The sequence below is a fragment of the Manacus candei genome, unplaced genomic scaffold (genome assembly GCF_025592945.1).
Source record: "Manacus candei isolate 608988 ecotype Guabito, Panama unplaced genomic scaffold, ASM2559294v1 h1tg000008l, whole genome shotgun sequence".
NCBI classification, from domain to species: Eukaryota; Metazoa; Chordata; class Aves; order Passeriformes; family Pipridae; genus Manacus; species Manacus candei.
In genome coordinates, this window is record NW_026138056.1 from 27197061 (window position 1) to 27341239 (window position 144179).

At 37.7% G+C, this 144179-nt stretch overlaps 1 protein-coding gene across 2 annotated transcripts; it reads left to right on the top strand.

The window, feature by feature from the left end:
* The first annotated feature begins 34848 nt into the window (after window positions 1-34848).
* HNF4G (hepatocyte nuclear factor 4 gamma) lies at window positions 34849-97643 on the top strand. Of its 2 annotated transcripts, none has more exons than XM_051768925.1 (10): window positions 34849-35123; window positions 78346-78514; window positions 80824-80918; window positions 84445-84551; window positions 88575-88730; window positions 90798-90885; window positions 92898-93050; window positions 93222-93458; window positions 93934-94056; window positions 94431-97643. In XM_051768925.1, exons 2-10 carry the CDS (start codon window positions 78369-78371, stop codon window positions 94547-94549), a joined length of 1224 nt encoding a protein of 407 aa, XP_051624885.1. In that variant the 5' UTR covers window positions 34849-35123; window positions 78346-78368; the 3' UTR covers window positions 94550-97643. The 2 variants fall into 2 exon arrangements, with proteins under 2 accessions (XP_051624885.1, XP_051624884.1); XM_051768924.1 differs by lacking the exon at window positions 34849-35123 and adding an exon at window positions 74907-75464.
* Window positions 97644-144179: the final 46536 nt, after the last annotated feature.

Below are 144179 nucleotides of genomic sequence, written 5' to 3' on the forward strand. Positions count from 1 at the left end.
ACATTTAACTGATCGTATTGTGGTACTAGCACTGCCTGATACATATATAACATATGAGCAATGTAAAATTATTTCATTTTTCCAATTAAATTGAACAATTGTATATAAAACAGGAGTTTCCAAAGCCTGAATCTAAGTTTATGTCCATTAAAATCAGTAAGATCTGTGCAATAGTTAGATTTAACTTGAAAAATATTATACACTTTTGACCATCCCACCTTTAATTCTGCAAATATTTTAATTGCACTGCTGGTGCATTGTATTTCAATCAATCTACATTTTGTTAAACACTCTAGCCATGCTCCAAAGCATTGGCAAAATTAACGTGGAGGAGGGAATGAACTTTTTGTTCAATTATACAACTGATAACACTGTGCCATACATTGCCACAATACATCTCTGTTTCTCTGGGTTTAAAGAAAGTTAAACTATGTTAAAATAGAGTTCAGATGTTCACCATATGTAAAAAAAACCTTCAAAGTAAATGATGTAGGGCAATGGTCAGTCCTAAAGAGAGCACAATCTGTAAACATCACTTGGACAGACCAAGTTTTAATTTTACAGATTAAAGAAGCTGTGACAACAGAAACACAAGACTGGGTTTTGTGCCAGTTCTACATAGGCTTCAAAATCATCATATGAAACACTATACTCTTGAAGCCATTTTTCTGACTTTCAGAGGGATCTTTGTCATTAGTTTCATAATGCAAGTCATAAATACAGCTGATGCACATGATCTGTAATGTGCAATTCCACCTTTCACCAACATCTTTGTATATCTTCACATTTTCCTCCAAAACAGGCAAACCCCTCAATCCTTTAAAGAAAATTTCACATATGCAAAACAGTCAAATGTCAGACCTATATAGATGGTTTTAACAGTAGTTAATAAACATTATTATATATTTGGTACAAGCTACAGATGAGTGCAGCATTTTAATGAGCATTTATGACCAGTGGTATTAGCTGGCATCTGTGATCACATCAAGAAACGTGGTTTATGGCATGAGATGTATGGCATAAGCATGCTGTTTCCAGACACAAAAGTAAACTATTGGTGAAACGGTGCCTCAGAGCTAATAAATGACAATTAGCAACCTCAAATCTTAATCATAAAAATGAAAATCAACTAATCAGAGGAAGATCCTACTGCTATCCCAGCATCCTGCAGTTTCAAACTCTTTGAAAGTATATGGGCATATCAAATACATGCATACCTGCATTTATACATCTATGGAAAATATGGAAAGCCAGGGTGTGACATTCCTAAAGAAATACAGTAAAGCTGTTATAAGTCCTTTGATGTTGCTTGGCCAGGAAAACATGCCTGTTTCATCGTATTATAACTGAGATAATTTCTTTAGTCTGAGAATTTACGGCTGTCCTGCAGTTAAAGTTGTCCAAGAACTAGAGAGTAGACTCTAAAATTGGGGTTGCAAATCCTGTGTATGGGTGGAACTGCAGAATTTTAGAACTAATGTCACTCTTCATAACATTTAAAATTTATATCTTCATTCAATTGACATGTATTCTTATAATTAGTCCTTTGACAAATCACAGCCCTGACAAAAGAATTGAGAAACCAAAGGTGAGCTACTTTGGACTTGAAATTTGGCAAAAAACTGTTAAGATCACCCTTAGGAAGATGTGAGGTGATGTTACTCCATGCAGCCCCAAGCGACCACTGAGAGATGTTATTTTCACTTTAGGCTATCTCCTTTTTTTCTGCAGACTGAATTGTAAAGATGAAAACAGTATAGTTTAAGGACAAAGGTTCAACTTGAACATCCAGTTTCCCTGTGGGTTTCAGTGAAATAGCTTTTGTGATCTTGTGTCTAAAAATGAATTGAATGTAACACAGCAGGCAGTGGGTAACACAATACTGACATTCAAAAACAATTAAAGTGGCCCCAGCTTTATTAATAACTAGGGAATATTCTGTTTTCTAAAACAGATGCTTTAGTTATACCATAGAAATTTAATACAAAGCAGTTGTTATCGAATCAAGGCATATAGTTCATAATGGTGCAAATTATTGATCATTTTCTTTATTTAATTTGCTTTATTTGATCATTCACCCATAGCCTTTCAGAGACTATATTAATTATTTAAGCCTAAGATACGTGGTAATAGCTAATTACTCAATAAAAAAAGTCACAGAAATAGATCTTTTGATGGGAAGAGTACATTTTATCCCACGTACCAAAGTGAGAAATGAATTTAAACTAGTTAAAGCCAGAACTCTTTAAGGTATTTGGAGGCACACAATTTCACAGACCAGTGAAACTTTATGTAATGGAAATTCATTAGAAGAAATAAACAAAATAAGACAAAATTGCTTCTCATTTTCTTACATATTGCTTAAGCAAGATTGCGGTTGGAAGTTGGAATTCCTGTCATCTTTCCCCAGATACATTCTGCAAGTATATTCTTACTTCATTCAATAAAAGACCATTTCACCCACTAACATATCCACAATTCCATTCTATCCTGCTGTCATGCTTCTTTAGATAAGTTGGTATTTTCAAGAGACAATCAAAATATTTTGGTAGGTTTTCTAGCACTGAATTTAAAACGTAGCTCAGTCTATGCAGATCTTTTACTTGCACTAGACCTGTGTCACTCTCCTCAATAATTCTCTTTCTTGGCTTTTTTGTCTTTCACATCAAGCAGAAACTTCTGTCCTTGGCCTTCAACTGGTCCTTCTTTGTTATCCCATTGTGGCCTGTCTCAGCCTCTGGGCTATTTTATCATAGCTTCTGTGTACCTGATTGTCCTGGAATCAACCCCATGTGCTATTTATATTAAATAAAATAACTTTTTAAAATTAAATTTTTCTGTCCACTAATGCTAATTAATTTCAACAAAGGCATTGTCTGCTCAAATGGAAACACAGCAACATTTTGGGGTGGATCTGTCTGATCTACGTATTTAGACTGTAAAATCCTCATGGCAGGAGCTATGTCTCCATCTCTTCCTGATTCTGTGAAGCAGCACAATGTTGGCACCTAGCAAATTTGTAATAAGAATAATAAGCTGTGTTTTGCCAGGCATGATCTAATGGTGTCCTTTCTAGGTTATGTGGCAAGTATCAGAGACAAAAGGTACTTTTTTCTTAAGTGAGGATGGTTTCTAAGAAATATTCACATTTTAAATGGTAAAAAAAGTCATCTTTTTTTTTTTTCATTTACCCAAACTTCTTTTTCAGACTAAAGCTGTTTAAACAATACAGCTGACCTGATTCTCACCTCAGATAACTGGCAAAAGAGGCACTTTCAAATCCGGGACTTCAAAGTTTTCCAGAAAATTCTCACAAGGATTGCCATTCACATTTATAGGTAAATTAGACCATTAAAAAGGACACAAATGAGCTCTAAACATAGAGAATTCAGAACTTAAAGTTAAAATAGTGATAATTAAATCATTATAATAATAGTAAAATTATTCCTCCTTGATTATCTGGCTTTGCACCCTTTGACTGCCTTGGACTGTTCAAGATAATAAATTTGAGTACATCCATATGTATTTGGAAAACTTAGGCCTAATTTTATGTTCTGTTTTACAGCAGAGGGTTCATTTTTTTCGGTGTCATCTTTTTCCCTCCCAGAAGCCAAACTCTCTATGTGTAAATAAATGTTAAAAAGTATTAATTATTTTCCCTAATTCAGTATTAATATGTGATATAATCCAAACCTTTAAAAGTCTGTCCTGAAAAATATTCCACATATCAATGCTGGAGGCACACAATACCTGAGGAAAGGCTGCTCATCAAGTGTTCTTGCTTTACTTTTGACAGTGATGCTTTGCTGGTTCCCTCTGCCCCTCCATGGCACTTGGAAATCTGCCACACAGCAAAGCTCACCCTGCCCTGCCTGCCAGGGAATCCACACCATGGGGTGTGTGCGGGGAGAATCTACATGTGTATGAGAACACTTGATAGAAGAGGTTATATGGCCAATAGCAAAAGTAGGGAAAAAATGAAATGCTACTTTGTTTGGTCAAGCATTTTTTCAGCCTTCATATCAATTGTACCACCTTTTGTGCTATTTGTAGGGAGCTAATGACAGCTGCCATTGATACATTTGTACACAACTGCACGTAAATTAGTATTAGGTAAATATTTTAAGAACAAAGACATGGGGACTGTCATGACAAATAACAGTTTCACTCTTGCCTTTTAAAAATTGCTAGGTCAGTGAAACAGCATGTTAAAAATCCCTTTCTAAATATTTTATGCTATTGCTTCAGAAGATCATAATAATCATAAAAAGCCTAGAGCTACCAACCACCATTATCATCTCAGCATTGCAGCAAGTTTCACAACAACGAATTTAATAAAACCAAGTCTGTCAGAAGTATTTTTAAAGAAAGCATTGGCCAGGCATGTGTTTTCAGGTAACACTTCCCATCCACATACAAACTGTTCCTTCATCATGAAAGGATTTTTTATACAGCTAGCTATTTGTATACATTTTAGCTTTCATACATATGTATGTATGTGAATATATTACAAATTTTAAACATAACCTGAGACACATTTCTTCCTATCGAGGAAGGCACATATTTTATATCAGAAGCAGTGGAGTATTCAATAAAACATTTGAATAAGTGAGCCTTGGCTCACTCACAAATATGTGAAGGATGAGTCTGATCTTGGAACTTTTGCAAAGCTTACTGAAGGCAATAAAAAAAAATCTTCCATTCATTTTTCAGTGTGCTTTTTGCAAGGCTTTTCACCATTCAAGCATGTTGTCCTTAGACCTATAATGAAATAATTATGGTGCTTTGGATTTTGCTCTGAATTAGTCAACGAGAAGTGAAGAAGTCAGAAGAGAAAATTATTCAGAATGGTTAACTGAACACTGATGTGATTTTTTTTTTTTTTAATATTTATCTCCAGAACTGTATACCCCTACTTATAAACTCTCCCAATAAATTCCAATGTCAGGATCTGATTATGAATAATAAGTTCATCCAATGGATTTTGGATTGAGCCCAGAAGTCAAATCAATAGTTGGAGCAGTCATAAACATGCAACGGATCTTTTTTTTAGTTACCAGTGATCTTGCACATCAACTGAAACTATGATTAATGACAATTTCTTATACTAATATGTTGAATACCTGTCTATAAAGTACCCACATTACAATGGCTTACTTGAACACTTACCTGGACTTTTAACTGTTTCAGAGATAATGGGGTTGCACATATGCTAGTGACCAACTATCTTCTGGCTGAATTCTTCAAGGGCAAAAGGAGCAAAAGGAGCCAGTGTTACAACTGGAAAGAACAGCAAGTGTCCGTGGTCAGTGTTTATAAAGAAAATAAGCAAGCATGCAAAACTGTAGGGCACTGCTCCCTGCTGCTCCTGGCCCTGGTCACTTGGGCTCTTCCACAGAAGTCCCTGCAGATCCCTTTATGCTGGACAGAAAAATAAATTATGCCGAAATTCCTGATAATGTCCTTTGTGAAAGTCGTGTTGGCTGGTTTCTCTGGTTCACCAAACCACCAATTAGCCTCTGACAAACAACTCAAGAACCCAAAAGGGGGGCGAGGGGTAAAATTATTTGGGCTGTCGTGCACAGACTGAACCAATCAGCCTCCTGTCCTGTCCTCAAAGTGTATAAACATCTTCAAAACTGAAGTTGTACTATCCTGTGCCTGAACACTTTGAAAAGGGGGCAGGGTTTACACAGAGAAAAAGAGTGAGCTTCCAAATGGAAATATTTCATTTTTGCAAGCATTATTAATTTCAATGGGAATCTTACATAAGTGGAACTAGATCAGGCCTCGAATTAGGCAAATGATATAATAAGAAATGGCAGCAGAAAATGAATGTAGACAACAGAAAGAAAAGCCTACAGAAAAAAATGAGTGGAGAAAGCTATATTAGAAGAGCACAATTTGAGAAGCATAAATTTTTTAAAAATTTATATTCATTAAGAACAGATTAAAAATGGACAAAAGACTGTTAAATGGAAGTTCTGATAAGAGATCTGATGTTGTAAGAGGTTGAGTGACTCCCAAAAGGAAAATGACCTCTCATTAGTAGGAGGCAACACAAGCAGAGGGAAAAAAATGAAAGGGTTAAGGGCTAGACAACAGAACACGAATCACAAAAAAAAAAAAAAAGAAAAAAAAAAAGGGAGTAACAGAAAGGAGGGATGAAAGCAAGACCGTGATGACTTGAACTCTGGGTATGACAGGGAGCTGCTAGGCTGCCTCCCAAGGGGAGAAGCTGGGCATCTATTGCAGTGAAAATGAATTATAGGAAAGTGGTTTGCATAAAAGGAAGAGACAAATACATAGATGAAGATAAAAAGGAAATTTTAGGGATACTTTATTTAGAAATTTAATGATTCAAAATGTAGCTCAAAATTTTGCACACAATATGCATTTTTTTTCTCAGATGTTTCTACATAAACTAAGTTCATCACAAAACTAGTTTCTGTCAAAATATTTTTCTCAATGTTGCTTAAGTAGAGACTTTTTTCATACTTTAAAATATAAAAATAAAAATGAAGGTTGTCTAGGCAAGAGGAATTTCAGGAACTACAAGACATCTCAAAAAATGAAAGATTTTATGAAGACAAAAGTTTATAAAATAATAAATCCAGAAAACAGCAACTATTTTGTAACTTTAAAAATAAATGAAAATTTCTCTAATTACAATGAATTGTTTTTCTAAAGAAAGCCTTCCTTTAAAAAATAATCAAATCAAAGAAACTAGTCTCTCCTTTGTGTCTTTATAAATGTAAGGTAAGTTCCTTATATTGCTAGCTTTAAGAATACTACATCAGCTAACAATTCACCTTATTAATTTGAAATTAATTTTATAATTCAGGAAAGTCAAGTGTTTGTCTACAATTTTAAAAATAGGAATGTACTTCATCATGGTTGGAATGTAATTTATGAGCACTGAATCAAGAAGTTATCACTGTCATGGACTTTCCCCTTCTGTGAAGTAGGGCTAGGTTATTTTGGTGTCCTTTCTCCAGCTCTGCTACTCAAATTGCAAGTTCCTTGATGAAGGGAGTCTATCTTGCTATTTTTCTGTGGAGTGCCAGGCAGAATGAGAATATAGCCTCACCTGGATCTTCTAAAATAAAAATTATTGAAAAGAAAACCACGAAGATTATGTTCAAAGCTGTCCACAAATACCATATTCAAAAGAGCTGTGAATGGCAAATATTAACTCAGTATATTCCAGATAAATCATAATAAATCCATTGTCCCGTGAAACATTAGGATCAAAAAAACCCACAATCCCATAGTAAGACATAAGGATCTATTTTTTCTTCACTGTCATAGTCTGGAATAATTCCTAATCTTAAATTGTAAACTTACTGTTGTTATATTTTTAGATGTTAGCCACCTCAGCATATTTTTAACATAATTATGAGTCGTGATATTGGTATTTTAACATGCAGTATATGTGTATAATTGCAATCTATACCTCAGAGCTCATTTTTCAGCTACTAAATTGAACTACAAATCTCTCTGGTATTGTTTATGGAAAATTCCATATGTTTTTAGGACTTTTGACCTAGATTACTTCAGATTTTCCAAACAAGAATTTCCCAGGCTTTACCAAGAGACTTTTTAGGGAAAAAAAACCACAGGAAACAAACAAAAAAAAGAATTTCACTTTGGATTTTTGTTTGTTTGTTTGTTTGGGGTGTTTTGTTTCTTTTTCTGAAGTTAAATACCTCACAATACAGAGAAAAAAAATTTCTGGCAAAATATTGCTACTGTACCAGACAGTCACCTGTAAGGTGATAGGTGTCAGTATCCTTTTGTTCTAAAAGTAACATATGAACTCAAATAAACAACTTATGATGAGGAAGTTATTGATAAATAATCTGAGCTATATGAATAATTTTATATAGACATGGCAGTAAAGAAGTGCAATGACAAAGAAGACCTAATAGTTTATAGAACTTGTTTTCTTCATCTTGCTGCAATCTTCTAAATTATTTTTCTGTGAAGGACAAAGATAAAACAGGGTCATAATATAAGAAATGTATATTAATTTATAATGTACTGCTTAATGGTTTCAGTTGATGGTAACAGCAGGACTTAGAGCCTTGTGAATTATCAAAAGGGGTTGGCTTTTCTGCTGAATATGTGCATGAATAAGCAGTGGTACAAAGCTGAAGAAAAATCTGGAAGTGTCTTTAAAGTCTTACTTGACCTTATGACGGCATGTCAGCAAATTAAATTTAGCTAATGCTGTTCCCAAGAGCTCTAATTATGGCTCATATGTATATTCTGCAATTCATTAAAAAAAATGCATTATAACAGCCTTACTGTATACTAATTTGCATGCACATCAAAATAGAACCTGTACAACCAGAATCTGCAGAATGGCTTTAATTCTTCTGAAGTATTTAGATATTTCATAAATACTCGTAACTATTATTCTTTGTTGAAATGCATTTCTTGAACTGTCTGAGCAAGGATAATTTACATTTGTTTTTGGAAGTGGTCAGCACAGATAACTGGTCTGCTCAAGAACATCTACTAACATGAAATATAATTCTTTAAAGAAAATATCTGAACCAACTGCCCTGGGTGTGACATCTACGGAGGACAACGAGAATACAGTAATGAGTATGGCTTATGCTTGCTATTCCTCATTCACACTGAAAACTTGTCATAAAAATGGATTACCTGCAGTTCTGTACTATTTGCAATTCTTATTGGGGTAATAAGACATTAGAAGTTTAATGTTTAATATATCTCGTGAAATACAAATAGCATATATAGATGTGAAGATACCAAAATATTTGCTACCTCAACTTGTTACCTTTTACTGTGTTTATATTCTAGGCTCTTGTGATGCTGTCTACTGTTTCAGGCTTCTGGGAATAACATTACATGCTTGCAAGGACCACAGACATCTTCCTGGACAAATGAAAAAAGCCCTATTTGTTGACAATCTCCAGACTCTGGGTTACCCAGCTGATGCTGGTGGTGTGTTGTTGTATTAGTGGCATAGCTGCACTTCTCTTTTATTAACTCCAGAGGAAAACCTGAAGCTGCTGAGTGTTTCTTGTAATGTGATGTCAGTTCCTGGCTTCCAGTGACCACAAGAGAACCCTCAGCAACTTGTCAAGACAACTTTGTATTTGGCTCATTTACTAATGGAAGTTCAGTATATAAGATTGAACTCAATCAAATCAGGAATTTGAGGATACAAACCAAAAACATTCAAAAGAGATGCTGCATATTACATCTCAGCTGCATATTACATCTTAACTTACATGGCATTAGAGTTGATTGGCCATACCTTAAGCAGATACTCCAAAGCTGATGGAAAGAACCAAATAAATGAGTTGGAAAGCCACCTCTCTCTCTCTCTCTCTCTCTCTCTCTCTCTCTCTCTCTCTCTCTCTCTCTCTCTCTCTCTCTCTCTCTCAGTGTACCTTGCCAAGGTTTGCAAGTTAGGGTGCTATGGCTTCTCTTGCCATTAGTGCGTTGCCTACGAATGCTCCAGTAAAGACAGTTCTGTTTATGGACTGACACTGCATTTACTTGAAAGACTGTTGAATTAACATTAGTAGGTGTAGGACAGCCTATAGCCATCAACACCTACATTTTGTGTGTGCTCAAAATGAGTTTTCTGAGCTCCTCAGTTCAAGTGTAACTTGCTTGAATAACTTAAAAAGAAAAAAAAAAGTAAGATAAGACATAAGAGTAAGGCCAAAAGGAGTCAGACCAAAAGGAACTTTTCTGCGGCAGTTAAACAAAAGCATTGTGAATTTATGCTAACATTAGAAAATGTGCCACAACATTATCCGATAGAACCATTGCCCTAATGTAGGAGTGTGTGTAATCCTTCTAGAAATGTCATTAGAAGAGAATTTGTCACTCCAGACTGCAGTTACATTTACAGTAGAATATTTGTCTAGGCTGTTTGCTGAAATACGTCTGTTTCCTCAGTAAAGAGAGAAAAGGCAAGGAGCTCTAGCCTATATTTACCGTGGCACACACTCAAGATAAGCCTTAAAATTACTTTTTGGTGTCCAAACAGTGTGGTTTCCCCATCAAAAGGTTATTTGTTATAGAAGAGCTTTATTTGGCAAAACACTGAGGACATTCACTTTTTAATTAGAGCAGCAAACTTCTGATGCCAGAGTTATGGCATTTTATAATGCTTCTTTTCCTGATTATAAAAGAAACAAGTGCAGCAGAACCTATTTCATCCCCTGGGAATTCCCTGTAGGTCAGTTACACTATGAAAAAATAAACTAGAAATTGTAACACTGAGTACGCTTTCCTAACATCATGAGGAATCTTTTAAAATGTGTGGAGTTTAGCTCCTGATGGTTTTTTCTTTGTTTAATCTCATAGTAATTTTAAACAGAAATTTTAAAAATGCATTTCATTAATTTCTTTTCCTTATGTATTCATATCCTCATTTTTAACTCCGTTTTTATTTTTATTTGGATTATATTTGCATTTAATGTTATTAGTTAAGTGCAAGTGGGTCAAATGTCAGTGTAGTGTCTTTTTTTCTTTTTCCTTGAAGGAATTGGACCTTTGATTTTACTGGATATTTTAATAATTCTTGTTGCTCCCAACAGGATATTCTGCTGAGTGATTGCAAGGTAAAACTAATTCAGATCTCTTCACAATAATACATTATCAAATGACATAGTTGACATTTTAAAAAACCTACAAGATTAAACTAGATTTATTGTTTCTCAAAAAAAATGAGGTGTGGCTACCTTCAGTTTTTAGGCACAACCAATTACAATCTATTTGTCATTTCATGTGATAAAACCCAGTAAGCCCGTTAATTAAAACAGCCACAGAGCATCTGCAGCACTTTTGAATGAGTGCAAGGTCAAAACAGTCTTTATGGATCAGTATTTTTGTGCGAAGGTCGAGGGACTCATTACCTGCCCCAGAGTCCTCTGTAGCTCGAGTTCGCTCTCTCAGAGTGGGATTAGACGCGATGGTTGCTGTCCAGACTGTGTTTATTTTTACATATCGAGGGTAATGGAAGTTCTACTTTAAACATCACTATGCCTGACAGTGTTAACATTTTGCAAGCCATGTAGGCGAGGTTCCTTTATAAGGTTTCAATGTTTGATTGTCTCATCTATCTAAAAACTGCCATAGATCACTGCAGGCTGGGCTGCTAGGGAAGATTTGTTTGCCTGGAAGCAGTATGGCTAAGAGCTAGAGGGCCTTCATATTGAGGCTAGAGAATTTCTTCTGGAAAAAAATATGGTTAAACTACCGAAAGTCTGTTTTGTTTTGCAGTATGAAAAAAAAAAGCCACTGAAGTTGCTTGAAATTAATTTTGGGTAACATGAAAGAAATTTAAAGACAAAATCGTACAAAAACCTTTCATAATAATGTTCTAGAATAACTGAAGTAGAAATAAATTTAAAGGAGGTTTTTAAAATAATAGGATGGATTGATTGTTTCCCACGGAATCATCCATCATACCTAAGCAGTTTGGATTATCAAACTGAGAATGAGTTTTGGAAGATACATGAAAACATCTATTTGAGAAGAGATAATAAAATTAATCAAGGCAGTTTGCAAAGGAATAAACCCAAAACAATAATGTAAGGGGAAAATAAATCTAAGTATTCTTCAGCTGATGAGAGCTTTAAGATTCTCTGATCAAGAAAGATGTGTAATTGAGTTCTTCATCAAACCTTAAAAATGGAAATATAATATTCTTATACCACTTTTTAGGTCTTCATTGGAGTAACATCTTGAATAGTATGGTCACTGTGAACAGGTTCCAGAAGTACTAGAAAAACTAGAAAGAAAATATAATCAGAATGATCGACCAGCTTAAAAGAAACTATGTAAACCAGGCATCTTCAGCTGGGAAAAGACAGCTGAGGGTGTGATAGAGGTCCATAAAAATGAATGATGACTAAATCTTTTACAGACAAAGAAGAAGTAGCATGCAAACAAATTATTTTAAGAACAAAAGGAAATGCTTGCATAAAGAAAATAATTTAACTATGGAACTAAATACCATAAATGCTAAGGAGTCAAAAATTATAAAAGGCTTCAAAAAAAGGACCAGACCACTGTCACAAAGGATAGGTCCATTAGTAACTAATAAGTGTGATGGCCTATGCCCACTCCCTGTGACAGTTAGTGATATGACAGACAGCAAAGCAAATGTTACAACAAAAAATGCAGAGATCATCCCCTGCAGTATGTTTCCCACTCCCTTTCTTCAAATCGGTTCTTATGAGCATTATGACATTTTCAGAAATGCTCTAAACAGCCATGACTTTCTGTAAAGTCTCTTTCTTCTCCACAGAAGGACTTGCAGTCTACACCTGAGACATTTAGCCTGTTCCCTCCTGGTGAGCTGACACGCTGTCATATTATTCTTGTTCAGTTCTAACTCCTGGTCACAGAAAATATTTTCTTTGCCCCGTGAGAGAGCTTTTTTGCCATTTAATTTGCTTTGACAACAACAGTATGGTTGGAGGAAGAATGACCTAAGAGAAAAGAATCTTACCTTCAGCTGGACAGAATACCATCCTTCCAACAAGGAGATCAACAGAATGATGGAGCAAGGCCCTTTGCTGTGATGCATGACTGGAGTGTGACAGATAATTGGGCACAAGCTGAACCAAGACAGCCACAGACAGGGTAGAAGGAAAAAAATTATCACCCTGTGGGCAGTCAAGGTATGAAGCAGATTGCCCCATGAGGTTGTGCAGTCTCCATCTCTGGGGGTTTTCAAGGCTCAAATGGGTAAAACCCTAATCTGACGTCACAACTGACCCCGCTCTGAGAAAGACTGAACTAGAGATCTCCTGAGGTTCCTTCCAGCCTCAATCTTCTAGGATCCTATGTTTGGCACTATCATTAATTTGATCCACACATATATAATCCATAACAATTAATGTAATCAAGATGGCTCAGTTATGGATGTTTTAGCCTGTGAATGACTGATGAGGAAGTTCTGAAACTCTGGAGATCTCAAAGGAAGAATGCATGCATCTGAAGATACAGGGGAAAATTAGGTAGAATTTGTTTATTATGGTATAAATAGTCTTTAATTTGGCATAATTAATAATTTATAAATATAAATTCAGTAAAAATAATGAAGTAGGTTTCCCTTTGCTTCTAAAGGTCATAGCACAAAGGTCTGTGGGAGGGTATTTCAAGAAGGAAGTGTTATGAAAAACTTATTTCCTAGAAAACATCATGGAGGGATTGATAGGATAAGACAGGTTTATGATGTAGGGTCTTTTCAGTCCATGTGTCAGTAGGCCATGAGTTTCTCAGTCTTGGTCACAGAATCTTCCAAGATACAAAAATTTTCTATGCTGTTTTTTAGATCTCTTCGGGAATGTAAAGGGATTTTGCATCAAAATCTTCTCGGTAGGTAAGACAGTGGAAATTGTCAGTCAAAACAGCTTTCATGTTCTATGAAGATCCTGTTAGGAAACTGGGAACTCAGCATTGTCTGCGACAGACAGCTCATATGCGAATGTAAAAGAGCTACTTTGACATAGCAGACTCCTTGCAAGCAGTGGAACAAGGTCTGCATCAGTGTTTTCTGTTTCAGAGAGGATACAACATCGTGTTCTGTGTACCCATGACCGAGGATAGTGGTGCTCATGTTTCTTAGTACAATCTCTTTTTCTTAAATAAAATTATTTGCTCCAAAAGCACCATACTATGAATATTTTATAAGGGCCCTGAACGAAGTATGTTCAAGCACTCTAGTGCATGCTATTGCAGGAGATGGACACTTTAAAAGCTCTCATCCCCTTTGTCTCCCACTACTTTTTCCCACACGATGTCTCAGTGTGTCATATCAGTTATGCCCACAGAATTGTTCATGAGGCTGTCGTGTGAAGTGGGTCAAGAAAATTATTTAGATTAAAAATTGTGCTCCAAAACCTGTCTGACAGGAAGGAGATGGAATTTTATTGCAAATGTTTGAATAACTGGCAAACTGTATACCAATTCCTTTCCAGCACTGCTTTGTTCCTTATTTTGTATCTACAAACTTCCTACTAGAAATGTCTAGGTATGAGCTTACATTGATATATGGTTACAGTCTGCTGGACCTTAGTTTGCCACAGACATTACTAAAAAAGTTGATTATTTTTATCTTGAGAAAAGCTGGAATTTCTAGCTTTTAAATGCCTATAGCTGACAAATTCATGACCTCTAAAATACATCAAGATAAACTTCTATATTTTTTAAGCTGAATACTACAAACAGCAACAGACCATAAAATAAACTGACTAATTTTAAGGTTAAATATTAAACTAGGAAATATAATCTGGATGTAGAGATTTTCCATATTGAAATGATAAAATATAACTCCCCACAGAAAAGAAAAAAAGGTCTTTTTTTATTGTATATGGTATTTTACAGTCTTTGGATGTATAAAAGATGACAGCATATTTTCATTCAGTGTTTGTAGTAACTAGCCGGCAATATGCAATTAAAACCAAATAGTAATCTGGCCAGCTCTGCCAGGATACTTCTCTGGGACAACAGTGCACACTACGGTGTATAGATTCAGATGGCTCTTGGACAGTGAAGCCAGAAAATCTTATTTACTTTTGAGATTTTAATGCACACAGTTAATAATCAATAAAGCAGACAGTATAGTAAGGTATCAGCTAGTTTGAGAGTTAATTTGATAAAGCCTGAGTATTTAACTGGAAAACCAAGTCAAATTATACCTCAAACATTTCAGAATATCCAGTACATTAATTTATATGAGAGTTTAGACACACATTAAGCAAAAAGAAGCTTCCTAACCTCTTTACTAATACAATAGTTATGGCTGGATCCTCTCAGGTTGTATAATCACATGAATAAGGGTTTGCCACAATGGTTTATTCAAATCTGTTACCATCAGTTCAGGCAACACTGAGGCACATGATTTTTCTTATTTAAATAAAACTTGATTTCCTCAGAATCGTTTACCATTTAATATTATCTTTTTACAGCAAAGTCCCACATACAAACACAGAAGGCAGTGAGGTAGTATATATATTGTTCTGTATCAGCTTGCACTAGAACAATATAAAACAAACTGGGATGGACTTCTAAAGCAAGAGATTTATTTCCCTGCCTTCACACAGCAGTGTGGAAACCCATACCTTTCTGCTTTTTATATGGGAGATATTTGTTTAGTTATATCTCAGTTTTTAACCTATATCAGCTTTGAATTTTCAACAAGCATCATCATTAATGAAGTCATATAATGTTTATTAGAAATACCTATAAAATGTTTTGTGTGTCTGATGATTTTCAGCTATGCATTTATAACATAGATAATTAATAATAGTGGAACATTTTTGGAGTCTTTCAGCTAGGATAGGATAATAAATCTGTCACAATGCATCCTGAAATAAAATATGAAACATATGGTGAGATACTAAAAAAAGAGGCAAAAAAAAAAAGATGTCAGTGACCACAAAAACATTGATTTCCTGGTGTTTCAGAAAACTCAGCTGGGGTAGAAGGCTTTTACTTCAGGATGAGCATATACACAATACTACCACCAAGCACTATGTGCACTACAGAATAGTGAAACAGGTAAATTGCAAGCTCAGGAAATCTGCCTAAGTAATCCATTTCATAGAATTAAATATGACTGTGCTTATAACCTGTGACCTCCAGGAGGGAAGCACCTGCAAGACATTCCAAGTAGAATCAGTGGCTACAACACTGAGTTTATGAAACCACTCTACCACAATGTCAGTGATTTGAAAAGCCACCACTGTACACAAACCATGAAGATATCACCCACGACGAAGAAAAAGTATGTCCATGGGTCTCACCAGAAAAAGAATACTTGGTTATTTTGATCCCAACCAAGGAATATTTTATGTTAGCACCTGGAAATCAGGCTATAATTTTACTTTATGTTGTGTGTTGTTCTAAGCACAATCTGTTTACTGCAGCACCAAAAGCTGGCATTTCTGCCAATTGACACAGTCTGATTACTAGGTAAGTGGAAGATGCAGACTGAGAAAATTTTAGGAATATCACCAAAACCCATATTTTGACTCTTATTCCTTCTGAAGGCTTGTGTTAGGCTTCATTTCTTTCCTGTGGATCACCAGAAAGAGGAATCTGACCCAAATAGGAACTTGCTGGTGAAGATGGTAGCAAGACATTGCAAAGGTCACCAACTCTGCAAAGTCAGCATAACCTTCCACCTATCGATTCTGCAAATCAAGAAACTCACAAGCTACTGCAAGTAAATCCAAATCCTATAAATATCAGGAACATGAGGGTTCTAATAAATAATTCCTGTCAAAGTCAAGTCTATAAACAACTTACTAAAACATGTCAAACTGTCAAACACTCTTTATATTTTCAGTCCCATTTTCAGTATAGGAGATAAAATAAGGACTTGCTGATATTAACCTACAGAAGGCTGCTGGACATTCTGGTGCCTTTCCAAAGGTCCTTAAGAATTTTGGAACAAAAGGAAGGATGTGGTAAATTTCTTTACAAATACTCATCTCTCTGGCAAGCTACCCAAAGAATATACAGTTGGAAAATTTATGACCCTGGAAGCAAGCAAGCTCTAGAAGTCACTATATTTGACTGTATAGTGCCTGTCACAGCTTGTTAGAGGGCTTCCTCCTCAAACAACATAAAACAGTCTTGGAAACAGCTGTCCTAATAGAGCAAATCAGAGATCAGATTCAGTAACAATAGCTCTGGTAAGGTACTAGCATAGTCCACTTTCACTGAATATAACTGCTGAAATAAATTCAAGCACAGTTGTACTACTTATGTTCAACTGTCAAGTTTTGCAAGGAGGAATGTCTGGCAGTTAAACTTATGTCTCTGTTTTCAAACATCCTTAACTTGCACACAACTCTTACACTGTTGGATACCATGCCCAGCAGTAGAAAATCTGCATGCTTAATCAAATTTCTGAATGAAGGACTTCCCCAAGAGCCACTACCTTTCAATCACCAATACTTTATCTAGAGTCTCCTACATGTTAAAGTCCGAAAATGACTTTGTAGTGCAGTTGAGTTTGGTGCCTGCTCTGAGATCAGAAGCATAAATGTAGGCTTAAAGCCCAACTTCATAGTCTGGAAGACATAACTTCATAACTTCAGCTTTCTCCCAGACAGGCAGAAAATCGTAGACAGTTAAAAAAGGTAGGAACTGGTAGGAAGTCATAAAAAACCTCAAAACATCTTTCAGGAAAACAAATTAAATTGCTCAATAGAAAATAATTCACATTGGAAGGGACTTCAGGAGACCACCTAGGCCAGCCTCCTGCTGTAAACAGTGTCAGCATGGAACAAGGACCAGGTTAGAGTTACCGGCTGAAGTGTGTTGGAATCGGACTGAAAGCTGCTCACAGCTGCCAAATGCATTTTGAGAACAAGCACAATACAAGAGCCCAGACATGCCCATTAGAAAGTAATGGGAACTACCCAAGGTAGCACTGTATGTGCCCTGAAGATTTTAAAATAAGGATTTGTCCTATCTACAGCAGAGAACTCTGCTCATCTGTTTGATATAAGAGCCCTCATATGTAGTTGATCCTCCCTGAAATAAATAGCTCTTTCAGAGTAATAAGCAGTGCATTAAACTCAAATCCAATTCCTTGGCTTTCAATACTATTGAGCACCCAAATATTAAACATGAAGCAGCTGCACTGTAAGAGTGCCAGAAATTTATGGTCAATAAAGATCTGCCACTCGAGGTTAACATAAATGAGAAACAAGCAATGCGCCTAAAATCCAGAAAATTGTTTTAAATATGCGTCTCAAATCTTTGGGCAGAACTTAAAGATCTCACATCTTAATGGTATTTCATATAGGTATCCAGCAGTATCCTAAGTAAGAAATGAATTTTTAATCTCACGTAATAATGCCAGAATTTACCTTACTTTGCCAATAAATATCTATCTAAATTTATTTGCAGCAGAAAGTCACAAAAAGTGTACATATCTTGCATAAGCAAGGATAAACTTTTGAAAACAATTTCAGAGAACTTAATAATTCTCATTATTAAACAATTCTGGATTGTGCAGTGATGTAGGGAATATCAAAGAAATTCAATAGGTTCCAGAATCTACAGTAGGTTTTCAATTAATAAATAGTGGGGTTTTTTTAATGCCCATTGCAAGAGAGAAAGGGAATGTCAATATATAATTCTAGAGATAGTTGTTATTTTATAACTTATTGTGTATTTCAAAGCTATATATAAGGCTTTTTTTTAGTAATTTCTGCATTTAATTTCAGTGGGCAATGAATCTACTGTTTTCATAAAGGTTCTCCCTTACTCTTAAAATGAACCAAAAACATATGCTGGAAAATTTCTATCACTTCCATCAGAGATAATGAAAGCGTGGGATGAAAAAAATAATGTGTATAAACTTTATTCAACTTGTGGAAGTCAGAGGCCCTGTTAAAAATTAAAAACAAAAGAACTAGTGTTCTAATTTGTTACCAGGAATTTAGGGACCATTTTGTCTTTCCAATGAAAGAATACTGTAATACTTCTATAGAATTGTGAGAATAATGATTTTCATCAAATCCTTTGCAATGATTCAAGTTTTAAAAATAAATCTGAAGAATTTGCAATTGGTGAAAAAAAAAAGGTGTGCGTTGCAAAAAGGATAAAACAAGTCTCATCCCAGAGTTATGTGTGAGGATGCTGAACTCTTTTGTTTAATGTAACTTTTTTTCTCAAAGTTGCCTATGCTTTGGGAAAGCAAATTGTCCATAATATGCAGATCTTCTTCTAGATGGAAAGCTACAAAATGCCTCTTAATTTAGGGGTTATCAATAAATAGGTTTGTGAACATTCACCCATATCATGTAGCAATCTTCCTTCGTGAAAATAAGCTATGTTACAACACCAGAATGTACCTTGAAATGTTACTTTGGAATTGTTATCAGAGAATTTCTTTTCTTCATAAAGAGATATTTTTAAAAATTATTTTTACTACATCTCATATAGAACACAGTGTGTAGTTATCAGGTACATTACACAATTGTGTATTTCTGATCTTGATGCAATCAGTCTAACGTGGGTTAAATTTTCCCGAAAAATTTCCTAATGTGATATTATTTATAGCCATCAAGAACACCACAGGGGCTTTTTCGTAATTAAGTTTTAACACAGCAAGAAGAAAAAGGCCAGATGGCCATCTAGTGCTCACTGTGAGAAAGGCAAGTGATCAAAACGCCCTATTTGACAGTGATTTTGCAAATCTCCTTTAACAGTGAAAACGTTTTCAGAGTGCACAATACTTCTGCAAAACTGAAACCTAAAATTCTGGCAACACTGAAAAACATAGTAAACCGGCTCATTTCCCTGCTTTGATTATATTCTTGTGTCTAGAGTTTCACAACATGCTCAGCAGTATGGAGCAGCTAGAATTTTCAGACTCTCTCAGGTGTTGCATGATTACATTGAATTTTGGTAGCTGTCAAGTGCCTAACTCCATTTGGTTATGTAAATAGTACCAGCTGATATGCCGATACCTCAAATTACTACTCATAGACTCTTAGAATGGTTTGGGTTGGAAAGGACTTTAAAGACCATGTAGTACCAACCCCACAGCCACGGGCAGGGACACCTTCTGCTAGACCAGCTTCCCTGGGAAACCTCTTCCAGTGCCTCATCATCCTTAAAACAGTAAAGAATTTCTTCCTAATAACTTATGTAAACCTATCCTCCCTCAGCCTAAAGACATTCTCCCTTTTCCTAACACTGAATGGTCCTGTAAAAATTCCCTCTCCAGCCTTCTTGTAGGCTCCCTTCAGACACTAGAAAAGCCAAATAAAGACTTCTTGCCTTCTCATATGCACAGGTCTCTGAAGCCTGTGACCACAGCCAGGCTGCTCTGCAGGAGGGTTATGCTGAGCAGCCATGCAGATCTCTGCCATGCAAATGCAACAGACGCACCCTGCAATGTGGGTCCAAGAATGTGTGGCAAGTCTCAGGTCTGGTCTTGCTCTGAGGATGGATTCATAACCATAGCAAAAAAAGACAAAGGCAGATGTAATAGGATTCTTCAGCTGCAGTATGACCTGGTTCTGAACCAGAGCAAGTATTTACAGAAGATCTGTAAGTCAAAGCATGCTTATGGCTGTTAGTACGTGTCAGGGTGGAGATATGACAAACAATTGTTACAGTTACATGGTAATGTTTGCCTGTACACTCTGTAATGTATTCAGTGCAAAAAATTCACATTCCACCACAAAGAGAAACTGTTTTGTTTCCCTCCAAGGCAAGAGGAATCTTACTATTATTGACTTTACCAACATTATTATTAACTTATTATTAACTTTCTTATTAACTCATTTGTGCTCATACATATTTATCATACTAGTTGCCCTTCACAGAAATGCAGAAATTATCAGAGACTCATAGAATATGTTAGGTTGGAAGAGACCTCTGGAGGTCATCTCTTTCAACTCCCATGACCAGCTGCAAAGAAGGGAGAAGCTTCTGATACCAGAGTACTGACAACATAACTCAAAAACTCAGGCTGAATCTCTTTTGCAAAATGACAACATTTTTAATGCACTTTCTACTTCAGTGTGCTCTGCCTGTCACTGTGTGGTTCCATATAGAAAACAACGGTTCTGACCAAAATCCTTCAGGAAAATTTACAATCCTTCCTGGGAATAGAAATCTTTCATGAAAGCTATTCCTAATGCATCTGAAGATGACACAACTAAACATCTCATCAGTACATGTTCATTAGGAATGGCCCTTTTGTGCATAGTGAATTTTAATTAACACTACCTTTGTCCCTGCAGGGGGTACTGCCAACGACAGCTGAGTTCACTAGCTTGCTGCCACCGGGTAAACACCAAGATGTCTGCCACCGACATGGATCTCCTCTGCTCTCACATATATGGGTTCTTGTCCTATCTCTGCCTCATTTGTTAATTATGGCCACCGAGAATTATGCCATCAAGCTTTATTTGAAGGTACTTCTAGCATAAAGAAGGAAGAAATTAAGTGACATTATAGCTAATGAGGCACCACCTGAGCCCTATAGCAATTTCTACAGGCATATGGGATCTGGTGGGCTATTCAAGAATGTAGAAGAAATATCTGAGGTGATTTAATTCATTAAATAATTCCCTAGGTTCTCACTAAGTACTACACATACACAGGTCACAGTGTTCTTTTCCTTTTTCTAGTGTACAATTAATGAGATGGCACACTGAGGAGCGGTTGGATTTAAATGCGAGAAGAGATGCCACATATGCAAATGTCCTGAAGGAAGCACAGATGGGCATTCCACAGGAAAAACATCACTGTAACCTTGCACTACAGCATTTTCCAATCTAAGTAACTGCATTTACCCCAGATGAGAGAATATTATACTAATACAAAAGGGAAATCTTTTAAAAACTACCACTATCTCAGGGGCTCAAAACATATCCTCCAACACTATTTAGTGAATGATATGTCTAAGTCCCTGCAACATTTTAAAAAATTCCATCATACTATCCTCCAAATCTTTACTCCTGTCACATTTCAAAAGACCAGATTCAGTCCTAAGACAGCTGAAAAGAACAGGTCACTGTAAAGAAAATAGTAGGACTTGATTATGATAGGAATACCACAAAGATTTAACTATGTGCAGTATATCTAAAATACCTTCTAGCTCTTGTCACTTCAATATCTGGATAAGGGATGGGGTAGAAAGCATAGATAACATTGTGGCTCATTCCAGACTAACTTCTTCAGTTTCCTCCCCGTAAAGCCAGAGGAAAAGAGGTAGGACTGTTGACACCTGTTTTACCCAGATCCCTTAGTACAGACATAGTCCAAGGGCCTAAACTTGCTCCTGCTAAATACTGCATCAGTTGTACCTTTTTTTTCCAAAAAGACTGAGATGAGAGACAAAACACCTCACCTTCCCCATAAAAACAGAGGACAATGTTCAGGATAAGACTCTTTGCTTGGGATAGAAAGCAGAAGACAAGCTCTTTTCTGGGTGCAACTACATCACTGACTAATGGAGGACAAAGGGGAATTTTTTTTTTGCAGTCTGCTATTGTCCTAGGACCTAGGCACATCTCATGTGTATTGGTAGCCAAGCTCATGCCAGTTGCTGGTCCTATGTGTGTCCATATATCTAAACTAAAAAGGCAATACAATGAAGATCTCTGTACCAACACCCCAAAGTGCCTTGCTGCTGTTGCCAAAATTACCTGCACATGTAAAGGGCAAACTCCTGGTGCTTCTCATGGCCACATTGCAATTGCGGCAGAGAGGATGGTGACCTGCCAGGACACTGAGAAGAAACCTGCTTTGAATTTGTCCTCACTGCACTAATGTGTGTCTATATGAAACCAAGTCCAGAAGAAGACAAGTTCACACACAAACAAGAACCCCTCCAACGCACTATCCTGTAGATAGCTACAGTAGATGCAGCTCTGGTTCTCCTATACTCCTCCTCTGCACTTTGATGAGAATAGCTCCATGTCATCATAGAAATACAGTAGTACACATATAAAGAGATACATGAGAGACAGGGTCCATTTTCACTGCTCTTCAGAGGTTTCACTGCAGCTACATTCAAGGAAAGAAAGACCCTTCAGCCATTAAAGGGTGAATCCTGGCATGGTCTTACCTCAGCTTCATATCTGACTCCTTTCCTTATTCCTAGTATATCATAACAGTTCATAATCTCTGTATGTATGTTTGTACCCTACACACTGCTTTGAGATATTTGCATATTTTCACAGAATCGTAGAATGGTTTGGGTTGGAAGTCACCTTAAAGATCATGGACAGCTTCCACTAGACTGTGTTGCTGAAAGCCTCACCTAACCTGCCCTGGAACACTTTCAGGGCATTTACCTTGCAGGCAGAAGGGAGAGAGGTACAGAGACACTCCTCTCTTTGGTTGAGACCGATGGCAGAGGGGATGAGTGAAAATCTTTGCAGTCACAAGGCCCAGAGTACCAATACCTTTCAGACTTCTGGCAAATACACACAGACTTGATTAGTACTATAGTATGGTGTGAAATTCATATATGAAAATATACTTGTTAGAGTAAGGAAATTATCTTCCACTTGCCTGTTTGACGAATTTTCTTCATTTTCCCCAGTTAAGCATAAAGCTTTCAAAATCTTACTACAAGCTTGACAGAAGATTATTACATCGGATTTAACTTCCTTAGTTGTTTGAAAGATTTCCTGATGCATTTTGAACAGCTATTAGATGTCATTTTGCAAATGAAGCAGCGTAGGGGATAGGAGACAAGACCTACACTAGAGTGTCTGTGATGGCCATCTACCTTCTGTCAATACTGATTACAGTCACGTGTCATTGCTCATTGAAAATGAATTGGAACTCCAACTCTGCTTGTTAACTGACAGCAACTGCATCAGAAACTACCCTGACAACTGACATCTAAGTTGTGATGCCTCAATGAAATGGGTGAAAGAAGAAGTACCAGACTCCATTCTTATCCTTCTGGGACAGGGTTGTATCACTAGATAATTCATGGAATTACATACTATCCATAGTCAATGACCAAATAAGGAACTTCACTTTACAGGATTGTCAATCTATCACCTTTCAGGAGTGCTAAGTTCACTTAAAAAAATTACCTTTAGCAGAAAAGGATGTTATTGCTTTTACTGAGGTCACTGAAAGGGTAAGATCCTTCTCAGTGATGCTAATGTGAAGGTACAGGGGTGACATGAGTTAATTGCACAGTTACCACTCTATTATTGATTTATACTCTCCTGACATTTACAGAGAAATAAAATAGAGTTTACAGTTTACACAGTCTCACAAAATACAAGCCACATAAACTACTGTAGAGAGTTGTAATTCAAATTGTTAAAATTATTACATTTAAAGGAATGAAACTGAGAAAAGGTGCAATTTCTCTCTCTTTCCTTCCGTAAAGCATTAAAACTATAATTAGGGATTTTGAATTAAAGTAGAGAAAATTAATTAATCTACTGAAACGGTTTACTCTTCCCATATGCATATACAAATGTGTATAGCCTCTGTGACTAGCACAATTGTTGTAATTAAGGCCCACAAGACACCTGCAAAAATGTATTTCAGTTATACATTTTACATATATTCAAGTGTCACAAATAAGACGGAACATGAATAGAATTGGTGTAAATTCACCTGCTTGAATCCTGGCAATAACGCTACAGCATACAAAGCTTTTTTTTCCCTTGACAGAACTTCTTTTACCAGCCTAATCAGTCTGATAACTCAGTTTGGTCACTTTTGTCCACTTACAAGTCAGGATAAGAGACTTTTTGGAAGCAAGATTTGTTAAGAAGCTTCATCTGGTATTTTCTTCAGTCCCAGAATCACAGAATCAGAGAACATGCTGAGTTGGAAGTGTGAGATACTGTATTCGAATCTCACTGGATTATTTTATCATGGGATCAGAATCAACCAACTCATGTGTGTGTTGCGGGGGGAGCCAGGTTGGAGTCTATGGTGAGGCCTGCAGCCTCATGGCAGTCTCCTGTGGGTTCACGGAAGCCACATGGCAGGGCTGCCAACCAACAGGCCTGCCTGCTTGCCTGCCCACACCACACCCCTGGGACCTCGGACTGGCTGCACCACGCCACACTGTGGCCTGGAAGGCACTGGGTGATCAGTGCCGGACGTCCGGCCGGGGGAAGGGGTGGACACGTGGCCAGACTACATAAATAGAGCAGTACATGGGTTCCATCTTGCCTTTTCTCTGGGGACCTGCCATCGCCATGGGAAGCCCTGGACTTCCATAGGATTCTTCAGTGTTAGCTATGTCATTCTTTTATTCTAATCTCTTTATTTACTCCTTCTTTTTTCTCTTAATGTCTTTCTTTATTCTTTTCTTTATTCTGTCCTGAATTCCTTTTGGGTAACTTAAAGATGATAGGTTGTATTTTACTAAGTTGTAAGTTAGTGTCGCCTTAGGTTGAAAAGGCTTCCATCAGTACGGTATCGACTGAAGGCCCACACCAAGACCTTAAACCATCTTGTCTGGGAGCTGCTTTATGCTGATGACGCCGCCCTTGTTGCACACACAGAAGCAGCTCTGCAGCGTTTAACATCCTGCTTTGCAGACGCTGCTGAGCTCTTTGGGCTGGAAGTCAGCTTAAAGAAGACAGAAGTTCTCTATCAACCTGCACCTCAGGAAGTCTTCCATCATTCCCATATCACCATTGGCCAATCAGAGCTTAAATCAGTCCAGTAGTTTAATTACCTAGGCAGTCTCATCTCCTCAGATGGTAAGATTTACGGGGAGATAGACAACAGGTTAGCAAAGGCATATAGTGCTTTTGGAAAACTCCATAAACGAGTTTGGCATAATAAACACTTGAAGAAAAGTACCAAGATCAGTGTTTACAGAGCCATAGTGCTGTCTACTCTCTCATATGGATCTGAATCATGGGTCATCTACCGCCACCACCTGCGACTCCTAGAATGCTTCCATCAACGCTGCCTCTGTACAATCCTAAACATCCACTGGTCAGATTATGTGACCAATACATCTGTTCTAGAACAAGCAGCAGTCACAAGCATTGAGGTCATGTTGCTGAGAACACAGCTGTGCTGGGCAGGGCATGTCTCAAGGATGAAGGACCACCGCCTCCCTAAGATCTTGCTTTATGGTGAACTTGCCACCGGCTGCTGCAAGAGAGGAGCCCCAAAGAGAAGATACAAGGACTCCCTGAAACAACATCTCAGCCTGGGCCATATTGATCAACATAACTGGTCTACTCTGGCCTCCAATCGGGAGGCCTGGAGACACACCATCTATAACGCAGCTGCTTTCTTTGAGAAAGCACGCAGGATCACTCTCGAGGAGAAAAGGCAACACAGAAAGAACCGTGTCTTGCAGAATATACCACCTAAGGAGTCTTTCTGCTGTGCCTTTTGCAATCGGATATGTCTATCTTGTATTGGCCTTTTTAGCCACCAGCGTGCTTGTAACAAACGTGGATAGAGCCTTCCTAAATCTTCGTTCACGAAGCCTAGCCATGAAGTCAGTGTGTGCTGGGTAATTCAGTGAAATAATTGGTTGTATGTTACCCCTTTTAACTTCAGCCAAAATGCCTATTTTCTCACTAAATTAAAAGAAATCTCTGGAGAAACATATGTAGCGTGTTCTCTCTGTGCGACCTCAAGGTATTAAGTACCAAAGGCTTTGCAAAAAATTAAATTTTGGAGCCTCAAATATAAGTAAAATGCCTGGGTGGCATGTGGCTTCACCTGGGGTCTTATAGGAAGGAACCCACAAGAATCATTGAGTTCAACTCCTGGCGCTGCACAGGGCCATCCAGTCACAGGGCTCATTTAAGTTTCAGGTTTCTGAATAACCTTCCCTGTTTCATACAAGACTTTATGATGAATGGTATCAGGAATAGATGCTTCCAAAGAAAAGAAAGTCTGAAATTCCCTTCATTGTACACATTTCCAGCCCTGAGGCTCCAACACAGTAACAGAAGATGAATCTGGTGCACACCAATAGTTCAGACGCAACACAGGCCCTGGTTCCAGTGCACATGGTTTGCATCAAGCACCTGAAAAATATGTCTTAGGTCTACTTACATATATGCTCTGTATACTGAATTCCTATGCTAGACCTGTGGAGCATGCTGCTTCATCTTCAGGGAGTCTGAGGCCTCTTTCCTTTATTATGTGAGTCTGGCCTTCTCCCCAGAACTTCTTTTTCTCCCAACATGAGGAATATCCATTACACTAGGTACATGAATAAATAAATGGAACACAGAGAGCCTAGAAATTTGGCAAAATATCATGCAGTAAGTCTACTGAGAAAGCAGAGGAAGTAGTACATCTAAACAAATGTATAAATATGTATACAGATCATCCCTCAAAGACAAATCAGCTGTTCTGTGATGATAGTAGCATAGACAATAGAGAAGCAGCTGTTTCCCAAGGACTTCTTCCTCGGAGAATCCAATGTATGCCATGTTGGGGAGAGAATTTCTTTTCTATGCAATCTTCTCCAGCATGCTTATTTTGGTTTACATCTTTTGTATTGAAGAGGCAAACCAATAACTCTCAAAACAGCTATTTTTTAATGAGTTTGATGCATTTCATTTCTTCTAACCAACACAGAATCTCAACTTAAATGTTTTTTTCTTTCCTTTTCTCAGGGAGAGGTGGATACTCTCAAATTCACTCATTTTAGCATGCTATCAAAGTACACATATAAACTTTCTGGGAAAAAAAATAGTCTAAGTACTTCACTAAAACATCCTACTGCCAGGCTGGCAAAAACATGCATCGATCTTACCCATTCCTTGAAGGAAAATGCCTGCTTGTACAGTTTGGTATGAGAAAATACACTGAAAGTTAACAGTATTAATTTATATAGTGTGATACGATTTATGGAGTGTGGTTATTTTTATGGTGACCCTAGCATATTTCCTGAGGTTTGTTACTAAATTTTACAAATTATTTAATAGATAAATATATTGTTTCTCAGCAACCTTTAGTGATGTTTGATTTTACACTTTCTTTATTAAGCTTTTAGTTTTATGCAAAATATTTAAATAAATAACAACTTTAAGTTCATCATCTAGAATATAAGAATGCCCATACTGAGATTAGCCTCTAGGTTAGACTTAAGGAAGGTGGTATTGTATCATGTGAGTCCCACTGAAAATGTAAATGTGAAGTTTTAGATCTATAGCTATCTTAAATAGCAGTGTTAAAACAAAAATGACATTCTTCTCTATTTTTATTACCTTAGAAATAAAAATTGACGTATTATTAATACAATTATGAACACGTGTGTTGAATGCTGCTGTGCTCTGTATAGAGTATGAAGAATATACATGAATCACAGCTCCACCTGGGATCTTTGTAGCTTCTGTAGTTATATGAGCACATAAAAGTCTGAGATACATATAAAAGGGCCTGCCCCTTCCAGATCTGGTAACTTCAGGACTTGAAGATAGACAGAGGTCCTCTCTCTCGGGGATGAAGAAAGTTATAGAATTGTTTGAGTTGGAATGAACCTTAAAGATCATCTAGTTCTTATACCTTCAACATGCCCAGCACTGTAGTCAATGCAGAATACAACCACTCACCTTCCGCTGCAAGCTGCCAGTCCCCCTTTGGATGGGTATTTTGAACATTATATGCCCCCTCAGATCTCCTATCATAACTGCATGTCTAGTACTATTAGAATCATCTAAGAGGAAACAAGCTAACATAATTTTTAAGTTAAGCTGAGTTGTTTTGACATGATTGGTGGAAGATCTAAGAAATTGGCAGCTTTCAGCTAGGGGGTGGTCAACCTAGGAAGAAGTGCTCAGAGCAAGGATGGGACTGGCTGGGCCCTTCAGCACTTCTCTGGCTCCGGCCCTTCAGCCTCAGCTCCTATGGCCTACACTTGGGCCTTCTTCTGCATTAAACACCTGAGCCATGTGTTTTTGAGCCAACTACCTTGAATCGGTTAAAGTATAACCAGTTTAACTGAAACCATCCGGGAGGAGCTGGCAGGATCTTCCTAAAGCAGTGCTTTTCAGCTGGTGATCTGTGAATCACTGTGGTTTGTGCGGATCGAGGAGAACGTTAGGGGTGACTAAGAAAAGAAAATAAAACTAGGAATACTGCCGTAAGTCTGTAACTCACTGAAGAGAATAGGTGGTGATCTGTAAAGGAAATAAGTTAAAAAAACCTTCATTTTAAACAACTTAACACCCAAAATAGGTTCCAAAACTATTCTGTAGTTTTTTTTAATTCAGTGTAAAGCACAATAGATTTGAGAATGTTACAAAATTATCTGGTAAACTGTAAGATTTAGGTAAAGTTGAATTGTCTCATCTTCTCTGCATCTATGAAAGCATAAAAATAATCCAGACAGACCACTTTGTTTTAACCATCATTATTAACCCAGACAAATGGAATTTCTTAAATGGCTCATCTATGGTGCTTTTTACTTGCATAGCATGCCTGAAAACAGAAGTTTTCATCAATTGATGTCATGGAGATTGAATTATTCCCAACTCTCAACAGATGATGGCTTCCACACTCCATGTCTACACTGACAATATCAATGTGTACAAACTGTTCAGCAGTATATGCAGTATGAATTACTCGCTTACGAGTAAAAGATCATTTTCTTTTATCTTGCCTACATTTTGAATTCAATCTTCCCTAACTGAATCAACAAGTTAGAACTACTTCGTGTACAAATTACGTATCAGATGCACACTCATCCTGTTAACCTCTGCTCTAGCCAGTATCATTTTTGCTCTGTTCTCGTATCAGTATTGCTTAAATCATTTTCAACAGCAATATTCTATGCTTACCTATACTACAGTTTCAAGGTATGCCCAAAGACCTTTATCTTCTGGAAACGTAAGTCAACCACCATATACCCAAACACAGAGGGAGAAGTCTTCACTTCAGTAAGGATCATTTAAGAACAGCCCATATTGGACAGAGCGTGTAGACTAGCAGACACGTATCCATACTGAAATTGTCAGGCACATAAATTCTTTTGATCATTTTTATAGATAAGCATAAAGTATATTCTAAACCACATTACAAGCATCAAATAATGACAGAAAAACGCACTTCATGAGCATAGACCAAGAAACAAATCCTTAGAAAGCTAATCTGATATTAAATTTTTTTCTTTCATCTTTTGTTCGTGCATGCATCTCTTGGTTGTATTTTGGGAGGAAAAGAAGCCAATCACAATTTGCACAGAGCAAATCATGAACATGACCCAGGTTAGGCAACAAGATCAAAACTATATCTACAAATATGCAATTTCTGTCTTCATCTGGGGAGTAATTTTCATTATATTTGTTCTCATTACATGAGTGTAGCATTTGTGCTTCCAAGTCTTTATTCCTGCTTTAAGCCTGGCAGGACTTTTAATCAGAAAAACAAACATAGTGAACATGATTCGTGCTTCCACATATTCACTATGGTTGTGTTAATGACAACGTCCTAGACGATGTGGGCTCCACGCCCTCTATTTGCAGGACCAGAGCATGTGCTTTTTTCCGGGGAAGGAATTGCTAGAATCACTGACATGAGTCCAGTGGAACAAACAGGATGGAGACCCTTGCTCTTACACCCTTATTTAACAATCTATTTGTGGGGTGAAAGGGTCAAGGGCGTGGGGGGTGGGGAGGGTTGGGACATGGGGATGAACGAAGCACTGAGACAGCGTGAAACCTTTAGGCTGCCGATCCTTTACTTTCCCCCTCGCGTGTGACACTAGGGACACGCTGGCAGGATTTTGCTCATTTTCTCGCTTAGAGGCAGCCACTACCGGCTGGGGCTGGGGCCGCAGCTCCTCCCTGCTGCCGCTGCGGGCACCCCGCGGTTGTGTTGCGGCGCGGCCTCCCCGTGCCCTGAGGCGGCGGCGGCGGCGGGGGCGCCGCTAGGGGGCACGGCTGGGTCTCGCACGGCGCCCGCCGCCCGCTCCACCTGCGGCCCGGCCCGGCCCGGCCCGGCCCGGCCCCTCGCAACGCCGCAGTCCCCCGGCCCCGTCAGGAAAAAGCACCCCTCGCCTCCCTCCTCCCTCCGCTGCTAATGAGGGGAACGGCCAGGGGAGGGGGGCGCAAATGATCTTAAAAGAGAGGCAGAAAATGACCGCGGGCAGCCGCCACGAGGCGGGTTTTGTTCGGCCGCTCTGGCAGTAAACTCATGTAATCTGCAGTCATTAGCATAATCTTCAAAGATCTTTAGGGGGATAATCTTTAAAATGCCTGAGGTGCTCGCTTATGAGGCTCCTAAATAGGATATCGTCGTAGCACCGGCGATGCCCTTTGAGGTGTCTTTCTTGGGATTCGAGGGGTTCCTCTCCGCCTTCTGCTGCGGCGGACAATAATGTGATCTCCGCCTGGATGGGGGTCAGGAGAGCACTGCGGCGCTGAACCTCAGACCTGCTCTCTGGCGGGCTTTTAATTTACGAGGGAGAAAGGCATGTATTTTACCTCGAAGTTTACTTTTCGTCAAGGGTAATTATCTCACTTGCATTTGAACTCTTCGGGGGACTAGAATGAGTTTCCAAGCATTCGATTCCCCCGCCTTAAATCTATAGCTCTTTTGTGTGAACATCCAGAGCTCTGGAAATGAACAACCCAACCCGCGGTTTGCAGAAATGTTCATTGCACTGAAGGGCGTGTTCGGAGAACACAAACAGCACCCACAGATAGTTGCCAAGGGCACCTAATACATCTTTGCATTACGCCTTGAACCAGCCTGCCCGTATCTCCGAGTTTTTATTGCACGGATCATAAATGATTGTAAAGTCTGCAAATCTTTCATGAAACCCTGGCAATTAATAGTTTAGCCAGGGAACCTCTGTTAGAAAACAGAGTCTCTAATACAGCCCCTGAAATCGGTTCATAGCCGCGTGCTGTTAGCGTAATCTGACGATTCACAGTTATAATGTTTATAGCTTTTCTTTTTCTTTTGAACAATGCACTTTTTCTCTCACTGTTTTTCGAGGCAACAAAACGCAGAAACTTTAATTAGTACCAGAATTTCAGGTGCTCTCTGATCAGGAGGAGGGGGAACTTGAACACTTGGTGCCAGTACCTGCAAAATTAGACCGCGTTTCCCATTTATTTTTTCAGGTAACCACATAAAACTATCTGTTTCTTTAAACCAGTTTGGTCCTGATCGTTTCCTGTATTGCGCTTTTAAAGCCAAGAGTACCCTGTGACCCTAAGTGACTGTACTTCCCGGCAGCCGTTTAGATGGTTTTTGAAGGCACGTTGGGGTCCTTTATCAATTATTCGTGATAACAAAGGACGGGCGCTTGCCTGAAGATGGGAAAGTTTTTCAAGAGAAGCTCCTGCGAGGAGAGAAGTGCCCAATTCCCCATAAATGATTTACGAAGGATGGATCAGTAACAGTGAAAAAGCAGCCCAGAGAGGGAGAGAGGGCACACAAACAGTTGCTTCACCCGCGGGTTAATGATACAGGAACGAAGCGAGCGGAGACCGGGCGGGTTGCCGCGATGGGCGGCCGCCCGTTTCCGACCCCAGCCCCTGCCCCGGCGCCCGCAGAGGCAGCTCCGCCAGCTCCCCTTGTTTTCTCCCCAAATAAAATGCCTGGCGAGGGGTTGACAAATGCTGCTGGGAGCAGATCGGGAAGGGCAGACCCTCGCAGATGTTGCCTGCGGGAGCGTGCCGGGCTACCCGCCCGGGGTGCGGGTCGCCGGCCCCGCTGGGACAAGGGGGCTGAGCCGGCGGCCGCACCCGGCGGGCAGCCGCCCAGCAGGTGTCTGCGGCCACAGCCAGAGGCAGACAAGTGATTAGAGGGGCTTCTGCAAATTGGCACGGAGACTATACTGTCCGGGGCTTCCTCTTTGAGGTCAACGCCTGGAAATATTCGTTATCTCCTCTGTAAAAGGCTACGTGGATTTCCTTCCGTCCGTTTCCCAGCACCGTCTCCCAGCCCTGCTCCCTGGGGTGTATCGGAGAGAGAGGTGGTGAGCAAAAGGGGCATCTCCTGCCGCTGATGGCCCAGCTGGTGCTTTCAGGGATCCCGGGCAGAGGGTCCCCGCCACTGCCCTAGTGTCTTGGTGCTCCATCCTCAACAGAGGGGGGGATGATTGGAATCACCCCGGAGGGAAACGGGAAGGGCTCCCGGCCAAGGGCGCCGGGGCAGCTTACGGCTGCTGCGGCTCTTTGGGCGGTCGCATGGTTTCATCGTGGAGGTGACATGTGAAAATGCTGCTTCAGAGGTAGCACTCGCGGAGAGATGACCGTCAAGAGACTCTATGCTGCCCCCCACTCTTCCTCAAAAACGTTGTTGATAACTAAAAGAGGCAACCACTTCATAAAAAGCATTTACGGAGACGCTGAAGTCGAAATGAAAACCACTAGTTACATTAAGGTTAAATCAAACGTGGCCTTATGTGATGAGAAATAGGCGCGAATATTCCCCTCACAGGAAAAAAATTCCATTTACTCTTCTGCAAGCTATTTGCTTTAGGCACGAAGCAGTACCTTTCCCGCAGAAAGAATAATAATAACCTTTGTATACGCTGAAGGGATTGGAATCAAAATGTCCTGACGCCCCCTCCATCAAAACTACCTGCATCCAGATGCAAGTGTAGAAATACAGTGGCTACAGATGACCACATGGCTTGAACGTGTTAACTTTATTCGAATTAAAACAGCAAAGAAACTCCAACAGATCCTCGTTATTCATCTAAGAAAACTGGTTATTAGCTCCCGGGATATGGCCGAGATTCTTAGAAAAGAGGTAAAAAACAACCCTCCCGTAAGTGACAGTCACTTTTTAAGCCGGCTGTTTGTGCCTGCGGATTGCTCTGAGGCGCGCTGGAGCCAGCAGCAGTAACGTTTATTTCATTGTCAGTGCTGCCCTTGCCTGCAGTATTTTATCTGCGGCAGGAGATGGGCAAGAACACCTCAGGAACAAGTCTTCCTCGGCCACTTTTATTGGCCTTTTAAAAACCGCCTTTGAAATTACACCGGAGGGCTTTAGATGTATTTACACCTTCCTTGTGGCTATCTGAGCAATTATTTCCAGTGATTATTAGTGTTTCGTAATGGGGGGGAATTGTCAAGGAAAATTCTCCTTGTTCCGTCCAAGGGACAATCGAAAGCCCCTAGAAATTAGATCCAGAGTTTTGACGGGCAAACTCTGGAAATGAGGAATTGGCCATCTTAACGAGATCCAACAGCATGGCAAGGTACCACCGGTAAGAAAGCAGAGGAAACCCGCTGATCTCCTCGCTGGGGAAACCAATCAATCACCGGCCGCTTTCAGAGACTGGAGGAAGACAACATTTTTCATATTTTTTTTCCCAACCTCCTTCCTGTGTAGAGCCCGTGCAGTCCCTCTCCCGTGAGAGCGTCGTTAAATCACTGCCACGGGTGTGCGGGTCCAGGAGTCAGGCGCGTTCACGCGCCCACGGCGAGGCAGTCGCTTCCTACGGGGACTTTTATCACTCTTATATGGGAACTTCTGCCAAATAGCCTCCCTTTACGCCGCCGAGGAGGCCCCTCCGGATAATATTTGGAGTGGCAAGACGTTGCCTTGAATTCTTTCCCTTCTTCCTGATGCCTCCGTGGGAGTGAGCCAGTGGTATCATAGGCAAGGCGTTAATTATTGCTTCGAGACAGTGAATGTTTAATGTCTGAAAACAATGGCAATTATTATGTTATAAACGCTTCCTTGTGTCACGACCTTCCCGGCGCTAAGAGGCCAGCAAAGTGTCTCTAGCGCAGGGAACACCGAGTTTGCAGTGGAACCCCATATTTGGTCCCACTTCTTTACATAGCTAGGCACCGAACTAATGAGGGGGAGCGTCTTTTTCGCTCGTGGCAGTTTCAGTGGCGCAAAAAGAGCGATACCGGGAGGGGAACACCTGAGGTTTGGGCGCCCGCAAATCTGTGGCTGCCAAGCACCGTGGGGCGCTGAGGACCGCGGGTGGGGGGATGCGGGGACGGCCCTGCGGACGGAGCTCGCCGTTCGCTCGGGCCCTGCAGGGCGCCCAGGGTTGCCTCCCGAGGCAGAGCAGGGCGGCCCGGGGGATATTTCCACGCCCTTGGCACAGAAGCAGCGGCAGCGTGGCGGGGTACGGCCAGGGGAGCAGGGCACCGGCCCCTCCCCGTCCCGGCGGCCGGGGGCGCTGCCGCGGAGCCAGCCGGAGGCAGCAGGGCCGGGGGGCAAGCCCCGCCGCAACCCCCGCGGGGCCGGGCCGGGCCGGGCCGGGCCGGGCCGGGCCGTGCGGGGAGCGCCGGTCCCGCCCGCCGGCGGGGCGCGGGCGGCGCAGGGCCAGTGGCTGGCGGCGGCGGCAGCAGCTTTCAGTTTTCATTGAGGCCGCTGGTTACTGTTTAACGTCCCCACCCACGTTTCAGTTTGTTTAGTAAATCGATCTGATGCTGGGGCTGAGGCTGCTGCCCTGTCGCCATTGAGCAAAGTTAATTCCCCCACACACAAACTCTCTCTCCTCCTCCTTTCCCGCTTCAGCATATGGTGAGGACGGTGTCACCGCACCAAACAAGTCGCGCAGCCCAGCGCCGGGACGTCCGCGGGGAGCCGGGGGGTGCGGGGGAGGCAGGAGGCCCGGGGGATGCCGCCGCCCTGAGCCGCGACCGCGCCGCCGGAGGCCGAGGGACGGGGCGGCCCCGCCGGTAAGTTCCCGGGGGCCGGCGGCCGCCCAGTGACACAGCCCCACGCCGCCCGCGGGGCGGACGTGCCCGGCGGGGAGAGCTGGTGGCCAAGCGTACAGCAGCCAGTTTGGGGGGATTTTATTTCATACGTTCCTTTTTATTTATTTATTTATTTATTTTAAATTCGCCTGGTCACGTGTCCCTGTTGTCGGCGCCTGGGGCGCTGCGGGGAAAGGCACCGCACACGGCGCAGCCCGGGCCCCGGGGCGGGGTGTGTGTGCGTGTCCGTGTCTGCGTGTCCGTGTGTCGTGTCCGTGTCCCGGCCTCCAGGGTCTGGCGCAGCCCAGCGCCGACCCTGCTGCCCCTGCCCCGCCACCGGCCGCATGGCTGCCTGGCGCTGTGCTGGCATTTCTGATTCCCCAGTAGCCGAAGTCACTGCTTTGCGCCGGGCTTAGGAGCATTTCCTAAAGGCTTTTTTGGTTTTGCCTCTCTTATTGATTTCTCCGCCCCCGCCCTCGTGGTCACCTGTGCAGCAGATGGGTTTGTTATTGCAGGGCTGTGGTAACAGCACTTGGCCAGGGCTGGACACTTTGGTAGAGAAAACCAAAAATACTTTAAGGAAAAGTAATTCAAAAAGATAAATTCAAACATGAAACAAGAAAAGTAATACGAGGGTAAGTTTTGAAGACAGGTCCAGCTTTTACAGTGCTGCAGGTGCACTGCTTACAGCATACTTACAGGGTACTTTTAGTGAAAGCCAACTTCTAGCTGTTGGACCTCTGAGTTGAACATCTGTTCCCGTACACTGCAATGGGAGATACAGTCAAGCATTTTGAAAAGCAGACAGTAAGTTGCAATGATACTAAAATTTAAAGCAACTTTTAAAGTGACAGTGAATCGTATTCCATAGTAAACTACGACTGTGTTAAATTGGACCTTCCCTTATGTAGGCCTTTTCTTGTACAGTGCTGCACATGCACAGTATATCAAAATACTGTGATTTCTCATCCATATTACAAAGGTAGTGAAGAAATTTAAAGTAGCATCTTTGTTAATTGGTGCCGAGTTTGTTAAAATTGAGTTAGTAAGACTTAGTATGCTGTACAACTTTCAAAACTCTTGAGTCTCTGGTGCGACTCTTTTTCTGAAGAAAACTATGAAGTGTTATGTTATTTGCCTTATTCCCTAAGAAGTTCTTACATCTTATGTAGGAGACATATTAAATGTATCTATGCAGGTGGTTTTCATGTATTCTGAATGCTGTTCTGGGGATTTGTTTTCCTCTTTCCTTCTTATAGTCATATGATAAGAGGAAAAGGGAGAAAATGTTTAGTGGTAGTTTCAACCTCTGAAGCATTGTGAAAAAAAAAAAAATTAAAAGTGTTATTTTCATTGTCCAGTACTCTGTGCCCTGTCCCTCTCTCTCTTACCGAAGGTCACCAGGCTGCCGAAGTCTCACTTCATACATATGTTTTAAAACAACCCAACAACCAGGTGTAGGACAGGATCAGGATGCTGTTATTTTGTTTACAGAGTTACCTTTGATTTTAACAGCTAACATATTTGGACTCATTTCCCAGAATACAACCCTTGTGTTTCCTTAACATAAAATGTAACTTTCTCTGCCTCATATAACCAGAGGAATGTCTCTATTCCAAAATTTTTGTACTTAGTTGCAGTAGTGTAAAACGAGCAATGCAGAGGTCGAGTATACATACTCTTAGGCAGTGTATTGGGAGCAGCTTTGGGTGACATGGAGTTTCCACTTCCTTCTATCCTGCCTCCCCACCATGGAAGAATCCATGAGGTGAAGTGAGAAAAATGGGTTTCCTTTTGCCTGGCTATAATGGCCAGTTCCTTGGATGGCCAAGTGATGTTTGCTGCTAATTTGTGCATATAGTTAAATAATTTCTGGGCCAATTTCTTAACAGAAGTGCTCTAGTATAAATACATCTTTGCTGCTGCTTTTCCTCAAGATACAGCCTACTAATGCTTGATCAAGTTTGAATACCTGAATCAAATCCTGTTTGATTCTACAGAGTTTGCCAAAACCGTACAGTAGTGCGCGAACAGAACTCAGTCCTTGTGCTTGACATTGCTGCTGTTTCAAACTTTGTGGCAGTATTTATATCATGGGCATATGGACTCAATACTACATGAGGTTGCCCATCTGTTAACCTTTGGCAGAAAAATGGGGTCTAGCATGTCATCAGTGTTATCTACAAGTCTGCGTCATGTAAGTTAATTTCCACTGGCTACAAGAAACAAAACATTACTTAAAATAATATTAATTCTTCTTAGCAGGTCATTAATTAAAAGAAGCTTCCTAAAATAAATTCAAAACTAGTAATGTGGTAACCCATGTGATGGAAAAAAAATCAACTTTTTCTTTGTTCGGGAATTGAGTCTATTATAACAAACAAATTCATGGCAGATTTAAGATTGCATTGTTGGTACAGGGGGGTTCTGAGCTGAGCAGAACAGCTGCTTTTGCATCTGTGAGGTAGCAGGGGCAATGTGCTTCATATATTAATTGATAAACAGACTCTTTCAATATGGGGATCTCGCTACCTCACTTTTCAGTGATTTCAAAGACCCGTTTCTTACTTGTAAGCTTTGAAATATTATCTGATTTATTTGGTTTTGGGGTTTTTTCATGTAATCAAGATGTGTAGTTCTTCAGAAGTCTTCAATTTCTGTGTTTAAAAATTAATATTAAGCTTGAAAATTAGTTTGATTTGCCTACGTTGTGTCAGGTAGATAGGAGGTATGTCATATTAGATTATTCTGGTAATGTAGATTGGTAACATAGACTGCTTTAGAATATAAATAAAGGTTTTATTTTTATGGTAAAAAACCTGTTGTGTGTGGTAATATATTCTGTAATAAAATTTAATTTCTCAATGAAAGTATCAGTGCAACATAAAAGAATGTAAGGTTGAAGAAAGGCAAGGTTCTTAGGTTTTAATGGATCTTAATGAATGATGCATTATATATCATGATGAGAAAATATGGAAAATACTTTTCAAACAGATTAAGATGTTTGAATGTCTTGCAACAACTTTGATTGAATCAAATATTTTTCATTTCAAATTCTCAATTTTAAAACAGCACACTCTAAAAATCAGGTCAGAATGCTGTGTGTAATGTCAGAACTGAGATCTATCAAACTGAAAGGCTCCAACAACATTTTCAAACCTTTCTCAATTGTCAATTTAAGTTAATTGAAAATGAAAGGTCTCGCTTTCAGGATTGGGCCATTTAAATAGAAGCCTGCTGCTTTCATTTTGTAGAAGGGCAATCTCCCTCCACATACGTGTTTTTAAAAGGTTCATTCATAATTCTCTCTTCACACTTCTATTGGAAATGACAGAATTCATTATTTTGAGTTCTTGAACTATTTTTCTGCAACTTGGGTGATGAATTGTATGAGATCTAGTTCATAACGTGGCACGGCAACCCACAAGATTTAAAATTCTCAAGGCTCGATTTGTCTCTCTCTGGCACTCTGCTGGTCCAGGCAAGGGAAGCTTCTGTGTGCATCTGCTGCCTCTTATAGAGCAGGAGATTGGGATTTTTTTATTTAATACTGATCAAGAAAAAAACTCGCACCCTTGCTTGGTAATTCACTAGAGGTATCCAGGCAACAAGGACATACATTACAGTCAGCAGTATACAAGGTGAGAATTTTCCTTGCCTGCTGTTTATCTGGGAATACAACTGCAATAGACCTATACAAACAGCACTGTTTCCACTGTCTATTTCTTGCATGTAGTTTGCCTGTAGACTTCTGGTTTTTTATTTATATTTAGCACTCTGATGGAAAAGGATTTCTTGATGTGTATCTATTCCTGCTCAAATACAGGAATTCGGCTCAGGTGGGGGAGCAGAACAGAGCCTCCATGAAATGACAAATACAACTCAGCTTGCAATTGATGGTACATCTGTGGCCATGCTGCAATGAGAATCCTGTTTTTGAGGGTCATTTTTGTATGAGGTTGCTAGGCTACACCAGCCTGGGTTGTATTTGGCTGAGACAGTAGAGATGTTCACCAGCTACTTGCTAACTAAAATAAACCTCACTGGCAGAAAGTTAGAGTGATTGAGTTGCCCTTTTTCTTTGTTAAATAAAACATTTTTTCGTTAACTGCCAACATGTATCAACGCTGGGCACTGAGTGGGACCAGTTCGTACTCAGAGCTGGTCCAGATGTTTGAAGATTTCTCACTATAGCGAGAAATTGTGCCTCCCACAGCACACTCCCTTCCTTTCTTCCTTCCTTCCTTCCTCCCTTCCTTCCTTCCTCCCTTCCTCCCTTCCTTCCTTTTTCTTTCTTTTTTCTCTTTTTCTTTCTTTCATTCTTTTTCTTTCTCTCTCTCTCTTTCTTTCTTCTTTCCTTCCTTCTTTCTTTCTTTCATGGATGGCTATGATGATAAAGATGATTCTTATTGAGACCACCTGTTTTAGAATCACAGCCTAAAGTGTCTTGCAGACAGTCTTATGCCCTTCAGGATAATAATGTTCATTCCTTTTGCAAGGAAATGCCAGACTGACATTATCTTAGCTCACGAAATTGCCTCAGTAAAGGTCTAGACGCTACTCAGAGAAGTGAAATGGGTGACCATGCTGTGACTGCACGTTAATACACACTCCTTGTCCTCTCTCGGCCCCTAACAGGTGTAGTCAGGTGTTAGCTTGTACTTGCTGTTTTACTTCCAAGGATAAGATTGTGATTTTGGAAATTGGTAGGATTTTCTCACCACGTGGATAAATACTTCACCTGATTATTACTGCTTACTCCCAAATACTAAACAAGTTGAAAACAGTCTTTTCCGCTGGACTGTTTGGTAGCACACAGTGACCCAATTAGGTGGGATAGAGATGCCATACATTGGCTGCATGTGGAGTTTCGTATGGTTTCTGGGCAGTTACCCTTTGATTCACATTTCTTTTGTCCTCACAAAAATGGAAGTAGGCTTGCAAAGGAGAAAGTAACGCGCCGCTTTTACTGTTGCTTCTGATTTTGGTAGTAGACACTATCTACATAATAGGTATGTATTATTTAATATTGTTCTTGCCTTTCATGAGAACGGTGATGGTCCTGACTTTCATGTCCAAATCCAAAGCATTTTCAAAATATTTACATTTTTAAAGAGGCTATAATGTCTTCCGAGCCTCTTATTCTCATGCTTGACGCTCATGCTTTAGAGTGTCTTAAACTGTATTCCTGTTTATAACTTTCTTTTTTGTCTTTTTATCTATATGAGATTCAGTGACTCTTTTTGTATTAATATTGAACATGCAATTTTAATGAGACTTAGAGGCAATGCTTTTTAATTTATTTCAGTTTTGAAGAGCCAGAACTTACCCCGACATAAGTTTAAGGCAGAACTTTAGATTTGATCATAGTAATATGAATAGTTTTGCCTATGATCATAAGAGGGAAAAAATGCAAAGAAAAGCACTGATTTAATATGAGATTTATATTACTATGCCTAATTTCAGAATCTTCTAGATAAATTATAGGGATACAAACTAGTCCCTTTAAAAGTTTGGTGCTGACACCCAAGCTTGCATGGAAAACCACATCATTATATCAAAGATGAAACACTATCTGCAAAAATAAAAATAAAAGGAAGCTTCCACTGGAAGTTCCCTGAAGAGCAAAAGGTAGCCTCAGGATTAGCAGAAAGAAGTTTTAGTTGTAAAAATTCAGAATTCCAAAATTCATTAAGTTGATTTCAGGTGTATTAGGCTAGGGTTGTGAGTGGGTTTTTTTTTCTTTGTTTGTTGGTTATGGCTTTTGTCTTTTAAAGTAAGCCAAGATGAAAAGAAATTATCTCAAATAAAGAAGTACTTTACAGGGTCTGTATCTCCTTAACTACTGTTATATAGTATTGAGAGTAAAACATAAGAAGGATGAACCAAAGCCGCTGTGCCCAGGAATTTACAATTTGTACTACTTTTAAAAATGTAGGTGCATTCTGTAGTTCAGAGAACACAGTCTGGTTTGAGCTTTTGGATTAATTTAAGGTCCGTCTCCTCAGCCAGATTTTTCAGGCTTCATTCAGATGTCCTTGTTTGCACATAAGAGCCAAGAGAAACAGTGCGGGTTCACGGATGCAGGCTGATGCATTTTGCTTCCATTCTAAGACTCAGCTGAAAAAAATAAGGCAGCATGAGGCATTAGCACCTCTTGCTTCTCTACTTAATCTCCCAGCTGTCCTAAAGCTCATTGTCTCCATAACACAGGTGCCAGGATTAATACATATGCTTGGCCCCAGTCAAGATAGTTGTTTAGTTGGCTAAATACAGGGATGTGCGCGTTGGTCGAGTGGATGTTGAAGGTCTGTGGCTGAAGTCTGCATATGTGCCTGCCTCTGCTGTCCTCATTGAAAAGAACAGTCAACAAAATCAGTAATTTCTTTTCTTGCTAAGAAGAGTGAGCTGACTAGTAGGTATTTAATGGTAAGGAGGTATATAATGGTAGGGATATTTGTTTGCTTAAAAATTTACGGAGGGCAACTCATTTCTCATACTTAACATCTCGTTGGTTAGAGGTAAATAGAAGAAGCAACTCCACTAATGTAATCTTTCCAGTAGCAAGTCCATAGAGATCTTTTTAATAATGAAGTAAAACTTGGAAACTTTCAATTAATAGGCTTATATTTCAAGGGCAAGGAAATGTTAAGCAGTTTGTACTCTCTAGATGAGAGAGGGACTGAAATTTTAACGGAAATTTTACCGTGAGTTTTGATAGTACTTAATGTGGAGTTTTTGTCTTATTTTAATCCAGTAGGTCAAGTAATTTATTTCCCTAGATGAATTAGAAGCTGAAAGAGGGTAAAAAATGAAAGATGTTCTCAATGATAATTCTCAAGATTCTATGGTACCAGAGAGCGTAAAGGATTATTCTGAAATTAATATACATGTATGAACTGCAAAACTTTGGCCGGTAGAAAATGAACACAGCTTTGAATGGCCTGAAGAAAATATCTGTGGGATTGCAGCAAATTTGTAACCCTTTATGATTGGTCTTCTTATGCATCTAGTAGCTTTGAATTTGTAAGTCGGATCTCTTGCTTTCTGTAAAAGGATGAAAAGCGGCATTGTGAGCAGTTCAAGCAAACAAAGTGCTTGTTAAACCTCAACCATGTGGTGAAGGTCATGAAGAAAAAACTCTCTTAGTACATAAGTATTTTATTAGCTGGACAAAGTAGCATACTTAAAAAGTTGTCGAGAAGCTGCTGTTTAGAACATAATGGCCTATCAGACACAGAAAGACAGCATGCTTTCAGAAGTTCCTATGAAAACAGCTTCTTTGTCTGCTTTTTCTGGTAATATTAGGAGGTCAAAGTAATAGATTTTTTTTTTCCAGTTTAAGCACTCTGCTCTACCTCAAACCAGTACAATTGGAAACAGAAACTTTGGGGAACCCTGGCATCAACCCACTAATGGTTTAAAACCCAGGAACATGGATTATGTGGTGCACTTCTCCCCAAAGGATACATCTGTCCACCAAAGTGCAGCTTGTAATCCTGGAAAATCAAAGATACTCAATTGTTCTTAACTAGGTAAAGAATTCAACATGTCCTATAATCCTTGATAAGTCAAGATATATTTTTTCTGACCCTAGAGTAGAACTGTAACAGGAGCTTGTGTATGTACAAGGATATTTTCTTACTGGGAGTGCTGAGAGCTACTTATAGTGTATTTCTTTACGTTTTTAGGTACAGCATTTGGAGATATATATGTTTTCTATATCGGCAAATCATACAACTCTGCAAGTTGCTTGTCTTCTTGTCCTGATAAAAAACATGTAATGTTCTTATTAGTATGTGACATAGTTAGATTCCTGTTGAAAATCAATAATCTTCCCATAAAGCAAGTCTTACATCCTTTCTTAAATTCATTTAGAATCATTTTGTATGCCTCATTAGCCTTGTAATTTAGGAAAGAATAAAAGAAAAAGAAAACCAACCAGCCACCTAATATTAAACAGTGTATGTAATTTAATTTTTCCAACCAAAGGGGATGTTTATGACACTAAATATATCTACTAGTCTATAAATACCTGTGTTTATAGTTGAACAGAGCAGTGGTTCTCAAACCGCTCCATCAGACACTTAATGATAATACACAGTGTGCCGTAGGTAGTATTATGCCACTGCTACCTTTTTTCTTTCTTTCATCTGCTACAGTGCTGTCATGGAAACTAAATGTACCAGATTGAATGAATTCCTAAAATTCCTAAAATTCCAGTATTAGAAAGTGGATGGTCAGTGTGAATAAATACAGAAATTGTTTTAAAGACAGGCCCTAGACTTAAGCACAGTTGACATTTAAAGCAAAAGGTATTAAATTCCTGAAAGACACCATACAATACAGAAGAATATTGTTGACTTCTATATAAAACTTTCAGGGAGTGTATCTGAAGTTCCTTGAGCAGACTATGGTGAGAGAAAGATTCAGTAGCTTTTATACATAGTTAGCAACCTTTAATGACACCAAATCTTTGGAGTTCCTTGTAATGACCCCTTGGAAATTACACCAAATGAAATAAATGGGACGGGTTTGATGATGACCTACAGAAAAAAACCCAAAGGCATTATTTGAGTTAGGAAATATATTGAATGTCATATGTAATGAATATGTGAAAAAATAACATTCGCCATTTATAAGTACAGTGACACCTACTTTATCGAGTGGTAAAATGTGCAGTAATACCAAAGCAAATGCAGCTGCAATAGACATAGTTTTAAGAAGAAAATGAAAAGCGTTTAACAGCTGCTTTATTAAACAATTCTTATTTTTTATAAAGTAGATATACTTTATATATTTATATTTATTTCCAACCTGCAGTCAGTGTTCAGGAATTTTGAATTAAGCAAACTCTTTATCTTAAATTTGTCTTTTAACAAGTCTCCACCAAAATAAAGGGAAAACCAATAAAGTTTTCAATAGTTTGTTAGGTTTTTTAAGTAGTTTTTTTTTTGTTTAATAGATCCTTAAAATAATATTTAAAATAATATTGGAATAAATGATTGAGTAGTCTAAGTCTTGATCGACACGTTTTTTCAGTTTCTAGGAATTTCACTTGGAACACCTTGGAATGACGTCCCACATGTGAGAACCTTATTGTAGACTGTTACTTAAATAAAAAATTAACGTTTAGCAGCTACGTTAAGCAACAGAATTGGTTGTAATGAAGGAAAGAATCCCACACATTTTAAATTTCCTAAGCAGTTTCTTCATGCCCGTTGATGCCTGTTGATTGAGCCTGAATGCCTATTCTGTTAATTTCAAACTTTCTACATGTGTCTCTAAAGAAGAACAACTATGCATATTTTTATTTAAGAAAATTGTAGATTTTTTAACCTCTGTGAAGTTGAAGCTTGACTTTTCTCGCTATATGTTTTTCCCCTTTTTAGTACAGCTGTGCAATTCCATCAGAATTGCCTTGCTGTAACTGAATGAAATGTGAGAAAGTTATTTATAGACATTAGCATTAATAATTAAAAAATAGGATGCAAAGATTTTTTTTTCTGAATAAGGTCTGATTATATATGCCTTGGGGTTTTGTGTGTGTGTGTTTGGGAGTTTATTTGGCTTTTTTTTTTCTTTTTCTTTTGTTTGTCTTTTGAGTAGCCTACCAGCTTTTGCTAAAGATACAAGTTGTCAGGGTATTAAATGTAACCTTGTTGGTGGACAGTCGCAGCATGAAAAAAATGTGGCATGGCATCTTCTTCTTGCATTACTGTAGATTTCTTACGAGCAAATTCTTTGGAGAGAGAGGGGGCTGATCTTGGAGGAAATTTATTCTTATTATTGTAACTTTTTCTTGGGTGAGAAGCAGGAACATCATTCTGTGTGTTATGGGCACGGATCATAGTCTGTACATCTGTAGTATGGGAGAGCTTGGCTTTAGGGAAGAAAGAGATGTAGCTGAATTGAAAACAGATGAAAATCAAGAGGAGGAATTCGGTAAAGATGTGTATAGGATGTATTTTCAAGAGCTTTGTTCTCCCATCTCAGGTTTGGAAGGGATGAAGTGAAGTGACTGGCCTCCAGCACCTGGAGTTGCTATGGCTAGGAAAATCACAGTTCAGACATCAGTCATAACAACTGCTGAAGATGGTTGGACTTTTAGGTGGAAGTATCTTTGAAAAAGGGCAGGTCTGCAAAACTTTCCATTGCTAGGTCTGGGATTCTGAGTAAGGTGTTGTTCACAAAGTATTTGGAGAAAAAGAGCACATTCTAGCTGTGTACCAAGGACATTTTTATATACAGAGAATGTTTTGGGAATCAGCAGGCTGTTTGCAACCAGATGAGATACAGGGGGAGAAAAAGCGGATTGATGCTGAAATTATGAAATATGGAAACAGTTGAGAAAGAGCAGAAAGAAGAGGTAAATAATGAAAGAAATGCTTTGTTTTGGCACATCTCTGGCTTTGGTGTTTCAAGCCACAAGGAAGCATAGAACTCACTTGAACAGCAGGGGCAAAGGAGACGGAGCCCTGTTAGTAAGTCTTTAAGTGTCTAGAAATAAGCATCACTGGAACTGCTTTGATGGTTGAGATTATAGGTGACTGATGACCTCAAGTTCAATGCTTAGGACATAGTAAGGTGATGACCTGGGAGAGAAGACAGAGGGCTCAGAACTGACCCTTGCAATAGTCCTTAAGGGAAAGATTCTCTGCTTAGATAAAAGCAAGACATTGAGGTATGAAAAATCATTATTTTCCAGACAAAGTAGTAGCACTAGATTTAGGTTACAAAGACAGTGAGAGAGCTGAGGAATTAGAGAAATGCGTATGCATTACAAGGTTCGTATACATATGCGTGTTCGAGGCTCGCTTTTAATATATTGCAGCTTGTCAAGTTCATTAATGTCTCGTTCTATACCCTATGCACTCTTACGGAATCACGTCAGAGTAAACCTGATAAGAAGGAGGTACTACCCAGAAAAGTCAGAAAAAATGCTAGCAATTTTTTACTGCAGCCTAACATTTGAAAAGCTGAAGCTGAAAAAGTGAAAAATAGCTTTATTAATAACATTTCCTATTTGCAGCTGAATAAGGAATTTTAAATACAACTTTCCAACAAAATTAAACCATTTTAATAGTCACAGAGATTTTAGGAACATTGGTATCAATATGCTAATATTATTACGTTACTGCTATCATGTGGCATGTGCGAATATTTGCATCAGTTCTGCACGCTATTTTGGAATTCTCTGCTGACCAAACTTCAGTTAATTGAGTTATGCCAATTTAAAAAATCACTGTGATAGAAGGTAAAATGAATTTGATAATTTTCATTAAACATATTTTCATTGTGTGAAGCTATTTTCTTAATTCAGTGATAACTCCCTTTGCATTTTGTTCCATTGAGACAATTTTATGGACTTGCCTAGCTTGTACCTCAGCAGTGGAACAGTATGAATACAAACAATTGCTTATTCTTCATTGCAAAAATTTCTTAAAGCCACTATATGACAAAGTATTTTCTAACTGTAGAGAATCTTAATTTATCCTTTGCTCAGTCCTTTTAACGTTAACTCACAGTTCGTGTATAAATATCTGCTACATAAATGCTTTATTTTTGGTGTTTTCCAGATATTTGTTCAAAGGAAAAGCTTCATAATCCAGTCCTGTGAGTTACAGCTATTACAACTTACTTGGAGAAGCTTTAGCAGGTGGTACTCTATACAAAGCTATTAAATTCATATCAACAGAAGAAAAATGCATAGAGAGTTGAAGGCAGAAATTGCAAAGCTTTTAAGAGGCAGTATAAGAAAACGCAATAAATGTCCTAAATTCTGAAACAAAAAGAAATTTGTTCGTAAGAGTTTTTTCAACTCTGATATCCTCTGCAGCGCAGTTCTTTGTGTGAAGGTATAGCCGACGTAAAGGTTTTTCTTGCCTTCCTGGTCACTCAAGCTGTTAAATGGCTGAGAGAAAACTCAGATGAGCACGAAGGATTTCTCGGTGTTGCTATTACAGAAAATAATTACTATTTACAGTAATCATAGTTTAGCAGCAGTAATTCCACCAGATATGTGACAATCTGTGTCCCCAGTTAACTGAACGATAAAATTTCAGCTGTTTGTATTTCATCTGAAAATCACTTAAGATCAAGAAGTGTATTTCAGCCAAATCTGTGATTAACATTGACACTCCAGTGTGCCTGAAAGGAGGTCTTGTTTTTATTAACACTTTCTCATTTGGCAACGAGAGAGGTGATAGCACCTTCCCATGTTTCAGGTTTACTTGATGAAGCAAAATAACTCGCGGACCTTGTGAGAATGGGACTCCTAGGATTGGTTGTGGTCCACTTTCTCATTTGTGATTTTCTCTTTTTCATTTTGTTTGAGATTGAATTTGAGAGAGAGCTTTGTTCCGGACAGTAGTTTATGGCAGTGGGCTGAAGAGATGAGATTTCACTGAATCATAGAACGAATACACAAAGAGAAAATATGTGAAAATTGAAATGACAAGGTAGAGTAGCTTGGTTGTTGAGGTAGATAAAAATAACTAGGTTCTCAGGGAAATGAGGTGGGGATTTTTTTCTTGAACTAGATTTAGTTTGAACAAGAACAGTTGAGATGGAAAACCTAGACACTATAAAAACTTGATAGAAACAACAAAAAAAATTTCATCCTGCTTTTTCTTGTAACTTTGTCTTGAAGTATCTGTAATGGTGTGATTTCAAAGAAAGCAAACTAGAGTCCAGCTATTGTCAATATAATGCTAAAAGACTAATAAATGGATTTGATTAGAGTGGATTTCTTTTTACTTTATTTACTATAACCAGGAAAATCTGTGTGTTCTGCCAGTTGGTTTTTTTTTTTGTTTTGTTTTTAAATCTATAATAATAGTATATTTATTTTACTTCCTTTGGAACCATTGTGGCAAGTTGTGACTGATCTAAGATGTGAAATACACCTTTGTGAACAGAGGAATAAAGCTGGCTTGATGCAGTCATGCTGTGGCATGACAGAGATGTGCTGGTTTGAGTTAGAAAAGCCAAGAGAGCTATCAGGGCTCTCCAATTTTCAAAAAAGTATCCCCTCCTCTGTCATGTGGCTGGAAGAGAGAGAATTATTTTTGCCTTTGATTAATAAGGAGTTAATTTCAGTAAAGCTTCTTGTAACTGTTCTACAAAGGCTCAGGGAGAAAGCAGCCAGCAGTAGCCTTGGTGGCTCACAGAGGAGTTTGCTGCACCCTAGGGAATGTGGAGCTTTGTCTCGAGCGGAACAAGCCAGGGCTAAACCCCCAAGCAGGAGAGTGTTTCCGACCTTTTTATGTTGTTGCTTTTAGTACCTAAAAAAGAAATCCATTAAAGTAAAATCTCCTTGACTTTGAACTTTCAAGGACTGTAATCAATTTGTCAGGATTTACCAATTTGCTAAGGTTTTCTGGAGAAATGTGGGTTTTCATATTTGTTTGTTTGCTTTTCAGTTTCTATGTTACTTCCACTAGATCCCCATGCAGTATTGCATACAACTACCCTAGATAATTTTTTTTCACTCAACCAAAATTCTTACTCGGGCACAAAATAGCCACATTCTTATCCTAGCGCTTTCAGCTACCAATTACTTCACCAGTGAAGAATGCTTAACATAGTGTGACTGCACCGAGCTCTTACTTCTCCTGCATGAGCAAATACTGACACTTTACACTACAGTTTCACTCTTGTGTTTTGCTACTGCATAAGTCTTACGCTTCCAGTTGCCTCAATTTACAAGTTTCTATGAAGCTGTGAAAAAAATATATGATGGGAAAGTTTAAAAGTCAGTAGCTTTATTTGATGATTTCTAACACCCTACAGCTGAGGTTCAGAACAGACCCCCCAAACTGATCTGCACCATTGCTGTTTTTCATATATTACATTGATGCTTGTTGGCTTCACGAGGCTCAATGCCTTTTGCTACCATAATAAAAAGGTAGCCTTTGCTCTAGGATCTTTAGAACTTGCTAAAGTATTATCAGGAAAGTTAATATTTCTACTGCAGACCTAGCTTACACAGCCCTTTCCCTTCTTTATTTTCCAAAATAAATCAAATTGGACTACTTTTTCACAGGTGCAGTTTTCTGTCAAAGTCATGTTAGATTTTGAAAACCAGTTTACTCAATCCACTTTTTTTTTTTCAGAATGACAATTTAAAAAGGAGGGAGAACTTTTAACTTTTTGAAAGTATTTTAATTTGTTGTTGTTGTTGTTGGATTTTTTGTCAACATTCCACACTTTGTATGTGTGTGTGTGTGTGTTTGTAAAATTAATTAGCTTTGAAACCTTTGAAAGTGCCAGTGCCTCTGTTTTGGAAAAGTTGATAGCTGGATGTTTGGTCACTTTAAGTAAATGTATAAGAGGAGGGTAATACATACATTTGACAGACAGTAGAATATAACCAAGACCTACAATATCTGATGTCTCTATATTAAATAGAAAAAACATGGAAAAATAGTCCGAAGTCATATTTTTTAATTTGCTGATGACATTTTACCAGTCCTGTCCCCCCACACTTCTTGCTGCCACGTGCTGAGGTGGGGTTTTATTTGATGTTTGTATGTAGCCCAAAAGAACTTAGGTGGAAGTGATTTTAAGTCCTCTAGGGACAGCTAGTTATTTGTTAAACAACCAAGTGGGACTGCCAAGTTCTTTCCTTAAAAAACATGAAGTTAGTTAGTCTCCACAGTAAGAACAAAAGGGCGATTGAGCATACTTCATATGAGTGAGAAGAATGATTGTTGTTAAGAGATAAGTTGACTAGGGTAATACTTTCATTAAGTTCACATACTCATTCTTATGCAGTATAAACAGCATAGTTACACACAGTCTAGTACCTTCCCTAAGTCTTCCTGTCCTTAGGAGAACACTGCTGCAGTTCAGGTTGCTCTTAGGAGGCTGAAAGCAACTGCCGTGGTACTTTCAAAGACAGCGCATGGGATCTTGGGAGGTACTGGTGAAGGACCATGACATTCACAGTAAATGGTTTCATCCAAGATAGCAGGTAATAAGCTAGACTGGAATGGTATTTTCAAGCATCCACCATCACCACAATTTTGCATCAACTATTTTTGATTAAGTACCTCCTGTTGTGTTTGACAGTTAAACCTTGTGAAAGTAGAATGTTACTGTTGGTTCAATTCCAAATGTTTCCAATATTTTCACTTAATTTTCTGTGTATATGTATATATACATGTATACATACATAGACATGTATTTTATGGGGTGAAAATATATATATATGTGTATATATGTATATATATGTGATATATTTCAGTAGGATTCTCACATTTCAGTAGGGTTGAAAATGTGGTGGTCGTTGTCCAGTAATGGAGGAAGATAACAGCCCTTGCCCACAAAACATTTGATGAACGTTTTAAACTGACATAAAAAATTGTTTTCTACAGTTAGCTGGTCTTCATTCTTATCAAAACTGTGGGGTTTTCCAGTGTCAGGACACTTGGTGGGTGGATACTTCTCAGAAGAATAAAAGACTTATCAGTGTTTGCTTAGGATCTATTACATTCTCAGCCATAAAAGTAGCTATGCTGTCTATAGCACTCATAAATCTTCACCTAGTCAAGGCTACTGTCTCTCTTGTCATGCAAGTTTGTGTTTTAAAAAATGAGCATAAACGTTCTTCGTTTAAAATGAGCATCGAGTAATTATAATCTAAAACCACCTAATTTCTTCGTTGCTGGTTTTGAAAAGTTCCATAATTCAGTTTGCAAAATTGTCTGAATTGCTGATCAGCGCTGCAACTAAAATCTCTTTGTCCTTACCAGGCAAGCATATTCTAGGCAAATTCTCACCAGAGGGCACTGTTACACATGCTCTTACAGATCATTTTCTTCTGGTGAAAATAATATCTGGTCTTGGGGAAAAATGGTGAGTTGGTGTTAGATTTTGATGCACACTTTTTATAGGGGAGCTGTTGCTAATAAGGTAGTTTGACCTGTTTTGGTCTCTTTATCTAGTTAAGCTACATTTTCCTATTGAGAAGTGGCCTTTGCTACCGAAGATGACATTTCATTTCTGTAGACGGTCCATCTTTATGTGTGTGAATTAACTACACTATTTCAAACTCCATGAAATTCATAAAAACTGATTCTAAACAGCCCTGAATCTTTAGATTTCCACTGAAACAGTAGCAGAAGGGCAAAGACATTTGTCTTGTTTCTGTGGATTTTCATTGAAGATAATGGACAGGTAATATGAAGTAAAACCAGTATTTTAGCTTTAGATAATTATTATATCTGCTGTTTATTAATTAAAAGCGTATACTCAGGCAGTATGATTACACAAAGAATCTTTGCATGTACACAGTTACACAAATTTATATTTCTATTAGGTGAAGAAAGACAGTTGAGAAAATAATGGTAAAATTTATGCTTCAGGTAATATTTTGTTGTGGAAATAGGCTAGTTTTGCCAGATCTCTTAAGAAAAATCTTATTCCAATGTCTTTTCTCCCTGTTTATGTGTCAGCTGATATTAATATTTTTAATAGGAAAAGGTGTTTCAAGTTCCCTACTATCTATTTGGGGGTTTGCATGTGTATTTTTACTTCACTTTGCATTGGTAATTTCCAAACCATCCTTAAACATTAAAACTTAATAATATACACCATATAAAAATGGACCTTCTTCAGCAAATGTGTGCTATTGACTGTGCTCCAGCATCTGTTATTTGTGAATTGCCATGGCTGGCTGATCACAGAGCGGATTTTTTTGATTTTACGTGAGCCCGTTATTACTGGTCTGTTTGGCAGTGGCTGCAGTGAGCAAGCTGCCATCGAGAGCTCAAGGTGTCTGGGTGACTGGCAGTGAGGTGGTTCCTGTGGTGGCATTGCAGCCATGTGCAGAGTGTCAGGAGATGGGGAACCAGAATTCTTTTTGCTCTACTTCAGATGTTTCTTGTCTCACCTCTTTAACTTTTCTCCAGTAAGTTCTTGCAGATAGTATTGGTAAAACTGGCATTACTTTCATGCTGTTCACAAGTAGGAAGGTATTTGAAGGTATTCTTATTTCAACTGTCTTGTTACAATTCATATTTACTAATCTGTTTCACTATTCTATGTCTATCACCTTGTGCCCCTGCATCAAAGGACCATGGAAAATAGTAAATACTACGCCCTTTTTTTTGTTTTGTTTTGGTTTGGTTTTTTGTAGTTTAGTTTGTACGAAGGGTTGCAGATTAAATTTGCGGAACTATAGTCTGAACTCGATGAAAAAGAAGTCTAATAAAAAGAATTTTTGCAGGGAGATGCACACGGCGTAAAGTTGCAACTCTTCAGGGAACCACTAGGTACAGGGATAAAGCTATGTTATTGACAGAGGTGTACCTCAGTGGACATCCTTGTGCTGTGTGCTCCCTGTGTCCTGGTCTCTGATTGTCTTGTCTTGAGAGAGCAAGCAAATACCACAGCTGCTCTCCTGCTAACGGGGTTAATGAGAAGGAAACAAGGGTGCCAGTGCCCTTCCAGACCTCATCCCAGTGCAATATGTAGCAAAGCTGGGGTATGTCTGGTTCAGGACCTTTCAGTGCTTTCTGGTTGTGATTTTAGACGTCAGTGTATAGTTAATGTTCCAAGAAGCCTTTGGCAAATTTACTCAGAAAAGCATGTTAAGAAGCAAAACCATCATGGGTTAGTATGGAGGATTTTTCCTGGATTAATGATTGTTTAATAGAAAACAAAGAGCAGGGCTAGGATTAGGTTTAAGTTCAGCTTCATAATGAAAGGAAGTTGCTAAGTAAGTCACACACAGACTTGTCCAGAGAAGCAGATATTCAAGGGGCTTCTGTTGTTCAATATATCAATCAGGACTTACTGAGAGGAGTTGATTCATGAGGTTGCAAAGTTTGTAGTTACTGCAGATCTACTGCCACAGGGTACATCTAATGTGTATCCATATCTTAAGTATTGGATATGGACTTGGTAATCCACTTAAAAAGTTGAAAGAGAGCTTGCAAAGCCCTTACACCTCATTTTAGTGTCAGTCAAGATGGCAGCCATCTCAGTGATATTGGAGAGGTTTCTGTAACTATTTCCTTAACTTTGGGTAAGGAGCAGGGTACCAAGGAGCATTGACACTTTAGTTCTTTTCTTCACAACTTCTGCCCTGGAAATCATAATAAATGAGATGTGTTAAAAGAGTCAAACAACACTGAGTTCACTGGACTTCTAAGAATGTCACTTTCTTTTCTATTAAGTGTTTTGTAATTTCTACTGTTTTTCTTCAAACCCCTTTAATTATACTTAGTGCAACCTTGATGCAGTGCGCTTAAATTGCTGTATCAGTGAGATTTGCTAAAGTAAGTCACACATGAATTGTAGACCATTATCTGTTAGCTCATCTAGAATGTCATAGAGAAGTAAGTGCTATGTATAATGTGTTTTCTCAATTGCTACTGGCTGTGTTGTCTTAGTATATCAAAATATGACTGGTAGTAGAGTCAGATGCAGTTTAGGTACATGGAAACCAGTTTGGGAGGAAAAATGTTTTTAATTAATAGTTGCTAATATTTTAAATTATTTCAGTTATTTCAATTAATTTAGAGGTATTTAAATTAAGATTTATAATGCATTTATTTTAGAGTTGCTAGTTGCATATAGTGCCCATGAAATTCACGTCCATGGAGAAGAAACAAACAGAGAAACAAACTTGGGCTCTTTTTTCAGGATATGCCTACTACAAAAAAGGCATTTTCAGGTTGTGTAATTGGTGTTTTTACTTCTCAATACTTAGTTTTATAAAAGAGATTCCATTTTCACTTGAAATTCAGCCCTAAGAACTGCCCATGAGCATTTATGATTGCCTTAATCATTTGCAGTCAACTGCCAGCTGATGAGCTCAAGACAAAAAAAACCCCAAATGGTTCTAGCAAATACAAACTCTTATCATCCTACTACTCTAGGGAACACTTAGAACTGGGGTCAGATTTTCATGCATCAGAAGGTGCAGTTAGATGTCTAGTGAAACACATTCTACCTATCTTACATGATGTCTACCATGTCATCTTGTCTGCTGACAAAAAGGAAGAGTGATCAAAACCATCATAAGTAGTTGTGGTTGCTAGTTCTCTTTCCTTTTGAGAATGGTGGTACAGTTGCTCTGTGTGTGTGTGTGTCAGAGAAGTTTGGTTTGGAGAAGTTGCTGCCCAAGATACCTACTCTTATTCAGCCATTTCTAAATGCCAGTGATCCTGTTCTTCCGTCCCTCTTTCATTCTTTCAATTGAGAATATTTTTCAGCATGCTGGTTCCCAAGAGGATGAGGCCAGCCGTTGTGAAGAACCATGGGTTCTCTAACCATATCTTCATCTTAGGGTACCTGAATACTTCTGAAAAATCTCTGCAGCTCCTTTTAGTGGGGATACTTGATTTTCTGTTGATTTGTTTTGTTGATACTTCTTATTTCAGTTTGTCCACTGATATTTAGTTGAGAAAATGAATTGTAAGCAGGTTTATGATCTCTTTGTTCACTACTTACAGTGTTTAAAACTTGTGGGAACAGAATGTTCTCTGTGAAAAGAACATTGGCAGACTGGTGTATCTCACTGTTTCTTCTTATTTCTGCTTGCTTCATCATCTCATCTCATCTCATCTCACCTCATCTCATCTCAATCTCATCTATCTCATCTCATCTCATTTAATTTCCTGGAGACTAGATCCTACTTTCCTCAATGTTTTCTATACCATGTCTTCCAATAATTAACAGACCGTTTCCACTAAAATTAATGGAGGCCTATAAACACATTAGTGAATATTTTTGTAGCATAAAACAGTTGCAGAGTTTCCATTTTATGGCATAAAACAACTGAAAAAAAATGTTTTCCTGGTCTGACTAAAATTTGATTATCTTTTATCAGACTTGCAATCCAGCCATCATCTGAAGATCATCCTCAGACTCAAGTGAGCTTCTGTTTCTAGATTTATGTTTATTTCTAGGTTTGAATTTGTCTTTTTTAGTTCTACTTTTTCCTATGAGTTCTAGTTAGCTTTCTTCATTGGCTTGTTTAGAAGAAGTATACTGAATGACATCTTTTAAGATCAAAAGGGATTGTGTCCTTTATCCCTTAGTACTATCTGGGAGACAGCACACATTGCTATTGTTTGAGATGTAGTGCTGCTTTGTAATAATTTGCAAAAATTATTTTGTTTGTGGATTTGGTTACCAAGTGGTATACTTTATGACTGCATTCAGTTAAATATTGGAAGTTTATTGTGTGATCGTATTTGTTTAGCTTAATGTCGATATGTTGGAAAATCAAGACCAGTGACTTGATAAAGCACTGACCTACTAACACTTCTCGCAGAATTATTACCACTTGCTTTTACATACTTCTTATGAGCAATGGTTTCAGCAATGAACTTGTCAGAGTGAGATGTAAAAGTCAGTGTTCATTAACTCAGGAAAATAAAAGCCTAATAAGATTGAAAAGGGTGAGGAGAAAGAGGACTGACATGAAAGGGTAACAGAATGAAAAATTTCAGGGACTTGAGTGACCTGTAAGGTGAGACATGATTAATCTCACCCAGAGGTTGTAAAAAAGCTGGTTGATCATTCTGCTCCTCACTGGTCACAAGTTCCCAAAGAGAAAAAAGATTAATCTTGACTGACTGGGCAGGTGGAAGGCACTGTACTGCAACTCTGGACCTAAAATTCAATTGGGTAGAGAAGAAGGAAAGAATTGGTAGAAATGGGTGTACATATGAACCTGGGTTCAGTGTTGCATCTAACTATTGTTAAAGGTAGAAAAATTTTTATTTTACTAAAGTTTTAAAGGACTTTTTCAAAAGTTTAATTGAGAATTTTTCATATTTGGATAAATTAACATTGTCTTCATTATGAGAACTAGCTTGTTCCCTCTTTTCTAATTTTTCAGTGTGATTGTTTATAGATGCTTTTTCATAAATTCTATATTTATTAATCAAATTTTTGACTTAACCTAGTAGTTATCATTCTTGTCAGGTCTTTCTGATAACGTTACTGTAATGACTAAAGAACTAGTATGGTGAACATTTACAAAATTCTGAAAGTTTTCTTCAAATTCCACACTTAAATCTGCTATGTTTGTATAAATGCATATTTTTCAACTTTTTAAGTTATCAGTACATTTCCTTAGAGATAATGAGATTACATTTAAAAAGGACTCTATCATAAAATTATCCCTAAGCCAAACTGCATGTGAAGCAGGCTTTTCTAGGTTTCTGTATACACAAAAGCATGCTATATATATGTGCTGAAAATAAAATTGTAATATAAATCTGTAGACATTATTTTTTCTATATATTTTGTTAATTACTCCATTAATCCAGATATATTGGTATTGATTTTCATTCTGGAAACTAAAATTGTAAGTATTAATGTGACTATATTTGCTTATCCAGGACCTCAGTGCCAGCTTTTGCTATTAAGATTAGGTAAAGTACATCTTGGCTACATTTTAACTATGAGTTCTTACAATAGTTTAAACTTGTAAGTAAACACACCACAGTGTATATATAGGCAGTGTAATTCTTTTTTAAAAGGTCATGTGTGCAAGTCAGATACAAATCATTTTTTTCGTTGCCAGTCGTCTTGTTGCTACTATTTATGTTATGAAAGTTCTATTTAAATATATTAAAAATGTTTTCATTTTTTTATTGCTGGATAATTCAGACCCCATTATTAACACTGTTTTCTTATTTATTTTTAGCTTCTTTATTCATAAATGTCTTCTCAGTTTAGGGAGGCATTAAGTTGACAAAAAGCTGCATATGTTTTTCCAGCCCTCTTCCAATTGCCTAACACTTTGTCAAGAGTGTAAAATTATGTATAAGAGAGTAAAATATGGATTAAACAAGATTCAGTCATCTTGAAAGGGGCACTGTTTTGTTTTGGTTCTTTCCCATTATTTTCTCTTTTTTTTTCCCCCTCCATGTGTTCATGTTTTGTTTTCCCCTTCTTTTAAGCAAAATGATGTGATTTATCATAGTGCTTTACTTTGAATCCTAGCTCACTGAAATAATTCAACACATAGCTCTTTTTTATTGTGCTTTTATTTCAGCGAGCCATTTTTTTGCACAATAGCATACTGTTTGGACACTTGAAAATTCAAATGAAAAGGGGAATTTTTACCCCCGAGTAGTTTTGGACCAGCTTTTCTATGTAGATGATGCAATTTGTAGAATGTTGCCGAGCAGTATACATTCTCTAGATATTGTATGCACTTGCTTGTGCAAACACAAATTGTTGCATGTTTTGCTTACAGTATTAATGCAGTATATCACATGTTATGTGAGTCTAATCACATTCTGAGTAGTTGTTACTGGAAGCTGGGCTTCCACATTTGTGCAGCTCATTCCAATTTGAAAGATGACAGATTCCCAGAGCTCATAGTAGGGAAACAAACCACTGCTGAAATCTATAGTAAAAGCAATCTGTCTGACAAAAGGCTAATCAGAAGAGTGAATATCTGGAGAAGATGGAGAGAGCAAGAGAGGAACAACCAAGGCAACAGGTGTATCATACAGCAGGGGAAATGCAATTTAACCCCTCTCCCCAATTACTTTAAAGAAATATCCAAGCCTCTTCTTTAGACTAAAAAGGAAGGGATTCAAAGACCAGTCCTGTTCAAATTGTCATAAGAAATTTATAACTTCACTTACAGGCACTTTATAAACATCTGTTATGAATGTTTTAAAGAAGAAAAAATAAAATTGTCTTTTGACCATGATTGTAATTGTGACTGTGACCAATCACTGGACTGTGATTGGTCCCCAGATTGTTTTGGTAGATTGTTATTGGCTATTTTTAAATCACAGTGGTTTCTTCTGAAGGACAACCACATGTTCTTGGTCTCTGTTAGCAATAATGAGATAAAATTGCACTTTTCTGTGTTATTCACAAGTCAGTGTAGATTTTTAGAGTGTCTCCTTATGGGAATGACATTTTTTAAAGCTTATTAGAAAATAATATAAATAGTGAAGTAAAGACAGAAGAAACTCTACTCTATAGATAACTATAGCTCTTTAAATTGAAAAGATGTGGTATTTTAAAGGAATGGATTTTAAATTGACATAGAAACGATCCTAAACCTAATCAAAATATGCTGTAATTGGTACAACGTTAATTTGATTGTTGTTAAGTACTTTGAGGAAAATCCAATTTGCCATTAGATTCACAAGTATATAGTTAGATTTTTAAATACCTTTCTTACCACTAAGCATATATCTATAGTCCAATAACAACAACCATGAAACACCATTTGATGTTTCCAGTTAATTTGGACAGTGCATTAAAAGGCTAAGGCATGCATTACACATTTTAACACAGCCTCAGTGCAGCTATGCAAATTTCTCATTGCATCTAAGTCATATCCGAGTAGATTTGGGCTGAATTTTCAAAACTTTCTGTTTTGTTTTGTTTCGTTTTGTTTTTTCCCATAAAACTGATCTTTCTTTCAGGGAGGTTTTTTTTCTTGCACAGTTCATGTGAAACAGGCTTTAAACATTGGGCATAAGTCTGAGAGTAATGATAACTACGGATTTGAGGCAGAGGAGAATTAGTAGCACTCCTGGTATCAGTGGGTGCGAAGGTCTCTGTTATTAAGGACCACAACTAAATAAACATGCTGCGATATGATTGCTTTATTGCTTTTTGCTCATTTTATGTCATTTTATTGCCATACTTATGACTACAGAATTAGGTGTGTAAGGGAGTTCTGAAAATGTAGCTCTAAAAGAGTTATATAGAAAAGTGTGTACTTCCCATAGAGATTCCAACTTCTCCTCATCATGGATGATGGAGAGACTAATTTACCTTGCATAGATAAGTGAGGGTAGGGAGAAAGGCACAGAGGGACTTAAAGAACAGATCCATTTCTAGGCTTTATCCTCATTTTAGTACCCCTGCTGATTTCTGTGTGCCTTTATAGTGGCCCAAGTGGAAGAGGCTCTGTCATTTCAAGTAGTGCGTTTTTCTTCCACTGTTAGCCAAATGGTATATTTCTGATCCAGAGCCTATGCATGAAAGTATGCAGATGAGAATTCATTTTATGTATGTCTAACTGTTGTATAAAATACTCTAATTTTTGATATTGCCAGAATCAATCTGGTGTACTGGTGTAACTGTATCACTTATGAGAACAGAAAGTACTAGTGGGCTAATAATTTTACTGCTTTCCTATTTTGCATGCACTGCAGTTTACAAGATCAATAAAGAATGTAGTACCTCAGCAGACTTACAATTTAGACTGTAAGAATCTCTGTTCTTGACTAAAGTCCTGTTCTATCTAAATAAAGGGAGTTAGTTTCATCCCTGGTGTTTAGAAGTGATTTTCTGTGTTTCTTTCAAGGGAACGAACGATGCATGACCCATAAGGTTTCTAGTAATGTAAAAAGCAAAGCAAAGAATACTGTCTTAACTGAAGCAGGTGGATATTTTTGAAATACAAAAACCTAAAAATTACATGCTTTTCTTTGGATCCTGATAGCATGAAGTTATATCTGGGATGCAGAAAATAAATGGTCTTTCAGAACTTTATGAGTGATTCATGTATATTTTATTTGTATTTAGGAGTTGCTTTTAAAGTTACAGACTACACATGTATAAGAATGTATAGAATGAATAGGTAACATTGAAATAAATATACATAAACCAATAAATAGATAGTGACTGCCTAGCTAAAGCTTAGCATTTTGAAGTGCAGTTCACCCAAGACAAGTAGCAAGGCTGCAAGAGCTCTAAAGTTAAAAACCTCAAGGCTACTACAAAATGCCCCTTTGTTTCTTTCATGCCTTCATCCTTTTTGAAACTCTCTCTCAAATTAAAATTGTTTTTCTTTCAGGCTTTTCAACTACAAATCCTGTTTTACTATGTGGTTTACTCAGTACCTAAACATTAGTCATCCAAAGAGCAGGGGATTTTTTATTCATATACTTCTATGTCAACAGAACTGCAGTTTTAAAAACCATTTTGTCTCCTATTCCATATGTAATCCCTCCAGATAGTATTTCAAGACATTGTATAAATTCTATGCTTTTTTGTTCTACAAGTGGAAGAAAATCTGGCATCAGCGTTGTCTGATGACTTAAGCATTTTCTTTAATCTTCAGAAATGCCTTTGTACCTTGAGTGAAAATACTGTATTCTCAACCTTTATAATCCAAATAAGAATTTTATTTAGGAGCATAGTTGGTTTGCATTGCAGGTAGCTTAGCATTTATTTTACTCTTACTGGCTGCAGGTATTACCTAGAGATGAGGATGGAAACACAGCCTGGGAAATCAGCCTTTCCTCATCTGTGTATGGAGAACTGAAGCTTCTGTGCTCTGCAGTTTTCTTTTCTGAGTGTAATTAATTTTGCTACATGCTTCACTAATCTCCTTGCTTGCTAAAGACTGTATCATTGGCTGTCCTATTTCAACATGCCATTCACTCAGAAATTGATGATTGTTTGGAGATGCATCAGTTGTAAAGATCATGTGCTTCTGAAAGCCATATAAATACCCAAGAAATCGGAGAAGCTGGCGATAGGTTGATGGAACCAAAACCCCCAATATTTTGCTAAATGATATTATTTTCTCCACCCAAGACTCTCTGTGCTCCTCATCAGGCAGGTGTTCCCTCCTGATTTTTTCTTATTACTTTCTCCAGTACAGATCTTCCAATATCCTTCTGGGAAAAGTTGAACAGAAGACCTATGAACCACTAGTTGCTTCTTTCTTTTTTAAATTGGTATGCTTTAATGAGTTAATTAAGGACTTTGTGACTCCAGCATGTATTGACCTTAAAGACCTTGTCCTTGAAAGGTGCTGATTTTTTCTACTGCTTTCATTACACGTTGAATGGTCAGGCATTCTTCAGTTCTGGACCTTAAATCTACATGACTTCAAAAATATTTTTCCCCTTTCCACTTTTTAAGTGAATTATACCTTGAGCGTTTTCCTCTGTCCCCCAGTGAGCTCTATGATTTTTGTTCCTTTCTACTCGGCAGCAACCCACATGTTTTGAATTCAGTCCCGCTTGGTTCATCACAATGACTTTTTGCACATTTTTCATGTTTATTAACACTACTTTTGCTCAATTTGTGCAAACATCCTTTGGACTTGTTACAATTTGATTTTCTGTCAAGAATAGTTCCAAAGAAGAGAAAATGATGGGCAGAGGAAGTGATGGTGGTGTATATCTTATTTACAATTCTAATAACAGCTTTGTGAATTTGAACACATTAGTAAAGAGCACTTCACTCAAGTGCACATTACTGAAGAACTTACTAAACATGCCTAAGAATAATGCTATTCCAATCTTGGCAAATTAGATGGATAACATAATTTGCAGCAGCTGTTAATTATGTATCAGCTGCAATCACAGCATAATTCTATTAATTGCTTATCACACTGAGGTTAACTTTCTGTCATTTATATTTATTTAATTTGTAATTATAATAATACACTTGATATTATCCATTGACTACTTTTTAAAAATAGTCACGATGTTCAGCAAACATAAGACAAGAAGAGATCTCCAGAGTCACCAATTTGGCTGACATCGCCAACCTGCATAATATCTTCATAAATTTGTCTTTGTATCTTAAAATCAATTTGGTTCCTTAGCTATCCAAATGGAGGAGGCTTGTTGCAGTGCCTTAACCCTGACACGTTTAGAAGCTTTCCACTTCCCAGCCCCAAATTTATACCTTTGCTCTTATGGCAACATTGTTATATTTTCTAAATAATTTTTCCCCCTATATAGCTTGATTTATTTGTAGAATAAACTCCCTCTCTCTCTTCTCTGAGATGGGCAAACGAACTCCTTTTAGTCTTCTTCAGTAAGATCCACATTTTCGTGCCCTGAACGTGGCTGGCAAGCCATTAGTGCTCCTAATTCCAACTGTAATGGCAGCTTTTAACTCCGCTCCTTGTGCACATGGAAGCAGAAATGCCATTCACTGTCACATGAATGACAGATAGAAGGAGGTGTAGAAGAGTTCTACTGTCTCTAGGAAATGTATCCAGAAGTACTGATGGAAGTGATTGACTGGCTTCTTATTCTGGCTAAATGAACAGATATGGCAGTGTTTTAATTAAAACTGTTTGAGGCAGCTAAGTCAGTCTTTTCAAACCAAGTCCATCATGGTAATTTAATTTATATATACACATAGCATATAGGGAATGCTGTAGTAATTTAGCCTGGGGAGGCTAAAGCACAACACTAGAAAGGTGTTGTGATTCTTAGTGAATAAAAATTGGATTGAGAATTGTGACACTGGAGGACAACTGGAGAACAATCCTGTATTGGGGAGAGAATTAGAGGACTGGCTGGGAAAAAGCTCTGCTGTGAAGAACCAAAGGGTCTTGGTAGCGAGCAAGCAGAGCATGAGCCAGAGGACCAACAGCATCCTGGGCTGTATTAGCAGGACCAAGGGAAATTTTTATTTCCTTTTACTCAGCACTTGTTAGATGGCATCTAAAATGTTCCATTCAGTTTTGTCACCTCCCTGTCCACCCGTACCCTTCTTTCTTTGAGGAAATAAATGGATCAACTGGAGCAAGTTCACTGGAGGGCCACCAAGATGGTCAGAGGCTGGAGCACCTGCCCAACTGGGGAGAAGCTAATGACCAGAGTTGTTTCAGCCTAGAGATGGCTTGGGGGAGGGACCCTCACAACAGCCTCTGATACCTCAAGGCTGTTTGTGAAAAGATGGACTTTCACTGTGGTGCAGGTAGGAGGACAGGACACTATGGATGTAAGTTGAAACAAAAAAAATTCAGACTGGATGAAAAGAGAAAAACCTCCCACTCTGAGGACTAGGGGAGACCAGGTCCAGTAAAGGAACAGAGTGCCCAGAGTGGTTAGGCAATCTCTAGCCTTCAAAGCATTTCAAGATATGAACTGGTTAAAACCCTAACAACCTGGTCTGACCTGCATTGAGGAGAAAGTTGAACTCAGTGATCTCCTGAGATCCTTGAATAAAGGATTAAGAATGTATTCAGGATTCCTCATGTCCATGGTAGTATTTCATACAGCTACTCCTTTTGGACTCATAAAACTTATTAAGGAGTGTTACACAAATGCCCAGTCTTTTAGTTCACTCCAGTTGTTCTTTTTTCTTGACTGAGTTTTATATTCATATTCCCTTCAGGAATTAACATTAGGAATAATATTTTGTACTTATTGTTTCTTTTTCTTTTTCCTTTTTATTTCTCTTTTTCCTTTTCTTTTTCTTCCTTCTTCTCTTCAAAACAATACAGCACAGCAATCTGCTACAATATTACTTTAGTGATTTTAATTCTCTTCAGTCTTGGAAATTATCAAAGAACCCAGTGTCCTATTTCACCTTTGAGTCTTCTGTTTGCTTTTCTCTTCTAAATAATGAAAAGTATGAGTTCATTTATGTAAAATAAAACTGCTTACTGAAAAGACTGTATCTTCATGTCTTTTTAGTATTCAATGATTCTGAACACTTTGGGGTTCCAAAGTAATTATTTCTGCCACACTTCCTAGGAATGGTTGGATTTCAGGTTTGTTTTTTAACTGTTCCTTCCAAGATAATAGTAGACAACAATGCTGTCATTTTGGTTCTTTTTTTTCCCCCAAGAACACTATGCAGATCAAATGAGACAAGTCACATCAGTCTTTAATTAGAAAATATTTGTTGTGTTTCCTATCCCTAACATTTATTATGTGTAAAAAAAAATGTGTAACAAAGAAGTTTCAGTGTTTGAGTTGTACTTACTCAAAAACCCAGGCAAACCCAAGTTTTACCAAGAAGTCACATCTTTATTAGACCAAGCAGGACTTTCACTTCAAACAACCAACACTGATATTCTTTAGGGTTCAGCTGTTCTGCTGATGCTCAGTATAGCAGTCAGTCACTACAGTTGCTAGACTCTGACTCTACACCTTACATCACCTTAGAAGAAAATCATGTTACTCCCATTTTTCCACTCCACTGCAGATTCTGAGAGTTTTCAAATGGCTTATTTGTTCTATGTGTAATAAAACTTTAACATAGGTGGTTAGAATACGCCCAGTAGTGACCTTTCCATCACCTAAGTGAAGTCATCTTTGTTTCCTTGCACATCATTGCTACTGACTCATCCTTCCTGATTCCTAAACAAATTGTTCTTTTTGATTAGGATATTCTTCTGCTTCTTTTTGAAGTCGAAAGACTGAATTTTCACAGAAAGTTACTTTCGCCATTCTCACAAATCAGATAGGCATATTTAAATACTAATGTATTTTAAATGCTGATATATTTACAGAAGTCACCAAAAGTGGACTGTCACCTTAGATATTTTCTCATGTATCTAATTAAAGCTATGTTATCTGAAAAATTAATCAATTTTAGTTATTATCAGGGCATTTAATCAGTAGACAGTACAGTTCACAGCTGCTTTTGCTCCTTAATCAGATGAAAAGATTCATATCTTTTTTTTTTTCTTAAAGATTGCATTGTTTAAAAAAAACACCAAAACTTTGGAGTGCAACAACTTTTATGTGTCTCCTGAGATAAATGTAACAGATCTGTTGTGATTTCTCCTTTTTAGTAATGTGGAGTGCAGCTTCGATAAGGCAGCTTAGCTTCCAGTGACTCTGTGTACACTGTGTGGTAAGTGCCTCACAGTTCAGGCCCAGGAGATGCACTTGAATAGTGTTGCAGCAAGGTGGGGAAATGATCTGTCTCTTCCACATATCCTGTATTTCTAGTTGCCCAGGCTAGAGAAGGTATCAGCTAGGAAATGAGCCTGGATGCTTGGTGCATCTTCTGAAGGAAATTATAGAGTCCTGTTCTCTGGTCACAGGGATCTTGGCTACCCATGCACAAACCAGAGCTGCAGGCAAGACCATGCAGGACAACTATCCCACATTTAGGTACACTAACCTACTTGCTTTGTCACTGTCTATTATGAGGAATATTCTTCATGTAACTTATTTTTGGGTTGTATTATGTATATCTCCATTTTTATCAAATGCAGCAATACCTGAGTCTGATATCCTCACTCTGTTAATCCTCATTTGGTATAGTGTGTTATTTTATGATTTCACACGTGACCATTTTTTTAAGTTGACTGACTCTCTTCTTGAAGCTCACATCCTCTGAAATGTATTTTAAGTTGGTGCAAACATTCATTATTGATCTAGGGGATAAAAATATTATGAATTTGTTTTAAAATGAGGTAAAGGATGTTTTTTCTGGTATTTATAAGCTGTAGCAGTCGTTTTATATCATATATTTTCAGTTTTGAGAAAGTGCTCCAGTGGAGAGTGAAGGAGGTGGGTGTCCATCCAGGGTCTCCACCTTCAGTACTCTTCTCAGATTTTGGGGAGTCATTTGCATAAGTTCCCCTCACCTAACTCTAGGTGTTTGTTGCATTTGTTTGAGCACTTTGGTTAGACAACCAGGGGGAAGAAATGGTTGTTTTGAGAGGTGATTCAGTGCAACCTACTGTTGAAGATAGGTTTGAGGAATCTGGTTAGATGTACCTGTTTATGATCACTGTGTACAAAGGGAGTTTAGTTGGTATGCAGGTGACTGTATAGTAGACACGTGGATTCAAGTGTCATAAACACTGCCTTTAGTTGTCCTTTGCCTCATTTCTCTGTTCATTAAAAGGGGAAGATAGTTTATCCCGCTCTCACAGATAGGGAAATAATGTTACTGACTGCAAAGCTCTCAGTTAAAATGAGGGAGCCTAACTACTTAAATACATTAAAAACAAGGAATACGGCCACATGAATATTTTTGATGTCCAGAGAAACAATCCAGATCCAACTGTTATCTATAACATTGAAGGTAGACTTGATCGTGTAACCTATATTATTGCAGCTACACATAATTTTTCAAATTGCATCTTGATGATTTGCATTGCATTTTTACTCATAACTGCACCTATGCCCATTTATCAGAGTTTCCTCTTACTTGCTCTAAAGATGGGGACTAATTACAACCTTGCAGGACCACTTCTGTCCTATTTTGTATGCCAGTGAATTTTTCTCTGCTCAGCTTGATTGGTGTTCTGGCTCTGCTAGTTGCGGCCTACCTTCTTTTTCTAATATTTATCATCAGCTTTTAAAAGGGACTTCTACTGATTTTGAGCTTATTAAATCACTGTTTAAAAAGTGTTGGGAGCAGATATATTTGCATTTCTTTGAAGTTACAGTGTGCAATGTTTATTTCCTATTTGGGAACACACTTAGTGTGTTAAAACTAAAGAGATTACAACTGGCCAATTGAAGAGCGAATCTGTATATGTACAGCAAAGCACAGACTTAAACTCCTTCTTGAGAGGATTCTACGTTGTGCTCACTGTATTTACTGTGCTTAGAATGTAGATGCCTCTGCCCATAAAGATATCAGGTGTCCAGGACCTCCCTGATTCTTAGGACAGCCCTGTTTGTATTTTCAAGGATATACTGTTGTCAGTTTATGTCTGCTGAAACCAATAATGACATTCTCTTAAGAAATGTAATATAATTATTTTAAGAAAAAGACAGCAATTCATGGAGACCTTAGAGCAGCTTTCCAGTACTTAAAGGGGGTCTACAAGAAAGATGGAGAGGGATTTTTTTTACAAGGACATAGAGTGATAGAACAAGGGGAGTGGCTTTAAGCCAAAAGACAGTGGGTTTAGATTAGATGCTAGGAAGAAATTCTTTATGGTGTGGGTGGTGAGACACTGGAACAAGTTCCCAGAGAAAAAAGTTGTGGATGCCCCATCCCTGGAAGTGTTCAAGGCTAGGCTAGATGAGACTTTGAACAACCTGGTCTAGTGGAAGGTTTCCTTGCCCATGGCAGAGGAGTTGGAACTAGACAATCCTTAAGGTCCTTCCCAACCCAAACCATTCTATGATTTTATGAAAATCAGGGTATTTTACATGCATGCCTTCCCAGGCTGTGAATTGTTCTAAAAACTTGATATTTATTTGATGCATAAAATCAAGCTATTTTGGTACTTTAAGGAGCTGATCCAAAATACGATTGAAACAGATTATATGCCTTTATACTTTCATATTATTCCTTTGTTCAGATAGTATTTTGAATTTTTTGTTCCTTTGTCATACTTTCAGTTTAAACTGGTAGTCTTTAATATGCTTTAACTTTTCATTAACTGATTTTTGTAACAATAAAAATGAGAGAAGTTGTTAAGCTCAGCATAACCATGCTAGTGTCTTGGAAGAGTTAAGTCAAGTGTGTTGACACAACGTTCTTTCTGTGGGAATGTGATGAGTCAGTTTATGCTCTAGTTAAAAATTTTAATTTTAGACAGAGTAACTGAAAATAATGGCACTTGTCTGTTATTTAATTAGCCTTTTACGTGGGACCAAGAGTTACATAGTCACTAGCATGGACAGAAGTGTACTGAGTTTGTTTTAAAGCGTTATGTAGAATACATAACTCATTCAGCAGAGGATAGAATATAGAAATTAGAGGACTTGCGATTAATTGATCACACAGAAAAGAAAGATTCTAGGCAAGCTGAAAAAACAGAATCCCAAACAAACCTTGCTTTGATACTGGTTAACCTTTTTTTGAACTCTTTTATTGTATATGACAAAGGCAAGTGTGTTTATCTGTGAAAAAAAAAATCTCATTATATGGTATTTCTCAAGATAACTGTGGATAAATTGTAAGTCAAATTTATCTAACTGGCTATATAAAGCATTTTTTATGAGCAAGTTTGCATAAAACCTGCCAAGAACGCTTATTAAGAAATTACTAATCACTTGGGGATGACTGAACAGGAGTGCTTAGTCTTACTTATCAATATCTTGATGGTTTGGTTTTATCTTATGCCTGAACTCTTTCCTCTTTTCTTCTCATTTCATTCTGCTCTCCAGGACAACTCTTTGATTAACTTTCTTGTGTGTAGCAGAAAAAAATAAGTTGCCTGATTTAAGCAAATAATTAACAAGTGTCTCCAGTCCCTTAACTGTAACTCAGCAAATCTCACCACAAAATTCTATGCTACAAAAATCCTTTAAGCCCTCTAAACTGTCAACACTTCATGGCTATTGTGAGTTTTCAAGAATAAAATAGAAATATTAAGTACTAAATAGTAATTCACATACCTAAGAGCAAACCTGATCTGTTGCTATGTGAAAAGCAAAAGTATCCTATTTTTTATCCTTCCTCCCTATAAATATGCACAATTTTCTAATGGTGCCTGCTAAGCTCAGATAGGGTTAGCAAATTTACTGTAAATCTGGACACAAAACAGGCACAGAAATGGATTGAACTGGCAAAATACTGATTTACTCTTAGCTCCTGGGGAGAATCTGCACATGGACAATACAATGTCAAGAATTACTAAGAACCAGTATGCAGGAGGAAGAGCTTCCCCCTGTCAATTCAAGAGGCATATCTAGCTGTCACAAAAAACCTGACAATAAATTCCTGTGTGTACATACTTATATACATACATATGTATACATAAAACAAGATTTTAAATCTGCATAATATTTGATATTTACATATGTTTCAGTCTACTGTGGACATCCTTCTGGAATGGTTAGATAAAGAAATATAACTACTCCATGTACTCAGTATTTACCGCCTAACTGTTGTACCTAGCATACTGTGTTCTGACTGAAAAGAGACTATTAGAATACACTAGACTAGACTAGATTAGAATAGTATAGACTATTTCAGTTGAAAGGGATTTACACTGACCATCTAGTCCAACTGCCTGACCAATTCATGGCTGATCAAATTAAAGCCTTGATGGACATTGTCCAAATGCCTCTTTAACACTGGCAGGCTTGGGGTACTGACCACCTCTCCAGGAAACCTGTTCCAGTGTTTGACCACACTCTTGGTAAAGGAATGCTTCCTAATGTCCAGTCTAAACCTCCCCTGATGCAGCTTTGAACCATTCCCACTTAACCTATCACTGGGTATAAGGCAGAAGAGATCAGATGCACCTCTCTCCCTCTCAGGAAGCTGTAGAGAGCAGTGAGGTCACCCCTCAGCCTTCTTTTTTGAATGACTGTTATCAAACTTCCACTTCACCATTAGCCATCCCTTAGAAATGTGCTTCCTCAACAGGCACCATCGTGGCCTTGACTCTTCCAACACTCAGACACAATGTTCTCCATCAGGGCAGTTGTACAGCTGGTTCTTGACATTTAGTGGTGGCTCTTATGCAATGGTTCGTGTTTGACCTTTCGGCTACAAGGTGGCTTTTCCTTGACTATTTCCTACTCTTCAGCAGTGGTATTATTTAGTGAAAGGCTGTCCTATGCTAAGTTGAAGGCTGGGCAATCTAAGAAGAAAGTTATTAACTGCTGGCATACAGTTATAGATGTAATCCAGCTCACCTTAGCTGAAGAAATTCTCTGCAACATGAGAGTAATAAAGAAGTGAAATAATAACAATAGCAAAAATTGTCTTGAATGTGGTAGGTAATCAAGAGCTGGAAAGTGCAGCTGCAGAACAACCAAGCACAGGTACACCATGGGTTTCACTAAACCATTGCCAAACAGTAGCACAGGGCAGCTGCAAAATGAAGAAGATATGTGCAGATTGTGGGTGAATAGAATATGAGAATCATCCTCAAAACACCTTTCTGTCAAGTAGAGAGTACAACTAAGGGTTTGTGAACTGGAATGTGTCTTGTACTTTGTGAGATGCTACCCAGGTCACTCACTGATGTATGTGTGCATGTGTAAGTGATAAATAAAATCAGATAAACCAGATAGCTTTGTTTACCTTGACCTTAAGTAGTGGATGTAACGTCTTCTCTTTGCATATGACACCATTGTATTACTATTGCTATCCTAGTAACCTGTCCCCTCAATGACATTGTGATATATAAAGTGAATAAATAAATCATTTACCCTTTTAGAATAAGATGGAGAGAATTATATTTGGAATAGGGACGGAGAATCTGAAAGCGGGCTATATCCTCAGGGAGTGTAAATTATCTTCGGAATTATCCTGCAGCAACAATTTTTCAGGCTCAAAATATTTTAGAACCTTCATATTCCTTTGATATTTCCCCTCAAGTACTGACAGGGCAAAGACTGAGATGTATGCAAGATTAAAATTGCACTTCATAGAATTTGGAGTATTGGATCTGTTAACTTTGAAGCTCTGATGTAGACTACTTATTGACATCTTTGTAACTATTTTGGGATTATTCAAGCTTGAAAAATGTGCTTTATGGTGGGTCCATAGTGTTTGACAAGTCAGAAGCCAGGCATGTTCTTCGTTGTCTATGTTTGTTCACATTCATGACTGTTGAAGTTGTAGCCAGTTGTTCTGAAAGACAAATCATTTTTGAAGTCAAAAACATAAAGACAATTCAGACGTCACAATAATTGTCTGTTCCCTGTTATGCCAGAATGAAAAAGACTAAAACCAACCCTCATCATAACATTCAAATTATGTATGTTGTATGATAGAGTGGAACTCAACATAATGAATGACCAATTTAAATGAAAAATTCAATATGTGCAAGAATCTACATTTTACAGAAAGCCTGGGGTGGTCTAAGTGTCTAAAAATGTGTGTAATGAAAACAGGCTTAGCCTAGATTTCCCACAAAGATCCGTAGTTAGGTTTCACCTGGCATGATTTGTTGAAGCTAGTCTTACCCATTGCCTAATAAGTGTGCTGTGAAAACCTGTTATTCAATTCTGGTACTGGCTTTACTTTTCTGGTGTTTTATTTAACAACTATATTTTTTAGGACAAAGTCAAAAAGAAAGATGGAAGATGAAAAGGCACAGAAGCATCTAAATGCCATAAATTAACTCATTAAATCTGATAGTTGGTGCTGAGTTTGAGAAGTGAGCGTGAGATGATGCCTTTGGTCACCTTAGTGGGAGCAGTTGTTGTGCTATGCATTTACTCTCAGGATTCACAAATTGTTCTAAAAAATCTTTTAACATTAACCAGTTCAAAAGCAACTTTGTCCTTGTTTGGCTATGAACTTTTTTGGTGGGGGGGAAGGGTATGACAACTTTAAAAGACTTGCTGTAGTATTTTAGAGTTGTAACCATGTTTCCATCATATTACTTAGGTCTTCAGCACAAAAGGCTATTTCTTTTCCAAGCAGCTTGGGAATACACATTTAAACTTCAATACACATTTGTGCTTTATCACTGATTTTTAGATCTGATCCAGCTCTAACATTTTTATTTATTTAAAAAACAAAAACCCAGCAATGTCTGTCAGATAGAGCAATACCACAGTGTTGCAAATCTTTCCATGGCAAACACGTCATAATTTTATATGTTTTAGAATACAAGCAAACATTTCCGAGTCATTACTCATGGATCATTTATGAAATACTTGGGGGTGGGTGTCAGCAGGGCTGATGTGATGGTGACTGGCAGTGTTGTCCCTGGCACTGAGGGTGTGTTACAGGAGAGGGAAGCTCCGTCTCTGGTATTATGAGGGTGTGTATCTTTGTAAGCCAAAGATGAGATTGCCCACAAGTGTGCTGAAATTTGCACACTGCTTCTTGTGTAGCAAGCTTTTGGCAAATAAAGTCTCTGACTTGGAGATCTTTGTCCGATTTTTCTGTAGTAAGGAGACATTCTGGCTCAGCTCGTATGGTTTCATTAGGGTTGGTTAGTACAGACTCCCCACATACCCTTCCCACATGTGCCAGCAGATAAGAGGGGAAACAGATCAAAATTTGTGTTTTATCAACATGCTGGATAAATATGTCAGGTTATTGACAAAAATAGAATGTCTTCCAAGTATGTGCACCACAACTCGCTATACTTGCAAACTAGGAAATACTGTGAAGATGTGTTCCTTACTCAGAATACATGGGAAACAAAAAACCTTTAAATTAAGGCTTTATTCTGGGGATCTACATTGCTTACTAAGCTGGAAAGAAAAAAGGACATATTGCTCCTTAAAAAAAAAAAAAAAAAAAAAAAAAGAAGAAACCCCAAACTGTTTCAGTAGTGATAGTAGTTTGAGATTTGTTTTTATTTTTCAGGAAGAGTTTTATGGAAATAACCTTGCTTTTATTAGCTTGTGCTCTATTTTATGCCACAGTCAGAAAGAATGATTACATTTAATATAGAGAGCTGCACAATTAACAGAGTTAATAGTCTTAAAGATAAGATAGGAATGCTTTCTGTATGTGATCCTGAGGTCATCAGATTTAAAGAAAAAAAGCAACGAAACCATATGAACAAAACCATTATTGTGTAGCTTTCTCTTTCTTCACAATTATTGCAAAATTTATTTTGAGAAATCATTTCGTACTCAAATTTACATTATCTCAAGGAAGTGTCTCTCAGTTTGACTAATTACACAGTTTTAAAACTTTTTCTTACCTTAGGCTGATACTTCTTGGCTGTCAGTAGTAGATGACTTGACTTAGAACATCTCATACTGCAAACTGCAGTGTCATTCAGAATTTGAAAAATAACTCAGGTGTACAGTATGAAAAGAAATCTGCTGAAGTGGGGATCTGAATACTAGTAAAACTTGGACTGACATAGGACCAAAAACTGTTCATCATTAGGTTCTTTCGTCAACTGCTCTAATTCCAGGACTGCATTCTAATCCACCTAAGGCTGAAAGAAAACATATTAATATTTTACCGTAGTGATTTAGTGTACATTAATTGTTCATGATGTACTTCATGATGCTAAAAATCCCCCAGAAAGCAGATTTTTATGAGTGCAAGATTTGACTGTAAGAAGTTTCCTTAGCAAAACATGAAAAAAATAGTATAAAGAATGTCTTTCCTACAGCGTACATTTTTCCATATTAAAAAATCAATTGAAATGAGTTTTTATATGACAGAAGTATGAAGGGTCAATTCATTCCCTCTCTTTAGCAGTCACTAAGGGACCTGTTTTGGCAGCACTGAAGAAGTTCTACTAACAGCAGAGGGAATAGCAGGATTTGATCATGTCATACATGATATCTTCCATCTTCCATTCATTCCCTTACTTTAAATTAACTTATATGCCAGACTGTTTTCAGGACTGGAGTTTTGAAATAAAAATATGCATTAGATGTGTTTGTAAGCATACAGTTTTGGTATTAAAAAGCCAGAGATTATTTATAGAAAATCTTATTAAAAATATGCACTAAGGAACAAAAGATAATTCTAGTTAACATGTAAACCTTTTTATATTTTGTTAATGCGATGAATATTTTGTCATGTAACCAGTAATTAGTATTGTAGTAAATACTATACAAACAGAACAGATTGTTGTAGCAAATACAACAAATTCTGCTTCAGAAGAAACTTTTCAAACTGAGCCATCAGGTAATATGAAACTATTCCATCTCATGAAGAAACTACAGTGATTTCCTAAACAAATATTGACTGTCAGCAAATAGCTTTTCATCAATCTTAATTTAAAATGCTTCTTTAAGAAAAAGTGTTAGATATGGTTAAAAACAGTGAAACCTTGTACACTTCTAGTACTGTGCAATGATACTTTCTGAGTAAATTTTTTTCCATGATTGGAGGCATAAAATATTCTAGTATTTCAGTCGTATCCTTAAATATCTTTAAAAAATTCCCATTTTTTGTACTATTTGTCTTCTGTCATGTATAGGAAGTATTTGTAGTCACATTGGTTTTTAACAAACACACTATTCTTATAAAGGCAGAACATTTTAGGTTTGCCCTTTTTAAGCAGTAACTTCTACAGTTTTTTTGATATCTCATTAAATATTACAATGAATGAATGGTTTAAAGGAAATGGAGCAGCAGCAGGGTGAGAAGGAAAGCTCCTGTGGAGACCCTCCAAAATCTGCAGAGAATTTGTGCAAGCAGTAACACAATTGTAAATAGGTTTTGGTTTAGGGATAACTCTGTGATTTATACAAGAATCCCATTGTCATAATTATGTCACTAGACTCTGCTGGAGTCAGGAGGAGAACTGACCTGAGACTGCATCTGTGTGTCCACAAGGAGAAAGGATGATTTGTGCCTCTCAGGTAACTGTGGGCACGTGGAAATTAGAAGGATGAATCTTGAAAGGCTTGTTTCTAGGTCTTTTCCTGTAAATTTTCCTTTTTCATTGGTAGCCTGTCTGTCATGAATTGCGTTTGTTTTGTTTTTTTTTTTTTAAATCAAGGAGTTCTTTTATTATGTCCTTTTACAGCTATTTTTACTGAACAACAACTGCAGACACTCTTTTCCATTCAATTAAGCATTTCAATGCTGTATGTACAGTTACTGGCTCTCGTTAATTAGACATAACCTGGGAAGTTTTCCCATATGTGTAATTTTAATGTAACTGTTTTTCAGAAGTATAAAGGGTAGTTTTCTGTAAAGAATTTATTGAGAAATAATAACATTTGAAATTCTGCTTTCAAACATTTAAAAACACCAGATTAGCAAGTGAAATTCAACTCTTCAGCTCTATATTTGGCACAGATTCAAGCAGCTTTACAGGAGGGTTTTTAACTAGGTTTGTACACACCATGTCTACCAACTGATGAACTGTGGACCTCCCCAGAGATTCTTCTTTACAGAGAAGGTGAATAATATTTTTTTTTCCCTTGTGCATCTAGGTGGTACTTGAAAACACCATGCTGCCATCACATTTTATATGAAGAAGGATTAGAGCAGGAAGCCACTGTCTGGGAGTGTGCAGGGTCCAGTGCCTAGAGCCATTGCAGCTGCACAGTGTGTGATGGAGGGGATTTATGAGCTGGCCTTGCTGCAGGCCTTGTGTGGCTTGAGGCCTTGCTTAAGGGTGGCTACACAGCCAGCTCATCACTGCTGTGAAAGAATGTTAACAGCTGTAAAAGTAGGAGGTTTTACAGCTATCTTTTAAAATATGAGGTTGGATGATTTGGGTATAGTTTTGAGATAGTCCATCATCATATCACATTTCCTTATTGTTCTGAAGAGAGCAAAATGGCGTAGGAACCTACAGTCTCTGCGTAGAACAACCAGAGCAGTTTGTTTAGAACTGTTTGTTCCACACATTGACAACAAAACATGTAGCAGGGCATAAGAGACAGGAAGCTTCCTGCACGTCCTTGGGTTCACGCAAGAACTGGAACCAATACAGCTCCTGATAAGGTTATTTCATAAAGCATTCCAAGATTATCAGAAGGGTTGCACTGTATCATAAAAGGAAAAAAAATACCCAGGTGAAATACAGCATGCAGTAGCAGTTTTACAGCTCCTCCCATTGCTGCACGTAAGTGATACAGTTATAGTTAACTTTGGATTATCAATCACTGTGAAACAGAATGGGAAGGTTGTACATTTGAGCAGCTTTTTCACTGGTTTTGCATTCAATGATGAGGCTCTCAGAACCAATACTAGACATGGAAATGGCGAACTACAGTGAAGTTTTAGATCCGACGTATACGGCACTGGAGTTCGAAACTATGCAGATTCTGTATAATGGCAATGGTGAGTTCTCCTCTGTGAGGCAAAATCAAGCCAGTTAATAGAAAAAGTGAAGTTTAGTAATGCTATAAGGTGCTAGTTAAATGTTTAATTAATGGAGCATTTGGGGGTTGTTTTCAAACTACAAATCTGCTCTTTTACACTTCATCGCTAACTTTAAGTTAGTAACATTATAATTCTTTAAGGAAAATAAAAAAGAGGTTATATGTAATAAAGTAGATGAACTATACTGTCACCAGTCAGTTAATCAAAGGAAGAAAATGGTGAATTCAGCAGTTGTTTTATTTACTGTACAACAAATGAATAACTAGTACTGACAGTTTGGACATGGAAGTATATTTCGTATATAACTTTCAGAAGGAAAGGACAAAATTGTCCAGAGGTTTGTGAAAAAATTAGCTACTGTTTCTTGATGCCTAGTTTCTAATTGTTAGACTAATATTTTATTTACATTTTATTTACTTAAGTGTTAATCTAGCCTTCCTAGGTAAGTGTATATATGAACTAGAGTGATTTAAAAAAAAAAAAACACATTGGCTTTATAGAGGCTGATGTTTAGCTGAGAAAAACTTTGCATTTAGCTAATGTAGCACTTCAACTTTAGGTAGAATTTTTGATTGCAGTTTTTGAGAAGTTGTACCAATAATTTATGCTTGAAACAGGAAGCACACCATTTCATTCTGCCATCATTGAATACTGACCAAAAAAAAAAAAAGAAATGTCAGTGAATTGAAGTGAAGAAAAGTATTAGGCAAGTTAAACTACTCAAAAATGGCCTTCCAAATCTTTTAATATAATAAAAAAGTTGGTCTATTGTATCATAAAGTATATGTATTTTTAAAAGGTAGAACTGATATCTAATCATTTGCAGGAAAATTATTTAGCACCTGCATTTCCACATATTTCTGCCATATAGAACCTAATTAAGTTTTTGTTGTTGGGCTTGAAGTTTTATCTGAATTTCTGATGTTACATTACGACAACCTTAGTAAACAGAAAGGTAGACTAGGTTATTGATTTAGGAAGGAAAAACAGATCTTTATGCCCTAAGTGATTTTGGAGCTATCAAGAATGATTATATAACTTTTAGATGATTTCTCTGGGTTTTTTTTCTAATATGGGTAATTTCATTGGTCATTCATGTTTTTGCTGAGTAGCACCCTTTTGGATCTGTTAATGTTAAATAAAATGAGAAAGCAGATTAGGGAGGTTGTGCTTGGTTGCATTATGTGTTGGTGATAGAGCTGGTTAAATTATTCACTGTAAGTGATTAGCTTGATAGTTATTAATTATAAGGTGTAGCCTTTTTCTGTTTAGAGTTTGAGTTTAGCTTAAGTATTTTCTTATAGAATTTATTAAAATATTGTCTTGTTACAGTGCTAGTCTGGAACTGAAAGCTGCCTCTTATGAACCTTCCTATGTATCTTTTCTAGTTGTCTAAATTAATTAGGAACACTCAGACGAGTTTAACAAGCCACGTTCAGGGAGATTTTTCAGTTCTGTTGAAATCAAAGAACTTTTCAACATCAGGTCAATTTCCCAGATATTTTGTTTCAGAATAATAACTAGGAAAATAAGTATGTTCTTATATATATATACACACAACTTATGTGGCTGTAAAATATTTCATCATTATATTTAAATATTGTATTATTAATTATTCTACTGTATCATGCCACATTACAGAACTTCAAAAAAACGGTTTTGTATTTTTCTAGAGTAATTTTATAATCCATTTATGAAAATAATTTTCCAGTCATGACAAACCTAATTTTAAAATAAAATTTTTACAGAACTGAATTCTTACTTTTAAGATTTCAATTTATTTAATCTATTTTTAATATAATTCCTATCAATTACAGGTCCGTAGAGCAAATCAATACAAAAAGGTTGTTTCTTTGTCTGAAGAACTCAGTTTAAATTGTAAATTTCAGGACGCAATGAAAATTTTATATTTGTGTTGCACATTTCAGTTGGATCTATACAATAGGAATAATATTATGTATCATTGTTAACAGTTTTACTGTTCAACCTGTTTGCTGTTCATGAGCTCATGTACTCGACTTTTGAATCTATGTTTGAATAACTAATTAATGTGGCATAGTTTCCTCTCCTGGACAAAACAGCTACAAATGCTTAGGCCTATTTCAAACAGTTTTCCTTTCATTTAAATCAGAAACAAAACAGAAAGCTATTTTGCTTTTTGTTTCTTTCAACATGTCTGAATAAATAGGTGTGTTTTGATTTCAGGTGAATTTCTTCAGTAGCATTTACCAGATTCAGTGACTAATTGTTAATCACACAGCTAATATTCTCTGTGCAGCAATATTGTCTGCAATGTTCCTGTAAAAAATATCTTCGAGGAAATAACACTTAGTCCTCTTAGCATGCCTTTTGTTTTCTTTTTTTTTTTAAATTAAATATTGTGCAAAGCCTTTTGTTTGTTTGTTTGTTTAATGTCCCAAACCTTTGTATGAGTTGCCAGTTATTGCCAGCTCATATGAGAAGTGATACATGAGAGTTATCACTGTTTTATGCCAAAGTTCCTCTTCATGTTAGTAGGAATATTTATGTAATTATACAAATTTAGACTGTAATTATGCAAAATTAGACTGTAATTTTTAGTCCTTCAGTTGGAAAGAGTTTAGAATACAATTATTTGTTGGTATGAACTTTATTAATTCTGTTAACATCTCTATCACTTTGAAAGTGTTCATATGAGTACGAGCCAGATGTAACTAGATAGGTCGTGCTATATAAATCTTAAGTGTCATTTAAAAGAGAAAAAAACAGAAGACGCCTCCATTTAGGTACAGCTTGTTCATGTGCTGGTTGGTGGAAGTCTTGTCCATAACTATGTAATATTGTTCTTCCCTCTTGTCAGACAATTCAGGAGAAGCTGTCAACATGAATGCTGCTGACAATGGGGTCAGTAGTCTCTGTGCAATATGTGGAGACCGAGCGACTGGAAAACATTACGGTGCTTCCAGCTGTGATGGATGCAAGGGGTTTTTTAGACGCAGCATAAGGAAAAACCACGTCTACTCGTGCAGGTATATCAAAAGTTCATCTAGAGGCACTAAAATTATGAGTTTAAGCAAAAATTATATTCAGACTTTTTCAGAACTTTGTCAGGGTATTTCCAACTTTTTCTTAAGGGATGCTACTTGATATTACACATTCCAGATACTATATTCCAGATGTCAGTTGATATTATTTATCTTTTATTTAAGATTACGAAGGTCATCTCCCGAAAAAAAAAAAAAGGAAAAATGAAAACTGCTTATATTTTCACTGCAATATGAAAATCGTATATCTTAACTGTTTTCTAAGAATTATTTTCTTAGGAAATTAGCTTCTGAATAGAAAGTCTAAGATTTATGAGTTTTGTTTTAAGGGCTGTGCAAACATATCTGCACATATTCCAGGTTTATGTGACACACTTCTCTTTTGATCAGACATTTCCCCCGTCAGTCTGATCTGCTAATTTCCAAATGGTGCCCTAATTATCACGCTGCAGGTCTGTGCACCATGTTTGACAAATCACTCCTGTACATGCACAGGATCATAAACAGTGAGTTTTAAGCTGTGCACAGAACACATGAAAAACTCTGTGAGTTTAGACAGATCACTGAAGGCGTCTATTGGGTTTTCGTGGCAAGGTTTTAGTAGCAAGGAGGCTACAAGAGTGGATTCTGTGAGAAGCTCTTGGAAGCATCCCCTGTGTCTGGTGAAGCCAATACCAGCTGGCTCCAGGATGACCAAAGATGAGCCCGTCAGCAGTGGTGGTGGGGCCTCTGGGATAACATATTTAAGAAGGAAAAATAATTATTGTGCAGAAGCAAATTGCAGCCAGAGAAGAGTGAAGTGAGAATACGTGAAAGGAATGACTCAGTAGACACCAAGCTCAGTGGAGAAGGAGAGGGAGGAGGTGCTCCAGGCACTGGAGCAGAGATTCCCCTGCAGCCCGTGATGAAGACCATGGTGAGGCAGCTGTGCCCCTGCAGCCCATGGAAGTCCACAAGAGAGCGGATATCTACCTGCAGCCCGTGGATGCCCAAAAGAAAGTTATGATGTGGTTGGGAAGACCACACAGTAGCATGTTCCTGGCAGGACCTGTGGCTCCACAGAGAAAGGAGCCCATGGTGGAGCAGGTTTGCTGGCAGGACTTGTGACCCCACGGGGGACCCATGCCGGAGCAACCTGTTCCTGAAGGACTGCACACTGTGGAAAGGAAAGCATGTTTTCTGCACCCAGGAAACATGCTGGAGCAGTTCATGAAGAACTGCAGCTACAATCAGAGAAGTTTGTGGACAGCTGTCTCTGTTGGGAGGGACCTTATGCTGGAGCAGAGGAAGAGTGTGAGGAGTCCTCTCTTTGAGGAGGAAGCAACAGCAGAGACAACATATGATGAACTGACCACATCTCCTGTCCCCTGTCTCCTTGGGCCACCTCCTGGGGCACAAGGAGGAGAAAACCTTTTGTAAAAATGGCTTTTTAGCAGAAACATTTGTTACAGTCTTCCTTGATTGCATAATAGTCTTAAAAGGAAATCTTTCCCTCACAGTCATAGCACAGTGATATAGCACAGACATACCCCTAAAGTGGTGTGGCAAGAGCTGACATAAGTGATTTCAGGAAGAGCTCTGCAAAAGATAGGTCTGTTTATCTAACAAACACATGCAGATCAAAAAAAAAGGCAGACCTAAACAGGGAGAGGGGAAGATGGCTCATATGCATTCCCTTTAGGCACACCTGTAGATGTACATAAAAACCTGGATAAGCCTTCCTGCAGTGTCATGCTCTGTGTGTTTCCTCATGTCTTTGTTTCATTGTGTTGGCAGAAAATGTTCCTCTCATCTCCTCTTTAGGTTACCACTTGTAATGATACAACACGTAGTTTGTTCATTGGTATCTCCATAGGGAGTAAAGGTTGCCAGCTGAGGGTAATGGTTTAACAGCTGAGGGGCTCCTCAATGCCAGCAACATTTGGCGTTTTCCTTGATTGGCCTTTCCATTTACTTTTTGTAGCTTTTCTTCTTTTGCTTTACCACTGCCGTTTGATGAAGCCAGTTACTGACATACCTTACAAATCAGTTGAGGTGTAAATGATGCACCTAGGTCTGAAATTTTCCACACTTGCCAGTTCCAATGTGTATATGTGTCTAGGTGCACATATATATTCCTGAAAATGGAGCACCTCTCAAAACTGATTAATAAAGAAAAATAATCCAAACAACTGAAGAAAGAAGTCTGGTTGTAGACATTATTCTGACAGGCCAGATTAGTTGGTTTTCTTCTTTGTAATCAGAGTGCTGCTTTATTAATGCTATATACATTTCCCTTTTCTTGTCTCTGGTAGATTCAACCGACAATGTATCGTTGACAAGGACAAAAGGAATCAATGCAGATATTGTCGTTTAAAAAAGTGTTTTCGAGCAGGAATGAAAAAAGAAGGTAATGGAGTCATTTACTATTTGATATACCAAGAAAAAATTCTGAGTGAGTTTTAAAATATAATAAAAATTCTAAAAAACTCCAACAGAATAATTCAATGGAAAGTCTACTATAATGCCTTCATGATGGAGAAATGCTTTTATATTGAGGTAAAATATATATCTTCTAATTTTCAGGTGAGTAAGCAGTTCTAGCATTTTGATCATAAGCAAGTCCATGGATTCAAAGTGAATTTGCAACTGTTCAATCCATGAATCCTGGCACCAAAATTCATTGATTTCTATATATTGAACCATATGCTGGAAAAGTTCAAACTGTGAGATTTTAGTTTTAATTTTTCATGAAATCTCTATCTGCCATTTTTTTTCTACCCTGAGTAATGACAGTGCTAATTTACCGGTTCTTCCATTAAATTTAAATGTAAGAAACATTTAAACCAGAGGAAGGACTGTGAAGCTGAGTGAAATAATAGTGGTGAGAAGACTAGTGGTAGCTGTCAGTGGAGTCTCCACATTAATTAAAAAAAATTCTAATTTCTTTAAGGTTTAAAATGGGAAAAATGTTACTTGTGCATCTCACTGACAGGGATGAGAAATGTGAGTCACAGTGATCCTCCTGTGGAAGTGGAAGGACCAGATGACCACAGGAGCAGAGCGATAGGGAAAGAAGGGCGGTGGTAATATCAGAGGAATATTGTTGTTGGGGCTGTTGCTACACTGACAGTTATGATGTAGAAGCAAAAGATGTCCTGATCTGTTTCAAATGCGCACTCAAAAGTGGTTAATCACAACTTTGCTACCTTTTTTGTTTGGAACATGGTGTATCTGCCTGAAGGCCAGTCTGAAATGTGAGTGCTCAGTTCTCCTGTACAGTAACAAGGCTGTCATTCTTTTAGTCTTTACATAGCTTTCCTAAGATAAAGCAAGCTGTTTCTTTAGGCTCTTAAGTATCTATACTGTAGTACTGCTTTGCTAGTGATCACGTTATTGATATGAGATAAAATAGATTTTTCTTTTTGAAGCTGGATGGGGATATTCTAAACAGTGTTACACAGTGTATGAATGAAATAGGTTTGCTAGCTCTTATGGATCTCCTTTAACAAACTTTAGCCTTTGGAATTTGAGTCATTAAAATCGGTAACATATTGTATGTATATTATCAATCTGATGTGAAGAAAGGGGGAGACCTGTGTGTCCACAGCTGCCCTAAAACTTTTGCAAAAAGCAGAGCTTTACAGACTTTCAGAACCTGGAATTAAAGAAATTTATCTCAGAAGGGACATCTGGAATTCATCTAGTTCAGATCCCCATTTAAAGCAAGGCTAGTGTCTAGGTTCAGTCAGGTTACTTGGGACTCTGTCCAGACAGATTTACACAGTCCCTGAGAGGGGAGATGGAACAGTCTCTCTTGGCAAGTTCTTTCAGTGCTTGACCAGCCTCATTGGGAAGAGTTTTTAATTTCTAACTAATTGGAATACGTCTTACTGCAATTAGGGTAGTGTCCATTGTCTCTTGTCCTTTCACTATGGATTTGAAAAGAATCTGGCTCCATTTTCTGTACAGAAATGAAGACCCCCACCTCCATGTTGGTCCTCTCTTTTCCACATAAGGTCTGCTTCACCTTGTGCACTTTGTGGGTTCCATCTCCGTAGTCTTCCTCTGGACACTGCCTAGTTTGCCAGAATCTTTCATGTGCTGAGGAGCCCAAAACAGAGAAATGGTCATTTCCTTTAAGATGCTAATGCAACCCAGTGCATGGCATAAAACTTTCAACCTAATTTACACTGTTCTACCCTACTTTGGTCCCACTACCTCTAAAACTTTCATTTTTTCATTGCATCCAAGCCATGTTTATTCGAGGCTTCCAAGTGCTAAAATAATTCAAAACACTGAACTGCTTGTGTGTTGTTACATACCTTTTCACATGGTCAGGGCATGTTTCATAGTGTAAGAAGTGTAGCATAGTCTCTATGATTGTTTCTCCTCTTGTTTCTAGAAAATCTTTCTTTTCTGCTAGACAAAGGTAAGAAAGGCTTCAGTTGGTGAAAGCTGTACAAGGCCTCTTTAAGCAAATATTCCACCTTCCTCATGTAATCTCTGTTTAAGGCAATTTTAGCCTGAATTGACGGAAAGGCTTTAGCCAGACAGACAGTCTAGTCTAATAATCCAAAATTATGTATAAGTAGGAGAAAATTGAAGCATCCACCTATGGTTCTCAGTGTACTCCACCAGTGACTTTCACTACTGATTGTCAGAATACCTTACTATTTTTGCAATACTAATCAGTGCTGGCATTATTTTAATTATCTATGTAGCACTTAAGCTGCTGAAATTCAGTGGATGTTTTGGCATTCTTTTACAAGAGGTTATGGTTTTTGTCTCCTGTCTACATGAACATATAGCGCTTTGTGTTTATCACCACACAAAATTTCTTACTGTGACCTTAATAAAAGACCCATCAGTGAGTGTCCTTGCAAAAAGTTAGTACACCTCTGGAATAAACTATGTGCATTGTTCAGATAAACTCTGAAACTATTCTGTGCATAAAATATTTTATTTTTTTTTTTTATTGAAACCTCTCTTACTGCTCCTAAATTCTATAATGCAGATTGTTTCCCATAAAATAGCAAACTTATCTTTGGAAATAAAACTGCTATTCTTAAAAAATTATGAGATTCCTTGTGCAATAAAAAGATCAGCATAATTCTTTTTTTTCCCTTTTCTTTTTTCCTTGACCTAACCTTGGACGTGATTTCGGTTTTAGAAATATCTGACTGATAGTTTTATTTTTTTCTTTTTCCTTCAGTTCAAAAGTATGCCCTGTTGCTTCATAAGTCTTGTGTGTGCTGAGTAAGGGTTCCTTATCCTAAGCCCTTTCAAATGCCTTTCTTTGTACCCTATTAGACAAAACTTACTGTCCTGAAACTTTTTAACTGAGTTAATATTCCATAAACTGGCTAGGAATTAAATGTCACTAAGGAGGAGCATGAGATTTAGGTTTCAAAACTATCTTACTGTTAGGTTAAGTTCATGATTTATTCCTCTTTCAGAATTTCCCACAGCAGAGCGGGAGGAGGGCTTTCATACTTCCTCTGACTGAGATATTTTTTCAGTGGTGGTGCTGTATCTCTTAACCTGCTTGACAGTTCGGAGGTGTCCATTTCTGCCACTATGATAAAAACTACTTTACTTATTAAATTGGTTGAAATAACAAAATTAGAACATGTCTCAGGTTCAAAGGAAGAAAGAGGTTTTATAGTAATAAAGCCACTGAAAAAAGTGATGATAATTCAGTATCTATCTATAATTAGTTATACATACTTTTTGCAGGCAAGTAATATACAGATAGAGACCATAAACATGTATTGTCATTCTTCCTCATTACTCGGAGCTAAAAGCAGATCATCCTCTTTGAATGTCAGACCTTTCAGTTCTTACAGTTATCTTCTGAAATACGGTAAACTTCTGAAATTATACTGTGTGTCAGCTTTTACGAGTCAGTAAATGAGATGATTATTCTTTTCCAGCTGTACAAAATGAACGGGACAGGATAAGTACAAGAAGAAACACCTTTGATGGCTGCAACATTCCTTCTATTAGCACATTGTCACAAGCTGAGACACTCTCCCGTCAGGTACTGAGATATACCACAAAATTATTTAGTAACTTTAAGACTGATTTTACTAAATCTAAATACTTTTCAGTTTTTTATTGCATTGAATATAATTATTGAGATTACTTTCTTCTACTTCCAAAATGCACCCAGCTTCCTGTTCCCGGTGAAAGAATCAGTAATAGAATACATTCTTGAAGCAAAGTCAATAAAAAAAATTCTACTTTGTCCAGGACAATATGTCTTAGGCACCTTTCTTAATAAAGCTTTATGGTTCTTACTGCTTTTAAATCAGTTGCTGTCTTAGGCAGCTTGTGGCATCTATCTATCCTTGAAGCTGGCTTTCCCATGAAGTATTAGTGAAAAAATTGTCCAAAGCCATTACACTCATTTCTTTACATTCTTTTGAAAATCCAGTTTTTAATATCCTTAGACATTATAAGTAAGGCAAACAGAAATGTTCCAACTGCAGAGTCTGTTCACATCTCGCTTTTGAATTTTCTTTGTCTCATCTGAACTTCATTTTCTCTTTTTCTTTTTTTTTCCTATCCAATCAATTGCTGCATGGAACAGTCTCTAGTCCTTTTCTGCAGCTCAGATAAATCATGATCATTGATTCTGCATTCTTGCACCTCTTACTAACTTGCTTAGAATTTAACTGCCACCTTTATGATTTCATGCTGACTGATTTATACATCCCCAAATGTTTTGTAATCTCATCCTTTATCAGCATCTCTCTTAGGCTGGAACTGTCTGTAAAGAATTGATGCAGGAATTACTGGGTGATATGTCTTTGGCACATATTGCATGTCTGGGCAGACTAGATGGACATAATGGACCTTCCTACCTTTCATACCTATACACTATGAAAAATATAGCTATTTTTACCTCCTTAGTAATTTTTTGAAGTTGCTTATTGTGCTTTTTTGTATTACTCTGTTAATCATTTCCGACTGGTATATGCAATTCAAGAATAAGAACTGTCTTAAACAGAATCACATCCTCAGCTGTTTATGGCACAAAGTTCTCTTCAAACAGTAGATTCCTGGCCTAAAACATCCCCTTGTGTACATGTGTAGATTTATTCTACGTACTATTTGGTGGGACAGAATTAGTTCCACTATGTCAAGCATATATGAAGATACAATCTTGGCCTCAAAGTCCAAGAGACTACATTAACATGGTGGAAAAGTCAAGTCTTAGAAGTACTTGTTTTTCTCTCAATCAAATAGGCCTGTAAGATGAGTTCAGTCCTGAGGAGAGACTTGAAGGAGGAGGTAGTGTCCCAAGTCATTATCCAAGTCCTTCAGCTGTGAAATGAGGAAGAGGGTGGCATTCATCTCTTTTGAAATTTTCATATTAAATAGAGCAAATTAATTACTTTGTTCCTGAAGATCCCTTACAGGGGGAAATTGTCCAAGTACAATTTTTCACCTACAGACTCAAGAGAGGCTTCCAGGATTATGTAAATATGAAAGGGACATGCTCGACTCCCATAGGCATAAAACCATCTGTCCCTGAAGGTTTTCAGGACAATTGGGATATAGTGTTAAATTGTCATGTTCATCAAGTCATTAACAGGTACAAGTTCCACTGGGAAGGGTTTCATCCCAATATAAGAAAGAAATTTTTACAGGGAGAATAAACAATTACTGGAGCAACCTTTTCAGGGATGTGGTGGAGTCCTCATCCCTGAGGAACTAGATGAGTCCATCATCTAGGCTTACTTTCCCACAAAAGATTGGATGAAATCATCTTTCAAGGTCCTTCCTAACCCACACTGGTCTATGATTCTATGAAGTCAGTGACTACCGTGTTGCACCCCAAAAATGAGAGGAAGGTTAAATCAATAGAGAAATAGAAATAGGAAAGTCCATATCTTCATATCCTTGTGAAGAGATGAAATCTTAATAATGAACTCCATGGAAGTCATCCTATGAGTCCCCAGCAGAAGTTCAGCAAGTAATTTTGGCATGTAGTTTATAGTTTGTAATGTAATTTTTAATTTATAAAGATGCACAGGTTTGATTAAAAGATATTAAAGGAAAGACAATGTATTAACTTCATGAGTTGGTATGACTAACAGTTAAACAATCTACCTCTTCTTTACGTTCTTGTATTATCTCCTAGTTGGTGCATGGTGGTATCTTTCTCAGGTGTGACCTGCTCTCAGAAGTCTCTTCTTTGTACTTTTGAGTCTTGATCAAGATCTCTTCTACTCTTCTGGAAAAACAGTGAAATGTGTTGAGTTTCTTTACTCTCTTTCTTTGCTGAAGGTTTTCTAGACTGAATCACTCTAATAGCTCTCACCTGAATGATATTCAGTATTTTCAACTATGTTTTTGTAGAAGAGATGCCAGAAATGGACTCATGATTATAGCGTGGATTTCTCAAATGCTCTATCTGCAAAGAAACAATACCTCTAACCTTTTTCCTTCATGATAGCCTTTGAATTATGTGTCTGAGGAGGTTTTCACCTGTCTAGCTTCTCTAATTTCCCTGAGAACTGATGTTCAGCTGGTTAACTGACATTAATATCTAAGCTATTTTCAGTGTTTTACACTACTCAATTATGTAGGAAGCACTGAGCTTTAGTTCAGAAGTGCAACTCCTTTTGACTACCCAAGGATAATGGGATTTCACTGCAGATCCCACTGTGGGTTTTAACATGGATATATGAATGAAGGGGAACTGATAGCAGGTCAACCTAAATAGCTTCCACCATCCTGAAGTATGTACAGGTATGCTATTGGAAGATCAAACATTTAATTTTTTTTCCTGAGGAAGATAATCACCCTATATCATTTCCTGAGTATGCTTCTAGTAATAAAACATAAAGGGAAAGTCAATTTCATATGTCTATTACAGTGGTGGGATTTTGGGGTTGTAGTGGAGGGATTTTTTTTTCTTTTTTTTTTCTTTTTTTTCTTTTTCTTTTTCTTTTTCTTTTTCTTTTTCTTTTTCTTTTTCTTTTTCTTTTTCTTTTTCTTTTTCTTTTTCTTTTTCTTTTTCTTTTTCTTTTTCTTTTTCTTTTTCTTTTTCTTTTTCTTTTTCTTTTTCTTTTTCTTTTTCTTTTTCTTTTTCTTTTTCTTTTTCTTTTTCTTTTTCTTTTTCTTTTTCTTTTTTCTTTTTTCTTTTTTTCCTTTCTTTTTCTTTATTTTTTTTCTTTCTCTTTCTCTTTCTCTTTTTATTCTTTCCTTTTTCTTTTTTTAACCTTTTCTGTTACCTCTTTTCTTTTTCTTCCCTGGTATGATATCAGCTATAAACTGACCTTCGGACCTTACGTTCTCAGGCTTGGCTTTATCTTAAGTTGTCTTTCCTGCCTGGCTTAAGAGCAAACCTGGTTTTGTTCCTTTTCTTGAAAAGTCATTAAGAATTTCAGGATTTGGCTCAGTGATTATGTAAAACTGTCCCAGCTTCAGGCCCAGAAAGATATTGCTCTCTTCCTATTTCACAGAACACTGTTCACTGCAGGTGGTCTAATGCACACTCATATCCTTTACATTTCCTCTGCAATGTCTCAGGCCTCTGCCTACACTGCTGCTTCATCATTGCAAACTGTTCTCCTCCAGGCACTAAAACCCCCCTGTTTTACCTTCTAAAGTTAATGATACTTATCTTTTCACTAGAAGAATATGCTACCCCTTTATCACTCTCTTTCTCTGCCCTTAATATTACTGCATGCCCCTATGAGCTCTTCTTTTTTTCTGAAATGAAGTAAATGTCAACCCTTTTAAAGGAAAAAAAAAAGAAACCACCTCCCCTCTATGAATGATAAGGTCTCTGGTATATTTAAAAATAGCATTTTGGAATGAGAAGGTATTGTATCATGATATGAATAATTAAATACTGCAATGCACACTGGTAATAATGAGAAATAAAAATTTATAATTTACGTGCAGACTAATGGTCCATGTGGTCCAGGAGTTTCTCAAGAGTATCCATGCTTACTGCCGTGATATTTTCTTAAATATTCTGTTAACCAGTGAAAATGCAACGATATGAAATTTAACATGTTGAATTTTTTTCTCTTGTAATGACCAGATCTCAGTGTCCAGTCCTGGTTCTAGCACTGATATAAACGTTAAGAAAATTGCTGGTGTTAGTGATGTCTGTGAATCTATGAAGCAACAACTTCTGGTCCTGGTGGAATGGGCTAAATATATTCCAGGCTTCTGTGAATTACCACTGGATGACCAGGTATAAGAGGACACCAAAGAGAAAACTTTAATTATACTGTTCTGTTACTCCTGTAATCTTTGAATGTGTCATGATTTTTTTGGTCTGATCAAATAGATCTGAATGCTAGACCCACATCTTTTCTTTTTTTTTTAAGTTTTGAAATAACACCACCACATAAAAAATATTAACAAAAAGAAGCAGCAAAACGGCATGTCTCTAAGCATTTTGTTCTTTCTGTAGTCTTTTGGAAGCAGAACTTTTTTCTGACCTTGATAAGTATTTATTTCATGTTCACCTTTAATTATAATATGGCAGCATGTTAATTAGAAGCAGGGCTTCTCTACTTGAAAAAAATAAAAGCCATTAGAATCTTGAACAAATTCCAAACGTACTGGTATCAATCCATAGCACATAATCTTTCATATATTACAATGTACTAAAATTATATTGTATATAATGAATGTGAGGAAAAAAGCATCAAGCCTTGAAAATTTACAAGGGTTTTTATGACAGAGGTCTGATCTATCATCACATCTATAATATATCCTAATATATCACCCGCTTTCAGAGTAAGTTGTGTTGGCACACCCAGAACCAATATTCCCACATTGTGGTGAGCAGTTCTTTCACCAGCGGCCTGGGTAGGAGGTTAATTGGTTGCTTGAGATCTCTCAACTCCAGTCCACCAAAATCTGATACATCTTGAAAATCGCTCTGTGACTGCAATTGTGTAAATCCTACTTTTTGTCTCTTCGGTCTCTCAGTTTTTAACGAAATCCTGCAAGAAGTGTTAGATTCATCCTTGGTTTTGATACTCAAACTGAGTCATTCCCTCTTATATTCTTCCTCAGGGATATGAACATGTTTCAGGCCACAGGAGACCCCCCAAAATAGGAGTTTAATGATATCTTTGCAGACCCACAGAGTATGATATATGTGCACAAGCTCAACGTACTGGAATAAGTTAAAACTCTGTTCGTGTGAAAGAAGGAGAATTTTAAGTGCATTGGTTGCACAAGGGCAACAAAAACAAGAAAAAAATATTGCTGCTTTTACTGTTAAGATGGCGTGAAAGAAAAGGGAAGGTATAAGACGTCATTAAAAAGTTTCCGTCTGCATTTAAAAAAATAAATTATCATCTTAGAAGGGCAGGCTGAAAACATCCTTACAGTGATTGAAGAGTACATGTTGGGAAAAACCTTAAGTAGCTTAGAAAAAGAGGGACAAAGATATTGAGAGATAAAGCAAATACCACTTTTTCATTTGTGATAGCAAATTTCTAAGGAGCACTGTACATTTAGTAATGAAATAAAACATCTGGTTTTGAACAAATTATTCCTGATCTGGGAGTCAGCCTGATTTCCAAACCATAAAGGAGGCCAGAGCAGCTAAGTTAACTAACTGAGAACCAAAAAAGTCTTAACAGATAAGTGTACCTAGGTACTGTTTACTCATAAAGTATTGGCTTGGATTAGAATTACTTGCCAAGAGATGAGTTCCTTGAGGAAATAGAGACCATTGCTGAAGTTTCAAGAAGACATCAAAACCAAAGGAAAGTAAATAGATGACAAAGAGTAAACAAATAAGCACAAGTGCCTTCCCAGTATGAACCAGGATTTTTCTTTGTTGACAGTAGTGGCTGTTTTAGCATATCTGGCTTTGTTGTGGAAAAAGCTCTTTTAAGTACCACATAAATTTTTGGTTCAAGTTGAGGGAAATGAAACACTGATACTGCCAAATTCACTGTAGCAGTTCATTCCAGCCCACTGGAGTCTTAAGTGTCAACTTAAAATGATAGAGAAAACTTTGCAAGGGAATACACACTAGTAAATAAAAGTAGATTGTGTATTTATTGATAAGTATTTTGCAGAGCCTAATGTTTAAAATCTGGACTGAGTGCTAGAAGTGACAGAGAATGACGATTTAATTATAGAGTGCTGTTTTTATGGTGTTAAGATTTTTATATTAAAATCTTAATTGTCTTAAACGTGTACCTAATACACAGTAATATGCAACCTCTTTTCTTTTGCTCTTGTTGGAACTTACTGCTTTATCATTTATTGAGTCTGCTGTTCTTTTCATGAGGTTGCCCTGCTAAGAGCACATGCTGGGGAACACCTGTTGCTTGGAGCAGCAAAACGGTCCATGGCGTATAAGGACATTTTACTTTTAGGTAAATATTGGTTTTGTTTTACTTATTAATGATGATGTACATTAGCAACCATGTAATCACTTAAGTGAGACAACTGTTCTGGCACAATCAAAGCAATGCATTCTCTGAATGTTAAATAGCTATTAATGACATAATGTCACATGCCTGTTACAGCAAAAGCAGATGGATAGGTGAGCTAATATTGGATGCTACAAACCAAAACTTAAAGGAGTTCCTGACAATTGTCTCCTTACATTAGCATCCTTTCTACACCTTTATCCCTTAAAAAAATCAGAAGAAAACAACAAAAAGCCCCATCATAAACCCCCCTTTGTTTAAGAGAGCAGCAGCCAGCCTGTTTCCACGTGTACTAATTTCAGTTTTCATGAAAACCATTTATCTGGAGCTTTCTCAAGAGTCCTTTAGGCACAGTCAGAGAAGACTCTACTGGCTAGAATATTGGATAGCCTGTTCCCTTCAACTCACTTTCCCAAGAGCCCTCTCACTGCTGCCTTGACAGTCAGCACATGGCCATCATGTAAACAGCTCACCTGCTGTCCCTGACATGTGGCAGATGGGTGCATCCATGGCACGGGGAGGAGTCATGCCTGCAGAAGCATATTCTTGGTCACTTGAAAGGGCTCCTGCACTGGGTTATGTAAAGAGAACATAGCTGTTAGGGAAAAAGACATTGTTGCATGGTGGAAGCATGTCTTATCTTAGTTCATGCAACAGAGAGGCTCAGTTACCAGATGGGGTGTGTGTCTGTGTGAATAGGGACTTGATGAGGCATTTGTTAACATTGTTTGAAACAGGGCTCTGCCACTCTGAAGTGTAATCTGCCGAACATTAAACATGTGCAGCATTTGGGCTGTTTTATGAGAAAGTGTGTAGGTCATCTTGGACAGGATTTTTGATGTGAGGCAAGACTGTATGGAATATGGACTCAAACTAGTCTCTTCACTGGTGTTATGGAACAAGGACATTTTTAATACTTGTTCTCCTCCCTCTTTGGGACAGCCTTTTCACAGCTCTAAATCATCTTGAATTTATTTTTACATCTGTTATAACATTAAAAGGACAAGAAGGGCTTGGTCTGGAGGTATTTCACCACCAATCCTTTCAAGATAAAAGCTATACAAATGGCTTTCTTAATGTAGTTCTTTCTCTAGATGCTGTTTTACTGACAAACTTAAATAAAAAAGAAATATTTGCAGTTTTATTGGGATTAGTAGGTAATAAGGTAAAAAAATGAAAAAATAATAAGCAGAAAATTATATTCAGTGTCATGGGCATCAGCATATGTATCAAAAGAAGAATGATTTGAGGCTTTAAGGCTTATTTCTGGTACTTGGTATCTGTAAAGTTTATGAGTCATTTTGGCATGGATCCCTTGTGACATAATCTTCAGCTTTTCTTTCAAAAACTGCTTTGGTGGCTTTTGAAAGCTCTGTGACTTTGCCAGTGTTCGCCAGGAGGTGAATTAAGATGCCATGGTGCAGACTTCTCCAAAATGGAAATTTAAAATTAAAGAAAGAGGGAAAATTATTTCTATACTGAAAATTTTATGATGCTGCTAAATTTTATCAGGAGTAAGAGGAGCACCTATTAGAAAAAGAAGCATTCCCCTTATCTTCTCCTATGTATTGACAAATCCTTCATTCAACTTGGGATGTATTATTTTAATTGGGGAAGAAGACATTTTAAGATCAATTTACTATTATATTTATCTGTTATGTAAAGATAAAGGTCTACTTGCTCCATACTTGTGCATTCAAACATGACCCTCAGTCCTGTGGACTAATCAGGAACCATACATGTTGGCATATTTACATGTACAGATTTTTTACTGGGTGACAGCTATAATTTGCACATGTACTCTGTTTGGAAAGAACACTTTTGTATAATGCAAAGGAGAGTTATTACTTAAAAAAATTATTAACCTGAAATGTGCTTTTGAGAATGGGTTGCATCTCGTGTGTTACATGAAAATCTTTATATTAATCCACATGTTGGTATTCTTTTTCTCTAAGGCAACAATTACATAATCCATCGCAACAGTACTGAAGTAGAGATCTGCCGAGTGGCAAATCGCATTCTGGATGAATTAGTTCGACCCTTCCAGGAAATTCAAATAGACGACAATGAGTACGCTTGCTTGAAAGCAATTGTGTTTTTTGATCCAGGTATTTTTACAAAAAAGTCTCTCAGAATTTTTTACACGTGGAAGAATTACTGGAAGTAATTTTTGTTAATGTAGAATCTGTTCATGAATGGAAAAGAATCAAATGAAAAATATAAGATGCTCCTTCCAAATCATAATCTGCCTTGACTTTAAATTTTTGTCATTTTTTAAGATGCAAAAGGCCTGAGTAACCCAATGAAGATTAAGAATATGCGGTTCCAAGTCCAAATCAGTTTAGAGGATTATATTAATGACCGTCAGTACGACTCCAGAGGAAGATTTGGAGAACTACTTCTTCTACTGCCTACACTCCAGAGCATCACTTGGCAAATGATTGAGCAAATACAATTGGTTAAACTATTTGGAATTGTTAAAATTGACAGTTTGCTTCAGGAGATGTTACTAGGAGGTAAACTAACAATTTGCTAAATATACTGTGTTGTATTATGTTGAATTTAGCATGCTGGGATCTTGAGGGATTCATGATGTAATCAACCATGCTGACTCACTGTCTGAGCTTTGGGTCGTGTAATTGTTAGCTAAAGCTTTCTTGTCTTGGCAGTTCATCTTGTTAACTTAGTCTTACGACAGACTGTGCCGTGTACTTCTCAGTCACTGCTGGGTCGTCCTACAATTCCCTTCGCGGATGAAAGAATCCTTACAAATATTTCATGAAATCCACTGTTATTGCAGTCAAAACAGTGAAAATAAACACAGTGCTTAATATGGTTGAAGTCTGGTATAATTGTTTAATGAATACCCAGAGGCAATTATTCAAATTCCCAATCAAAATATTTGCTCTGTGGAAATGTAATTACTGAAGTATTAGTTGCTGGCAACAACATGCTCTTTTGAATTGATATATGCACATATTATTTTTGCAGGTACTTCTAATGATGCCAGTCATCTGCATCACCCAATGCATCCTCACTTAGCCCAAGATCCATTAACTGGCCAAACAATCCTCATAAGTTCAATGTCTGCTCCTGTACATACAGAACAGATTTGTAAGTAATTGCAAGTTATCCTTCTGTCATAAGATTTCACTGTTTCATTTAAAAATATTAATTAGAGTGGTGGCCTGTCAGTGCTCATAGAGTTATTTCATCATCATTCTTAAAATAATTGTGCATTAAAAATGTATGTAGATAAATGGTGTTAAATAAGAGACTTTGACCTGAATTTAATCTAATTTTAAAAATTCAACACCATTCTGATATATAATTGTTTTTACGTGCACAATTTTTAATAAACTAAAAATTCAGTTAATTAAAATATCCTATTTCCCTAACATGTCAAATGTAACCAACTCCCTTTCAGTGCAGTAGTATACATATGCAGAGTAGGCCAGACTATAAATTCTTTCTGTGTTCTTTTTCAGCAACTCCAGAAACTCCACTACCTTCCCCTCCTCAAGGCTCTGGACAAGAATACAAAATGTCTGCAAATCAGGCTTCAGTCATTGCACAGCAGTCTATTTTGAAACAAAAACCATTGTGATGATGTTTCTGTCTCTGCCTTAATCCATCCTTCCTTCCTTCCCTCCTTCCTTCCTTCCTTCCTTTTTATGCACTAGATAAATTGGTAGGACACTTGCACATTTAAAATCTCAGGTTGATAAACGAAATTATTTCCTCAGCAGCCACTGCTGTGGGTGTTCCTTTAAACACCTCATGATCTGAAAAGTTCTGACTGCCACATACAACTGTAACTGTGGACACTGAAGTCTGACAAATATGTATAGAGGTTGATATCATTTTTAGATCTTATAACTGCACAGATTCATGTTTTTATTTCCTGTTTTAGTTGTTGTCTTAATATTATTGTTTTAGATGTGTATATATATTTTTTTTGTGACAGAACTGGTTAGTGCTTGTTTAGCTGTGAATTGTCGAGAAGAAAAAGTAGGTTAATCAGGCAAAAGCCAAAGTTCCACTAATAGTAAACCAGTAGGCTACCAAAAAAGCACATGAATTAAAAAAAAAAGGACAGAAATGCACAACTCATTTAAAAAAATATTGATTTGAAAGGACCATCTCTTTCAAGTAAAATTTCAACACAAGTGTTGAATCCTTCCTGATCATCTGTTTGTATGAGTCAGAGGGCCTGCCGTGGGTGAATATGCTTGAGGGCTTTTTAAAATCTGTATAGACAGTAATGTCATATCAGTCAATTGGATAGTGGCAAAGCATTTACATTGCTAAATAGTTAAAACAAGGACTGGTATGCTTTGTTGTCAGGACTAACTAGTACTCTCCCCAAAAATTTATGGGCACACTTTGGGAATTAGGCCAGTCTATGGACACTTTTCACCAGGTGCTTTGGATACAGACCCCTTTTTAGGGGACAGAGAGGAATACAGACAGACTGTGCCATTTGACCTCAGGAGTGGAGTATAGACTTTGTGCTGTTTGATTTACTTGTGTAAGTGTAGCCATTGGGTTTATTTACCTAACTGGCTGGTGAATGCATGTTTCAGCAATCCCTAAACTTCACCTACAGAGATGTTGTAGTTAATGTAGCAGCTCTGTCTGGAAAGGTATGGCTAACTAATTGAAGTGGCAAATGTACCTGAGTTCAGCTCCAGGTGTTCCTAGTTTGAGCCATGGTATTTCAAGCCAGAAGACAGCCAGCCCACAAAGTATTCATCCTCTCAATTTTTAAGAGTTTTCAGAAGCTTGGGATGAATCAATTTTCTGTGATGAACTCCCGCCTCCTCTTCCTCCCATTACAGTTTGGGAGGATCCAACATTGACTAAGTTTTGTGTCTGAAGTCTATAACAACTCATCTGGATTTGGGCCCTCTGTGGATTTGCACAAAGTGGAGCATGTGACACATGCTCGCTTGGGCATGTATACTCAGTTACAATTCGTGAAAATAATCTAATATATTAAGTGATATGTTGTTCCTACAATACTGACATCATAAGAAAATTACCACTTTGCACATTTTATTTATTCCAGACAGCATTGATTTTTCTTTACTACTTTAAAGTAGACTTTCTTCTCAGAAGATATGTAAGAGAGAAACGGATGAAAAAGATATAATAAAATATTACAGTTTGCTGAACTATTGCAAAGAGAAAATAGTCAGAGTCAGAAATTCTGAGTCAGAATTTCTGCGAGGTGAGATGATCATCCTGAACAACACCTTCACTAATGACAACATCCAAAGATGGTGTAGTTACACCTCTGGCTTGTAGAAGTTGCTCAAACAATCTGCAGTGATTCTTCAAATACATTTTTGTAGGCAGGAAATGCAACACATTAAATGCTGAACTAACCTGAACATTCAAAAGGCTTTAATGAGAATACTCTACTACCAGGTAGATGCTGTGTTTCTTGTTATTTTAAAGTAGTTGCTTTTGTAAAGTCCATGCAGTGGCTCTTAACATTTGCCTTTTGCTTTATAGATGGTTTTTCTTTTTGCTGTTTACTGTTTGTTTTTTTATCAAGGCATTGCTCTTTTTACAAGTTCCTTTTAGCATGAGTTTTTATGACAGAATAAGGTTCTGAAGTTTTGCCATTAACTTTAGGGGTATCCAGAATGTGCTATTTTTACAAGTTCACCACCAACACTTTATGGTGAAACACAGAGGTAAAGCATGTGTGAGAGATACTGAGCAGCCCAAAAGTTTACTGATTGGGCTCACTTTTGTGTACTTGTCATAGAAAGAGTGTTGGACTCAAGGTGGATCTACATGAATTTAATGGGTCAGATTAATTAAGTTAGTTGCATAAACGTGGCAGTATTGGTCTGACTAAAAACATTTAACTGGAAATAAAAAGTAGTCCCCAAGTTGGCTACCTCTGCCTTATATAAGAGATATACATAATAGCTTAATGGATTTATTTTTCACACTGTACTTTAGATATCAAGTGTACAATAAAATATTTTCTCACACTGCCAAAATGTACTGGAGGAAAGATATACTTTAGTGTTTTGTCTGACAAAACATTGTTATCTATTTTGTATGATATATTACATTTTGGAATAAGAACACCACTGTAATTTATTGGGAAAAGCTGATTTATTTTATAAATGTAACATTATTTTTTTAAACTTAATTATGAAAAATCAGAAATGATTAGCTTTGTTAAATATTAAATTATAATGAGGTGTAACTTTATATGTTTGAACTCTGATACCAAGTTTTTGTGTTGAGCATTTGGAATTGAAATGATTGCTGAAAATATTTCAAATGGACTGTTTTTCATCAAAGCTTAATAAAGAAAAATAAATGATCCAAATGACACATTTGCCTTTTGGTAAATTTTTTGGCTATTTACTTAAACAATGAGAATGCTTTATATTGCTTACATTATGAATAAGTATATAACTCACATACTTCCATCTCTACAGTATTCACAGCATCACAGAATGGCTGAGGTTGGAAGAGACCTCTGGAGGACATGTAATCCAACCCCCCTGCTCAAGCAGGATATTGAAATCATATGAAAGAATATGATGGCAACACTGTAGTTGATTCTGCTGTAACATAGCAAAGTATACATAGGTATGGTTTTCAGTTTTTAGTTCTGACTCAGAAGAGAACTGAAGCACATGTTTAATTCCATCTATGTTTAAAATGAACCATATGTTCAATAGCCTTTCTTTTTTCTGGACAGGGATAAGTTAACAAATCACTGCCTTTCATTGCTCTAGTGTATTATTATTTAGGCAAATCTACGTGTAGTTATTTATTTTGTAGACAAAGACTTTGATAACTTTAGAAACACTGTTTACAATATATTTTTTTAGATAACCAGTGTCTCCTCAGCCATGGAAATTATGTTTAGTTGCATGTCTCTTTGAGTAGATTTTGAATAGAGTTGTGGTTGGAGGTTGTTTTCAATTGGGTGGTGGCAGTAACACAGTGTTTTGGGCTGCTTGCTTTTGCCCCCATACGCTCTACTGTGGAGTGTAGAGCTGCAGGGCAAAGCTGCCACGGGAGGAAGAGGAGATTCCATTTATTGAATGCTGGAGGTCTTCAGGTCCCTCTGAGGAACTTGTGTCAGTGGCTGATTACCCTAGATGAAGGAAACATTTACTCATGAATGCTGGGTGGGGTGTAGGATGTTTATGACTTTAGGGAACAGAAGACATTTTTTTTTTCAGCCTACAATGGAGAAAATATGGAAAACCCCCTACACTTTTAATGCTATGAAGCACTGACAGACTCTTCTTCAAGGATTGCCGTAAATCAGCTTTACAAGCAGCTCCAATAGGCAAATCAGGAGTGTATATCTTACAGACAGATGAACTAGCTTTCAGTTATAATCACTGTCCAGAATTTCTCCCAACTAAAGAATTCTGAAAGTGAGCAAAGAGATTTACTGAGCTCCAGGAATCTTCTGCAACAGAAAATTTAACCTTCTCGGAATGTAAGAAAACTTTTTATAGCTCTTGGTTATATTTGTATACTTGGCAGGTCTGTTTTTACCTCAAGGATGTCTGTCAGTCTGACAGACTAACATTTTATATGTCTTTCCACAGACTATTTCTAGTTGCACACCTCAAACATTTGGGCTGCTTATGCTAAAGTATATACTAAGCAAATATTTAGGTCCACATTTTAGTTAAGTCTTTCAAAACTCTTCTGTATCGGTTTGCAATTAATTTTTACATTTTTCATATTGGTCCTGATAATAGAGCCATTAGCTTTATTCTTTCCCTTTATTCTCCCTAGGAAAAAATTAGAAATGGAAAAAAAAATGTTTATCCCCAAATTTAAAGTCATGATGCAATTGTGCTTCCCTGTCTTCTGTTGTTTTTGTAATATAAAAAGATAGAGAACATCATCAAGGCTAGCATCAATCACTGCTTACTTCTGGTTCCTGATTGTCTTGTGGCAAATCCAAATATTTTCATGAATTGGAAAGTCTAATAAAATAAAAAGCCCTCTATGAAGTCAAAAACTAAATTTCATTGCAGGGAGGATTAAAGGTGCTCAATTTCAGGAATATATTTTCAAAAATTTATTTCATAAAAATTAAAATGAATGCCTGATTTTTAAACAAAATGCTAAATATTTCTATTAAAGGGTAAGAAACTTTAAGATATAATGAAATACACAGATTTTTATATAAAGACAGAGAAAGGGAACTTTCATTTTGAGTCACAAGATATAATAATTTCTTTTTGAATACCAACATATCTAAATAGTTTCTAAACAGGATGGGTAAAATGTCATCAGGACAGGGGAGCAAGCACGTTATGCCTAAAAATGTCCTTATGACAATGATCTCTATTCCTTAGTGTTGTGGTGGAGCTGTGATTGCTACTGACCTTATTTGGTAGTCCATCTGAGTCAAGTGTCAGCCAGAGATGCCACATCAGCTCTAGATTTACTGGTGGTCTGGAGAAGGTTGTCACCTCACTAACAGCAACACCTGCTCCAAGTCACATCGTGGCAGTACACCCTTGCACCAGTACAGAGCTCTTAATTACCCAAAGATTTTGAGCCTGAGACCACTTTTTCTTTTTGCAAGGGTGAATGTCACTGATGTCTAACATGACGAGGTGAACAGCAGCAAGTGTTGAATATTTTCCTTTAGCCAGTCTGATCAAGGCGTAGTTTCATCTAAAGCTTAGCACTGTGGTCTGAGATTAGAGAAGAAAGCCTAGAAATCCACAGTTTCAAAATATGTTTGTCTTTGATCTGAGTAGCATTGGCTGGTCTCTTTGAGTCTGATTGAAGGAAGAGTTGAACAGTTGAGAACCTCACTTGTCTGATTAGGCTCAGTGGCATTGTGGGGTTTGGCCTCCCCCATGACCTCTTTTGCCAGTTTGTTAGTGGGTTGACTAAACAGAGCAGTTGCTGTTTCAATTGTAGAATACTGAATGTCTTCAAAGAAACATAATCATAAAGATGGCACAGGCAGATGTCTCTGGAAGTTTAATTACCTTAAGAAGTTAAAGGAGATAGTGCTTGGTTAGCGAAAAATATTTTTACAGAGTACATAATAAGGTGTACTTCAGTCTTTCAAGGCAATTCAGTGAAAGGACGAAAGAAAAGAAGACATGCAAAATTGCCTAACGCTGTTGATTCCATGAAGAGATTATGAAAACCTCTACATTGGAGGTAGAAGATTAGACAGCTTTGCTCAATATAGTTTGGTTTGTGGTTCAGCATATCACCTGTAGATTGCAAACTTCATACTCAGTTGGAACAGATGATTAATTTACAATTTTTATTAAGCGGTTCACAAAACATATTCCAGCAGCCTAACATGCCTTCAAGTGCCCACTCACAGCTTGTTGGCTCTTCAAAGGGCTGCTGTACAGGGAGGCCTGGGCACATTCTGCATCACTGCTCTGGGACCCTTCCTCTAGGTGTTGTTTGAACACATCCTTAATCAAGGGGCAGTAACGCCATGGGAGTGAAACGGTGTCGTTCATGTAGCTCATGGCAGTGCTTAATATCAAGAATCCCCTTTTATCATCATATCTTGTTGAGTGTGACATAGCTGAACCAGTTGCATCACCTGCACTAAATGTGCAGATGTCCTGACTACTTTTCTTGGAGCAACTCTGCAAGTTCCCCCACTCAGGGAATGCTGCAAGACATTTAGCACCCAGATGATGCTTTGATGCCAGCAGTCACCTTACAAAGTGACCTTGGTAGCAGCTGACCCATTTTGCTGTGTCATGATCTGTTTCATGCTTCTTATAGGCCAAATGAGATGAGATAAAACCTTGGTCAAGTTTTTAGATGAGTGCAGAGTCAATATTTCACTTTAATACAACTTCGGAGGAAAAAAAGGGTGTTGAATCTGGGGGTGTTCTCATCTGTCACCTTCGCAACAGCCACCTGATATGCAGAGTGCTTGTGTCACCTATTAAAATGGCCCCTATTTCTTGTCTTCTCTAAATAAAAAAGGTAAAGCATTGGGTTACAACTGCTCTCTAGCTAAAAGTATGACAAATTCGTAGAAACACAATTTTGAGATCATATGCAACTTTTTTAGTCTATGCATTCTGCTGCTTAAATGGAATGGTGCAGCTTATGTTACATTTTGATCAGCAAGCATTTTTTTTCTCCCCTGTTTTTTTGACCCCTCTCACAATTGAATGAATTTTCATGAATATGACTGCCCAACAAAGCATCCCGTTTTTCAGATGCCTGCCTTTTGTAATTTAAATAATGCAAGAATATGAACATAGAGATTTTAAATTAAGAGGCAAAGGCAATCTCACCAAAAGAGTTTATTCAATATATTTCCAACATCATCTATTTCAAGATATAATTAAGATTACCATGGCCCAAGTCTAATTTGCTGTGGTTTCCAAAAAGTGGAGCAGATAGCAATTGTAATAGAGGACAAGAATTTTCTATATAAAATTTTTCATTGTCATATTAGATTTTTTAATGAGCATTAGTCTTGATCAGAAATGTAATAAAACAGAACAATACTCTAAAATATGCAGACAGATGTATTATAAAATAACAAACTTTATATATTTAATTTATGTACTGTGAAGTACACTTTTCCTTTGCAACATGAACATTAATATCCATTTTTTATCTCAACACCAAAATCACTATTTAACTGTAGCATGATCTGTCCTCTATTTTCATGTGGGCTTTCTAGCATGTTGATTAAAATTGCATTGTGTGATTAAATACGTAGAGGCAGATATTCCATCCCTGTGACACTGTGCCTCTTCAGAGATTGACAGCCTGAGGTGCTGCTCATTAACCAACAGATAATTTGAAAATGAAAAGAGGGATGGAGTCTTTCTGGAGGGCAGGAGAGAAATCCACATCTCCCTAATCATGAGGAAGACACTGTTGGAGCTTTCAGCTTTTGACTTACGAAGGAGACACCTGCTTAAGGAGAAATTTGCACTTTGAAGATAGGGGTAATAGTGGGAAAAAATCCCTTAAAAATGTGGTGCTGTTAGTCTCAAGGGTACCCAGTTAGAGAAGATAGATTGAAGAAGGCTTGGTGAGCACAGAAGGGCAGTCAGCCAAGGAACTAACACAGCACTATTGCCTTTTGCAATGCCTCAGCTTCTGGAGGTGTATCAATATGTGAAAGTGGATCTTTATTTTGTCATGGTCAGAGTAAGCTTCAAGGCACCATAGTTAACAGAGCACCTCCTCAAACAATGAAACTTACACGCAGAAAAATAAGATGGAATATTATTTTGATTTGGAAATAATTTAGCTTATTGATTTTTTATACTAGTCAATCTTTCTGGTATTTTGAGTGCTCCTTTCACATTTTAAATGCTTGGAATTGACCATGCTATGTCAGATGTCATCCTCATGTTCTGCTTAGCAGGGGGGAGTGGGAGAAGTGAATGAAGATATTAAAAAGTCAATGAAAACCCAAGCAGTGGGAACTCTCAGATCCAAAGAATATAGCTTCATCAGCACACTACATAGACTGATGGGATCTACTTCAACTAAAGCATATGAATAGAACTATTTGTCAAATTACTGTCTTCAACCCTAATGATATTGTTTGGTGGTGATAAAGGTTCTTTAGTGTAATAACTATTAATTGCATTGCCCTGTTCTCTCCCTCACCTGAATCTTATCTTTCCCAGAGTAAGTGTCCTTATTTATACACAGCTTAATTTATTTTGAATCCTATGCCTGAGAATCCTTGAACCCATCAAGCTTACATCACTTGTGTTGTCACACTGCCAGCCCCATTTCATGTGAACTCAGGCTGAATTTCCTGGAGCAATGCCCCCCCTACACACACACACTAGAATATCTAGAAAGGGAAACAGCAGCAGATTTAGAAGGCTACAGAGCATCTTGTCATTTCTGTTACTTGCTGCTGCTGAACTCACTACCTACTGTGTGTGACCTCTGAGCATGTTAGTGGCTGCACGGTAGTTCCTCACGTCACCGGGAGATGTACAGTGAGACGAAGATCTATGTGCTGCCACTCATTTTCTCTGTGAAAGCCACATCTGGGTTGTTAAAGGGAGTGTTTGGAAGGATGCAAGCAGCACAGTTGTTTCATCCTGTTCTTTTGTTTAAGAAACACAAATGTGTGAGTCATCCTTTCGCTCTTTGTACTTCATTTCATTCATAAATACTGATGTTGATGTACTAGTAAAAATACAACATTTAGACCAGATCTTAGCTGATGCATTTCACTTTCTCTATCACACAGCTTATCATTTTTGGCCATATTTATCTTCTAAGACCACTCAATTTTATTGCAAGGTAGTTTAAGATTTTAATCTAAGTTTATGATGTGACTGTGGGAGAATAATGAGGTATACTAGTATTTCCATAAATGAGGCATCATTGCAGTCAGAGTGTGTGCTACAATGCTTTAAAGCAGCTCATCTCTGAAGTTCTGTAATTTGGGTGCAATGTGTATTGCAGGTTAATCCCCAGTACGCACAAGCCAATTCACCAATTTAAACCTTATTATTTCCTGTCACTTTGTTTTAAAGTACAGCCAGCGCAGGGCCAAAGCTGTGAAGCTGTGCCCATTGTCCACTGTCAGTTGTTTTATATATGGAGAGTTATTTGTTGACCTTTGAAGTAGGATGTCAAGCTCCTTTAATATTCTTTCATTTCATATGATGAGGAATACAACCGAGAGTGCTTGGTCAGTCCCACGTGACTCCTGTCCTCCATGGGAATGAGGCTAAGTGGCACAAGTGACCCCTAATGTAAGGGAGCAGCTGAGTGCCTGCCTAGCATGTCTATAGGGCTACATCACCCGGTAACTGAAAGGGAGTTACTTTCTGCTTTTTTTTTTTCTGTGGAATAAAGGTATTTCAGCCTCCACTAAAGCTGCTACTACATTGGAATGATTCTTATCCATGTGCTAAGCATTTTGCTTCTTTATATGACAAATATTGCAGTGTAATATTATTATGCAATACAGTGTGGTTATAGTATTATTGGATGGAAAATTTTACTACAGGCCATAGCAAGTGTGTAGAAAGATAACACACAGGTACCTCCAAAATGCCAAGCAGTGGAAGGATTGTAGGAAAATTTATTTCCAAAGTTGAGAACAATAGACTTTAAGAACATTAACCTTAATGGCATTTCAAACACTGGGCCTAGGGAAGGACACAACCCTTTATTGTGCTCAGGGTTTTATCATGCCCAGCACTCCCTCTGTGGGGGTCTTCAAAGATGTCTGAAGGGCTTATCTTTTTCTCGTAATGGGGAGACTTTCTCTGCAATGCAGGAGGAGAAAACATATAAAACTGTCTCTGGGAAAGGTGCCTCTTCCAGGCAGGAAAGTCTTTCTAAGCGAAATAAGCCCTCATCTCCTTGTAATAAATCTTCTGGAAGGTTCTTCTACCCTTACAGCAAGCTTGCCTTAGAGTTTGATCACACTCTGTTATATGAGTAAGCAAACTTGAGGAAAGATAGGAGGGGTCCTATATACCTCTGTTCATACAGAAATTGGGAGTATCTGGGTATCACTCATTAATATAATCTAGTGTATAAAAGTAAGCACCTCCCTTCAGAACATAAAGTAGAGTTCTTCAGGCTAAGACGTTTGAGATACAATCTAAAAAAACCCACTTAGCACTCTGACCCGATCCAACAGATCACTTAAGGGATGCTTAACTTCAGAGTCATGGCTGACTTCATTGGAGCTGCTTAAAGGCTAGGGCACTCTGGCATGCTGTGCTGTGTAGGGACAGGCAGTGTGCCACTGTGTGCCACCCTGTGGAACGGAAAATACTGCAGTGCTGAAGCCTGTCATACATTGCTGCTTCAGCCACAGTATTTTAAAAAGCTCACCCATTTTCAGCAGAATGGATGTTCTCTCCTATCCACAGAAAACAATGTAAGAAGACAAGTGTAGACTGAGCTAAGTGTCCTCTATGAATTGCAAAGGCTCCCCCACCTCCTCATCATTTTGAATACAAAATTAATCACAGATGGAAATTTCTGACTTTTATCCCTGTACACTGGTTTTGAAGGGAGCATGCAGCTCTTTCCATCCACACCTGGGGGTGCTGGTTAGCAGGTGGCAGTGTGCCCAGGTGGCCAAGAAGGCCAATGATATCCTGGCTTGTGTCAGAAAGAATGTGGCCAACAGAACCCGGGCAGTGATTGTCCCCATGCACTTGGAAGTAGTGAGGCCACACCTTGAATCCTGTGTTTAGTTCTAGGCCCCTCACTACAAGAAGGATATTGAGGTGCTGGAGTGTGTCCAGAGAAGGGCAACAAAGCTGGTGAAGAGTCTGGAGCATAAGTTTTATGAGGAGTGGCTGAAGAAGCTGAGGTTGTTAAGCCTGGAGAAAAGAAGGCTGAGGGGAGACCTTATCCCTCTCTAAAACTACCTGAAAGGAGATTGTGACTATGTAGGGGTCAGCCTCTTCACCAGGCAACTGCTGACAGGACAAGGGGAATGGCCTCAAGTTGCTCAAGGTGAGGTTCGGGTTGGATATTAGGAAAAATTTCTTCACTGAAAGAGTGGCTCAGCAATGGAACAGGCTCCCTAGGGAAGTAGTAGAGTCAGCATTCCCAGAAGTGTTCAAAATACAAGTAGACATGGCTCTTTGCTATGTGGTTCGGTGGGCATGGTGGTGTTTGGTCAAAGGTTGGACTTGAACTTGGAGGTCTTTTCCTACCTTAATAAGTCTATGATTCCATGATCTACGTGAGAAGTATTGGAACTGAATGTTCAGCCATCAGCACAGTAGAAACTTGTCTGATCACAAAGCTGTGCTCACAAGTAGAGTTACACTCACATCCTTGCAACAAGGTTGGAGACTGAATGGACTACAGAGCCTGCGCTATGTTCTAACACTTTTAGAAACAGCCTCCTTCAAAATGGATCTAGTAATGGGAACTTTGTGCTATAACTAATACATGAATCTAAACTTTGGCACCGATCTTCAAAGATACTTTGTCACCTAACAACTACAGAAATCAATGGAAAACTGGCTACCTAAATAGCAATTAAGTGTGCATGTGTATCTGAGGATCTGTGCCTTTGATCTCGAAATCTGTCAGTCTAGCTCATTACAAGCTGTACATTTACTTTAAAAAATATGTGAGTTATGAATTAAGGATAAGATTAATTAATAGTGGCATTAACTGTAGCAAAGCAGAGACAGATTGCCCTGACAGAGAAACTAGAAGGGATAATGGATTTAATGGCATGTGTTCTAATGGAAAAAAATAACCTATTTCATGAGCCTGTCATATCTGAAAAAAATGTGGCTACCATTTGCAGTTCATATAGGGACAAAAAGGTTTATACACTAGCAGTATATAAATCACTGAAAAGAGTAAGTTGAGATCTTTATAGCAGCAGTGATATATTTTCCCTTGTGGAAACCTTAGCCCAATTTTGTATCTACAGAATCTCTCTTTGGCACAAGGGGCTGACCTACCTCAAACACCCAGTGCTGGGGAAGGATGCATCCTGTGTGGAGACACGCAGCCTCTCTGAGCAAACACCCATTGAGGAACAAGCATGAAACCTCTGTCTCATTTACTACTGGGTAACACAGGGATCTCATAATTTAGCCTACTAGGCTGCTGTGGTTGTCATTTAAAGTATGTTCCCAAGCACGGTAAGGACAGAGGACCTAAATCAAAAACAAGAATTTGACCAGTGGCCAATGAGCTGGAAAGTTAAATGTTCCTAGTGCAGATGTGTCTCATGTGGGAATCCACATGTGTGCCTACCATTCAGCTGGCAACTAAAAGGCAGAACAGGATGTGACCACCTTCTTCGTCCCTTTTCTTGACCAGGCTGTGGATCTCCATGAGGACACTTGGTCAAGGCTAACATCCCAATTGCACTTGTTCTGCCAGTTCAAAAGTTGTGAGGGGAATAAAAGAGAAAAGAAAGGTAAGGGTTTGAAATTATAGTGAAATGAACGATCTTGGGTTCATGTTCCCATGCCTTTTGATTTAAGGCTTTGGATAGTGAAAAGGTGGCTAAGGAGCAAAGTGCTGATATATGAGCCAGGTCTCCAGATATGATGGCTAAGTGCGCAGTCCAGTTTGGGGATGGAGGGAGGAAATGCACAGGAACAGGAACTCTTACCTAAGGTCTTCCCATATTCTGGGCTGCTGGGTTCAGGGTCAGCCCTCAGGCAAACATTAGATCAACCCTTAGGCTACCTTGCTAAGAGACAGATCCCTCTGCAAGTGCAACATTACTCCCAAAAGAGTGTTATTGACTGCTGCATTCAATTTGGGTTTAAATGATTCATGTCCTAATTGAACTTCTAGTACTTTCCAGCTGAAATATCATTTGACCTACCTTTAGGGTGCTCAACCTTGTTCCAGTGTCCTGACAATTCTCAGTATAGATTTGTAAACTGTATTGATTATGCTAAAAAAGGACAGCAGAAAATATACTACAGTTTCAGTTATTTAAACTGCTATGCTAATAGCAAGTATCTGCTATTAGTCACCTTGTGAATTCATAGAATCAACTGGGTTGGAAGGGACCTCTGAGATCATCAAGTCCAACCCTTAATCCACTACCGCCGTGGTTACTAGACCATGGTGCTAAGTGCCACATCCAGTCTCATCTTAAAAACCTCCAGGGACAGAGAATCCACCACTTCCCTGGGCAGCCCATTCCAATGCCTGATTACCCTCTCTGTAAAGAATTTCTTTCTAATATCTAACCTAAACCTCCCCTGGCACAACCTGAGACCATGCCCTCTTGTCTTGCTGATGGTTACCTGGGAGAAGAGACCAACCCCCACCTGGCTACAACCTCCTTTCAGGGAGTTGGAGAGAGCGATGAGGTCTCCCCTGAGCCTCCTCTTCTCCAGGTTGAACAGCCCCAGCTCCCTCAGTCTCTCCTCATAGGACTTGTACTCCAGTCCCTTCACCAGCCTCATTGCTCTCCTCTGGACCTGCTCCAGCACCAGTGTGTGACCTCACCAGTGCTGACTACAGGGGAAGAATCACTTCCCTGGTCCTGCTGGCCACACTGTTCCTGATCCAGGCCAGGATGCCATTGGCCTTCTTGGTCACCTGGGCACACTGCTGGCTCATGTTCAGCTTCCTGTCAATCCAGACTCCCAAGTCCCTCTCTGTCTGGCTACTCTCCAGCCACTCTGTGCCCAGCCTGTAGCGCTGCAGGGGGTTGTTGTGGCCAAAGTGCAGGACCCGGCCCTTGGCCTTGTTGAACCTCATCCCGTTGGAATCAGCCCAACTCTCCAGCCTGTCCAGGTCCCTCTGCAGAGCCCTCCTGCCTTCCAACAGATCAGTACTCCCCCTCAACTTAGTGTGATCTGCAAATTTGCTGATGATGGACTCAATCCCCTCATCTAAATCATCAACCATCAAAAGATATTAAACAGAACTGGGCCCAACACTGATCCCTGGGGGACACCACTACTGACCGGTCGCCAACTGGACGCAACACCTTTCCCCACCACTCTCTGGGCCTGGCCCTCCAGCCAGTTCCTAACCCAGTACAGGGTGCCCCCGTCCAAGCCTTGGGCTGCCAGCTTTTCCAGGAGTATGCTGTGGGAGATGGTGTCAAAGGCTTTGCTGAAGTCCAGGTAGACCACATCCACAGCCTTCCCCTCATCCACCAGGCGGGTCAGCTGATCATAAAAGGAGATCAGGTTGTCATTGTATAATTCACCACCACCACCAAAAACCAAACTAGCGACTGCAGAGCAAATTCTACTGATTGAATTTGCTGTGTGAGAGTGATTGGGTAAATATAGTGCTGCAGCTTATTTTTTCAAGCAACAAAACTACAGAATGCTTCAATGCACCAATGCAAATTGGTAGAAACCAGACCCTAGGACAAACTGGGATTAATATTCCCCAGTGATTTACTTGTTCAAATGCCCTGGTTCATGATAGTAATAGAAAAAATTACAGTATATGATCTTCTTCTGAACAATTTGCTAAACCCCAGAATACTTGAAGGATAAGGTAACAAAGGAAGAGGAAAGTGATTTAAAGGATCCCTGCTAGAATCACTTCAACAAATAGTCAGTTGACTGGTGGGGCCGTATTTCCAGCAAGTATATACTTACTAAAAGAACATCTTCTTTCCCTCTTTTTTTTTTTTTTAAATATATTTAATGCATCCTAAACCACTTTGTTATATTTGGGCACCTCATCTTTACAAGCATTCATTTCCCTTTCTTTCCAATAATTACTTATCTTTTCCCAGGGTGTAGGTTTCTTGTATTGGTGTCCCAAATGGCGATAAAGTGTAGAACAACTAAACTAACCTTTAAAACCTCAGAGTCAGGAAGATGGCCCCAGTGTCATCTAGTGATTGTCCTGAAGAACTAAGGGGACACTTGTTGAAATAATGAGACAGAAACCTCAAAGGACTAGAAAACCATTTTCAAAATGTCGTGACATCTTCCTCTATTCTTTCTTCAGAAAGAAAGGTCAGATCTAGATTTGTGCAATACTGTATTTGGCCTTATGCATTCGGCCATGAGCCTATGGGTTTCAATATGAGACTGAGCTCCAGACCTTGGCCCCTCTCCCACTCAGAGGAAATGTTCATTTGACCCTCCAGGGTTTATGGGAGCTGGACATGTCTTGGGGAACAACACAGGCCAATTTTTTTGTTTAATTGTTTATTCCTCCTCTAGAGGACAGAGGTCAGGAAATCATCTGGCCACAAATGCTGAATGACTGCACAACCCTAGTTTGCATGTGTTGCTCAGAGAGATGATCAAGGCAAAATAAAGATTACACTAACTGAAAGATAAACACATAGAGGTCAATCAGCTTAAAGCACTGACATTATCAGGAGAATCTGTTGTTCTTTGTCTTATGCCTTACACAACTGACAAGGAGACAATACATGCCCTTCTTCCAAATAAATTGTATAAAATTATATTGAGTTTTACAGGCATATTAATCTTAGCAGTCACACTAAAGAAAAAGACCCCAAAACACCACAGAAATTAAATGAAAAATTTTGAACCAGTTCGATGGTCCCTTCATTTTATTATAACACACATCACTTTCATCAAAGCAAATCATATCTTGAAGAACTGTTTCAGTAGAATACCTATCTAATTGTGTGTTTCAAAATGATTTAAACCTGGGATTAAGTGATCTGATGAATTGGAGCTTTATGTACCACAGCACTCCTGAGTATGCTAACAAAACACTGGAAAATGAAAGTAGAAATATATTTGGTCTTCCAAAAAAACTTTTTTATTCTATTAAGTAAGTCAAAAGTTATAAGGCTGAAGGTAAGAAACAGTTTTTGGTTTTTTTTTTCTCTCAGTAAAAGGCAAAAAAAAAGAGAAATATGAACAAATGAGAATTTCAGCACAGTTAAAAGGACAAGTAAGAAAACACTGCTTATATTTCTTGGTGATATGAAAATGGGAGCATAGCAGAGGAAGAAAACTGTAATTATTATCTTTGAAAACTATGGTAGTAAAACTAAAAAAAGTTTACCCTGAGGAAAAAGAGGAACAACTCATCAGAATGGGATATTTTTTCTATAAATATATTTGTCTCCCATCTCACCTCCATGTGATGGCCACTTTTCATCTCTGAGACTCAGCATGTTTGTTAGATGCCTGCCTTCTGACCAGCATTGATGGGGGTTCCCACAGGTGGGGAGGGTTGTGGCAATGCAGTGGCCCTGGAGTGTTGGACCATACTGCAGTCCAGCACCCAGTGGAGCCTTTGTGTAAGACACAGTCTTTCCTACTTTTACCTTTGTTTAATATATTCCTAAAAGTTGTATGCAATTGTAACCATTAGGGAAGTCCAGGACCTGAGGGATGCATACAGCTCCTGCCTCCAGTTCTACAGTATTTTTCTCTGGCTTTGCTCATTAACTCAATGCCACTATTGACAGTCCCTATTTTTCATATCTTTCTGACCAAAGATAAAACAGAGATTTTTAAATTTGCTACTTTTGATATTTGACTTATTCATGTTAAGATGTCAGATGGATATTAATAATCTAATTTTTTAGGTTACAACCTAAATTTTTCATAAGAACTTCACAGACCAAAGATTTGTAGAGGAGATGAATAAGAAATCAAGATGCCATATTTCTAACACATAACCCTCATACACATCAGCACACAAAATAACCCACAGCTCCAATTCACTTTAGTGGGACAAAAGCAATCTAAAAGAGAAGTAAAAACTTCAGCTTACTAGAAAGAATTGAGCTGTGATGTATATTGATGTTCAGACCCTTCAGAATTATATTTTTGATAGAAAAGGTTCAGTTGCAAAAGTTTTAGACATTTATTTATTTTAAGTGTGTCTATTTGTGAGATTATTTAATAAAGTATGTGGTTATGTTGCATACACATATGAGTTATATTTGTTTATATTTTTATATTACATTGATTAACTGCCATACACACATAAAGGCTGGCACAATGTTTTAGGAATTCTTAGCAGATTCAGCTTCTTGGTTCTCTGTCAATTATATAATAAATATTGAATTATTCCAGCTGCTTTATCAGCCTTAGGAAGAAACTGCCTCTTGGCAGTATCATTTTACATCTTATGTATACCCAAACTTAGATATCCAAAATAAGATAAATGTGTCTTCCTTCTTCCACAGTTGTAGGAAGATATAAAACAATGCTCTTGGTATTCAGGAGGGTATATTAAAATGCAAAAAATCCTTTGTTGGTTATTTGATCTTGCACACTACAAATACAGTAGTTACAATATCTGTGAAGATCTAAGTGACCATATTACATTTAACTTGTTTAGCTTAATTAAAAAAATAGATTGTAATCGAAAAGCTCACCAAGAATTGCTTTATTTTATCATTGAACTTCATGGCCAGTTTCCACAACTTAGACTCTGGGGACAAATCCGAACATTTAAGGCACAAAAAGAAGAGGGCAGATGACATCTCACAAAAGAAAAAGGTGATACAGCAATAGAGTACAAATATAGCAGGATTCAAAAATGACCTTCAAAAATGTGTCACAGAATAAATGTATAGATTATTAAAATGTAAAATCCCAGACAAAACACAAGTTTCTTTAGATTTCTCTCAGAACTGAATTCCTATAGCTGTTTTTAGCATTGGTTTTCTGTTTGTTTTCTTGTTGTTTTTCCTTAACTTCTGAGGTACTGGAACTGGCGTCTCCATTCCTGACCATCCCAACGAGCAATAGGTGCTCAGAAAGTCTGAAAAACAAAAGCCACCTGATTTCAAAAGGGAAACATACATATTGAAGCAAGTAGAATATGCTATGCCAGGAATTTGCTGATTTTATAATAAAATAGTAATACAATTACATAGCACACTAAAACAAATAAATGGTGCTTTAACAGTGAATTTATAAAAAGTTATATTTTAAGAAATCAATCTCATTCTGTGATAAGCCACTATTTATTATAATAGATGCGACACAGGTTTATATAGACAGACAATTACTGCTGATATAAAACCAATCCAATAGGCTTTACAGGATGTTCATTTTCTTTGCAGACCACATGATTCCCAAAATCTCTGATATGCATTCCATACCATCATGTGAACCAAATATTATTCTCTTAAACGACCAGAATCCAATCTAAATGAAGGTTTTAATACCTTGTTTCCTCTTCTTATGTTGGAAATTATTCCATGAACTACCTTCGAGTCATTCTGTTGTATAAATTATTCAAAAATGCCATTATTTTTCTGTGAAATCAGGGCATTTGCCCCAGATATAAGCTACAGGGGATCTCTTTACGCTTCCTCCCTTACTTCTCAATAATATAACACTGAAAGAAAGCTGTCTTGCAGCTCACCAGTGCTACTTCTGGACTGGTAGGAAGTGATGAGGTTTGATTTCAATAATACTCCAAAAACTGGTTAGACAACAACCAAGCAACCTCATGTCTATGCAGAGAGTAGTCTACTGCAGTGAGTCAACCTATTAAGAAACATTTTCTCTGATTATTGCACTCCCAATCTCTTTCCGCAATCTCAACATTATGAGCAGAAAAGGCTTTTTACAAATGGTCAAGAAAGTATGGAACTTTTACTTTTTAAGTCTGAAATTTGCTCTGAAGCTGAACTCCATTGTTTGTTGTCAAATGTCATTACATCAGGTTGCTGCTTTTACTTTGTAATATATGTTCATATCTCTGTGCAGTTCTTCCAAAACTAGTATTCCTAACACCTAAAATAATTCAACCAGCTCCTAAAGCTGAGGACCTGCTTTCAGTAATCACATTAGAAAGCTGCTGATATGCAACCAATATTAATTGGGATGCTTTGGGACAGGCTCAGTAAAAGTGAAAAACTGAAAGGTTGTGTTAACCTTACTTGCAAAGACAGAGGCACACAGATATGGCCATTGTGTGGCCAAACTTTTCTGCTCTACTTCTGTACATCAAAGAAACTTTCTAGAGATTTTTGGTACTTTAAATGAATATTGCTAGTTTAATTATTTTTATTTATTTATTTATTATTTAAACAAAAGCAGTAGAAGACATTTTTACTACTGTCCTAATTCTGGAGAATTTTTCTTACACTTCGTATAAATATACTTACATTCAAGTGTGGTTAGTATTATTTTATGAATTAAGCCTTTTACTTGAGGTCTTCTGTCTGTAAAATGTGATTATTTTAAATTAAAGAATGACCCAAACAGCACTTGAGACTAAACTGAAATGTGTATATTGATTTTAACCAAATGCAATCTTTTTAGATAAAAAGACTCTTTGATCCATATTCAGTGCACCAAAAACTAACTTTCCTGACTTTGATTATACAAAGACATAGAGAACATCTTGTCAGATATGAAATACAAAAGTGAGAAGAGTGGAAAAATGAATTAAGTGACATAACACTGGTTGAACTTTGTTGTCCTTGCTGTACTATACTATAACAAACACTTCTTACTAATACAATGGAACAGCTCAACAATTTTCAGGCACAAAGACTACATGAGGGAAAATTCAATAAGTTAAGAATACCAAACTGTAATCGGACCTTGGGGAAGAAGCAGTATTGAAACACAACTTTTTTTGACAGTTTTGAGTGTAGCTCTGGTGGTCTGTTTCAAAAACTGTCAAAATGATGATAAGTGGTCTTGGGAGTCTAGTTTTGATTCTTACACCAAATAATCTGGCTGCCTTCTCGGTATTAGTGCTGTTAGCAATTTAAGAAGTCTGATTTTTGAAGAAGAAAAGATGCTAAAATGGAAAAATTACTATGCTGAATGTAGAGTAATTACTTTTCATGACATCCTCATTTAGATCAATAGGATTGACTAATTAAGACATCTAAGCTGAAATCAATCGGATCTAACAGCTAACACCTCCCTGTAGCAATAAGCCAGAATCAACAATTTTGCATCTATACTGATGTGAAAATTAACCAATCCTATTTTGATTGTTATTCAGTACTTAATGTTTTCCTGAACAACTAAGCCATTCCATAGTTTGTATATTCCCCATATTCCAAAATAAAAGCTGATTAAATTGATATACATTCTGCCTTGCAGTGCACGCTTGCAGCTTGTTACAAAAGAGCCTTGATGGACCTGATGTTTGTGTTCTCATTCCTAAGATGCCAGTGGGTCAAAAAAGGTAATTAAAATGCATGTCATGGCCAGGAACACCAAATACAGAGCCAGCAACCCAGAATGAGATAATTCTTTCATCATTGAGACTTTAATGGGAAGGTCTTTGGGTTGGTAGTTTCCTGACTTGGTTCTTCCTCTGAGGGTTTTCTCTACCTTCCCTCAAGTTTTCAGTTTTTCTTCAGGATTTCTGATGATCTATTGAAAGTCTGTGCTACATTACTCCTGAAACCAACCTCAGTGCACAGGGGGACAGGTTCATGGAAATCATGGTACCTTGAGGCTTTCTGGAGTTGGAAAGGACAGAGAGAGAATGAAAGAATCAAAATACACTCTGTGCTATCAAATAGACATGCAACCTAACGTTTGTTTCTTCTGCCGGTTAGAGTCCTGTTGAAGTTCGTGTTTCTTCTTAATTTCTAGGCAGAAGCGATAGTCAATGTTTTCCTTCTTTATTTTGCATTTCAGGCTGTGACTGTCCTGCAAACCATGCTGATGAGCATGATAGCCTTCAATAAAGTAAGCATAATCCATTTGACATTACACACAAATGACCTTGAAGACAGATCAGGAAATTCAAGAACAGAACACATCAGAAATGTCTTCTGAATCACACTATTGTCTCTAGAATTCACTTAATATCTGTTCATTTCCTGATACTTTCCCTTCCAGTTGTTGTTGGGTTTTGGCAAAGTTTATTTTCTTATTTAATTCATGGCCAAATGAATATTGTTGGTTTTAATGTAGTTATTCATAGCAGAGTAGAATCGTGTCTTCCAATGACTGTGAAGGTCACAGTAAGCAGCCATTTGAAGACATATTAAAAGTTCACTGAGGACCGTATGTGTGATTCTCTTTCTCTCAACTACAGGCACATTTATTTGGAGGTCAAGCACCAATTTAAACATGCTTTCATGTGGCCTATGTACTTCAATGCATGAATTTTCAAGATAAATCTCAGAAATTTTTAAGAACCAAAAGCAGCATCCTGTCCCAATTATATATATAAAAAAAAATCCAAAATACAGTATAAGTTGCAATCTTTCATATCAAACTCTCTCTTCATAATTTCTAAGTCAAAGTACTTCCATAATATCTTTTCCTTCATTTGATAATGTGATCTTAAATTTTGCAATACCTCATTTCATTTCCTCCGAAAGATTTTGCAGATGCCTAGATATCAACAAAAAAAAAGATGTTATATAATTCACATTGGAAAAGAATTGAAGAACACATGCCCTAAGCAAGTAGTAAGTCTTACTATTGGACATACTAAAAATTTACTGTAGGCACAACTTTCTTTCCAAGTAATCTTAGTAACTGTGTGCAATATTTGATTTGAGAAAAATTAAGCAGTTTAAATTTGAGATGTGTTCAATGTTATATCCTGAACCAGGCTGTCAAGAACATCCTTGAGAGTGGCTGTTTTTCTTATTTATGTAATATCTTCCACAACTTTATTCAAATCAATAGAATTTTCCTATTGAATCAGGGCCCAGAGAGTTTAGTCACCTCTGCTGATCTCACTTGCAGCAACACGGCTAAGAGGGACAAGATGCCATTCAGGTTGAAAGTTCCAGCCCACTTTGGAAACCACACTAAACCTAATCTAATGTCCTCTGAAACATTGTTCTCTGCAAGCACCAGCACAAAACAAATAAAAAAGAAACTTCACAATATTATTCAGCAAATTGCAGTGTTTTCCTCAAAGCTTTGGCTACAAAGGAGACAAAAAGGAGGCAAATGTGAAGAAATTTTAGAGTAGCAAAATTTTGAGGTGGTAGGAGACAAATTGCATTGTAGCTAATGACAAGAAATGCCATAACAGGTCTGTCTTAGCAAAAGAGAGTCTCATACATGGGCTATGGTCACTTAGAAGCAATTTTTTCCAATACGTGTCTTTGGCAAATGTTTTGGCCCCGGTAGGTCTTGCGTTCCTCAAAAAGGGCTTTAAATAATTCTTAGGTAAAATCCTCTATATCACTGTCCAAGGCCATGTAGGAGGATACAGACAGAGGTGCGTAACACCGAACACTTGCTCAGAGCGACATATTGCTTAGAATTGGAGCTAATTAAGCACACATCTGAAAGATGTATCTTGAGCAATTTTTTTGACTTGTGTATCCATCACAAGAGTGAATACATGCTAAGGTCACTTCCCTTGGGGTGGGAAAAACTGGATTCAGAGCCCTTTTCTGCTTTTTTCATGGCAGTGATCTAACGTAAGGTCATCCATTTGATAGATGAATATTGCTGGAATAAAGAGATACTCCCTTTTTTCTTACTAAATCATTTATAAAGCACAGAATAACATCAATAAAATAAATTTACACTTCAAGTCAAGTGTTTTACAATTAAGGTACTCACATGAAAACTGGCAGACCTATGCTGAAAATTCTTGATCTAGCTCCAGCAGCAACAGAACTTCATTGCAGACCTCTCTGTGAGTGCTTTAGACTTCAGTTTACTCTATGCTCTTTCTGTCATTTTTTTTGCAAAAGGGCAAACCAAGTTTAGGTTCATGAGTTTCATGGAAGGTTAATGATTGGGGATTTGATAATGCGAAGTCTTAAATTTTGCAATACCTCATGCTATTACTTTTAAGGGACCAAACATTGAAGTTTCTCTCTTTCTCTTTTCCCTTACTCATAGAGAATGTGAGGTGCTCCTCATATCCTACGAGTGGAATTATAACATTGCAGGAACACGGTTAATGAGACCATTTAAAGTCTGTACATGGATATCTAATGACACAGTAGCACGTGAAGATAGTGAACTAGTGATTCACAAAGGCTGAAATGAGAAACTAATTAAGAAACACCTCTGGCTTACAGACTTCATTAGGTGCTTCTTTTCTGGACGTTCTAGGTATTCAGTGTAAGATGAGCCGTAACAGAGGTACTACAGAAAAGTAATTTCTGTATCAGGAGTGGGAAAGGATTTCTGTAACAATTTAGCCCACAGTATGTGAGCTTTGTAATGATCAGGCTATTGTTAATCTTTTCTTCCATGTCTGTGATATCAAGGAAGGAGCTTCATACTTTGAATACAGTATAAATACCATAAATAAGGTAACAAAAAATTTTACATCTGCAACCCATAAAGTATTTTCATCAATTCAGTCAAATAAGAGCCTATAAGCAAAGCATTATATAGATTAAATAACATGGTTCAAATGCCCTGGTTTAAGCCGGCAGAGCTCTGTGATACTTCTCAGGAGAATACCTTCCATTTTCAGTGTATTATATTCATTATTCCTTTCCTCCCCCTCCTTTCTTCTTATATTTTAATTCATTTTGTGGCTTTCTCTTCTTCACGTGGGCTTTTATTTTCAAAATAAGCCATTTGTGCAGTATGTTTTCAAATATCTTTGGAATATTTAAATATATATTGTAGCTACATTATCTGTCATGCTAGTAATATCTTCAAAAAGTCTAGTGTATTTGTAAAGCAAGCGCAACTCTCCTAGCATTCTTACTGCATCTTGTTAACTAATCCCCTTGTCACCACCTTACTTTCACTTTCTTCTGTCACAAATTAATCCATCAACAATCATGTAATTCGAATTATCTGGTTTCCTTCTTATTCCATGAAGTGACATTAACTCGTACTTGAGTTGTAAGAAGGGTGCACAATTTTCACTGAACAAAATATAATCAAATCTTACTACTTTTAAATGCTACTTGAGGGCTTTGCTAGCTACTATTCACTACTGTCAAGGATATATAAGAAACCAGGCAGAAGTAAAATGCATATTGGTTCAGATGTGGGATCCAGACCCTGATGGAGCCAGTGTAAAGTTTCCCATTGACTTGGCTGCCAAGGCACTGACACATCCTCCTTTGCTGGGTGGAAGCAACTTCATTTTCCAGTATTCTTTGGAAGTGAAAGTAGAGCTCCTTGACTGTCATGTTAAACTGAGACGGGAGAAATAAGACTGGTATTATCCCATTTAAAAAAAAGCAAACCATCAGAAATCAGAAATCTCCCCAATACAACAGAACTGAATGTGCATTAGTGTTGAAAATAATACCTGAAGGATTGGGGAGTCACCTGTAATTAGGCTTTTAGTTTTTCTGGACTGTTACAAGCTGGAATATGCTACTAGCAAGCAGAAGCAGTGCAAATACAAACTAAAGCCATAGGCAAATGCTACTGACTTGTTTCAAATAGGAAACAAGGGACTGTGGAAGCAATAATGAAAAAAAGTATAGTTCCAACAGGAAATGCCATTTTCCAGCTGACTAGAATCACTTGACTTTTGTCTTTGCTTTTTTATTGTATCCCAAATGAACAAAGGTTTCATGCAACACATACCTTTCTATGGATCCTTGCAGATAGAGATAAGGGACTTGTTCCCACTTGTATTGAACTTCATTTAGCTGTATACACCAGTGCAAAATAATTGTAAATATTTTCCAACTCAATTTTATAGCAGGTTATATGCTTCTTGCTTTTTATTATGAAGCACATCTGGCAATAAGATGTAAAGACAACTGAGAATTCACCAAAAATAGCAGTTTAACAACTTTTCCCCAACCGACCTACCTAAAACCTCCAAACAACGTTTGAAACCATTGATTTCTTTAACTTCTTTCATTACTTCAGGATTTTTGAAATTAGGACCTTCAAATAGTTTCACATAAAAATTGCATCTTAAAACTCTGTGGAAGACTTTAACCACATCCTTTGGAAAAGAGATTTTTAGTAAGGAAAAAATTACTATCATGATCGCATGTGAGATTGGTGAATCTAATTCAGTATAGAATCCTGTATCATCTTTTATAAGTAACATGGAAGACTCATTAATGTGAAAATTTAATGCATTATAGGCTTTTTAAAATGTATGACAAATTAAAAAGTTAAAAAGCTAACAATTTTTTCTTTTTTTTTTTTTTTTTCTTTTTTATTCTTTTAATGTGCAGTTTGGTTACTAATTTATGTACTGTTCCTCACTTAGGCCAAAACTCAGCTCTTATCAAGAACTACTTGTTTCTCAGTCTCTAACATTTAAATTTACAGGACTTTTTTTTATTCCTTTTTTTATGTCTTTCTGCTAACACTTGGAAAAACTGGAAAACTTTTACAGCCTAAATAATTTCATTTTAGGAAGAACCAACACTCAGGTAAATTCAGACTGCAAAATAGGTATGTCAGGAAGCTCTAAAGGTCTGAATTTGCTATGATGAACATGAAAAGGTTTGCTATTGATGTTGTATTGTAATGGAGTCTGTACCAACAGTCTCCCATGCTGAGAAGGAAGACTCATGTTTTATACATCTGATTCATACGATGGCAAGAAAGACACACTCTTGAAGACAGAGATGTTTTACAGTCATGCAGTTGAGTGGGGGGGATGCATAGAAATTTCTCTGAGAGAAAAGAACAGTGTCTGGAGTTAGAAGTTAAAAGATGTAGAGCTAAGTCGTGTTTCTAGCTAGAGCTCTCAGGTAGAGGCCATGCTCCGTGAGGGACTTTGTTGAAGGTCACAGCTAACAGTGGGGTTCAAGAGGGAAGTCAAATGATGAGGTCACCCAGGGACGGTTGAGGACACTGAGCTGTAGACAAACATTTTGCAAAACCTCACAGCTTGCAGGGGCAGCCCTTCACCCAACAGAACCAAGGAGCACTGTACCTCATTGCCCAGGAAGCACAATTTTCTATCTTATGGCACAAAAACCGTTCTACAATCTTCACACCTGGGGAGAGTGACTTGGCTTTTCTTGAGAGAGAGGGTTTGAATATAGCCCACTGTTAAGGAGGCTCAAACAGCAGGCTTTCCTCCCTGCTCCTGAGGGAGTGCCATACATAAATTCTGCTTTCTGCGTGCCTCATTTTCCCCATGGGCAAATGCAGTTCATGCAATTTCCCCAGTCCTCGAGGACATTTGAAAATAAACCGATGTGTAGTGGAGGTGTCTACTAAACATCAGTGCTGCTAGAAGCAGGTTATAAAAACTGTGTGGACTAGCTCCAGACATGTGCTTGGCAGGGGCAGGGATTTGCAGATGCAGAATGAACACATAGAGAGAAGTGGGACCCAACTGTTCATTAATATTTTTCATGTTATTGTTCTGTTTTTATAGCTTTGTTTTTTTATTTCAAGCACTAGTCATTGAAAGTAAAGGCAATAATTGCCCCTGCATGAAAGTTACACTTTTTCATATACATCTCTTTTATTATGGCAATTGAATTGTCATCACTGACCCATATTTATCCTTATGCCTATAGGATATAGACTTTTTCAGTTCCTCTCTCCATTGCTGTGCTGTATTGATCAAGCAATTTGCAATCTGTCCTTCCCTTAATGTCATTTCCAAACTTCTATCTATCTAGACTCCTATCTCTCCCAGGCAAATATTTGGTAGATGCAATTTTCTCCAATACAGCATGGCACTACTTCTGTATTTAAATGCCACATAATATACATGAATTGATACATGGTATGCAGAAATTCATGAAGAATCTCCCTGTAGGTGTTAAGCAAAGCCTATTGTTATTATAAAGGAAAGTGAGATAGAAGGATGGCTTAAAAATAGACAAATAAAAATGATAAGCAGAAATTTATAGAGGACTGTCCTAATAATTGCCTCCTTCAGCAGTCAGAGCAACAACAAAAAAGTCCAAGGAAAGAGAATAATTTACCCCTCTGCAGGAGAACACACATTGATTCCATTTCTCCTGGAAAAGCTTAAATGGTCAAATTCGGATCACTTTTGTATTGATGCAACACAAGGAGTTTCACAAACTGCTTTTGAGTCTGTAGAAGTGATATAAAACCAGATCTGTAAAGCAATGCAGTTGTTTTCACTTTCATTTTAGCACAACTCTTTGTTCTCCTTACAAATTTTCTCCATCATATGTGAGCTGGATCCTAAGACCAAAACCTTCTGATAAGGGTCTGCTGCTAAGGAGAAAGAATTTTTATGTCACAGGAAGACAATTTTCAGTCTTTTTGCAAAGTAAAGAGTTTGCATTGTAGAGTGCATTAGGCTCTTAAAGAAAAATTACTTCTTGGTCCTTTATAAAGGATATAGAATTTTGAGAAGACCTTTCTAAAGAAAGGAAATATTTGAAGGGTTCTAAGAGCTTTTCCAACTTTAGGTTTTCTAGAATATATATGTATTTATAAGTACTTATATATACAATTACGTAAGTATTTATTTTGTTGTTATTATTTTATGCAGACTTCCTGTTTTAGCTACCAAATTAGCATCTGAACTGTTAAACTATGCTGTTCAACTTTCCATAGGTCTTTGCATTCCTAAAGTTAGGAAGGACTACAAAGAGCTGGTCACAGAGGCTCAACTGCAGGATTGGAACCTTGATGATAATGAGCTTGCAAAACTCTAATGTGTTTCCTAGCACTGAATTTAAAGATTCTGCATGAAGCATTGAAATAAAATTTGTTCCTAGCCTTTGATAACAAGCTTTTCACACAAATTTGCACTTGATATCTCTGTAAGTTTGCCCAGAAACCAGAGTGCTGAAAATAGATGAGGAGTAGTTATGTGCTCCCACCTGATGTTGGTTCAGATCACTAGAAGGATGTTCTTATAAACAAAGAGCTGCAGGCCATGTCAGAGCCCCTTTCCTCTGCCTAATCCACAGCTCAGTTAAGAAATAACATGTTTTTCTTTATTCAGGACATCTTTTATCTTTTCTCCTTCTCATGTGTCTGTGCGGTGTTTTTTTTTATCCTCCTCTTTGCTATCACACTGCTGCAGAATGTTGATGAGAGTACTTAGGCCAATCCTAGAGTGATTTTGTATTACTGTGTTTTTTTTTTCCCCTTCAGGTCTGGCAATACCTGATCCCAGCCTTTAAGAATACCATGTGGCTTAGATTGTCTGAATACTGGATATTGTCTTTATGATGACACCTTTCCTCACCTCTCCTGAGGAAAGGAGATGCTTTAGAAGACAAGGCAGAAATGTGTCTCTCATTGAATCTTGCAAAAGAACAAAAACTACCCTGTCTTCTCTGCCTTGTGAGCAAAAATCACAGGATGGAGTCGTATTGGAGAGGAGAGAAAACAAAAGTTCAGCGCCGGTGTTCAGGGTCAGTAGGTTTCAAATGTACACTTACTTTTACATCTGTTGCACTGATTTATATACAAGGTGGAGGTTAACTGTTTTCTGTTTTCCTTTTGCTACAACTTCTTCTGGGCTCAGAGCATATGCTTTCTTGATAGTATTTAAAAGAACCCTTGGGTTAGTTTTTTTTGGGGGGGTGGAAATTTCACTAGACCCAGGGAAAAGCCCCATTTTAAAATTGTACCTTTTATGTTTGCTAAAAATGCAAAGAAATCGTTTCCACTTTGCACTGTCTTCTAGGATGTAGCTGTATTTTTAGCAGCAGTGCTTAATAGAAAAATACATGCCCCAAACCCTTGTTCCCACTGTAGCTGTGGCTGCTAGAGGTGCTTGATGACTGATTGTTTTCTGTGTTGGTTTGAGCTAGACAGGTGAAAATATTAAAGCCATCTCTGCAAAATGAGAGAAAATGAGGTATAGCTTTATAGAAAATTACCAAAAGAAAGTTTGCCTAAACAAAAGGAACCACAGTGAGTCTCATACAAGATAGGGTGAAATTTAGCTTACATAGGTGCATGTACAAGCCCCTGATTCTGTCTTACACTGATGCACTTGTGCCACAGGTAGGAAAGACACAGGAAAAATAGTTGCCTTTCTTTGTATTATCTCAACAGTCCTCGTAAGTTTACATCAAAGACAAACCTTTTCATAATTCTGTTGAAGAAAAAGGTATATAGCAGTGAGACTTTCCCAAAGCTGTAAGGAAATGTGCTGGTAACAGTCAGCAGGGCAAAATGTTTACCCAAGGGTTTTGTATTAGGGCAGATACCCTTATGTAGCTTTATTGGTAGAACAAAAAGTCTATTGTAGACTACTTATGTGCACCCTTAATAGAATGTATGTAAATCCACTGGGCTTAATGGCACTATTCATGTATGCAAAGTCGGACACGTGCTTTAGGCCTCCCAACCAAGCTATTTTGTTGTTAGTTCAACAAAAAAACAAAGCATTTCCTCCAGTTTTTCCCTCAGTTAAAGTTGTGAAAGTATTGGTAGCAAAAATCTGCAATAAAAAAATAGTATTGAATATTTATAATGAAAAACATTCAGGCTTTGTCATGGAAAGTGTTCATAGAAAACAAAAATTTCCATGGAATTTATTTTTGGTATGTTTTTAAGAAGGCCTAACTATAAAAAAGCCTGCAGTAACTGTGAACAGCAAAAGCCTGCTGCAATTCCAGATTTACATGGCCTTCAAAAAAAAAAAACAACCTCAAAATCAGGGGACCACTTATAGTTTCAAAGACTTTTGAGTAAGTTCAGTCCTCTGAGTCAGATATTGCAAAAATCATGCTTTATTTGAGCAATGGTGGCTTAGAGAATACGGTTCATACACAGTAAAATATTGGAATCATCTACGAAGTAGGCAGCAACAAACATTTCTCAGTAGAAGTGTGTTAAATGCAGTGATCTTGTTTTGTAATGGATATCTGTATATGACATAATTCTACCATGTTGCAATTAATTAATTAATAAAGACATTAATAGCATAAATCGTATTTTAAAATTAATTGGTAAACGTATTAATTTCTACATCTCTAAGTATTTGTCATTTACTTTGAAATACTTAAATGTCTTTTGTATTGTTTCAAAAAACATACCCATATTTAAATAAAACCCTCCTTTAACTGCCCATGGTACATGTTTCATTTTGTCTGTATGAGAACTGCGAAACTAGGGAATTAATAATTATTTCACTTGGAAAGGTATAAAGCAAATTCCATTGCCTTTGTCTGATTAGAATCTTCCCTGCTGGTTTAATTAAAAATGGCCATGTGACAAGCAAAGAAAGTATCTCTCCTTTGGGGTGGAGGGGGGTGGAGGGAATGGTATTGTATTTTCCGGTAAACACTGAATCTTGAAGCTCCAGAGTTGTAAAATTTAAATGCTTAATGCAAATGAAAAATGCAGACTCAGGTCAGCTATAGACAAATGTCACTAGACTGGATGCAAAATGCACTGTAGGCAGAAAAGATGACATTTATCAGTCATCCATACATCAGTAACTAAAACAATTTTAGGGTTGTCTAGACAGGCATCTATTATTCCTTAAATTTAAAAGCTTTAGTAGAAAGACAACAGCAAATGCTCTATTTATATTGAGAACTTTTTTTTTTTTTTAGACAAGACAAGATAAGGAAAGGAAAAATGATAGTTTTCAAAATGAAAAGTACAAATTTGCTTTTCTTTCTCTATGACTTTTTTAAAAAAATCTTTCTTTGCTGTCTGGTAAAGGAGGTTTTCTTGGCATGTTCAGAAGGCAATTTAAGTGAATTATCAGAGTGTGCATGCAATGCTGATTGTAATTATTACAGTACAGCCCTTTAATATTGAGCTTAATTACTGTGTACAGTGTTTGGCCTTTATGTTTTCTGCTTAATTTACCCTGTATAGTTAACGTGAATTTAGTGAAATCATTATGCACCTTTCGGGTTTCTTCTTTAGGAAAAAAATATTTATATTCTCAGGACAAACAAACTAGAATAGATACAAATATTGAAGTATATAATTCTGGTGGATGAATCCCTTCCTTGCTTATGTTGCTTTATTGCTTATGTAGAGCCACAGTTCTTCAAATATATGTTGATATGCTGAATTAAGGTCTGTGAACTGTCCCGTTACCTGCAACAGGAATACTTGTAAGCTTCAATTTCAACTAAATATTTTTACTACTATTTTTTCCTTTTCATTTTTACTCCATACAGTAACAGGCATTTTTGTAAGAACGCGAACGAAATTGCAATTATTCTCTTTACCACGCAAAATGCATACTACAGTTTTTGGAATGAGTGAAATTATTTGTAGGATCAAATTATTTATGATAAAATAAATAAAATTAAAAGTGCTTTAAAGTTAATCTCTGGATAAACTGCACTTGAGCAGAAGCAGTATAACCCTGCTCATCTGCAGTCTGTTCTCCATTAATACTTCTCATGTTTGCAGACCTTGCTTTTATATCACCTCCTCTAGCAGAAGGAAACAGCTCAGTGTCATGTTGCCCCTCTGGCAGCAGGGCTGAAGCATTGACTAGTCAAACTCTGGACTTTAGTGCCAATGGTTTAGAGCTCTGCAAACGTAAGGTCATTTCTATCTTTCCCATGCAGAGCAGAGAAACTGAGTAGCAGAGGAACTTGGTAAAGATATAGAAGCACTGCTTGCACAGTGGACCTTAATAGAGTGTGCTGACTTTTGAAAAAGATGTATGCTTTTAATGGGTCAAGATGAAACACAAACTGGCTGTGAAAGATGGAAGAAAATGCTTAAAAAATGAACAATAAAAATATATCAAGGGGTTCAGCTATGAACCTTCCATCACATTCACTGCCTTTCAGAAAAGGTGCAAGAGCTAATGCACATTGGAAGGGCTTGGGGGCTCAAGTTGGGTTTGTTCTGTTTTTTCCTGTTTACAGCTCTTGTACAGTTCTTACCTTTTGTGTCTGCCAGGAAGAGGCAATGCATTTGCATGACATCATGATTCTCATATTTTGTCAACTTTGGAATGTCAGGCAAAGGTAAAGAAATTGACACACTGAGGGATTTTGGTAACGATGAATTCACTCTGTCCAGCTACCTGTACAATACCAACATGTTAATATTTGGAAAGAACTTTGAAGCAATTAAATATATTACAGAAGTGCAAATGAATACTGCAATAAAGTGTGGGGATGGTAAGATCCCTTATATTTAATCTGGCAGAGGTCATAGGACCTCATCACTCATCACCTCGTCACTGTGTACAAGTGTCTGAAGGGAAAGCGTCAAGAAGATGGAACCAGGCTTTTCTCAATGGTGCCGAGCAATAGGACAAGAAACTGATGCACAGGAAGTTCCACCTGAATATGAGGAAGAACTTCTTCAGTGTGCAGGTGACTGTACAGTGGAATAGGTTGCCCAGAGAGGTTGTGGAGTCTCCCTCACTGGAGATTTTCAAGAACCATCTGGATGCGATCCTGTGCGATGTGCTCTGGGATGACCTTGTTTGGGCAGGGAGGTTGGATGATGTGACCCAAAGTAGTCTCTTCCAGCCTGACTGATTCCCTGATTCTGTGAAAATTCTGAATGTATGTGAAAATTTAGACTCCTTTTGATTATGAATGCGCATAATTTTGGCAGCTTTATCTCTTGTTTAGGTGGATGAACGCTCCAGCATGAGAGGGTGCTGCTCTCTGAGAGAACTGCCTCACTTGAGGATAGACAGACACAGACGCAGACAACATCTCAGCTTAGATTCCCAGAACAGAGCATTCAGTGTGGTTGAGAGGAGCCGCTCCGCGCACAGGTCCCGCCGAGAGCAGGGGGAGGCTGCAGCGGGGTCGGGGCCGGCGCTCCCTCCGCGGGGCTGCGCGGCCACTGTGCCTACCCCCGCTGTACCTGCCCCCCTGTGCCTGCCCCCCCTGTGCCTGTCCCCGCCGTGCCTGCCCCCCTGTGCCTGCCCCCCCTGTGCCTGCCCCCCTGTGCCTGCCCCCCCTGTACCTGCCCCCCTGTACCTGCCCCCCTGTACCTGCCCCCCCTGTGCCTGCCCCCCTGTGCCTGCCCCCCCTGTACCTGCCCCCCTGTACCTGCCCCCCTGTACCTGCCCCCCTGTGCCTGCCCCCCCTGTACCTGCCCCCCTGTGCCTGCCCCCCCTGTGCCTGCCCCCCTGTGCCTGCCCCCCCTGTACCTGCCCCCCTGTACCTGCCCCCCTGTACCTGCCCCCCCTGTGCCTGCCCCCCCTGTGCCTGCCCCCCCGCTGTGCCTGCCCCCCCCCGTGCCTGCTCCCCCTGTGCCTGCCCCCCTGTACCTGCCCCCCTGTGCCTGCCCCCCCTGTGCCTGACCCCCTGTGCCTGCCCCCCTGTACCTGCCCCCCTGTGCCTGCCCCCCCTGTGCCTGCCCCCCCTGTGCCTGACCCCCTGTGCCTGCCCCCGCCGCGCCTGCCCCCGCTGCCCACGAGGTGGCGCTGCAGCAATAGGTTTCCGTCCCCGCGCTGAGGGGGCGTGAGCGCCGAGCCGCTCTCGGGGGCGATGTTCGGCTTAACAATTCAAATGTATTCCTGTTAATTTGTATTTGATAAAGGTTCAGGAGTCTTTTGTTGTGTGTCTAGTTAGCCTGCGTGTTACACTGAGAGCGTTTGCAAATTTTCTGTTTGATTCTGAGCCTTGCTGTGAATTTTTATGTGGCTGTATACCTGCGTGTATTTGTTTATACATGTGTGTGTGTGTGTGTGTGTGTGCGTTTGAAGGGTGGGTATATAAAAGGCAGGAAGAAAAATCTATGTCTTCACCGTTGCTGTTCTCATGAATGAAGTGGTAAAGCACAGAGCAATACCTAGTCTCTGCACAATGCCAATACATTATTCAGAGACAGGTGGAGATTAAGGATTTGATTGTCTTCTATGTACAGTTCAGTGGGTCCAATGCTCAGTACCCAAAACTGAGACAGGACAGTGCTTTCAGAAATCTGTTTTTTCTCTGTGGGTTCCTCTTGGACAGTTTATTAAAGTAAGAGCTCAACAACCTCATGTCAGTCTTTAGCATCTAGTTATCACATTCTCTTCTTAAAGGGTCAAGACCCCCTATGGCGGATACCTCTAAACACTGAAAGGCTGAAAAAAAAATAATGAAAAGTCAGGTAGGGTGGATGTACAAGTGTGCTTGCCCTAATGATTGACAGCAGATTCAGGGCTACGGTTACTTGAACAAAAGTGCCTGTGATTTGGTACTCAGATCCATGACCATGCATCTCCTTTTAGATCTTGGCCCTTTGTGGAGGGCAGGATACTTGAACTGGGGAATCACGTCCTTTTCCTTTCCTCTTAGGCACAGAATTTGCAAAATCTTAATTCAGATGCAAGATCTTCAGGCACTATCTAAACCTTTGCTACCTCTGGCTTGCTTGGCTGCAATGAGCCACTTTAGGCATCTCAGAGTTCAACAAGCAATAACCATAGAATCACAGAATGTGTAAGGTTAGAAGATACCACAGTGGGTCACCTGGTCCAACCTGCACAAACAAGGTCATCCTAGGGCACATTGAACAAGATTGCATCCAGACAGTGCTCAAATATGTCCAGTGAGGGAGGCTCCTCAACCTCTCTGGACAACCTGTTCTACTGTACAGTCACCTGCACAGTGGAGAATCCTGGTCAGGTATCAGAGGTATCCTTCTGTACTGGAGGTTGTCTCTTCTTTACAGAGTAACATCAAGGACCAAGGGGTTGATGAGCCAGGAGCACCTTCTATGTAATAGTAATGATAATGTGAGTGTGTGGTGAGGGAGTATCTATGTCTGTCTCCAGACCAATACAGCATGGTCTCAGTCTGAGGTAGTTGTGTAAGCTGTTTTGGTAACTTAAGATTTATGAATGCAGAGAGGTATGGAGGGAGATGGGGGGAAAATTATGTTTAGCTGATGAAGTGGCTGTCACCTTTTTACACAGGTGTATTTTACAATTAAATTAATATGTTTCTTAATCTTCCCTTCTGCTTGTGATTGGTAAAACCTGTGCAATTATTTGGAAATACCTGTCTAATGTATGTCCATCTGATAGATGTGCCAACCCTCCAGCATTGCTTGAGCATGCAAGGGGTTCTTTGTAAGCTCTTGTCAGAGTGGCAAACCTCGAACACTTTCTTCTTAATTCATAGGTCAGAACATAAACACACCTGAGCACCTTTGATCTAGAAACACGGAGTAATGTTTCTAGTTAAGTGTTTGTCTTCTGAATTTTTACTGTGACTGCATCTCTCCATGTATGACCAAAAAAAAAGATGGAATTTAACATCAATTTTTGTGCCCGAAGAATGCAGAGTGATCCTTTCCAACTTCCACATTTCTTTCTAGATTTTTTTTTTAAACTTCAGGGAAAGTTGCTGAGCTGCTGTAGGTCAGACTAAAGTAGGAATGTCTGAAATGACATTCCATCAACAGGAAAGTGCCTGTCTCTCTTCTTTTCTTCTTTTACTTTAAGTTATCCTGTAAGGTTAAGAAAAGGTAAGAGGGTTTTAGAGCCTTTTGCCTGCAGGATAATGGATGAAAGAACTGCAGAAAATGGAAGAAAAATTTCAGGAAAGTTGCCTGAGCCCCAACAAAAATGACCAGTCATGAAGAAATATGTGAAACTGAGACTCTCATGGTGTAACTAAATAGTAGCAAGACTAGGGGAGGCCACGTGAGTATTTTGGATGAGACTGTCCCTGGTACTGTGCACTTATTCCACAATCCATATTGATTTTGAATATTATTTTACATAAAGAAGTAGGTATGTTCTACATGCAAACATAATAAAAGGTTGAAAATTATCCGTGAGATGGACCTCATGGTGAGGCAATAGAGTAAGAATGACAAGATGTTACTACTGTGTGCAGTGGTGATGAACATAGTAAGAAGAGATTAGCTGTAACATAACTTTCTTTCTTTCTTTCTTTCTTTCTTTCTTTCTTTCTTTCTTTCTTTTTCTTTCTTTCTTTCTTTCTTTCTTTCTTTCTTTCTTTCTTTCTTTCTTTCTTTCTTTCTTCCTTTCTTTTTCAGGTTGCTATTTGTGCTACAGAGCCCTAGGAATGGCATCTGTCCAAATAATGATTGTTACAGTGTTTGCATTGTAATGAAATTATGTAATTAAAGTGGACTGCCTTTCTTAACACAAGTACCTAAGCAGTAGCCCCTTATGATGGTAGGAAGATACCATTTCACCAGGAACACGTGCTGATCAGCAGCAGGAGGTTCCACCCAGCAGTCGACCATCATTATAGCTGTGCTTCTGGAATGTATCGGGGAAATCTCCTGCCAGGAAAAAGGTGCATCTGGTAAAGAGTAAGCTACATATTATTTCACTTTAGGTCCTGTAAAACCTAATCTGCTAGTCTTTGAAGACTAGTAACTGTATTTATGTAAGTGGTGCAATACAGAGAGACCTGTAGGCAATTAGCCTACATTCATTGAATAATCAAAGCTCTTGGAGGCTTGCAAGCTAGTAAAAATATTTGTGAGGAAAGCAAGTATCTAAACATTTTTGAGCCATTTAATCTAATTTTGACTGGATGTAGTAATCTAACTCAAAAATTGGACACTACTGCAGCAGCAATTATTGTTGTAAAGGCCAAAAATGATGTTCTCTCTTTCATACCAATTATTGAAGTTTGGTAATAAAACCAGAAACTTTAATTGGAATATCAGTTGGTAAAGTCATGTCAAGTCATTTCTGACATTTCAGGTCACAAGCACTGCTAGGACCATCTTTCATGTGTTTGGTCTCAGAGAATTTTCAAAATGTATCAGCTGGAGTGGGTGGAATAGACCAGAGGATAGTACGTTCTGGTATCACTGAGGCCAGCACAGTTCACGATAGCTCAGATGCAGGGGTCTTCCATAATTATCTGTACTTACAGAAGGATATTTTGATGCAAGAAATACATTGTCAGCCAAATAGGCAGGATGAGGTGAAGCCGAAACAGTGGTATTTTCACACATTGCTTTTCCAGCTATAAGCAGCCCTCTTGGTGCAAGATGTTATTCTGACTACTGGGATTACTCACTGCATCCGTATGGTGAGTAAACATAACACCTTTTATTTTTTGTAACAGAAGAAACAGTAAGCTTCCTAATGTGTGTGAATACATGCAGCCATATTGTCTACTGAAAAATAGCCAAAAGATAACCTAGAAGGGAAATACATATTTATTTAATTTCTCTTCCGCTTGACAGAGTGTGAGGTTATTGTGATAAATTAAGTTCCACCCATGGTGTAAAACTGGAGCAGGCAAGAAGAGGTTCAGGCCAAATATGCTGGCATAGTTTAACATAGTGTCAATCTAGAAGGGAAGCTGTTGATCCTCTGATCATTGCTAGAATATAGTGTAATGGTTCCTTTGACACTTTTGTCTTTTATTTCATCAGTATGTAGTACATGACATTTTGTACTTGTGAAAGGTGCTGAACTGACAGGCCTTGAGACTGAAGTCTTCTCTTTGTACACATATCAGACGATACATAGACAAACACAGCATCCCCTCTCTGCTTCTTTCTTTGTCTTTCCTACACTTCAACTGCTTTCTTGCTGCAGCTTTCTCATATGACCACCATTTGAAGTGAAAAGATAGCCTGATCTCTGCTACAGTTCAGCAGTTACTGTTTGCTGTTAATGTTACCAGGAAGGCTGCTTGTCCTGTGTGGGTTTTGTGGGGTTTTTGTGACACAGAAATGCATTTCCATGAATTTAAGTAATTCCGGCTCATTTCATGTGGGTCACAAGCTGGCCATTAGGCTGTAATATCTTTAGGTTACCAGTGACCCGAACTAGACTTGATCTGGTAACCTATAGCAGAGGTGAAATGCTCCATATCCTATTTCCATTCCTGTTTGTATATGAATTGTTCAGTATAAGGTTAATCATGCATACTAGAGAATATTTTTTTCTCTGAAATACACAGTAGATCTGTGGTTTTGTCCTTTCTGTCTGTTTGGAGCAGACAAAGGGGATTATAAGTGGGTTGGGTACAGTAGAAATTACAGTGTTAAGAGTACCAGTTAATGCGTAGCAAAATTATTCTGTTTCATAATATTAGCAAAATTTGTCTCTGTATCCACATCGCTCAGAATTCCCATTGGGAATATTGGATCCACCATGCAGATCAGAGAGACCAATTTTGCCTGTAGTGTGGACTTCTAATGGCTTTACCATTCTTGAATTTAGAGGGAAGAGGGGTGTAGGGGAAGGAGTTATTGTCTCCTCTCAGTTTTTAATACTGTGACCATTTAGTGAAAAAGAAAATATGAAAGAATCCACAATCAGGATGAACAGCTTGCAAAATGTAACTTCAAGATGTATGGTTGGTTTCTGTAGTTGGCATTTTCCTGAAGTATTTCCAAAAGAGTTATTTTAACTGTGTCTATCATCTACTCAAAAATAAAATAGCATAAGTAATTAAAAAAAAAAAAGAATGTTGCCATCCTCAAATAAAAACCCCCACACAATAAATCTATAGCTATCAGACAATTTGCATTGAGCAGCAGAATAACCTGGGGTGGGGAGGGGTGGGGTGATGGTGGTGCAGGGGAAAAGTTCAAAATTCCTGGAAATCAGTTTTCTGATCAAAAATTTGGGCAAGATCTCTTCACCTTTTTTACATCACTTTGAATATTTTTGTTGTCTCAAATTGTTTCTTGATATTCAGAAATGTATTCTACTCTTCTGAAAAGGTTTGCTATGTAATTAAGACTTTAGATATCTTTCACCAGATGTTGCAAATTATTTTATTTTTTTCAAAGAATATGTCAAGAGGATACACATTGTGTAATTTGCAAGAAGTCTGCTAAAATATTGAACAAAATTAGTAATAAAAAAGAAAAAAATATACTTATTTTTAAAAGACATAAAATAGTAGGGTTTTTTAATAATCTCTACCTCTACGATGACATAGGATGAGTTTAATATTTTTAGTAGTAGCATCATATTCCTATTCCATGTACTCATACAAAGAATCATATGAACATAGACTTAAATTATTTTTGTCAGGACTGGGTTTGCATTAAGGATCTGTTTAGTGGATAAGGGTAAAAAACTGCCCCCGATCATTTTTCACACTTGCATTTACTTATACTTTCAGACTTGTCTCAGCTAGATCAACTAAATTTTCCCTGAAAGATTGAGAACATATCCAGCCTCACTCAGTCACAGTCCAGAAGGAATTCAGTTATTTCAAGAAGTCTCATTACACAAGATCCTTCTATTACCTCTTGTTATTTATCTTTCAGTACTATCACCTTTTACTACCCTTTCTTCTTTCTTAATTCAAATTAATAAAGTCCTGCAGTGAATGATTCTTCAGTTCCTTTGAAATTTCTTTTGAAAGAGTGAGAAGTCCTCAAAAATCACAATACTCATAAAATGGTTGAGGGGGAAAAAATCCTTTATTCTTTCCTCTAGACTTCAGTGACACTATGAAGTTTCACATAATTTGCGGACTGCATCTCATAAAATACTGGCAAAATTTATTCAATTCAAATTAAATAGATGTAGCACAGAGTAATCTTTCTCTATTAAATATGTCACTTTTTGCAATTGTTTCTTAATATCCCTCACAGCTTCCATCTAAGATTAGCACTTTCTTTGCTGCCACAGTTTCACTAACCTACTGAATTATTCACTGAAGCATAACCTTCAGATATCAGGTTAGAAAGACCTTGATTATGGCAGGAAGTGAACTGTATAAACCATTTTTCTTTAAAAGAAAATTTCTCAGTATAGAAAAGTCTAAAATGAGATAAGTATTAAATGTGTGTAAAAATTAACTTCATAATTGATAGGAATTTAGTCAACTGTGACATTCCTGTATTTTGTTTATAATAATGTACAATAACATTCCAGATACCATTTAATAGTGTAAAACCACGTGCATTTTTATGGTGCTTATTTAAACTTAAAGTACAAGCCAGGATACCCATGCTGGTTTCACTTCTGAAGTAGAGCTGTGGAATCTCTTGCTCAGATTTAACATACTGGACAAAGAATATTTACATCCAATTTCTGATTTTGTCCCATTTGCTGAAAATTACTTTTAAGGGTCTCTCAGCTCCGGAAACCATGGTGACAGAGTGGAAGGCTTCCCTACAGCAAAGCGCTGTTATTGACCATTACTTTGTGCCAATCCACTGCTGAAAGGTCATTTGAACACCTACCAAGGAGACAACAGCTTCGGGAACGCTTTCTTTGCGAGTGTTGAAATACAGACTCACCACTCACTTGTCTGCTTCTCATGACCTGTCCGATGGCACCCAGGAGCTGAAACGTAATTGTGAAGTTTAACAGGCTTTTAGAAGTAGTATGATAGCAAAATGTCAGGGCAAACAACATTCTACAAATTATTCTGCTAGTCAAGCGTACAAATTTTCATAATGACTTGACCTAGAATAGGAACAAAATGTGTTTTCCTAATGTGGGTGATAACTGCATAATTATGCAACTGATTCTACTAATATTATCAGCCTTATGTTACTTTCCCAGATGTTAGAGAAATGGCACAGAAGGAGAAAACAGGTGGTAAAATTGTGGGATGTTGCATATTAGTGCAGTTCATAACAGAATTTTCTGTCTAGATTTGTTGACCATAGTTTGGAGAACTATAACATAAAACATGCTGCACGAGGATTTAACGCTTCATGTGTAGCAGGGTCTTCAGCAAAACAAATTTTGTGCTGTGCTGTGAAGTGTTCAGTTCCTAAGAGGTGTTTAAACCTCTTGCTTCCTGATCTCTGTCTCTCTTTCTCCTAGTGACGTTTGTGGTTTGTAGGGTTTTGCAAACATGTGAAGGTGTCACTTTTGGGCAGCTAAATCTACATTTAAGTGATTATGTGAATTCACAAGTCAGACATCATTTTAAAAGACATACAAGTATTGCAAAGGAAACTGTTGGTTTAATGAAATTCTAAAAAATTTTATATGTATATTGCTCTTCAAGAGACCTTACACAACAAGAAGTGTTTAAAAGCAGTGTGGGAAAAAAATTGGGTTCATGTTGTAGGTGTAGAGATTATTTTTTTCTTTATGTTTAGTATACATTATGCATACATACATCATAAAGACAAATACCATCATGTATCTTGTATACATTTAATGTAATAATTCAACTCTGTGTTTATTCTGTGTTTATTAAAGAATTATGCCTTTGACAAAAAGATCTGCAGCTGTGACATTTGAATTGCAGACCAAAAAAACATGTGAAAGAATTAAACTTTCTATACGGGAAAGAGGTTAGAATTTTTATTTAAGGAAACTGATCATTTTGGACTTAGAAATATATGTAGGAAGTGACTGTGGGCATGACTTAGTGTATACTGTTCATTTCAGTTTAACTGCATCCACTGAAACTGCCTGGGAATTGCATTGAGAGGGTTCACAATTCTTTAGTTCCGGCGTTTTTGCCTTTTAGTAATGTTTGCTAGAAATCTTGTCAGGCTTAAAATAATTGGAAGCACCTACAATATCAGCACTGAAAATGGAAGTTGTAAAAGACAGAAAAGATTGTGGTAGTGGTTCCTCCAATAAAATAGACAAAATGAATGCTATTATGTGCCTGCAGATTGCATGATAATCTGAAACCCTGATTAAAAGGAATGTTATTAAATTGATTTTCAACTTTTTTTTTCTCTTTTCCCAATTAATTGATCTGCCATCAGGCTACAAGAAAGGTTGTGTAATCTGAAGCAAGCCACAGTTTGATTTTTACCTTCCCTATGTTTTGAAGAAGAAGCTGTCTGTTCACACGTAGAAACTTTGCCTTTATTGGATTGATAGGAGAACCCATAATACAGCAAAACCCACAAATATGCTTGCTCTATTGTTTCTGAAGTGGCTTTATTAATTTCTGATTCTGCGTATGCACTTTTACAGAATGCTTTAGAGTTGGAATCAATAGAAAAAAGTCTGGTGAAAAATGGAAAAGTATCACATCAAAACTTGCTTTTCATGTCAGGACTTTGTGTAATTGATTCAAGCGTGGACTTCAAATGTTACACTTTCTTCAGATTTGTAGTCATTCGGAAGGTTAATAGCAGACATATGTGACTGTGGTTGCCAATGGCAATCCCTGTGATTTGGGTTGGGTTCAAACAGCCATTCAACCCCACTTGTCCCACTCCTTAATTCCTAAAGCTAGCCATGCAGATTGTTTTGGGGGATGACATTTTACATGTGTGTCTATCAGTCTTTTCTGTATGTATTTATCTAAACATTTATATTTTTTCCATCACCACATTACTCAAGTGTGAATGAATCTTGGCTGACAAGGAGTATTACCTTTCCCATTTAACAGAGAGAGAGAACTAAGATTTTAAGACTTACAGAAAGTTTCAGAGAAAATAAGTATCACTGCTGGATATTGTTGTTGAAGTGTCTGAGCCTTTACCTACTTTTACCTTTTTTTCTCACGTCCATGCAGAAACCTGTCTGAGTCTTATGCTCCTTTGGATTGCTACCAGGGATATACTGGTTCTTGGAAGCAGCTTTGGGATTCTTAGCTCTATGTACAAAGGAATTCATACAAAATGAATTTTAGGCATATATGTGTGTGCCTGTATGTGCATATTTGTAATTCTTGGAATCATTAAATATTCACTGTCATCAGGTATGTATATACAGACATTTTGGGGATAAACTGCATACTCTATTTGATGATAGCCAAGCTACTTTGGGATCTAGCTGTAGTTACACTGTGGAAATGGAAGCTGTTCCAACAAACGTCTGGTTTTTTTCTCCTAGAACAGCATAGATACATTCTGCAGTCACAGTGGGATTGGAAAGGAACTTACGAAGCCATACCCCAAGGCAGGTGAACTGCATCTAGGGAGATCTAAAATATTATCCAGATGACATGAAATGGAATGCTTTTTCAGATATTGCTGGGCAGCTTGGACAAGAAAAAGAAACCCCTGAATCATGCTTTGAGTTCACACTTAGTCCAGTCTTGGACTTAAGATCTATAGTGACCCCTTTCCCTCATGCCTACACTGATTCTCCAAAGCTTAATTCTGTTGCTATGCTGTGCATTAGAGGGGAAGAAACAAATGTGAGACTTCATGCAAATCTGTTGATGGTAGTTTTCAAATCTATCATGTTCTGTAGGGGACAACAGACAGTCATTGCTAGACTACTTGAAACAGGTGCTGTTGTTCTGACTCATGTATTTATCCAGCACACTTTCATACATTTCCCTTTGATGGCTCATGCTTTCTGAGGCTCACTCCTGAAAGTGCACAGTTAATCCCGTTGGACAATCACATGCAAAAGCAATTCTTAGAAGTAATGAAGAATATAGAAAAATAGTTATAAATACAATCTAATGTTATACGTCAAGACTTCCTCTCCTTAGTCCCCAGAGATCTGTTCAGTATAAGGATGATAAAATAGCTGAACAGAGACAGAGTCTAGATGCCCTCAGAAGAGTCCAGTGTGTAGGTGTTCTGGCAAAGGGGCTTCTGGTAAGCATCTCTAAGTTGTGCAATTGTTCAGAACCAGATAAAGGTAAATTGCAGATGTACTGGGGCTTTTGCGCAAGTAGATGTGCATGTTTCTAATGTAAACTGCTGTATTATTATTCTCAATGTAGCTTGAGGGGGTCAATAAGGAACCACAACTACTTTCACAGCCCAATGTATACCCAAACAGCACCCATTAAGAGCGTTAGTCTCTCCCTTCTCCTACAAAGCATAAGGTGTGAAGCGAACCCTCTGCTGTCAGGTATGAGCTGCTACTAGCATCCATCTCCTGCTTCCTCCCACCTCGTACTATCATGACTAATATACCTGCATTGCAGTTAGTTCTCCTGTTAGCAAGCTAAGAGGACCCAACTTCAGATCAGGCAGCTGCTGTAAATATATTTGGTTGAGTTGTGCTGAAAGAAAAGCAGTGAAACTGTATCTCAGACACATGAAATGGAGAAGATCATGAAAGAGTGGTGGAAAAAAAGGTCTCAAGAACACTGAGGAGAGCTTAAAAAAAAAAGAAAAAGAAAAAATTAGAATAATACATGTGGGAATAGATTCAAAGATTGCAAAAAAACCCACAACAGATGGAGGGAGATTCAATATTTACAAATGGGAGTGAAAAATTAATTTGGAAGGAAAACACAGCAAAGGGGCTATGGAGAGGCAACTCATAGGAAAGGAGGAAGGAGGGGGAGAGTAGGAAAAAGGACTGAGGGAAGAACAAAAGAAAGAACAAAGAAAAGAACAAAACCCTTCTCACTCTGCAGTTATTGTATTTTGGCGATAAATATTTGCAGGTGGTTACAGTAGTTATTTCCCCACTTCTCCTCCCCTTTTCCCTTTTAGAATCAGCTCACAAATCAGTAGAATCTCCAAAACAGATGAAACTCTGAAAAAAGTGAGTTCTGTGTCTAAAAGCACAGCAGTCACTCCACAACATCCACATCACCGTAATGATGTTTTCCTCTTTTTCAGAGTGCTGCAAGGCACATGGAACTGACCCATCCTCATATCACACTACCCTTGAAGCAGCCTCTCTCTTTTACAAACAAACATAATGGAAACAAGTTAATCTTTGAGCTTCATTGATGGATCCTGGGCTTGTGCTCTTTGTGTGTTAATGTTTTCAGTTACACTTGGCATTTTTTTAGCATGTTTAGGCTTTTACTATTTCTGTCCATATTAGTAGCAACATACAAGTATGAAATGTTTCTGGAAACTTGCCCCATTTCCATCACTGGTGGAACTGTCAGTGCCCACAGGATGGTCCTGCTTCCCTCTTTCTCTGTCTGCTGGGGGCATTGTGGCTGTGAATCTCTTTCTCTTTTTGCTGTGCAGCTTCTGAAGGAAATCAGAAAACGTTTGCAAGTGTGGTTCTAGCATATTTCTATAATTTTTCTGATAATCTTTGCTTGTGCTTGCGCTGCATTCTGTGTATGGTGGTAGCAGTTTCACCTGCCCACTTTTATGTGTCATTAATTGTCACTGTGCTACCACGCCTGTGTAGACACGTCTTTACCGAGTGCTGCTCCGACATCGTGTCTGGGCCTTGTAAATCCTGGCAACAATGCTACACACACTGCAGAGGCTTTGTGACAAAATATAGAAATGACAATTAATGATGCCTGAATTTGGGAAAGGGAGGAGAAACACACTTTGGTTGTGCGGAAAGATGTATTTAGAGGCTTTAGAGCACGAGACAACATTTTACAATTCAGGCTACAGTTTTAAAGCCTGATAGAGAAACCCTTTCGTCTGGCAGAGCTCAAAGCATGCATTAGTATCTACCATTTGCAGAGCCTCCGTACTTCAGCGGGGGCTAATTTTCTTCTGGTGGGAATGTCACTGGATGATTGAGGAATTATCACTTTGAAAAGAACCTTAATCGCGTGATCAGTCTATAAATTAGATTTTACTCAGTGCAAGCTGGGGTGGTGGGACTGGCCCCCTTGACTTCAGGGGAACCACTCACTTCAATAAGGTTTTACACGGTCTGGACTTTGGATTTAAGAACAAATATTTTATTTTCTGCCAAATATACAATAGGAATTAATTGCAATATATTATTCTGAGCTTTGCAAATGCTAAAAATACATGCTCATTTAATGTGTAAGATTTTTGTTTATAATGGGCATTAAACAGAGAGAATGTCAGTGTAAGAAGAGGTGGACTTAATGGGTTAAAAACTGTGTAAATGTTACTCTAGTTAAATTACAGCTTGTTGTTCAGATGAATACTCTCCACTTCTCATATAGCTTTAAATTATGGACAAATGCTTGCAATTGTGAACTACCTACATTGTGGCTGCCTGTTCCCAGGCTTCATCAACCCTAGCTGTCCAATGGGATTACTGTAAGCTTTCACGGCAGTCTGCCAGCCACTGATCAGAAATTCATATCCCTGGATGTTAGATTGCTCTCTTTATTCCATCCTTGTGATGGCTGTGATTGCTGTCATGGTGTTAGGTTAGAAATTAGCATTTTGTGGCCCAAATTTTGCCATCCAGAACATAATCAGAAAAAAGGGGGGGGGGGGATCAAAGAATAGTAATTTCATCTGTCAAAGAAAGGAAATGCAGTGTTACCATGATACAGATGTCTATGAAACTTAGGTCAGGAAATGTTGTGGTATTTATGGTCCTATTTGGTGAATGCTTAGGCAGGTGGTGTTTTTCTGTTACTACAGACCTCTGTTCATAGATTAATGCTTTTGCTCTGATAAAAATAAATAAATCAATAAATAAGTAGATAAGATGCATCGGTAAAACTCTAGGTGGGCTTCAGAAACTCTTAAATTAAAAAAAAAAAACAAACAAGGATCTCTAGCAGATACTTTCAAGGACATGCTGAATTAATCACAAGAGGCTGGTTAGCAGGAGGTCAGAGAAAGACTTCTTACCATCATTTTGGGTCATATGTCTAGAGGCGATGGCAGTATGTATGTGCTGTATTGTAATATCCCCTTTCTAGTTTTCTTGTCTCAGTCAGAAAAGCCTGAACACATATTGCATGGGGCTCTTGAAAGAAAAGAGACACTGGCAAAAATCAGTAGTTAGGAGTTTTTTCCTGTTCATTAAAAGTAAGTCATATCTGACTGGCTAATAAAAATATGTCATTGTTTTTTGTCAGGTTCGTACTATATTCAGCATATTGTATCGTCATATATTGTATCCCTTGCATTTTATTTTCTAAATGTGTTATATCTGGTGATTAAAAGGTGGGGATTAAACAGCCCAGTAGTACTCACTGATAGATTTAATGAACATTTATTATTGCTGTAAACAAAGATTTTTCTCTTAATCTATTTCAAAACAATTCATCAGGGCTTATTACAGAAAATTATGGAAAACGTCTGTTTAAAATTTAGTGTAGAGATATGGTTAGGTCCTTAAAGGTAGCTTGTTATTCTTTTTAGGCAACTCACACACATGCTAATTTTTTCTGTCATTAGCACTGAACAAGCTGGAAGGATTCTGACATGCGAGGTGCACAGATTCTGCTAGGAGCCTTGATTTTTATCCACCCAAGCTTATCCGTCATCTTTAATCATGCAAAAAGCAGGATTACTTAATCATTTCATTTTATTGAAAAGAAAAAGAAAGATTTACATTAAAATGATGACATGCAAGAAAAAAATAAATTGAAAATGATTATAAAGAAAATGTAACATAGAGACTAAAGCTCCATTGGTTCTGTGATGCTCATTTAAAGCAATGATCTAGTAAAGTCAAGGTATAAAAGTAATGATGATGTTAGCTGTTGAAGTATAACCATCTCTGCAGTTTTAATGTATATTCTGACATGAGGTGTGTAGTTTAATATTGCAGATAGCTAAGGAAGATACTTTTTTTCACCCATGTTGTATTTATTTCTTGCATTAAGTTGCACCTTTGTTTGAAATAAGTATTTTAGCACACAGATGTTATGAGGCAAGGCATACTAGCATTTTCACAATCATTTCAGTATACATGTGCCTGCCTGTTTATCTCCCTGTATAGGACAGGCAAAATTATACTGATTTTTAGCCTAGCTATGAAAAGTACTGGTTTACTACAAGTGTGAAATTTATGTTGGAGATAAAATTAACAAGTTATTCATGAGTGCCTTCTGTATCTTTTGGATTTTAAATATTGCATTGTATGTCCTACCTATTCTAGTCTTCCTACACTTAATTCAATATATTCTTTCTTTTCTCTGTTGTTATTTTTAAGCATTTTGAACATTCTTTTAAGTTAATATAATTTTTGCCAATATAACCTTTATGTCCAGCTGTATCAGAATTTAGATAGTAAAAGAGGTGGGGAAAAATACACCTGCAAACTTTCGATGTCACAAAGCATTTGTTTAGGAAACATTGCACTTTCTAAAAGAAAGTTAGTTGAAGGAGATAATGAGGACATATTTTTGTATGTGAATATATACAAGTGGTATATTTCATCAAGGAAAATTTATTAAAAGCACCAGACTTCTAGGTCTGATATTTACAGAAAATGGTGCATTAAACAAGTAATTACATTGAAAATCAATGTTTACCAATTAGATAATTAATAATTCATTCTACTGTACTAAGTTGAGTGAATTTAAGGTTGAATACTCTGGTGCCAAATTGTTTTGAGTACATAAACATTTAATGAGATCTGAAAATTTTCCAACTTTTTCATTTAATACAGAAATTTCTAGGTGTTGAGTATTTGTTTTCTTTAAAGGAGTAATAAAAGAGAAAACAAAGTACATTTTTTTTCAGTTTTACCCCAGTGCAAAAATCTTTTGTTGCTGTTGGAGCTGAGAGTGTAGAAATAAGAAATAAACCAGAAAAGATAAAAAAATAGGTGTACAGATGTCTATTTGTATTCAGTTATTCCCTTTCTGACATTACCTCTGGATACTGCTTGGCTGTGATAGTTGACTGTTTTGAGAGGTAACCTTCTAGTAGGAGGTAAATGGTTAAAAATGTCGTAGGGTAAAATCATATGAGTGGGGAAAAGATTGGAAGTCCCTAACTGCAAAACCAAGTTTTGTTTCTATGTTGTTTCTCATTTTTGTTTTAGAAAGGATGTAGTTACTATTATAGAAAAAAAAAAAATGAGTCCATGAGAAATTTAACCTTCATATAGATTCCTTCTGTTACTATAAAAACTCCATGAAACTCTCTCTGCTACCATGGACTTTTTAAATATTTGAAATCTAAAATACTTCATTTAGTTAAAAAACCCCAATCAGCCAAACAACAAAAACAAGCAGAAAAAAACCCCAACAAAACAACCAACAAAAATCCCCAAATCAACTCACTTTTATTTTTTGAAATATTTTCTATTTTTACTCTTCTTAAGTACATCCATCTACCTTACAATTTCACAAATGTTAGAAGTACAACTGGACTCACAGTGAGATTTTAATACAGGGCAAATGTCACACATTGTGCATAGTGACTCTGAACATTTTTGGGCATGTGAAAAATGGATTTGTAGTTTTTCTTCTAATAATAGAAGAGAATATAAGGGATTTTATACAATATACAGTTACTTCCCAGTAGTGAAGTAGTAAAATCAACTTATTTTACACATGCAGACTGAGTAATACACTGAGGATAGAAAAGAGCCTTTCAACAATAAATTGTCTTCCAAACTAAATAATCTTTCTATATTACTGTAAATTAATCTAGACAGTACTTATATAGTTTATATAACAGGTGTTATCTTCCTGATTGATTCATATTACTTTCCTTACTTAGTATAATTAAGTATATTTTTCTCGATTTTTATCTTAAAAAAGTAGAAGTGATTTTCTTTCTCTCACTTTTTTCCCCAAGCTGACAAAGGTTATTCTTATGGCATGATTCTTGATCAGATGTGGAATTAGTGATCTTTTGATGGTTGTCCTGAAAACAGAACTATTTACTAGAAAGAATTAGGTCTGATCTTATAGTGACTTATTTAAATGCTTTTAAAGACATGTCCCTAAAAGACCTGCAGATGCATGTTTACAGTTTGAATATTTGCCTATCCACTTGAAAAATCTTAGCAAGAATTATGTTACTTTGTATTATATAAAATAATTTTATTTAACCAATAAATTGGATTTTGCAATATATGTCACGTTATAGCCTGAAGAATCTTCCTTTTGTTAATTTTCTGGGTGGATTTTGTGTTTGAAATTATTTTTTTTAGCATTTTCTAGAAACTTAATTTCAGTAATATTGAAAGTTTCTTAAGTTTTCATTAATTCCTGATAAATAGTAGCCATAGTACTGAAGGCAGATACTTATTATTTGTTATGTGAAAGAATATAAAAGTCTCACTCGGTTATTAGAAATAATGAAAGCATAATAGTCAAAACAAGCAATGACGAGTGACAAAAACCTACAGCAGATTTTAGTAACTATGACCTTTAAGCAATAGGTGGCAGTGTTACCTAAATACTCTTTGCTTTGAATTGGGAAAGAATGGAAGTACTTAAGAAGGAAGAGGACATTTGTTTTACTTGTACATAATTGCAGATTTGTACAAACAAATTTCACATCATTAAGGATTTTTCGAAAGGTTTTCCTAAAAAAAATTAAATTCAGTATCCATTATCACTTAAATGACCCACATTT

What these genes read in the sequence shown, in the direction of transcription:
- HNF4G (XM_051768924.1), top strand. Translation starts at nt 75,347, where the DNA reads ATGATGAGGCTCTCAGAACCAATACTAGACATGGAAATGGCGAACTAC. An exon ending in AGCAGGAATGAAAAAAGAAG is followed by an intron (nt 80,919 to 84,444) that starts GTAATGGAGTCA and finishes ATTCTTTTCCAG; the next exon opens with CTGTACAAAATGAACGGGAC. An exon ending in TCAGGAGATGTTACTAGGAG is followed by an intron (nt 93,459 to 93,933) that starts GTAAACTAACAA and finishes TTATTTTTGCAG; the next exon opens with GTACTTCTAATGATGCCAGT.